The sequence below is a fragment of the Hevea brasiliensis genome, chromosome 9 (genome assembly GCF_030052815.1).
Source record: "Hevea brasiliensis isolate MT/VB/25A 57/8 chromosome 9, ASM3005281v1, whole genome shotgun sequence".
Taxonomy (NCBI): Eukaryota; Viridiplantae; Streptophyta; class Magnoliopsida; order Malpighiales; family Euphorbiaceae; genus Hevea; species Hevea brasiliensis.
Genome location: NC_079501.1, coordinates 19,918,724 through 20,060,292, shown reverse-complemented (window position 1 = coordinate 20,060,292; position 141,569 = coordinate 19,918,724). Strand labels below are relative to the sequence as shown.

The window sequence follows — 141,569 nt, the reverse complement described above, 5'->3', positions numbered from 1 at the left end:
TGAGGGAAATTAAAGAAAACCATTTGTGAAAATAGATTGAAATGAAACCACTTCAAGACAGAGATTCTAGGTTCAGGGTCCGTAAACGGGTGGGGAAGGTGTTAGGCACCCCACCTCGTCCCTTAATAAGGGTAAGTAGATTTAACTTTGCATTAGTTAGGACGGCTTGAATGGACATGTTAATCCTTTTGACTAAAGGAACATTTGATTTTTCACTAAATTTGGATTACCTAGATACATAAGTAAATGAGACAACCTTAGTGAGTTACTGTTGTATGTTAATTTTATTTGAAAGGAATATTTTATTAAAATTTTAATTTAAGAATCGGATAAGAACTCTTCTCCGAACTCTTTAATATTTATTAAAATTCTGAGTTGAGACCGGATAAGAACTCTCCTCCGATCTCTATTTAATATTTATTAAAATTTTGAGTTGAGACCGGATAAGAAATCTCCTCCGATCTCTATTTAATATTTATTAAAATTGAGTTGAGACCGGATAAGAACTCTCCTCCGATCTCTATTTAATATTTATTAAAATTTTGAGTTGAGACCGGATAAGAACTCTCCTCCGATCTCTATTTAATATTTATTAAAATTTTGAGTTGAGACCGGATAAGAACTCTCCTCCGATCTCTATTTGATATTTATTAAAAATTTGAGTTGAGACCGGATAGGAACTCTCCTCCGATCTCTTTTAGATTAACAGGAACCTGAAAGGGACTTTTCCGATCTCCCGAATTTTAATTTCAGCTACATGTCATAAGAGCCTAAAGCTAAGGATTCTGGCATTCAAAGATGCTGGGGATAAGGCTTCTTGATACCTTATGACTAAACGGGGGATACTAGACTTGATTTACCGACCTTCCATGTAGTCATCTTACCAATACCTATTAATGTCCGATCTATTCTGTTTCGTTTACTTTGGTTTTATTCCACTTTATGGCATCTTGCCGAATTGCCGTTTACGTCAGCCTAATAATTTGGCTATTTTCCTGACGTGTTATTCAGGCTCTCTCTTTTAAAAGAGACCCTTAAGTTGCAGTTACCTGCGTTTTACCCAACCACTTACACGCTACTAGGAGCTAGAAAACTTGCATTCAGAAATGACGAAGATTAATAAAATGATGGACTGATCACTAAAGAGATAACTCGAGAGTAACGTTCTTTGGGGTTCTTTTGCACAAAATGAACTTGGAGAAAATCGCATACGTAAGAAGAACAAAGAAAGCGTGAAAAGTAAACGTAAACACTTAATAAAACAGCAATATGAGCTCTTACCTGTAAGGAGCCAAATCTATTGAAATAACTACGGGGTGACAAATAGTGATAAGACAGCGGACTGATTAGCCTGAGGGCTGATGTTCGTCGTGAACCGAAGGGTACTTAGCTAAAATGCAATCAGATCAAGATAAAAACCGAGTGGAATGAAGTTGAGCTTGGACAATGGGAATGAAAACAGAGATGATAAAGGGTGAAAGTGAGAGTGTGACGGATAATGAACAAAGCGAAAATGTAGAGTTCCAGATTCGTAATCCTTTTCAAGAAAACACTTCAGAAAACTAGTTTCAAAAGTCTTTCTAATCAACACTTCTAAGTAGCAGAATAACAAACTGAATGAAGTTTCAGAGTTCTTCCGCTATAATAACTACCTCTCTTTTTTTGCCCATCCCCTGAACAGTTTTTTATGCAGGTATTTATAGGAATCGGGTGCTCCCCATGAAGGGTCAGAATTTATTTTGAGGGAGATGGAGGGTCAAGATTTTGAAGGACATGATCGGATGCTTGAGAATTAAAGAGAACCAAAATGAACGGCTGAGATTATTCTTCAGAATATTTGTCCTTTTCTTCTTTCAATCTGACGGTCTCAAATCCTCTTGTCCGGAGCGATCTGAGGGCTAAAAGCGAAAGGCGCTGGTCTTGTCGTCTCCTCTCTTGATCCAAGGGCTCCGGGTTCGTCCTTACAAGCGAAATCAACGGTGGAGATTGGGATGTACAGGACTGTCATGACATACCCTGGCACCTGTCAGCATTGCGGGCGATTCTTAGGCGTGCGGTGGAGATCTCGTCTGCCACGCTTTAACCACCTCGGCTCTGATTCTGACGACGGTTATTTGGGATTTGTCTTGTTCTTTTTGCCTTCCGATCCCTCCCATGCTCCTATGCTGATCCCCCATGTTCCGATCTCTATAATTCCGATCCCTAGAGATCGCCCAAATGATGTAATCCGATCTTTTGGAAATAAAAGTCAATTCTCATCTTGTTATTATTGCATTGATTATTTTCCGATCTCTGATGTGTTTATCCGATCTGGTTCCTAACTGAACAACCCTTAACTGATCCACAATTCGAAACATTTATCTTAATATGCCGATCTCTAATTAGCCGTTCTCTTTATGGAATTTGAGAGACGTGTCAGAACAGCTGGCGAATCCCGTTAACCGATGCATTGCCTAGGACATCGTGAGCATTAAATGCTCGAACGAGTATAAATAGGGGTAGGGGTTAGCCAGTTTCTTACTTATGCCATTTTCTGTCTCTCGCAAGCAATTCCAAAACTCTCCCGATTTTCAAGCTCTTCCGACTCCGTTCAAGCTCCGGTAAGGGTTTTAATCCTTCTTTTAGCTTTAAGTTCTTTGTTTTCCTTAAAAATGAGCAGCGCCGAAGGTCAGAGAGCGGCAAGCCCACCTTCCGTCCATGTTTCATGGTCGTCTGATGAAGAAGAGGTGGTCGGGCTGAGCGCACAACCAGAACCTCTTAGGGTCTCCGTTCCAGCTCGGGGGCGGATCGCACCATCAAGGCATGCACCTTCTTCGGGGAGGGAGAATCTTCCTATGGACGAGCTGCCTTCGATCTTGTAAGAATCCGATCTGCAGTCGTTTAGCCAGGAGTATAATATAGAGCCCGATTCATATGAACTTATCCGGTGTCACGGCGATCACCGAGCCGATCACTCCTTTGAAGAGAATGACATGGTGATGGTATACGAGGAACAGTTAAAGGCCGGTCTTCGGTTCCCTCTGGACGACTTCTTCAAGGAGGTCCTAAAATTCCATCGAGTGTGCATCGCCCAAATTCACCCTAACTCGTGGCGGATCTTGGTAGCCTTCCGAGGCCTGTGCCGAGCTAAGGGAATCAAACCTACGGCTAAGGTGTTTGCCAAACTGCACAGGCTAACTCGCTGAAAAGACGACGAGCATTGGTTCTTTCAGGCGAAGCCTCATTGCGGGCTCTTCACCGATCTGCCCTCCTCCCTTAAGAATTGGAAGAACCGCTTCTTCATTCTGAGGAGCAAAAATCCGACTGCCGAGGACTTCCCCGTGCTGGTGGCACGAGGCCCTTGATTCCAAACGTATTACCTAAACAAGGAGGAAAGCCTAATAGTGATGGAGTGAAGAATCAAGCGCCACTCAAAAGTACTCTGTTTAGATGCGGTGATTCGCAGTGCATCATTGGGCGATGGAGTTGATCACGGCGAAGCGCGGGCTTGACTCTCGATCTTGGCATCGGTATTTTCTATTTCTCAGATCTTTGGACCTTAGCGATCTCACTGACCTCTTTTTTGTGTAGGTATGGCCGGTGGTGAAGGTTCCAGGAAGCGGAAGAAAGAAAGGGAGATTTCCAGGAAAGTGAAAGAGATGAAGCGTTTGGCACTGCTTCAAGCACCCGGTCATGAACCTGGGGAGACACAAGGAGGCCCGTCCCGACCTTCGGGGCCGCCGATCACAGAAGCTGTCCGATCTCCTCCTCAACGGGAAGAGCCGCTTCCACCTCCTTCAGCTGTTCCAAGCACAGAAGGGGGTCGTTCTCGACCTCCTGCGAGGCCCCATTCTCGTGGCGCTCAAGTGCTGATTGCTTCCCTGGAGAACAACCGGACTGTTCGGGAGAACCCCGATTTTGCCAAAGTCTTGGGGTCTTCTATCTGCCTTCGGGAGGATCAGGACAGACTGTCTCCGGATAATCTTGACGACATCCTAACCCGCTCCATGAGTCTGAATATAGAGTGCCTGGTGAACCAGCACATAGTTCGGGAAAAGGCGCACCGCCTGGGTAAGGAGGTCGAGAAGAAGGGTCAAGAAGTGGCATCCCTCCGATCCCAACTCTCATCCGCTCAGGATTACATATCTCAAATTGAGGGGCGGATGAAGTACTATGAGGATAAGCTGGCCGAACAGACTCATGTTCTGGCTGAAAGGGATCATGCTCTTAGAGAAGTCCAGGCACTCCGGGCCAATGAAGCTGCTCAGGTCGCTCACCTTGCTGAGGAGCTTAAGGCAAAAGATGAAGAGATGGTGACAGGAATAGCCGGAGCTTATGTGAACGCTCACAAAGATCTCTTGGCCGAGCTCCAAAAGCGTTACCCAGAGGAGGACTTCTCTTGGATGGCCGACCTGGCTCCCGGAGGCGAGGAGGAAAGCGAAGAGGAGGCCGAGGATGAGAGAGAAAATGATCAAAATGTAGATCAGGCTGGGGGTGATCCCCCAGCCGAATGACTTGTACAAACTTTTGAAATGAAATGAAGTGGAATGCCCTTTTTGTTCGATGAATGGTTATGATCGGAAAATTTTTGAATTATTAAACACTTGATCGTCTGAGTATGTTGAAATAACTGAAAATGATTATTAACCTAAGTGTGAGAGGTCGGAAAACGCGATGAGCATGAGATCGGTAAAGAAGAAATGCTGAACGGGATTTGATTAAAATTAGAAATTAGATTTGGACACTTAAGATCGGAATCCTCATTAAACCGGACCAAAACCTTAGCTCTTAAACTTTTGAAAGGGAGATCGGCAATAAAACTGGTAAGAAAAGATCTAGTTCACTTCGTTTATACTACAACGGGTCGGAGAGATCGGTGAGCGATTTAATAGACTGGCAAGGCTCTGACTGATGTGAGGACTTAGCATTGATTTAATTCTTTGTGAGGAGAGATCGGAAATGTGACTATCTATCAAAGAGAGATCGGAAATGTGATTAGCTGTCAAAAAGGAGACTTAGTACTGAGGTCAGTTCCAAAGTTTTATTGATTTTGGGGATCTGCCAAAATATGGTGTCGACAGATGGAGAAGTATCAACTGAGAGAATTAAATGCTTTAGGAGGATTTTTTCTAATGAAGATGAGCGAATTAGAGAAAATGATGAATTTGCAAATTTTTCTTTGAAAAGTGGACCTTTTGCTGATTGGAAGTATGTATGTTACAAATCCTAGGAAATGGTGAGCATGCTTTGGTTCTAATGCACATTTACTTCAAAGGTTGGCTTTTAAAGTGCTTGGAAAACCTACTTCCTCCTCTTGTTGTGAAAAAAATTGGAGTATTTATTCCTTCATTCATTCATGCAGAAGGAATAAATTAACTCCAAAACGTGCAGATGACTTGGTTTTTATCCATAATAATCTTCGTCTTCTGTCGAGAAACTCTTCCCAATATTATGATGAGAAGATAAAATTGTAAGATGTTGGTGGTGATCAATTTGAGAGCATGAAAGATGTGGGAGTTCTTGAATTTGCCAACCTTTCATTGGATGAACCAGAGTTAGAGTCTGTTTTATTTGATGAAAATGCAACTACAAGCATAGAGAAGTAGAATGAGAAAGACAGTGAAGTTGAGGAAATATCATAAATTTTATTATTTTTTTTAATATTTTAATGTGTTGTAGTTAATATTTATTTCTTATAAGTATGAAACTTCTAAATATGTATTTTTATGGTTGAATTTAAATGTTGATTTGAACTTTATTTATTATTGAACATCTTTCATGATATATATATATATTTGTTTATAAATATACCCCTATATTTTTATATTTACATATTTTTCCTACGTTTTTGTTTTCTATATTTTTTAAAATGCTATTTTTCTGTGTCCGCGTTTCCATTTCCGTGCTACATAGCTTTCTGGGTGAAAATACAAGCATTTGAATTTTTTAATAGTTTAATACGTTTTTTCTGTAGAAATTCCTATCAATGATCTATCTAGCATTACTATGTAAAACTGTTGTTATCAATAAAAAGATTTATTAATTAAAAATATTAAAAATTAAATTTAATATCATTTAATTATAAAAATTTCTAAATAATAAAACAATTTTTTTAATAATATCTAAAAAAATATTTTTATTAAAAAGTGTTTTTTCGTTTAAAACTTCGATGCCAAACATGGCTCAACTCACCCAAATGGTCGGTGCCCGTTAATCACGCCTTCTCCAAATTTAAGTATGCCTTAACTTTTAGCATCTCCTTGTGTTTTGGGGAAAATATGTTTTTACAAATATATTTTTTTTATATTTTAATGTTTGAAATATTTAAAAAATAGGTGAATGAGAAATATTTAAATAATTAAAAATTAAATAATTTTAATTTTTTTTAAACAATTTTTTATGAACATATATATATATTATAATTAAATAATAATAAAAAATATTTTTTAAAAATAACTTTTATAAAAATATTTTTTTATATATAAATTATTTTTTTATGAAATAAAGGAGTTTAAAATATATAAGAATAATTAATCTAACATTTATTTGGTAAGGAATATATTAATATTATATTCCTTAATCTAACAGGGATGTTAGATGTCAATTTAGGGAATTCAATATTCACAAATCATATATGAAAAATTCAAAAATCAATCAGTTAACTAAATTTCAACTTGTAATTCATTATTATTTTGAAGATGATTTTAGTATTATTAAATTAAATTTTATTAATATTTTTTACATAATTTTTAAATAATAGTCCAATTAGTCTTATTTTATACACTTAATTATTTAAATAGTAAATAAATTGAGAGTTAAAGTTTTTATATTTATTGATTATGATATTTATTATTTTCATCATAAGATAATTTTTTTTCCCGGACATCATAAAATTAATTATTTTTCTGAATTTGTATGTGTTTGCGTGTTAAATAATTTTTCAATAATTAAGTGTGTCAATAAATTATATATATATATAGATCCCAATATAAATGAAGTATAAATGGGTTTTTGTGATTTGTGATCAGAACAGTTGCGCAGCGAAAGTAAGGAACTAGTTCCTTGACTCCACTGTAAATATTGATGAAGTAATGGGAATGATATAGTTGCTCATTCTCTGAGAAAAGAGAACACTTACCTTCATTATTTGACATTGACAGGGAGTACCATTTGCCAACACCTAACAGGTATGGTTCGCCATTAGGTTTAGTTCCCTGTCTTATAGTTTCTTATAAGGCCCCAACGCCGAATCTCTCATTCGGCTCCATTGCTATGCATTGCAAACAATATTCAATTTTGACCCAACTTTATAGAGAATGATTTTTAGTCCATGAAGTTAGAATGTCACAAATTAAATTTTGTTAAATATTGAGAATTTAATTCTGTTTATTGGTAAGAGAGTTTTTATCTACATAATTAAAAATTTTTTTATAATATAGTAGTTAAAGTAGTAAATATATTATATTATATTTAAAGAGAATTGAGAATGACTAATTAACTATGACTAATTTGATATAGTGTGAATTCTCTTAAATGTAATTAAGTTTATGAGTAATATAATTTTAAATTTATAATGAATAATTACTTTTTATTAATAATAGAATATGGTATACCCTTAATAAAAATGATGAATCATATAAATATTGATATTTTTTTTTAATTTACACGTTTATAATATAATTTCCACACATGATTAAAGAACTCATTTATATTCTATTAAAATAAGCAATGGCAATGAGGCAGAGTTCACTCCTCATCCTCTTCCAACAAAAAATTAGGGTTAGGGTATAAACTTTCTTGTTTCTGGCCATTTTTTTTATTCTAATTTATTATTATACAATATAAAATTATTTATTAAAAAATTAATTATAAATTCGAAATATGTTTTAAATATTTTTATTAAATTATAACATTTAAGTATTTAAAAATATAAAAATAAATTAACTTTTAATAAAAATAATAATAATATATTACCATCAGGTGGGAGGTGGAGAGATCTTCCTTTTATCATTGCCTTATACAATGTCAAGATAAGAGGAAATTGATGAAGTGCAAGACGAGTCGAGTCAGTTTGAAAAATTTTGCTATCCCTATATTAGAAGCAACCAAATTTTACGAGCTAGATGGGAAAGATGAGAAGTAATGGTAAATATTTGCAGATCTGGTAACTGCAGGGCACTGCAATCCAAGGTGGGTGGGTTTGCTGTTTGCAGGTCTTTCCACTTTTCTAGAATGAGATGCCCACGTAAAGTGAACATTAGAATCAAGTACTTCCCCAATGTTCCCATATCAACTCAATCAAATTCAGTGAGAGGCTAGATAGATAGGTACTTCATCTTTCGCAATTTCATGTAAAGGTGAATTTAGACCTTGCATCTGTTTATTTTTACTATTGCTGCACCATATTGCTTTTTATATGCACAATGTGACATAGTTTTCATGCTGGGATGGAATTCACAATGATCTAAGAAAGATGGGTTTCTTTTACCGAACTTATAGTGTCGGCAACCTGCATTATAGAGCAACTTTCTAATCAGCACATGGCATCGGTATCACGTCCCACCAGCAGTAGTAATGGGGAAGCATTCTAACAAGTGGTTGTGAAAGTGAATGAACTTTGTCTGCGCTTGCTATATGAGAGAGAAGCCACAGTCATGAGGGTGACTGCAATTTGGTAAGCATGTAGCAATTTCACTTGGCAAGACTACATGCCTATGTAGAATCCTGCTAACATGCGTGTCTTGTCAGTATTATGAATTTAAGACTAATTCCCCTAATTAAAATAATATCTTATGAGCCTTCCTTTTTATCGTAATTAAAAAAGTCAATTTTCAAAGAATAATTGATGTTATTTTCCTATACACTTGTAGCTCTATTTCAAAGAATAATTGATGGATGGTTGCATATGTTGCATGGTTAGGGTGGGCTTGCAAGTGAGGTTGTGATTGGGACCATATGATCTTTGCTAATGTAATAAGCATCAGCAAGGTGTTAATTAATTTTTCAAGTTGGAAATTTTATGCCCTCCCAACAACCGACTAAGCAAGTGAGGCTCTTGTGTTTTTGATCTGGTAGGTCCTAATTGCCATTTACCTCTTTGTTGTCTTCATTTTCTGGGTTTGCCTGTTTTTGTTCAGGCTTCCATTCCTCTTTTTCTATCTCTTGTAATTTGGGTCCAATCAAAGTAAGCTCTGAATTCTGAGTCCAATGTTTAACTAGTGTTCAGACTTGTGTTGGGCCTTGAGGGAAGGATGAATATTCTGGTATAAAATAACAAAGTTTGCTGATGAGAGAAGCTTCAGGGTATTATGATTAAAAATCCCAAAAGAAAAGATCCAAGAAAATTCAGGACCACGAAGCTGACAAGATGCATTACCAAACCACAATTCACTCACCACCTGAGAAGATAATCTGATTCAAATTAACTACCACAAAATAAAAGGAAATTATTCGTAGTTTATCTACCCTCAAAAAAATGAAGGCTGCGGTTTATCCCTTTTATCAGGACTATGAACCCTATTCTTAGAACACTGATTTTGATCTCCTGAACCCTTAATCCCATTTCCACCATATATGTACATATATAGACTGACCTTGTGCCAGCCTGCAAGTGTCAATCATAACACAAAGGCAACAACAACAAAATTTTTAGAGTTCATTCTTTCTCGACCTTGTGAGATAGAGAAATTGTACTGTGTTTGTTGTTGAAACAGAAATAATTAATAATCCCCTTTACAAGAAAAAAAAAGTATAAGAATGGTGTTCAGTGGAACGACAGAGAAATGCAAGGCTTGCGATAACACATTTCATTTCATTGAAATGGCAACAGCTGATGGCATCCCTTATCATAAGACTTGCTTCAAGTGCAAGCACTGCAATGGACTTCTTGTGGTATGTATATACATAAAATTTATAGCCTTCTTTTCTTATAATTCTCATTTTTATTTTCCATTTCAATGCATATTTTTATTTTCCATTTCAATGCATTCTGATAGATTCTGCTGTTTACAATATTTTTGTTGCAGACCAGCAGCTATTCCTCAATGGATAGAGTCCTGTACTGCAAACCACACTTTGAGCAACTGTTCAAAGAGACTGGCAAATTATACAAAGAAATTCTCATATAACCCTTCTCTTTTCTTTAAATTTCTTTTATGTATATTTCTTCAATATGGTATTCAATTTTTCCTTCAATTTGTGGCTATTCATTCGGCTGGAGAAAAGAAAATGGACAGGCGCAGATGCTTTTCGTGTTCCTGATTTTTCTTTGTTATGGAAATGTCCAGCATTTTTCTTACAATTGAGGCTAATTTCTCTTCTTTGCAGGCAAAGGCTCCTAACAAATTTTCCACCATGTTCTCTGGCGCTCAAGACAAGTGCGCACGATGTAACAAAACTGCATAACCATTAGAGAAGGCTTATACATAATTTTATCTATAGTTTTGTGTTATATATGAAATAAAAATAGACGCTAAATTTAAGCAAAATATTTGTAACAGGTGAGTGTTGAGGGAGAATCTTGTCACAAGACATGCTTCGGGTGCTCTCATGGGTGTTGTTATCTTACACCCTCATCCTATGCTGCTCTAGATGGCATTCTTTATTGCAAACCACTTTGCTTAGTTATTTAAAGAGAAAGGCTCCTACAATCATATATAGGTGAAGAAAAATGCAGCAGATACACCAGACGAGATGGAGAAACCTGAAGCAGAAGAAACCAAAGCAATACCAGAATCAGAACCAGATTCTGAGGAAGTTCATGAACGAAAGCAATCATAACCCACAAGAATATAAGCTCCATGTCAACCATGAACATTTTTGTTTGTGTCCGGTAGGGGCAAGATGAAAGAATTGTTGAAGTTATTTAATTTATTATGGCTAGAAGTTTCAAAATGATAGTCATGGTGATTCAAATGTATTCCTGCACCATGTATTTGGAGGACCTATTGTTTGATTATGATTTTGCCTTCTTGAACTGAAATGAGTGTAGCTCATTTTATTTTCCAATCTTCTCTTGTTTGATTATTATAAAACTATACATACTACAGACAAACCGGTTTTTAAAGAAATGTATGATTTATTTCGGAATTAAAATTACATAAATATAAAATATATAAAAAGAAATTACAGTCCCTGTGAACCAAATAAAAAAAAAAATTCAAAATCAAGCAGAAGATATGAAACCACTTAAGAAGCATCTAGCTAGGATGGCGCCCTAAAATCCATCCACATATGTCCATTATACTTAATTTTCCAGATTCCCACCAACAACTTTTCAATTCTAAGCATGATTCTAGGCCTTTGTAACGATTTATGAGCTTGAGACGGATTGCCCAAAAAGCCAACAAACAAAACAACTAACTGTCAACTGCAAACTTTGAGCAACAAAACACATTTTCTTTGGGAGCAACAAAACACATTACAGAGTTCTGCCTCGTGCAAATATCCTATTTCTTTGATTTGGTTCACCTTGTCAACAGGCTTACATGCGTCATAATTATCACATTTGGTTTAAATGTGAATTCTATGGTCGTAATAAATTAAATGATGTTGTGCATGAAGTTCACATAAAGTCCACCCATATATGCATAGGCATCGTCATAAAAGAGGCTCAAATCTGCCTAGAGCAGAAATGTGAATGAGAAACATTAAGCAGGAAGGTTGGGGAAAAACCTTAGATATATGAAAACAGCAGATCAAAGAAGACAATCATATATAATGAAAGTGAAACCACAGCGCACACATGCTGCCAGAAGAGGAGTGCTGAAGCCTCTTTAACTGCATAACCTCTCAAGCTTGCTACAGCTCCCAATAAAATGGCACTTGGTGTTGTGTATTGCAGCAGAAGCACAAACCTGTACATTTGGTCGTCCTTGGAGATTAAAATATTCCATTTATCAGCTAAGTAGATAACTCCAATTCCAATTACAGGAAGCACCAAAAGCCTTGCAACAATAATGCCAATTGTTGTTCGAATACCAATTTTCGACTGATTTGGACCTTCAGCAAGCATTCCTCCAAGAATAAGCATAACTGATGGCACCATAGCCTCAGACATGATATCTAAACTGTCTGTTATAAATTCAAGTGGACCATCAGAACTATATACAAACTTTTTAACTGCAGGAATCACTCCGATGACAATAGCTAGAAAAGAAGCAATAGTTGGAGGCTGAAGAATGTGATGAATTGGTGTTTGCTCAGCAACAATTTTAATCTTTCTAACCATCCCACGCTCTGCTAAGCACCTAATGGATATGGGATTGTTTTCACTTCTCTCATCTCCGGCCTCTTCTATTGCATCAATATCAGGAACATTTCTTTCATCTCCGGCCTCTTCTATTGCATCAATATCAGGAACATTTCTTTCATCTCCGGCCTCTTCTACTGTATCAAGATCAGGAACATTTCTATTTGAAATTCTAGATATGCTATTAAAAAGCCTTGCAATGAAAGGTGTCTTGCTATGTTCAGTTTCTTGATCTTCCAGTCCTGGCCATTCAGCTTCCACAAGGAGTGGCCTGCTGTTATCAATAGGCACTTCCTGAATCTCTCCCCCTTCATTAACAATCGCATAGTACTCTAATGGCGGTTCCATCATATGGTAAACAAGAGTATAAACAAGAGCAACAGAAACCCATTGTGAAAAAGATGCATAAGCAATACCATTCTCAGAACATTCACTTCCGAACGGATTATCAGTACTATGGCACACTGATGTAACTATTGCAAGTGGGATATTACCCGTGTTTCCAAATGCAGTCATAATTATTGTGAACCGAAACAGTTCCTCCGGCGGCCGACATATCAACGCCACCATGTATCCCAATATGCAACCAATTGTAGTACTAATGATTACATTAACAGGAATGAACCACCAGCGAACAATTTTGTAGAGAGTAATGGATGGACCCAGATCAGTGAATATCAAGCAAGGCAAGAACAGAACAAAAACAAGCTTGCTAAGCTGCTTGAAAGTAGCTTTAGGAACGAGTTGGACTTTGGTAAGAATTAAACCAAACAGTGCAACGGTGATAAGTTTCAACAGAGGCAATATTGCAGATATCGCATGTTCTCCAGATTTTACCTCTTTGTGTAAGGCAAATAGGACAGATTCCCCCATTTTATTTATTCTCTGCTTTTCTGTGATTGTATTTCACCAAGTGAAAAACAAATCAGCTTGAGAATCAACAAAGACTTATAATATCACATCAAGAAAAGCAAGAACTGAAAGTTCAAGAAAATGGTCATAATAATGGTGCAATCTTTGAAGGAAATCCCATGAACGTGAAAATAAATTAAAGAAGAGGAAAAAGAAAAAAGTAAGATGTGGGTTTTACTAGAAAAGAAGATCTCGATGATGTAAAAAGATAGTAAAAATCTCAGTCATGTCCTTTATAACATTGAAAATCTGGCTTTCCTCAAATCATAACATTGACATGAAAATTTGTCTCTTGTGACAAATTTCTCCACGTCATATCGTCATTAAAGAATGCTGAACCACTCTTTAATTGATTTGGTAATATTTAAATGGGGATTATTGCTGATGTACAAAAGATATCAAGTCGTGGATATACACGGCACTGACAAAAATATACAGCAGTTGTAACGAAGATCAATTTGATGGACTTGCAGTGTTAGATAGGTTGAAGTTGCGGATAGGCTTCCAACTGAGATCAAGGGAATTTCTTCCCTCTACCTAAATCACAAATTTAAGAAATGAGATTCATATATAAAATCGGTAGAATTCATCAGGTTTTAGTAATTTTTTTTAAATCATAAATTTGGTAATACTAAAATTAAATATAAAAAAAAAGTTTTAAAACATTGAGCTTTGAATACTCATGTTTCAGGCTTGCGGCAGATCAAGTGGCCCATTCCTCAAAAGCAATTATTGTATGTGTAGTTTGCTGGCGTGGATGCTAAATCTTCAATATCTACCAGTAAACGAGAAAGAAAACAAAACTCTAAGACCTTCTGGTCACTTCATGCATGAATGCGACGGATTCACCTTGGGCCCAAGAGGGCATTATTATAATGATAATTTTTTTTTAAATATATATATATATATATATATATATATATATATATATATATTTTAAATGTTAATGGGTCTGGCCTCCCCTGTTTTTTTTTTTTAGATATATTAGTAATTTTTTTAAAATGACTATAAGTTCTTCATTAAAATTTTAGTAATTATTTTTTCTTTATTAGAATCTTTCCTTTAATAAAATTTTTTATTTTTTTATAATATTAGAAGTTAAAATACTTTTTTCTATTTAATTTATTATTTTAATTAAATTTATTTTTCATAATTATTTAAAAAAAATTAAGATAAATTAATAAAACTTTTTGATTTTAAGCTATCTATATATTTTACGTTCAATAATTTATTCTTTTAAAAAAATTCAGTAATTTATAATATTAAAAATTTATTGTATTTTTAAATTAATAATAGTTTCATATAATTTTTAGCAAGTTAATTTATTTTAAAAATATTTAAAATGTTTATTTTATCACTATATTTATTAAAATTTTTATTTTATAATTATGAAACTATACTATCAATTAATCATTTTAGAATTATCACCATTCATTAATCGATATATTCAATCGATATTTAATTAATGAATTGCATGTCCATCATAATGAGAACAAATGATTTTTTTGACTCACAAAAGATATTTAAAATATAGATATATAGAATTTAAGTAAATAATATTAAAATTATCCATAAAATTGTGATATTCATAAAATTAATTAATTTTATATGTTTTGAAAAAAATACTTTTCTTTAACATAAATGAAATTATATAAACACCATCTATAAAAATATATTAAAATGCTCAATTGAACAGTGATTTCTAAATTTTTTTGGTCAATGTTGAATCACATAATTGCCCTTGAAAGTTGCACTGCACTTTGTCTTTTGCGTTTGCTCTGCAATGCATGTTATTTTCTGTGGGTCCTATATCCGAAAGGTCTATACTGTGCATCGACGGTTGAAGTAAGCTTTTGTCTCTTATATCTATCTGCCGTACACGTTGTTCCCGTGGGTCTTTGCCCCATGCACTGTGACCAAAACGGCGCTGTATGCAGCTTATCCTTTTGCCCTTACTCTTGCTTTATCTTGCCTGCTAATTTCTTGTTGTTCTCATTAATATATATGGGTGTCCCATTTGCTCATGTTTTAAAGAAAAGCATCACATTAATATTCAAGAATATCTCTATAACCTCGCATCAATAATCTTTAAAGTATTCATGAATGTAAATATAGCAGAACAGTTCTATTTGGCTACTTCTTAACAGAGGCAGTTGTGAGGGGCTTTTGGGCTTTTAAGCAGCTGCTCAAGAGGCTTGAAGCAGTGTGTTAACATTCAAGAGTATCTCTATGACACCATATCAATGATCATTAACATATTTATATGAATATGGATATAGATGATGGTGATCAAGTCCTATTTAGCTACTTTTTAGCAAAGCCAGTTGTGAGGGGCTTTTATTGGTCTTTTAATCAGCTGTTAATGAGGCTTGCTTGCTAAGAATTGGCTTAGCTTTCATTCTATCTCAACCAGCGTGAATCTCGTGTAAACAAAGTTCAAGGAGGGCTGTTTAGTCTTTAGCCCTAGCAAATCATGCATCACAACATATGTAGATTTCTGAGGTCTCTGCCAAATCTGCTGCATATTCTTTGTTGTCAGTTGGCCTTGGCCGATTCCCAAGGTCATTTCATTTGGCTGCCCTTAGCTGATCAGCTGAGCCCAATTGGCCGCCCCCAGCTGATCGGCGAGGGTCTTAGCAATGAGCCAAATATTTCTCACTTACTAGCAAGTTCAATTGTTTGTACCCTTAAAGGTTTCAAACAATCTCTAATTCTGTTTCTTTGCTACCGTTTTCTTTGCCATTTTTTTTCCCTCAAATCATGGTATCTTTAATTCATTAACGCTGCTAACTTTTTTTTTTTTTTTTGCTTGCCTTTTGCTCCTGTAGGCTCTTCAAGTGGCTGTTCGTTTTGGAGGTAGTTACTTGCTTTAAAAGTTTAGGTTTTTTCTTTTGTATTAGTTTCTTTGGTTATATTTTCTCAGATTTTAGCCTTTATTCAGCAGCTTTATTCTGGAATGTTTCATTGTCTCTTAAATTCTTTTATATGGTCATGTATGGTGACCATGTATGTTGGGTGATGAGGATTTTGCTTCTATGGCCATGCCTTCTGCATGCAGCTTGCACTGTAAATAGATATTCAGCTAGCCCTTTTGCACTGTAAATTGTGGCTGTGAACAAGATGATGTCTTGCATTAGTTTTAACTAATGGAAATCACCTTATTATTGAGGAATATAAGTTGGATTCTGATTTTGGATGTCAATTAGCTTTGGCTTAGACAATGCAGTCCTGATGTATCTGTGTCTGTGGATGCCTAATTTTTGCATCGATTGTGCTGTTTCTGCTCCGCATTAGCAATAATCAGAATTATGACATTTTCAAAGACAATATAGAATGATATGCTCAGTATGGTTGTCTTAGAATAAATGAAAAATGCAAGGAAGCTACCTCATTGACATACGCAACTCACCGTGACTCTTCACAAGAGAAAATAGAATTCTTTTTTAGTTTATTGCTTATTGCAAAGAAATTTAACATGCCTGTTTTGGCATAAAAGAGTTAACAAGATCATTTTATTTTTCAGCAGTAGGGCTCCTAAATGATTGGCTAAGGTTGTGTCTACACAAACCACATATGTTATTAGGTTGCTCACATGTTACTGAACAAGAGGAAAAAGAGGTGGGAGGATGTGGTTTGCTTACCCCATTTTCTAACTTTTTTTAGCTTATGCTTTATGCTGTATGCACTTGCTGCAAAATTATGATTCAGAGTTTTGAGGGGGTGTCCCGGATGTGATTACTTGTTTTTTTCGATGATCCTCGCTGTTTTCTTCTTTTGTTGCCGAGGTGTTTGCTGCGTTATACCCTGCATTCCCGACGCTTTTCATTGGATCACCGGGGTTCCCTTGCGAATGTTGAATAATTATTGTTTGCTTTACTTTTTTCCCCACTCTTTTGTTCACCTGCATTCAGTGATGGCCATTCACCTGGGGTTGTTTCTGCATGATGTAATAAAATTAAAATAATCAGTGAAAATTGCTTGTATAAAAACAAGTTACACTCATGACATTGTCGATGCTTTGTTTTTTTTTTTTTTATCTTTCCATTTGTAACTTTATAATATTAACCATTTTCAGTTTTCCTTTTACTCCTGCAGAGGCTGCTGCACTAATATTAATTTTTGGAGGTAATTTTATCCTTTAATAACATCTAAAAATTTCCTATTTTGCTTCATTTCTCGTCTTTTGTTGGTCAATTCTTTGGTCATCTTTTATGGTAACTCTAAATGCTTGCACAAGTAGCTCTGCTTATTTTGTATGAAGCAATTGTGGCTTACAACGTTATTCCTGTATATTTTCTGCATTGCGCTTGAATAAAAGTCTTACAGGTTTAAATTTTAAATTTTAAATTTATGTACGCGACGTGGTTTTTAAATCTTAATAGGTGAAATTTTAATTTTTTGAAATAAAATAAAAAAATTTTATTGAAAAAATAAAGATTTTATCAGGTTGGATTTATGAATTATGACTCGATTAGCGAGATCTCTATTTTTAGCTATGGATTTGTATGGGGATGAGCTGGTAGACTGAGGCAAATCCTGACTCATCGTAGTATGTAATGACTAAGGGGGTGTTTGGTTTACCTGTTGGGTATAACTGATAGCTGATAGGCACCCAAATAGGTAAATTGTGGTGTTTGGTAAGTTTAAAAAAATAGAGCTGATAGCTGATGGGCAACTGATATGATACCCATCAGCTGCATTTTGTATCAGCTCTAAAAATAGAGCTGTTTCTCATTAGCTGATAGCTGATCTGATTTTATTTTTTATTTTGACCATATTATCCTTTTTTATTTAACTTGAAAATTAATATTATTAATATTTTTATTTTTTTATTTGTAATTTTAATATTTTAATTAATGTATTTCAGCTTTGTTAAAATATTTTTTATTAATAACATAAAATATAAAATATTTATTTATATTCAAAAACTTAAAATTAATTATAAATTTTTCTATTAACAATAATAATTATTTTATTATTTTATCTATATTTTTAAAATTATTTAATTATCTTAAAAAATAATTATTTTCTTATTTCAATAATAAAATAAATGATATAATATAAAAGATTAATAATTATATATTTATTTAAATAATATAATATATTAATTTAATAATTATATATTTAATTTAATAATAAAATAAATAATATAATGTAATAAATTTATAATTTTATATTTATTTAAATAATAAATTAAATTATATGATATATACCCTTATTAGTCATTTCACATATTAATAGCAACAGCTAAATATAATTTTACCAAACACTTAATATAAAGCATTATCATCACTATCGATTATCACTATCATTAACAAGAATAACTATCACTAATGATTATCGATTGTATTCAACAGTTAATCCAAACAGGCCCTAAATTGAAGTAAGAAAACTTTTGACTTTTCAATTCTGATCTCTCGTGAAAAATATAGAGTTGAGAACATTTTAATTATTTTTATTATAATTAACAATTAATTTAATAAAAAATTGAATAAAGGATTAGGTTATAGATTTTATTAAATTTTAGAGATAAAATTATTTGATTTTAAAAATATGAAATTTAAGTTATAGGTTTTATTAAATTTTATAGACTAAATTATAATTTATTTAATATAATTTTGAAGATAAAAATTGAGAGCATTTATTTTATTTATAAACTCAAAAAAAATATCATAATTAATATGTATTTCAAAATATGTAGAAAATTTATAAGAGAAAAAAAAATTGTACCTTGTAATGATAGAGTATATCAATAAAAGAGACTTGCTAAATGTATTATTGCATTTACATAAATGCTATGGAGAATTAAACAATTATTTATAAGCTTCATTTCTTTTATGGAAAATATTTTTTTATATTTTTTAGTATTTAGAGATTTAAAAAAATTAATTAATGAAAAATATTTTTTTAATCAAAGAGAAAATTAAATTATTTTAAAGAATTCTAGTTTCATTTTTCAAAATAAAAAGTTATTTTTTATTTTTTAAATTTTGATAACTTTATTAAAATGTGAACAGCTTATACATATAAAATAAATACATATATATCTGATGTGCTTCCGCAAGTGCACGGGTCACAGTAATATACTTTTAAAAATAATATCGTTCCCACAGGGAATTGTGCTTAAATTGAAAATAAAAGGATAAACTAATTAGAATGGTAAAATTTAAAGATATAAAATGAAATTTAAAATTTAAGATTGGTATTTAAGGAATTTAAGCTAAATCAAGCAATTAACTAAATTAATTAAACTAGATTACCAAGATTTAAATTGAAATTGCTAATTATGAAATTGGGATGAATTAAATCTAAATTCAATAAAAATTAAAGTGATTCTAGAGATAGAGTTTTCAATATTGTTTGCATGTGGTTTATCTCTAATTTAGCCAAACACATGATAATTGCAATTTTAAGGGAAATTAATTCTTAGTTCTTTGAAACATTTTTCAAGCATTTCAAAGTTGGTATTCATTAAATCAAACCCTGTTTTCATGATATTTCAAATCTAACAAAAATCCAATTAAAGCTCTAATTGATTTAGGAAAGTTTCTTTAATCCTCTTAGCTTATCTCTAATGCCAAGAAAACTAAGTTTATTGCAAGATTATCTATCCCAAACATTCACTTTTCAGTCCATCTGTCAAGGATTAAAACTTAACTTAATGAGGGCCCATTCATCAAGCAAGGCAACAAGCTCACAAGCAATAAATCAAAATACAACAAATTTTATTTAAATGACTAAATCAGTTCAAAAACCATAATACAAAGCAATATTTACAACCCATCTCTAGAATCTCAAATATCTACTCACAAATCATGGTTTCAAGACAAACCCAAGTATAGAAATGAAGAAATAATGAAAATCTAAGCTAAGGAACAGAAAAATCCAGTAGAATGATGAAGTATCAGCTGCTGGAGAGTTGTAGAAATGTCCTCTGCTGCTGCTGCAAAACCAGACGAGCTCCTCTTCCTTTCCTTCTTTCTTGTCGAAAAATCTCTCCCTCTTTCTCCTTATGGAAAGAAATAGATAAAGGAGCTTTTATATGGTTCAGAGATCTGCCGTAGAATGGGTAAAAAGGTAGAAAATTCTAGAGAAAATGATGTATTAAATCAGAGGAATGAAAATGCCACGTCAACCATTTTCAGTAAAACAACACAAGCTAAATCGGTTGTGTTGCGGGTTGTATCGTAGGTTGTGAAACCTGCTGCTCGAGAAAAGCTGCATATCTGACAATCGACACAACCTGTGACATAAGCTGAATCGGTTGTGTTGCGCGTTTGTCACTTTCGGCCTCTTTAACTTAACTTCAAAAGTTTTGCAATTCAACTCTAATTTCTTCCAAATGGCTGCTCTGATCAAAATACACCAAATTTCTCCAAATTTAACCTACAAAACAAATAAATTTCAAAAATTAAACTAAGAAGTGTAAAATTGTAAAATTGACTAAATATATATTAATATCTATAATAATAGCTATGAACAAGGGTAAATTATGTGTAAAAATTATACATAAATGATGATAAAAAATGCATGTATCAAATTCCCCCATACTCAAACTCTTGCTTGTCCCCAAGCAAAATTTCATTAAAACTTATTTGGAAGGGAATAGAATTAGTATTTGAAAACAGAAAAATCACTAATCCAAACCACCAACTTACCTCTAGCCACCAACATTCCAAATTCCCACCAGCGAAGCACAAAGAATGAAGCAATCACTTTCAACAATTACAGAATAGCTAAGAATTAACCAATCAACCCAAGCAACAAATACCAACCAGCTACAAGAGTCAATTGTGCCAAAACAAACCTAAATGAAATAGATAGCTAATGTGTCTCAAATAGATAGTGAGTAATGTATGGAAGATTATATTGCCAAACCCATATGCAAGCATAAAAGATCTAACTCCACTAATGTAACAAGTATTTTTCAAAGAATCATTAGGTCTTTTTAAGGGTTATAATAGGGTCAAATAGGGTAAAATTATGGTTAACAAAGAAAGGGAATAAGGCAAACAAAATATGAGAATAATATTAATCATGAAACTCAAAGTGCATCCAATATTCTTTTTTTTTTTTTTATCAAGAGGAAAGAAATTCACAATGAATCTCAAGTGCTATCACAATGATTATATAAAGGGACTACTTTTTATACTTTTTTTTTATTGTGTACTTGTCTCTACCCGAAATTACCTTTGAGATATTTTGGTGAGCACTTTTCAAGATGCTTCAATTCTCCGAGTTTTTTTTTTATTTAGTTTTTTTATTTTTTTATTTTTATTTTTTTATGCACTTAATTGCTAAAATATTATTCTCATAAATAGGTGGTAGTGTTTAGGTTTTATAGCTAGGTAAATTATTTGGGTTCCAAAGAAATTAGGGAATTAAGGTTTAAGGGGGTTTGCAAGGGTTGAAATGAAATTAAGGTAGGTTAAGGCTAAATGTAAGGTTTAAAATATGAAGAAATGCCTAAATCATATTCTTATCAAATGTAAGTTAAAAATTTCGCTTTGAAAGATCTAAGATGCTTGTTCTAAGAATAGTGAGATAACAATGACCATTTTCTTCCTTAAAGACTTATTCAGACACTCAAAACTCAAAATAACTAATCAGAATCTGCATACCTAGATGAATATATTAATTTTAAGCTATTAAGTAAGAGAAAGAATAATGCTTAAGACTTTGTACCCAGCTGGAATTTTCATTCCACTAACCATCTAAAGGCAAGTTGGATTGCTTGAATAAGCAGCTTCTGGAATTCAAAGACTGGTTTAAAAATCCAAAAAAATTTTAAATGAATGAATGAAATGCATGAATGTATAAATGTATAATGAACCTATATGTAACTAAGTATGCATAACTAAGTGTATGAAGCTAAATGCAGTGTATATAAGTGAATATGTACAAGTATGAATTAATAAGTATGTCACTATATGCAAGTGAAAAGGAAAAATAATTTTTGCAAAAAAATTTACCTCTCCCCCATACTCAGAATGAACATTGTCCTCAATGTTAAAAGATTGCAAGGAATGGGATAATTTGGCTATAAATGCAATGGGTTCTTCTCAAATATTGTGCAAAAATAGGTGGCTAATATATGCATAAAGAATTATTACCTTGTTTCATAAGTGGTAGCACAACTTGTGCTGAAAATGACACAAGCTGAGATAAGAATTGTTACCTCATTGAAGGTGCAGCCAATTTAATTAAATAAAATTTGGACAGCTGCTGCACTCATTGTAAAAGAAACAGTGAAATGGAATCCATTAAAGCAATTAAACTCAAAAAGTTGAAACAGGGAGGTTAAGCTCAAAAATATAACCATGAGATATTCACTCATCAAGTGAAATTCTGAAGTAGCATATAAAAGCAAGTGAACAAAGCATTAAAGATTCAAAAGAAAAATATACTTATGAGCAACTAAAAAAAATACTGAATAAGCAAATGTTTCAAATAAAAGAAAAGCAACATAAGCAAAATATTAACTAAACAAGTCACTAAAAACACTAATTAATGAAGCAACTAAAATAAAGACATGAAATGTTTTTTTTTTTTTTTATCATGGGTTAGTGGGCTTTTTAGCATGGGGTTGGTCGCGGGCCCATTCTGGTGAAGTGGGTTGTCAACCTGCAAAACCAAAAAAAAAAAAAAAAAACGACACAAGTTAGAACACAAGGATGGAGGTTGTGCCAGAAGTTGTGAAATATTCTGCCTAAATTGTTTCTAGTGAACACAAGCTACGACACAAGCTGAATCGATTGTGCCGCAGGTTGTGAAATATTCTGCCCAAATTGCGCCCAGTGAACACAAGATACGATACAAGCTGAATTAATTGTGCCGCAGGTTGTGAAATATTCTGCCCAAATTGCGCTCAGTAAACACAAGTTACGACACAACCAAAATCGATTGTGCCGTAGGTTGTGAAATATGCTGCCCAAATTTAACAAAATTACACAGTACCTGAAAAATTGAAACAAATTAGATTTCAAGTAATTAGACTTTCATAACATGAATTCTAATTGCTCAACTTGTTATGTTCATCAAATACTCATAAAAAAAAAAATTTCAAAGCACCAATTCACACATCCACATTCAAATAATTTTCTTTTTTTTTTTAAACCAAGATGACAAAGTTTGGAAAAACTTCCTCTTAAAATTAACAAAAAGGGCAATGAGTCCTGCAAAATCCACCAGCAAATAATCAACAATAGAAAGATGAAAAGTATAAGTAAACAAATTTAAAACTAAAATTTAAAGCTAAAATTTAAAGCTAGAACTAAAAAAAAAATTTTTTAATGCTCATTTGCTTGCAATGAATTGTATCCCTTCTGCACAAGAAAATTAGAACAATGTCAAACTCTGAATAAAGAGTATAGAAAAACTTAAAACAAATATATGAAAGAAATAAAGAATCAATGAAAAATTGTGGGTTATGCCCAAAAATGCTAAGTTTAGGTCTTTAGCTTGACCTTACTCAATCAAAATTTTATGGAGAATGAGAGAGATAGCAGGTTGCTATCTTCTCAATTGGCTCACCAACTGAATAATGCCTCAACCTTTGCCCATTTACCTTGAAATTATCAAAATTTTCACCAAAAATTTCCACAGCATCATGAGGGAAAACTTTTATAACTTTAAATGGACTTGACCACCTTGATTTTAATTTTCCTGGAAAAAATTTCAACCTTGAATTGAATAAGAGCACCAAATCTCCTTCTTTAAAGTCCTTTTTCTTGATATGCTTATCATGTTATTTTTTAGTTCTTTCTTTATAGATCCTAGCATTTTCATAGGCATTAAGTCTCAATTCTTCTAACTCATCAAGTTGCAAAAGTCTTTTGTATCCAGCAGCTGGTAAATCGAAATTGATTGCTCTTATGGCCCAATAAGCTTTATGTTCTAACTCTACGGGCAAATGGCATGATTTTCCAAAAACTAACCTATAAGGTATAGTTTATATGGGGGTTTTAAAGGCTGTTCTATATGCCCAAAGAGTATCATCTAATTTAAGGGATCAATCTTTTCTAGACTTGCTGACAGTTTTCTCTAAGATTTGCTTAAGTTCTCTATTTGTGATTTCTACTTGGCCATTTGTTTGAGGGTGATATGGTGTGGCAATCCTATGCTTTACCCCATACTTTCTCATCAATTTTTCAAATTGGTGATTGCAAAAATGGCTACCACCATCACTGATTATGGCACGTGGGGCACCAAATCTGGTCAAAACAAATTTTTCAGAAATTTCACCATAACTTTTGCATCATTGGTAGGTGTTGCAATAGCTTCTACTCATTTAAATACATAGGCCACCCCTACCAAGATATATTTATTCCCATAAGAAGATGGAAATGGCCCCATGAAATCAATTCCCCACACATCAAACAATTCAACTTCTAATATGGACTGTTGGGGCATCTCATCTCTCTTGGAAATATTGCCTATCCTTTGACACCTATCACACTTGCTTACAAAGTTTCTCACATGTTTAAACATATTAGGCCAATAGAAACCTGATGTCAAGACTTTTTCAACAGTTTTTGAGACACTACAATGACCACCATATTCAGAGGAATGACAATGGTAAATAACATCATTTGTTTCTTCCTCTGGTATACATCTCCTAATTATTCCATCATTACATCTCCTAAACAAAAGAGGCTCTTCCCAAGAATAAAATTTAACATCATGCAATAATCTTTTCTTTTGCTGCTAAGATAAATCAGGTGGCAAGACACCACAAGACAAGTAATTCACAATATCAGCAAACCATGGAAATGCATATTTCAACACATACAACTGCTCATTCATAAAAAACTCATCAATTGGCAAGATATCATCATCTTTATTTTCAGTTTTTATCCTAGAAAGGTGATTAGCCACCACATTCTCAACGCCTTTTTTATCTCTTATTTCTAAATCAAATTCTTGAAGTAACAAAATTCATCTAATCAACCTAGATTTAGCTTCTTTCTTGCTCATTAAATACCTTTTTGCTGCATGATCAGTGAAAACTATTACCTTTGAGTTGACCAAATAAGAATGAAACTTATTGAGTGCAAATACTATCGCAAGGAACTCCTTTTCAGTTATAGCATAATTAACTTGAGCTTCATCAAGGGTTCGGCTTGCATAGTAAATGGTATAAGGTTTTCTATCTTTTCGCTGGCCAAGGACAGCTCCAACAGCAAACTCGCTTGCATCACACATGATTTCGAATGGCAAAGTCCAATCCGGGGGTTGCATGATAAGAGTTGTTGTTAATGCCGTCTTTAACCTGCAAAAAGCAACCATACAATCTTGATTAAAATTAAATTTAACATCATGATTCAAAAGATTTATTAAGGGTTTAGCAAGTTTAGAAAAATCCTGAATAAATCACCAGTAAAACCCGGCATGTCCAAGAAAACTCCGCACTCCTTTGACCGTGGTTGGAGGGGGCATTTTTTCAATAATTTCTATTTTGGCTATATCTACTTCTATTCCCCTGTTTGAGATCAAATGCCCTAAAATGATCCCCTCTTGGACCATAAAGTGGCATTTCTCTTAATTCAACACCAGATCATTATCAGCAGACCTCTGCAAGATTTTAGACAAATTAGTCAAGCATGAATCAATATTAGTTTCATATACTGAAAAGTCATCCATGAAGACCTCCATAATTTCTTCATTAAAATCAGAAAAAATGGCCATCATGTACCTTTGAAAGGTGGTAGGCGCATTACACAATCTGAATGGCATCCTTCGATATGCAAAGGTGCCATAGGGACAGGTAAAAGTAGTTTTTTCTTGGTCATCAGGATGGATTGGAATTTGAAAGAAACCAGAACATCCATCTAAGTAACAAAAGTAAGAATGCTTGGCTAATCTCTCTAACATTTGATCCATAAAAGTAAGGGAAAAATGGTCTTTTCTTGTAGCATTGTTCAACTTTCTATAGTCTATGCACATTCTCTAACCTGTAACAGTTCTAGTGGGTATCAATTCATTATTTTCATTTTTAACAACTGTCACCCCACCTTTTTTTGGTACAACATGCACAGGACTAACCCACTCACTGTCAGAAATGGGGTAAATAATTTCAGCAGCTAGTAATTTCAGGATTTCCTTTTTCACAACATCCTTCATTGTAGGATTCAATCTTCTTTGGTGTTCAATAGAAGGTCTACTATTTGGCTCTAGGAAAATCCTATGCATACAGATTGTTGGACTAATTCCCTTTATATCATCAATTGCATAACCCAAAACTCTCCTATATTCTCTCAAAACTCTCAACAATTTTTCATTCTCAATATCAGTCAAAGATGCATTAATTATAACAGGATATGTTCCATTTAGTCCAAGAAAAGCATACCTGAGGTTGGAAGGAAGAGGTTTAAGATCTACCTTTGGGGCATCCTCTACCTTTAATGATGGTGGTTTAATCTCCAAAGTTTGCACTTCTTTAAGCTGAAAAATTGTGGCTTCAGGATGTGGTGGAGAGCTCTCCAAGTGTTGTGCAAAAGCAGCTATGTTGTGATTGTCATCATCAATGCTCCCACTATGGACTAAGCAATTTTCAAGAGGGTCTTGCGCATAGCTTTTTCTGAAATGCTCTTGAACAATCTCATCAATAATGTCTACCCGCAAACAAGACTCAACTTCTTCATGTTTCCTTTTCATGGCTGGATTGATGTTGAATATTATTTGATCATCTCCCACTCTAAGTGTCAATTTCTCACCCTTTACATCCATTAATGCACCAGATGTTGCCAAAAAGGGTCTTCCCAGTAAGATAGGAATTTTTGTGTCTTCTTCCATATCTAAAATGACAAAGTCCACCACAATGTAGAATTTCTCAACCTTGATAGGCACATTTTCTAGAATGCCTTTTGGATACTTAATTGAACGGTCAACCAATGAAAGATACATGTTTGTGGGCTTCAACTCTCCCATATTCAACTTCTCATAAATTGAAAGAGGCATTAGGCTGACGTTAGCTCCAAGATCACATAAGGCATTTGCCACACAATTATCACCTATATGACAAGGAATGGAAAATATACCCGGATCTTTGAGTTTGGGAGGTAACTTCTTTTGAATTATAGCACTGCATTGCTCCCCCAAGTTGATGGTATTATAATCTTCTAGCCTTCTCTTGTTGGTAAGAATCTCCTTCAAAAACTTGGCATAACTTGGCATTTGGGATAGTGCCTCAGTGAATGGCACATTGATATACAACTTCTTTAGCACTTCAAGGAATTTGCCAAATTGTTTGTCTAGCTTATGCTTGATGAATCTTTGAGGGTAGGGAAGGGTGGGCTTGTAAGGTTCAGGTGGGATGTATGGTTTCTCTCCCTCATCTGGTTCACTTTTACTTTTTTCTTCTTTTTCATTTTTCTTGCTCTCAACTGAATTTTCTTCTTTTGTACTCTCTTTTTCTTCTCTCTTGTTTTCACTCTCTCGACCAACTTTCTTACCACTTCTCAAGGTCACAACCTTACATTGTTCATGAGGGTTTTGTGGTTGGCTAGGTAGTTTCCCATAGGATTTGCTTCCCGATGAGCTTGCTTGTTGAGCCAATTGAGTCTCTAACATACGATTGTGGACTTGTAATTGATCCATAATTTGTCTCATATGTTGCATTTCTTCTTCCAATTTGCTATTCATCTTGCTTTGTTTAGCAAAAAATTTCTCCATCATGCTTTCCAAGGTTGGCTTTAGTTCATGAGGTGAAAGGGATTATTGTGCTCTTGCTTGATATCCAGGTTGTGGCTGCCTTGTGGGCTGAAATTGAGGCCTATTTTGCTGCATATACTGCTGGTTATGAGTATAATTTGAGCTTTGACCTTGTTGAGCAAAAGTTGCTTGTGGTCTCCATGTTGAGTTATTCACGTTAGAGTAAGAATTTCCCATAGGTTTTTGTTGATAACCTCCTGCATAAGCAGCTTGTTCTTGCAAATAATCATCACCATAAGAAGAGTAATCAACTTCATAACTTTGGCTTCCATCTGTGTAGGCAACTTGTTGCATAGTTGTAGGAGTTAAGGTTGTTGCCTTTGTGCAAAAATCACTAAGAAGTTGAGTCAACTGATCAAATCTTGCATTCATGTAGCTAACTAAGTCAAGTTCATAAATTCCAGCCTTCTTTGGCTCAAGTTTTCTTGGATTTCCCCACAAATGGGTATTATGAGCAATCTTCTCTAATAGATCATAGCATTCTTCACTTGTCATTCTCATGAAATCTCCTCCTGCTTGTGAATCAATTGTGTTTCTTATGGCTGGAGTAACTCTAGTGTAGAAATTCTGAACAATCATCCATTTCGATATTTTATGATGAGGACATTGCCTTTCAAGCTCCTTAAATCTCATCCAAGATTTATACAAAGTTTCATCATCCCTTAGCTTAAAAGCTACCATCAAATTCCTCAAATGAGTGGTCTTCCCAGGTGGGAAAAATTGAGATAGAAAAGCTTGAGATAGCTGCTCCCAAGTAGCTATAGTAGCTTGTGGAAGTGAGTCATACCACTCTAATGCTGAGTCCCGAAGAGAGAATAGAAATAAGGTAAGCCGAATCACTTTATCTGAAACTCTAGGCTGCCTTTGTGTACCACATATCATAAAAAATTTCTTCAAATGAGAATGAGGATTTTCAAGTGGGCTACCTCCAAATTGAGAATTCTGAACCATTTGAATAAGACCAGTCTTTAACTCAAATTGATTAGCTCCAATGATAGGTCTGTTATCTCTCACATCTGCACATCTAGGAAAAGCATAATCTAACATGGACCTTCTCTGAATATCATTTTGATTAACAACTTCATTCTCCCTATTTTGCTCATTTCCTCCATTATCTCCACCAATAGCTCTATTTTGATTCTCCATATTTTCAATTGTCTCCTCTTGGTCAAATCTTTGTTGTTCTTCTTTTTCTGCTTCCTTTCTTCTCTTGTATTCCTTTTTATTGGCTCGAAAAAAATTTTTAATTTCAGGGTTGAACAGCAATTCAGTATCACTTGTGCTTTTCGATCGTCTCATAAACAAGAAAAGTACCTAAAAAACATAAGGAACAGCAGTGAAAATAAAAGAAAATAAAAATTCTAATCGGCTTAAAACAATTAAAATCCAACTTAAAAACAAACAATTCCCCAGCAACGGCGCCAAAAACTTGATGTGCTTCCGCAAGTGCACGGGTCACAGTAGTATAGTTTTAAAAATAATATCGTTCCCACAGGGAATTGTGCTTAAATTGGAAATAAAAGGATAAGCTAATTAGAATGGTAAAATTTAAAGATATAAAATGAAATTTAAAATTTAAGATTGGTATTTGAGGAATTTAAGCTAAATCAAGCAATTAACTAAATTAATTAAACTAGATTACCAAGATTTAAATTGAAATTGCTAATTATGAAATTGGGAGGAATTAAATCTAAATTCAATAAAAATTAAAGTGATTCTAGAGATAGAGTTTTCAATATTGTTTGCATATGGTTTATCCCTAATTTAGCCAAACACATGAGAATTGCAATTTTAAGGGAAATCAATTCTTAGTTCTTTGAAACCTTTTTCAAGCATTTCAAAGTTGGTATTCATTAAATCAAACCCTGTTTTCACGGTATTTCAAACCTAACAAAAACCCAATTAAAGCTCTAATTGATTTAGGAAAGTCCCCTTAATCCTCTTAGCTTATCTCTAACACTAAGAAAACTAAGTTTATTGCAAGATTATCTATCCCAAATATTCACTTTTCAGTCCATCTGTCAAGGATTAAAACTTAACTTAATGAGGGCCCATTCATCAAGCAAGGCAACAAGCTCACAAGCAATAAATTAAAATGCAGCAAATCTTATTTAAATGACTAAATCAATTCAAAAACCACAATACAAAGCAAGATTTACAACCCATCTCTAGAATCTCAAATATCTACTCACAAATCATGGTTTCAAGACAAACCCAAGTATAGAAATGAAGAAATAATGAAAATCTAAGCTAAGGAACAGAAAAACCCAGTAGAATGATGAAGTATCAGCTGCTGGAGAGTTGCAGAAACGTCCTCTGCTCCTGCTGCAAAACTAGACGAGCTCCTCTTCCTTTTCTTCTTTCTTGCTGAAAAATCTCTCCCTCTTTCTCCTTATGGAAAGAAATAGATAAATGAGCTTTTATATGGTTCAGGGATCAGCCTTAGAATGGGTAAAAAGGTAGAAAATTTTAGAGAAAATGATGTATTAAATCAGAGGAACGAAAATGCCACGTCAGCCATTTTCAGTAAAACGACACAAGCTGAACAATCATCCATTTCGATATTTCATGATGAGGACATTGCCTTTCAAGCTCCTTAAATCTCATTCAAGATTTATACAAAGTTTCATCATCCCTTAGCTTAAAAGCTACCATCAAATTCCTCAAATGAGTGGTCTTCCCAGGTGGGAAAAATTGAGATAGAAAAGCTTGAGATAGCTGCTCCCAAGTAGCTATAGTAGCTTGTGGAAGTGAGTCATACCACTCTAATGCTGAGTCCCGAAGAGAGAATAGAAATAAGGTAAGCCGAATCACTTTATCTGAAACTCTAGGCTGCCTTTGTGTACCACATATCATAAAAAATTTCTTCAAATGAGAATGAGGATTTTCAAGTGGACTACCTCCAAATTGAGAATTCTGAACCATTTAAATAAGACCAGTCTTTAACTCAAATTGATTAGCTCCAATGATAGGTCTGTTATCTCTCACATCTGCACATCTAGGAAAAGCATAATCTAACATGGACCTTCTCTGAAGATCATTTTGATTAACAACTTCATTCTCCCTATTTTGCTCATTTCCTCCATTATCTCTACCAATAGCTCTATTTTGATTCTCCATATTTTCAATTGTCTCCTCTTGGTCAAATCTTTGTTGTTCTTCTTTTTCTGCTTCCTTTCTTCTCTTGTATTCCTTTTTATTGGCTCGAAAAAAATTTTTAATTTCAGGGTTAAACAGCAATTCAGTATCACTTGTGCTTTTCGATCGTCTCATAAACAAGAAAAGTACCTAAAAAACATAAGGAATAGCAGTGAAAATAAAAGAAAATAAAAATTTGAATCGGCTTAAAACAATTAAAATCCAACTTAAAAACAAACAATTCCCCAGCAACGGCGCCAAAAACTTGATGTGCTTCCGCAAGTGCACGGGTCACAGTAGTATAGTTTTAAAAATAATATCGTTCCCACAGGGAATTGTGCTTAAATTGGAAATAAAAGGATAAACTAATTAGAATGGTAAAATTTAAAGATATAAAATGAAATTTAAAATTTAATATTGGTATTTGAGGAATTTAAGCTAAATCAAGCAATTAACTAAATTAATTAAACTAGATTACCAAGATTTAAATTGAAATTGCTAATTATGAAATTGGGAGGAATTAAATCTAAATTCAATAAAAATTAAAGTGATTCTAGAGATAGAGTTTTCAATATTGTTTGCATATGGTTTATCCCTAATTTAGCCAAACACATGAGAATTGCAATTTTAAGGGAAATCAATTCTTAGTTCTTTGAAACCTTTTTCAAGCATTTCAAAGTTGGTATTCATTAAATCAAACCCTGTTTTCACGGTATTTCAAACCTAACAAAAACCCAATTAAAGCTCTAATTGATTTAGGAAAGTCCCCTTAATCCTCTTAGCTTATCTCTAACACTAAGAAAACTAAGTTTATTGCAAGATTATCTATCCCAAATATTCACTTTTCAGTCCATCTGTCAAGGATTAAAACTTAACTTAATGAGGGCCCATTCATCAAGCAAGGCAACAAACTCACAAGCAATAAATTAAAATGCAGCAAATCTTATTTAAATGACTAAATCAGTTCAAAAACCACAATACAAAGCAAGATTTACAACCCATCTCTAGAATCTCAAATATCTACTCACAAATCATGGTTTCAAGACAAACCCAAGTATAGAAATGAAGAAATAATGAAAATCTAAGCTAAGGAACAGAAAAACCCAGTAGAATGATGAAGTATCATTTCCGGAGAGTTGCGTAAACGCCCTCTGCCATCACTGCAAAACTAGACGAGCTCCTCTTCCTTTTCTTCTTTCTTGCTGAAAAATCTCCCCCTCTTTCTCCTTATGAAAAGAAATAGATAAAGGAGCTTTTATATGGTTCAGAGATCAGCCTTAGAATGGGTAAAAAGGTAGAAAATTTTAGAGAAAATGATGTATTAAATCAGAGGAACGAAAATGCCACGTCAACCATTTTCAGTAAAACGACACAAGCTGAATCGGTTGTATCGCGGGTTGTGTCGCAAGTTGTAAAACCTACTGTTCGAGAAAAACTGCATATCTGACAATCGACACAACCTGTGACATAAGCTGAATCGGTTGTATTGCGCATTGTGTCACTTTCGGCCTCTTTAACTCAACTTCAAAATTTTTGCAATTTAACTCTAATTTCTTCCAAATAGCTGCTCTGATCAAAATACACCAAATTTCTCTAAATTTAACCTACAAAACAAATAAATTTCAAAAATTAAACTAAGAAATGTAAAATTGACTAAATATATATGTTAATATCTATAATAATAGTTATGAACAAGGGTAAATTATGTACAAAAATTATACCTAAATGATGATATAAAATGCATAATCAATATCATTAATTTAATATTACAACTAAATAATAAAAAATATTTTCATAAAAAATATTCTCTATTGAAAATATTTTTCTTATATAAATTATTTTTTATAAAATAAATAGAATATAAATGATAAATTTTTAACTACTCGTTAATATTAGGCAAACATAGAGATTTATAAAAGTACTGCTTTCAAGTTTGTGAATTTAATTTTTAAAGGAGATAGACGTTAGCACTGCAAATCAGTTGAGTGGAATTGAATAACCCTTTTATTCATAGTCTAAACAAGTCAAATCAAGTTAATTTCCCTTTTTTTAATACAGTTAAATGATAAATAAAATTATTCATAAGTTTTTCTGCAGAATTAAAAGAAAATCCCCTTAGCAATCTGCAGAGCAGAAAACAAGACTACTCCAGTTGATATAGGCACAATCAATGCAACAAGTGCAAGCATCCCTAAAGCTAAACTTGGCCTAGTATTCAAGAAATAGTTTTGCAATAACCCTAAAACTTCACAAACATCCTTATTATAGTTGAAGAAATGTTTCTTCTCCCACTCCATCCAATCCGAAGGCAATATTTGATGAAGATCATCATCACTAGAAGTGCTTGTCTCCAACATCTTCATCTCTCTAATGCGCATACGGAGAGTGATCATGTTTTCATCCACAAGCCGACCCCCATAATCTCTTTCACTCGAATCTCTTCTTGCAGCCTTTACGCTCATCCCAAGCAGCCTCTTACGGTGCTGCAAATTAGATGATCGTCTGCGACAAGTGTTAAACTGGAGAAGAAGAGCAGTAGTGGAGTAGGAGCATAGAACTTCCATGGTAGTTGAATGAATATAGTATAATTGAGAGGTGAAGGATATATAATATTTATACAAGTGTTAAGCCATGAAAGCTACAACTAATAATAAAATTAAAGGTTGCGGTCGGTGTAAAAACCGCGTTAAGTGATGCGTCCCAACCGCAAGTGCACGGGTCGTACAAGTAGTATAGAAAAATATCGATCCCACGAGGAGTTGTGTTAATGATTGAATTTTCGATATAAAAGTTGACTAAATTGAAGTATTTATGAAATTAAAATAATGAATTAATGGGTAATGGCGTATGAAGTCTAAATGTGCAAAATTAATATTCTATTCAACAATGTATTAATTAAACTAAAATTGTATCAAATTGAAATAAGCAAGTTCAAATATGGCAATATTTAAAATGGCAAATGATTAAATTCGATTAGAAATTAACAATGGTAAAAAGATGATTCCGGAGTTCGGGATTTCATATTCGAGCTATTCTGGGATTTTAAATTGGTTATCCAATCTTATGAAACTTATGAGTTTTAAGGAGATTAATTCTTAAATCCTTTGAATTCCCTTTCGAGTGAGACAAAGAGTGCCTTAATCAAACTAATCCTACTTTCGTGGAGTTAGAATTAATTAAGACCCATTAAGTTCCTTAATTAATCTGTGAATCCTCTTAATCCTTAGCCTATTTCTAGGTCTAAGTTAATTAAGTCCAATTTCCTGATTATCTATCACAAGGCCTTCTCCTTTCGGTGCTTCAACTATGGATTAAGAACATTACTCAATGGGATCCTACATTAAGCATGTCATTAAGCATACAAGAAATGAATAAAACTCATTAAGACCACAAAATATGGATTACCCAATCAAAATCCACAAAATATCTCAAATATTACAACCCTTACTCCAGAATCAAAAGTAAACTACTCACTATCCATAATGCTTACAAGATATGATGAGTTTAAATGGAAATAAAGCTTTAATCTAAGCTAAGAAGTAAGGAATTAAACACTAGAAATGTAGAAAAGTGTAAAGAAAGAAAGAAATCTGCAAATCTTGGTTGAAAATGGTGTGGAAGGTGAAAATGACTCCTTAAATTCTGCTCAGCCTCCTCTTCTTCTTCTTTGCTCCTTTCTTTCCTTTCTAAATTGGGAAAATGAGACTATATATAGCATTTTTCTGACATGGAGCCCTAAAATAGTATGTTCTAGGAGGAATACATTAAGGGAATCTTCTGCCAGCTCATTAATGAACTCTTTATGGGATCAGATAAGTGGATCGCATAAGTTATGCAGTCCTTATGCGCTTTACTGGTTCTGGGTCACTTATGCGGTCGCATGACTTGGTGCATAGGTTATGCACAATTTCGTGAATGTGCATAAGGGAGGTGAGAATGTGCATAAGCTATGCGATCTCCTTATGCACATTTCGCTGGTTCTCGAATGTGATCTTCCTCCTTATGCAGAATCGCATAGCTTATGCGCAAGTTATGCACAGTTTGGTCAATGCATATTTCAGCTTGAAAACTTGTTTTTGGCATCTTTTTGCTGTAGAAGACACTCCTCAATGGCAAAATTCTCTTTAGTCCTTCAAAAACACCATTTTTCCTACAAAACAAAGTAAAAATTACAAATTAGTGCAAAATTGACAACTATGAAAAACTAACTAATTAACTAATGAAATTAGCTAAAAATGACTAATAACCAAATAAAATGATTGTGAAATTAGACCTAAATGACTATGCAAGATATGTGCATCAAATACCCCCAAACTCAGGCTTTTGCTTGTCCTCAAGCAAACTTTAAAATGTGATGCAAAGTTTTTAGGGGTGCATTATCCAAGGAGTTATGAAAATTACCAATTAAAGTAACTTAATACACCTTTAGCCATACCAACAATCCATATACCCATCCCTCAAAATGCAAAGAATCTAATGCTTATCCAAACTTTCACCGCTTAGCCATCAAGTCAATTATCATTCAAAATCCCCAAACCAACTAATCAAAAGAGAGAGTCATGCTCAAAAGGAATTCTAGAACAATCAATAGTCAAAGTGTCTCCATATGGAATGATGGAATTGAATGAATGAATGAATAATTTTCCAATCCCATAGGCAAATTCCCTACTCCTATCTCCACTAATGTAGCTAGTACTATCAAGAGATCAAAGGTCTTTTTAGGGATGTAATGGGGCCATGGGGTTCAAAATGAGGCTAAGAAGAAAGATGGGTAAAAAGGATTCAAAGCATGAGAATATTTTCAATTTTGAAACATAAGGTACACTTTATTATATATATATATATATATATATATATATATATATATATATATATATATATATATATATATATATATATTTATATATGGGAGAGAAGAATACACAATGAGGATTGTCAAGTGCTAGCATAGTTTACAAAACACATAAAAATGGAGGGACATTTTGATACTTTAACTTGTATTTTGCATTTTCTTTTGATGATTGTCCCTAAAATTGCCACCCCCAAACTCATTTCTTTTAATACTTTGGGTGGATTTCTTTCATTTTGAATGGCAATAGTGAAAAGCACATATACTAGCACTTTTACAAGGTGACAAGCACTTCTTCTCCCTTTTTTTGTATATTTTTTTTCTTTTTTCTTTTTTTTATTTTTATTTTTATTTTTTAGAAAGTGTACCTAATATTCAATATTATTCTCATGAAAAGGGTTGGAGTGTTTGGTTCATTGGCTAGGTAGTAATAAGGATTTCAAGCAAAATTAGGGATAAAAAGGTTCAAAGGGGTTTGCAAGGGTAATTTTAATTAGGAAAAAGGGCCAAAGGTTTAAAATGAGAAGGTTTAAATCAAAGAATGCCTAATCATCTCTCTTTTCAAGTACAAGCTGGTATTTCGCCTTGAAAGGTTTAGAAAATTTGTTCTAGGATTGGTGAGACATCATTTGACTACCTTATATCCAATAACTCCCTCTAAACACTCCAATCTCTAAATGACTAGTTGGGTGGCTTTTTGGCTAAGAAGATATAGGCAAGGGATAGACACTTCAAAACCTTGCACCTTTTAGGAACTTTCAATCCACAAACCCAACTAAAAGGTGAGTCAAATCACTCTCATAGGCACATTTTCAATACTCAAGGGATTTGGCAAAAGATTTTAATGCATGGTGTATGATTCCTAAAATGAGTAATGCATGAACTAAATGGAGGAAGCCTATTTGTATGCAATTTGTACAATTTCTAAGTGATGTATAATGTGTGTGTAAATGTGTAATGAATATGTATGTATGGATGTATATGTAAAATATTTACAAGATATGTAAATGAACTGGGATGAGATGCTCTTATACTCAAAATGTGAAAAATAAAGCTAAAAATCAAAATGTGCACCCCCAAACTCAAAATTAGACATTGTCCTCAATGTCTCAAACAGTAGATATCCAAAACTCAAAGCAAATAATATTGACCAGAATTGTAAAATTAAGAGCAAAAAGAAAGAGTTACCCAGTATGAGAATTCAAGTTAAAGGGATGCATAAGAAGTCGCATGTGTTATGCAGAGTTAAGTCTTCATCGAACATGTGCATAGGTAAGGTGCATAAGCCATGCGGTCTTGCATAAGAGGCAATAGATGTTGCATAGGCTATGCAGACGATTGCATAAGGGAAATACAACTCATGCGCTCAAGTATAGCGTATGAGTTGCACAGCTATGCAAAAGTTATGCATGAGGAAATTCATAGCAAAGGTGTATACAAAAGTCATGCATGGTAATTTGCAAGGGAAATGTACAACCAGCAGTAAAAGTATGGAAATATAGACAGAGTATGGGCAAATATGTACAAAAAGGCAATAAGTGCAATAAAAATCAAAGAAGACTAATGTAATAGCTATTCATTAAAACTTCAAAAGAAACATAATTTAAAAGAAACTAATTCAGAACAAACAAACAAAATCCAAAACAAACTATAAATGTTTGAACATATTTACAAAGAAAAGGTCCTACAAGATTGAACAAAAGTAAAATAAACACTAATCTATGTCTATTGTTTTTCCTTTGTCCAAGGATGTTGCTAAATTTGGGTCAGCTGCTGGTCATCGAAATGATGGTGCTGGAGGAGGTGATGGAGGTGGAGGTGGCATACCCAGAAAGATCATGAGTTGTTTCACCATCTCCTTCAGTTCTTTCTGCTTGTCCCTGGTTTCCATGACAAGGTCAAATAGTTGATCATGACGATCCTTTAGTGTATCAAGACCACTGTCAAGCTTCCTATCCACAAAGTAGATATCATCACTAAGCCTGTCAAGGTAGGTGAATAAGGCTTTAGTGTTGAATGCAGGAGGTGCTGTGGATGAGGTAGGTTCAGCTGTAGGAGGAATGGGCTGAGCAGAGGTAGCTGGAATGTCCTGAGTAGGCTGAGGGGGTGGGGTAGGTGTAGTAGGGTGCTGTGGGACTGGTGTGAAAGGTTGGGTTTCTGGTTGTGCAATAGGCTCAGTTTCTGCTGCAGGGTGGCCAGTATCAAAATATGATAAATGGAACCCTGTTTTGGTTAAGTGTGCAGTATCAAAATAGGAAGTGTCCTCAAGTGCTGGGATTGAGTGCTCTGCAGGATTAAAGCCAAAATGCTTGGCTATGACAGTAATGAGCCCACCCAAAACAATGTCACCAATGGATTTGGTGGCAATATGCAGCACATGTTCACAAAAGAAGTAACCTGGAGACACCTTAACTTTATGAAATGCACACCATAACATAAATAGTTCAGATTTGCCCACAGCACCAGAACTAGTCCCTCTGCCCAATATGGTGCTAGCCATCAGCCTATGAATAAACCTAAGTGCAGGGTCAAGGATTTGGGATGTTTTGGACCTACCAGCAGAGAAAGTTTGAGGTTGGTTTGTTATGATTCTCCAAAATTGGGCAGGATTCCAAATGCCCTTGTTGGCTACCTCTACTCCAGTATGTGGTACTCTAAAGAACCCATCAATTGCAAAACCAAAAATGCTATGAAATTGGTCCAATGACTCTCTATTTTGCCCCAAGCATCTAAATGTCATAATTGGTTTATGGTCTACATCATGCAAGTTGAGGGTAGCAGAGAATGAAGAAATAAACTCCAAAACTAGAATTGGATAAACTACCTCTTGCTTATGCACAAATTACATCCAACCCATACCGTCAAGAAATGCAACTACATTGTCAAATAAACCTGAGATTGTAGAGCATCACAGATATATACCTATTAGGTTGTACCCTTCTATCTTTGAGTCTTTTGAAAGCTGCTTTTTGAATTGTATCGGAGAGGCAGGTAGCTTTGATACAAATGGGGTTGCTGAAATTGTCTTTTTACTGGAAGAAGGTGTAGAGGCTGGAGCTTTTGGCTTTTTAGGAGGTGGTTCCGAAAATGGGGTGGGTGGGTCTTTGCGTTTGGACAGAGGAGGAGCAGAGGACATGGGTCGCACGGATTTGGATCGGATTTTGCGTTTGTATGTGGTTGGTGGAGGTGGTGGGGGTGTCGTTTGTGGTGGAGGATTGGGCGTGGGATGTATTGATGACAATGGAGAGACTTCGAGAGGAGAGGCGGGGCGGGAATGTGGAGGGGAATCCATTGCCGATGGAGAAGAGATAGGGGGAAATGAAAATGTAGGGGGATTTAGGGTTTTCGTGATGAGAGCGCTGGTGGAGAAGATGGGAGAGAGACGGCGAGAATGCCGGAAGGAATGGAGGTTGAAGGGCGGTCGTGGGGTGAAGAGTCGGGAAGTGGAGGTGGTGGGAATTTTGTGTGCCGAAAATGAATTTGAATCGGGTTTGTAGGAGACTGCATAAGGGGAAAATGATTTATGCATAACCTGTGCACTCATTTGTACATGTTTCAAAATGATTTAAACTTCAGAGAAATGCTTATGCACAAGTGCATAGGTTATGCACTGTCCTTATGCATGTTTCGGTGACCCTTGAAATGTTGAGGAGCGAAGTCATGCGGGAGTGCATAAGTTATGCACTCCCCTTATGCATCTCTCGGCAGAAGTGGTGTTTCAGAAAATCGGGTCATGCAGAAGTGCATAGGTTATGCACTCTGCTCATGCACTGTTCGGCAATTTTTGGAATTTTGGTTGGTGGTCATGCAGATGTGCATAAGCTATGCACTCTGCTTATGCACTCTGCGGTAGGTTTTGAAATTCAGAATTTTGGTTATGCAGAAGTGCATAGGCTATGCACATTGCTTATGCAGGTCTCGGCAACTTTTGGGATTTTCTGATTTCTGGTTATGCAGAAGTGCATAACTTATGCACCTTCCTTATGCACCCCTCGGCAAGGTTGTTTTTTTCTGGGTTGTTGGTCATGCAGAAGTGCATAGGTTATGCACTCTGCTTATGCAGGTCTCGGCAAGGTTGTATTTTTGGAGTTCTTGGTTATGCAGAGGTGCATAACTTATGCACCTTCCTTATGCACCCCTCGGCAAGGTTGTTTTTTTCTGGGTTGTTGGTCATGCAGAAGTGCATAGGTTATGCACTCTGCTTATGCAACCTTCGGCAGAATTGGAGCTTTGGATTTTTGGTTATGCAGAAGTGCATAAGTCATGCACTCACCTTATGCAAACTTCGGCAGAGAGAGAAAATGAAGGATTTGAAGTTATGCAAATGTGCATAAGTCATGCACTCACCTTATGCAAGTTTTGACAGATATGAAATTTGACAAAATGAGGTTATGCAGAGTTGCATAAGCTATGCACTCTCCTTATGCACTTGCAATAAAGGTGAAAAATGGCAAGAATTTTGGTTATGCAGGATTGCATAAGCTATGCAGTTGCTTATGCACAATTCAACAAGATCAAGAATGCAATAGAACATGGATTGCAAGTGTGAAGAATACCCTGGAATGATGAAATATAATTCTATGAAGCACAAACTATGAGAAATTTTCATCAAAAACACATCAATATATTCAAAGTTCATCAAAAGTGCATCACACAAGCATGTAAACATGGATCCTACATAAAAGACCTTTGAGAACTATGCCATTTTGATTCAAATTCTGCAAGTCAATTATTTAGCACATAAAACTCCATAAAAATCTGCATAAAGTTGCATTTAACCACAAATGAGAAATGAAATCTCCAAGATTTGCCAAGAAAATGCAACATTTCTACCTTGAATCCTACAACCCCAAAGGAGCTCGAAACTGCAAAAATGACCAACTAACCACCATAATATCATTATAAGCACAGATATTAGAAAATTACCCACCCAACCTCACCAAAAACATGAGCCATTTTGCTGCAGACACCCTTTTTTTGCTGCAGAATGTACATTTCCTCTGCATAAACCAGATTGCAGCTCCTGCACAGGTTATGCAGCAAAAACTTATCAGTTCTTTTGAAGGACAAAATTTTTCAAGTTAAGAATTACTTTCTCACCAGCCTTTCTTCATTGAATTACATCTACAAGAGACAAAATTTAACAATGTCAAAAATTGAATTTGGGGAGATTTAAGATAAAAACAAAATTAATGAAAATGAAAGTAAATCAACAAAAGCAAAATAAAAGGACTTGGGATGCCTCCCAAGAGGGCTAATTTATAGTCCTTAGCTGGACTCTTCATGAATTTTACTGAAAAGAGGTGAGGGATTGGAGAGCTTGTAACAGCTTGCTCCTAGCATTGGGTCTCCAGTTATGTAATGCTTCAATCTATGCCCATTGACCTTAAAATTCCCAGATTTTTCACTCCAAATTTCTATTGCTCCATAAGGGAAAACCTTAGAAACTCTATACGGACCAGTCCACCTTGACTTGAGTTTTCCAGGGAACAATTTCAATCTTGAGTTGAACAACAAAACTGAATCACCTTCTTTGAATTCCTTTTTCCTCAGATGCTTATCATGCCAAACTTTAGTTCTTTCTTTGTAAATACGGGCACTTTCATAAGCATCCATCCTCAATTCCTCAAGCTCATTAAGTTGTAACAACCTTTTCTCACCAGCTTGCTGAAGATCAAAATTCAAGGTTTGAATGGCCCAATATGCTCTATGTTCTAGCTCCACAGGTAAATGACAAGACTTACCATACACCAACCTAAAGGGAGTAGTTCCTATAGGGGTTTTGTAGGCAGTCCTATATGCCCATAAAGCATCATCTAGTTTGATAGACCAATCTTTCCGAGAATTGTTCACTGTTTTCTCCAAAATATGCTTGAGCTCTCTGTTAGAAATTTCAACTTGTCCTGAAGTTTGAGGATGGTATGGGGTAGCTATCTTGTGCACTACACCATACTTCCTCATTAAGCTCTCAAATTGCTTATTACAAAAATGGGAACCCCCATCACTAATTATAGCCCTAGGAGCTCCAAATCTGCTCAAGACAAATTTCTTCAAGAATTTCACTACCACTCTAGCATCATTAGTTGGAGTTGCAATAGCTTCCACCCACTTTGACACATAGTCAACCCCAACTAAGATGTATCTATTACCATATGAAGGAGGGAATGGCCCCATAAAATCTATTCCCCAAACATCAAATAATTCCACTTCAAGAATATTATTTAGGGGCATTTGATCTCTTTTTGACAAATTTCCACTCCTTTGACATTTATCACAATTCAACACAAATTTCCTCACATCCTTAAAAAGATTTGGCCAAAAGAAACCAGCTTGCAAAATTTTACTAGCTGTCTTAGAGATGCCAAAATGACCTCCATAATCAGAAGCATGGCAATGATGCAAAATACTTTGTACCTCCTCTTCAGGAATACATCTTCTAATTAAACCATCACAACATCTCCTAAAGAGTAAAGGATCATCCCATCTATAAAACTTCACTTCATGCAGAAACTTTTTCTTTTGTTGCCATGTCATACCTAGAGGTAGAACCCCACAAGATAGATAATTCACAAAGTCTGCATACCAAGGTAGTTTAGCAACAAGAGAGAAAAGTTGGTCATCCAAGAAAAACTCATCAATAGGGATTTCATCCAATTCTTCACCATCCAATTTCAACCTACTAAGATTATCAGCAACTACATTTTCAGCTCCTTTCTTATCTCTAATCTCCAAATCAAATTCTTGTAGCATCAGAATCCACCTAATGAGCCTAGGTTTAGCCTCCTTTTTACGGAGCAAATACCTGATGGCTGCATGATCTGAAAATATAACCACCTTTGAGTCAATAATGTAAGGCCTGAACTTTTCTAATGCAAAGACAATTGCCAAAAATTCCTTTTCTGTTGTTGCATAATTTGTTTGAGCCTCATCGAGTGTTCTACTAGCATAATAAATAGCATAAGCCTTTTTGTCCTTTCTTTGACCAAGAACAGCCCCAATTGCATAGTTGCTAGCATCACACATAATTTCAAAAGGTAGGCTCCAATCAGGTGGTTGCATGATTGGTGCAGTGATAAGAGCTTGCTTCAACCTGCAAAAGGCATCCAAACACTCTTGGTCAAATACAAATGGTGTGTCATTACTTAACAAATTAGACAAAGGTTTAGCTATTTTAGAAAAATCCTTGATAAAGCGTCTGTAGAACCCGGCATGTCCTAGGAAACTTCGAATTCCCTTGACATTGGTAGGAGGAGCCATCTTCTCTATCACTTCAACTTTGGCTTTATCAACCTCTATTCCTCTGTTAGACACCAAATGTCCAAGCACTATCCCTTCCTGAACCATAAAATGACACTTTTCCCAATTTAACACAAGGTCAGTATCTGCACATCGCTGCAAAATTTTAGAAAGGTTAGCCAAGCATATATCAAATGAAGATCCATAAACAGAAAAATCGTCCATAAAAACCTCCATTATGTCTTCAATGAAATCTGAGAAGATTGCCATCATGCACCTTTGAAAAGTGGCTGGTGCATTACACAACCCAAATGGCATTCTTCTATAAGCAAAGGTTCCATATGGACAAGTAAAAGTGGTTTTCTCTTGATCATTTGGATGGATAGGGATTTGAAAAAAACCTGAATATCCATCTAAATAGCAAAAGTAAGAATGCCTAGCTAGTCTTTCCAACATTTGATCAATGAAGGGAAGTGGAAAGTGATCTTTTCTAGTGGCAACATTTAATTTTCTGTAATCTATGCACATTCGCCAACTAGTCACTGTTCTGGTGGGAATTAATTCATTATTTTCATTTTTGACAACTGTCATTCCACCCTTTTTTGGAACAACATGTACTGGGCTCACCCAAGTACTGTCTGAGATAGGGTAAATGATCCCTGCATCAAGCAACTTCAAAATTTCCTTTTTAACAACTTCTTTCATATTTGGGTTCAACCTCCTTTGATGTTCAATAGATGGTTTACAATTTTCTTCCAAAATGATTCTATGCATGCAAAAGTGTGGGCTTATTCCCTTAATGTCATCTATGGTGTATCCCAAAACTTTCCTAAATTTTCTCAACACTCTTAATAACTTATCAGCTTCTAAAGTACTCAAGTTTGCATTTACTATTCTTTGGATAAGTGTTATTAGTGCCAAGAAATTCATACAGTGAGAAGGAAGTTGCTTAAGTTCTACCTTAGGTGCATCTTCTTCCTTGAATGATGGTTGCTTGAATTTGACTTTTTCCTTTTGTGTGAGTTGAAAAACTGGAGCAGAAGTGAATGGTGGACTTCCCTGTAAGTGTTGAGTATATGCAGCTACATGAGGGTTGTCATAGTCTATGCCTCCTCCATGAATCAAACAATTTTCAAGTGGATCTTCTGGATATTTCTTCCTGAAGTGTTCTTCAACCAGCTCATCAATGATATCAACTCTCAAGCAAGTATCAGCTTCAGAATGATGCTTTCTCATAGTGTTATTAATATTGAAAATTAATTGCTCTTCACCAACCCTAAGAGTCAGCTTTTCTCCTTTCACATCAATCAATGCTCCTGCTGTAGCTAGAAAGGGTCTCCCCAATATAATTGGAATATTAGAATCTTCCTCCATGTCCAAGATGACAAAGTCAACAGGTATATAGAACTTTTCAACCTTCAGGGGCACATTCTCCAAAATCCCTTCAGGATACTTGATTGTTCTGTCAGCTAACTGAAGAGAAATGTGGGTTGGCTTTAGATCTCCCATGTTGAGCTTCTCATAAATAGAGAGGGGCATAAGGCTAACACTAGCCCCTAAATCACATAGAGCTTTTGGAGAACAAGACTCTCCAATGTGGCATGGAATTGAAAAACTCCCTGGATCCTTAAGCTTTGGAGGAAGTTTCCTTTGGAGGATAGCACTACATTCTTCTGTCAAAGCTACAGTTTCATCATCTTCAAGTTTCCTCTTGTTTGAGAGAATTTCTTTCAAGAATTTTGCATAAGAGGGCATTTGTGAAAGAGCATCAACAAAAGGCATATTTATGTAAAGTTTCTTCAAAACCTCTAAGAACTTCCCAAATTGCCTATCAAGCTTGGCTTTGTGAGATCTTTGTGGAAAGGGAAGTTGTGGCTTGTAGGGCTCAGGAGGTATATACTTCTCTTCTTTTTCTTCAAATTCCTCTTTACATTTTTCTGCACTCTCTTGTTTTTCACTCTCATCAGTTCCTTTTTCATTTTCTCTCTTCTCACTGTTTTCACTCTTCTCATCATTTATAACTTTACCACTTCTTAAAGTAATAGCTTGACACTGCTCTCTTGGATTTTCTGGTTGACTTGGAAGCTTTCCAAAAGATTTGGCACTTGAGGAAGATGCTTGTTGTGCAATCTGGTTTTCCAAGATACATTTGTGTGTTTGCATCTGCTCCACCTTGCTTTCACCTCTCTCATCTCCTCATCATGCTTATTTTGGTTGGCAAGAATCTGTTGCAATAAAGCTTGATGGTGAAATTTCGTTCTTGCTGTTTTGGTGGAGGGTTCATATTTTTCTGCTGAAAATTAGGCAATGGTTGCCTATTTTGCTGATATGGAACTTGACTCTGCTGTTGTGGTTGAAAATTCTGATTTTGAACTTGACCTTGCTGATTGCCCCATGAAAAGTTGGGATGATTCCTCCAATTTGGATTGTAAGTTTGAGAATAAGGATTCCCCATTTGCTTGTTTCCATAATTACCAACATATGCTGCTTGTTCTCCATAATCTACTCCACAGCTGGTTGTTTCCTCTGCATAAGCCACTTGTTGTGAACTTCCAGCTGATGATGATGAACTGACCAACATACTCAAATCTTCCATCTTCTTAGCAAGGACATTTGTAAGTGCATCAAACTTTGCATTAATCATGTTGAATGGGTCAAGATCATATATTCCAGCAGCTTGCCTCTTCTGAGTTTGAGCTGGTCCTCTTGGACTACTCCAAAGATGAGTATTCTTTGCAATTTTCTCCAATAGCTCATAAGCTTCATCTTCATGCTTTATAATAAATTCTCCTCCTGTTTGAGCATCAATAATTCCTCTGATTGCAGGAGTGACATTTGTGTAGAAATTCTGATTTATCATCCATTTTGGAATGGCATGATGTGGGCATAATCTTTCCAATTCTTTCCATCTCATCCATGACTCATAAAGAGTTTCATCTTCTCTTGGTCTGAAAGCTGTCATTTGATTCCTCAATTCTTGAGTTTTTCCAGGTGGAAAATATTGTGCAAGAAATGCATCAGTGAGTTGCTCCCAATTTGTAATGGAGTTGTGAGGTAAAGAATCAAGCCAATCCAATGCTCTATCTTTCAAAGAGAACGGGAATAGCTTCAATCTTGCTGCATCATCAGACACTCCAGGTTGTTTTTGCATGTCACAGATCATAGCAAACTTCTTCAAGTGTGTGTGTGGATTTTCAGAAGGATGTCCTCCAAATTGAGAATTCTGAATCATTTGAAGAACTCCAAAATCCATCTTGTAACTATTTGCATCAATCCTTGGTCTTGCTATGCTCTCCCTCAAATCATCAAAACGTGGAAAAGCATGATCCATCATACTTCCCCTAGGCACGTTTGCATTAACAACTTCTTCACCATGGGCTGCATTTTCATTATTTTGACCATTTCCAGCATTACCAACACCAATTCTAATTCTTTCATCAGCCATGTCTGCTTCTAATTCAGTTTCTATCAAAGCTTCTTTTCTTTTTCTGGTTTCTTTCTTGTTGGCCTTACAAAATTTCTCAATTTCAGGGTTGAATAATAAGGATGTATCACTTGTGCTTCTAGCTCTTCTCATAAAAGATTAAGAGTACCTGAAAAAGAACAAACAAACACAAAATGAAAAAATAACAGAGATAAAACTAAAAAAAAAAAACAACTAAAATAATCAAGAATTCAATCTTAAACAAACAACTCCCCGGCAACGGCGCCAAAAACTTGATGCGTCCCAACCGCAAGTGCACGGGTCGTACAAGTAGTATAGAAAAATATCGATCCCACGAGGAGTTGTGTTAATGATTGAATTTTCGATATAAAAGTTGACTAAATTGAAGTATTTATGAAATTAAAATAATGAATTAATGGGTAATGGAGTATGAAGTCTAAATGTGCAAAATTAATATTCTATTCAACAATGTATTAATTAAACTAAAATTGTATCAAATTGAAATAAGCAAGTTCAAATATGGCAATATTTAAAATGGCAAATGATTAAATTCGATTAGAAATTAACAATGGTAAAAAGATGATTCCGGAGTTCGGGATTTCATATTCGAGCTATTCTGGGATTTTAAATTGGTTATCCAATCTTATGAAACTTATGAGTTTTAAGGAGATTAATTCTTAAATCCTTTGAATTCCCTTTCGAGTGAGACAAAGAGTGCCTTAATCAAACTAATCCTACTTTAGGAGTTAGAATTAATTAAGACCCATTAAGTTCCTTAATTAATCATGAATCCTCTTAATCCTTAGCCTATTTCTAGGTCTAAGTTAATTAAGTCCAATTTCACGATTATCTATCACAAGGCCTTCTCCTTTCGATTGCTTCAACTATGGATTAAGAACCTTACTCAATGGGATCCTACATTAAGCATGTCATTAAGCATACAAGAAATGAATAAAACTCATTAAGACCACAAAATATGGATTACCCAATCAAAATCCACAAAATATCTCAAATATTACAACCCTTACTCCAGAATCAAAAGTAAACTACTCACTATCCATAATGCTTACAAGATATGATGAGTTTAAATGGAAATAAAGCTTTAATCTAAGCTAAGAAGTAAGGAATTAAACACTAGAAATGTAGAAAAGTGTAAAGAAAGAAAGAAATCTGCAAATCTTGGTTGAAAATGGTGTGGAAGGTGAAAATGACTCCTTAAATTCTGCTCCGCCTCCTCTTCTTCTTCTTTGCTCCTGTCTTTCCTTTCTAAATTGGGAAAATGAGACTATATATAGCATTTTTCTGACATGGAGCCCTAAAATAGTATGTTCTAGGAGGAATACATTCAGGGAATCTTCACGACTCATTAATGAACTCTTTATGGGATCGCATAAGTGGATCGCATAAGTTATCTGATCCCTTATGCGATTTTCAGCTGGTTCAGGTCACTTATGCGGTTGCATGACTTAGTGCATAGGTTATGCACAATTTCGTGAATGTGCATAAGGGAGGTGAGAATGTGCATAAGCTATGCGATCTCCTTATGCACATTTCTGGTTCTCGAACAGTGATCTTCCTCCTTATGCGAATCGCATAGCTTATGCGGCAAGTTATGCACAGTTTGGTCAATGCATATTTCAGCTTGAAAACTTGTTTTTGGCATCTTTTTGCTGTAGAAGACACTCCTCAATGGCAAAATTCTCTTTAGTCCTTCAAAAACACCATTTTTCCTACAAAACAAAGTAAAAATTACAAATTAGTACAAAATTGACAACTATGAAAAACTAACTAATTAACTAATGAAATTAGCTAAAAATGACTAATAACCAAATAAAATGATTGTGAAATTAGACCTAAATGACTATGCAAGATATGTGCATCATTAAGGAGAGGGGAAATGCCGTGTGGATATTGTTTTCAGTGCAGAGAATTTAGCAAAAAAAGAATTATTATAACACTTAGACAATGACAATTCATGCTTCCCAAGTATACATTGGAGGAGGACAGTGTTCCATTATACGAAAGCTGATGATTTGCGCAACAACTCCAAATGCTAAATTCCTGTTTTTCTTAATTAATTATAGCATTTATGTCCTACTGACCTGTTATCTCTACTGGTCAAATGATTTGCTTTGTTATATATTATTAAATATTCGATTTTTCTAACGAGACAGCTCCAATAGAATCCTCTTACCTCCTCTGCTTGCTCCTAAATAATCATTGATGGTAACGTGTTGTTGATATTTGTGAATTCTTGATTCTGATATTAAATTTGTTTACTTATCATTGTGAAATTCTGGATTCTGTTCATCGATGAAGATTAAGCAAAATTTAAGGAGAGAGACCAAGAGAGTGTGATAAGCACGACTGAACTTTTCTCGTTCTTTCCCTTCCTTCCTTTCTCTCACCCTCTCTATCATCAAACGTTCCACAGACCATCATCATCCACATAACACAATAAACTTCAAGCTGGAAGAGAGGAAAATAAAGGGGGGAAAAAATCCTAGAATGGGCACTTTCAGTCCTTCCAAAGACCATTCGTATCCTTCTCTCGCTAGGAAGCTCCTTCCATGGACCTCTTTTGCTATCACCCCTTTGATTTTTCTTTCGCTTGTATTGAAAACTGAATTCGAAATTATTTTCTATTGAGAAAGAGGAAAGTTCCTAAGGAAACTCCATGTGACTACATCAGTGGCGGTTGGGTCCATAACAAGAGGAGCTCTTTGTACAATGGCATAACAAGACTGACTCAAGACAACAATTTTGTGGGATTGATTAACATCCATTAATTGAAGGATGAATGTGGTATGGCTTCACCTTTGAGCAATAGTAAGACTTACCAGTTTCCACGTCTTTTTCCTCCACATTGATCGCCGAACCCATCTCCTTCATTGTTTGAATACACATTTTTTAATAAATTTTAAAACATTATTTTATTTGAATGGATTAATCGTTAAACGTGGGCACCGACCTTAGCTGTAATTCCTACTTGCTGGCGAATTAAAAATCAACACCTAATCAATTTTACATAAAATTGACAATAGAACACGTAGAAGCAGCAAGTGTCAAGTTCCCAAGGGTACGGGCTTAGAGGTTGTGATGCATCATTCTTGCTATAAATGTCATTACTAGAACTTCCATTTATCCATCAGATTCTTGTTCTCAATTCTGCTTGGTTTCATCGATGGAATCAAATTCCCTTTTCTCATCATCAGTGCTTCCTTCACTCTCATTTCCTTCCAAAAACTGGCAAACCCACCAGAAAACGAAATTTCATAACACGAAAAGGTGTAACAGAGGCGTCGCTTTGGCTGCTGGAAGAAGATCAGACTCGTTTGGAGAAATGCATGTGGACGAAAGCATGATAGTGCTAAGGAAACGCATACATGAAATGAAGATGATGGAGAGGAATTACGAGCCACCAGCGGAGTGGATGGAGTGGGAGAAGCAATTGTATGCGAGTTACGACGAGTTTATCTGCAAGTTTGTGGGATTCTTGCAATTGAAACTGATGAATACTAGGCCTAGTTTGGCCATGGGGATGCTACTGCTCATTACAATGAGTGTCCCTGTATCTACGGCCACGATTGCCCTGCAGTTGATGGAGGTGGCTAATGGAGCCATTTCAACCCTTCATTTATAGTCTAGTATTAAAGTTATATGCGTGTATATATATATATATATATATATATATATATATATATATATATATATATATATATATCAACTGATGAATACCAGGCCTAGTTTGGCTATGGGGATGCTACTGCTCATTACAATGAGTGTCCCTGTATCTACGGCCACGATTGCCCTGAGCCAGGCCTAGTTTGGCTATGGGGATGCTACTGCTCATTACAATGAGTGTCCCTGTATCTACGGCCACGATTGCCCTGAGCCATTTCAACCCTTCATTTATAGTCTAGTATTAAAGTTAAAAGTATATATATATATATATATATATATATATATATATTTTTTTTTTTTTTCTATTTTATTTTTAAGCGAGGGGTTTTGATTAATCCACTTCTGTGTACGACTATAGCATATGGGCGTGGTTTAAATCCTGGTTTTGGGTGGATTAACTCAATTAATTTTTTTTTTAATTTTTCCATTGCATAGTATTTGTTTACAATTAGACTTAAATGCAAATACAACATATTCAAGATCCAAAAACAATTTGGTTTTACTTGTGTTGTTGGTCTTGGGCCTTGTGATGGAATCAACCCTATACTGATTCAGGTAATTGCTTGTTGCTTTTCTGATTTGAGGCAAGCTCAGTTCTTTCATTAACAATCATCCTGGGGGTGAAGCTGCGCTTGAAAATCTTAGATTTCTACTTTGCAAGTTTGCATTAAAAAAAGAAAAAAAAAATCCCTTAATTGGCCAATTATTGATTGAGAACTGAATGGCTCATGCTTTAAGCAGCATTGCAAAAGCTGTGGTAATGGGAAGGGCGAGTGACTGATAAGAAAATCTGCGAGAGTCTCAGTTTAAAGTATCAGATGCTGGTGATGCGTCAGAACAATCCTGGCTAAAAAGAGGCCCCATCCATGGAACACAAATATGTGCACATTTGAGACCTCTCTCTGATTTAGCCAATATCCTTATCTCCAGAGCTAACCCTGTCGCAACTATGTTATGCAACGATCTGAGCATGGAGGATCTAGATTCTAGACTGATCTGGCTCATACAGTTGCAAGGGAGGATCCCTTTGTCAGCAGTATAACCAGAGCAATGAGAGAGATCAGCAAATATTTGAAGGGTTGCAGCCTGGTCTTGGCAATTGCTGTAATTCATGGATCCCAGCTTTAAAATGAAGTTTGTTGAGTTTATTTTTTCAAAAATCTATGGCGAGCGTGCTTCACACATATATGAAGATTTTTGTTTTTAATTTTTTGGTTGAGCAAAGATGCTCATTAGCCCAAACTACACAAGGCACTTGCAAGGGAGAAAGGCTCCCTTCAAAAAGCAACTGTACCAGTCCTTAGGAAGCAGCAAACTATGCAGTCCCAAAATCCAGAATTAAAAAGCGCTTAGAAAGCACAGTAAACATATGCTTTAGAAGGCACATTTATGAAGACTTCAAATGTAGCACTTAGGCCAGCTGCTCAAATGGTGAATCTGTCAAAAAAACAACTCAATTTAAAAGCTTAAATTTATAAATAAAAGCCTAAAAAGTATTTTTATACCTTTGGCACGCCTTTGCACCTGAATGCTTACTCGATTTAAATTATGAAAAAGTACAAATATAAAATGCTTAAATATAGATGAGAGCGGTCAAGATTTGAATTCTGAATCTTTTTATATGAGAAACTCTAATACAATGTCAAAAAAAATTTAACCAAAAAGCTAAAATTTATAGGTGAGAGTCTCAAAAATAATTTTATATCACTGAACCAACTCTCAGAATTGCAAACTGACTTTATGCAACTTGCATACAAGTATGTTTTGAAATTTAATTAGTTTATTTATTTATTTATTTTTATTCTAACTCACACAATCTCAAAAATGATGTACCACTTATTCGCCTACTCTTCCTCTAACATGCTCCAAACCCTTTTTTTTTGTTGTTGTTTTTGATTGAAGACATTGTGCAGGTACCAAAAACAGATTGTTCTGTGCTTCCATTATTTTTTCACACTAAATTTACTAGAATTTGAGAAGTAGTTCAGACTTGAGAACTAAACAAGTTTCAATCTCAAAGATTTTGGCTCAAAGAAACACTATGGATAGGGCCCAAAAAAAAAGGATTGCATTACAAGGATTCAGTGTATTGTGGCCACAACACATGAGAACTTCGAGTAAGAAAATGTTTTAACTTCAAGATGAACACTAAAGGAGCACTGCAAGTTACAAATGCTACCAAAAACGGGGAAAAAAAACAATGAAATGAACAGGTAATGAATTCTTAATAAAAGAACAAAAAGGTGTCTGCTTTACACAAGAATTTGCAAGTAGTAGACCAGTGGAAAAAAAAATTTTCACAAATAAAACATAAACTGAATGCATTACATTTAATTTGTCATGTGGTCTCCTTCCAGTTATATAAATTCATGGCAACATGTCTCCTACTGTAAAACTGTGGAACAAAATCTGAAAAAACAAATTGTGCAGTTGTTGAACCTGATTAGGTTTTATGCACAACCCAAGTAGAAAAGTTAGCAGTAGATGAATCATGCATGACAGAGAACATTGATGGAAAATTTTAGACAAGGGTTTTAATCTGATTTCGTTACATTTAGTGGCATGACCTAAAAGTTTCAGCCACTTATTTGAGCCATGGAACAGATAATAAATATGAATAGGGCAAAAGAAAAAAAAAAGCATGCTTCCTACTGGTCAAAAGGCTGTAATTTTCTGGAAAAGATAATAAAATATCTATGACTAAAATACATATCCTACAGCAGTAGGACATCAGAATACAATGAGCCTTTAAATATGGAAAGCACACAGTAATGAAAATCAAGAATTTCATACCAAAGAACAGAACCATGCATTGTTTGTAGAAAAGGATTGCCAACCATATCAGTCATCATACGAGGAGTGAGGAGCAGCAGTACATCCAGGGTCAAAAGGATCTTCAGATCCACAGCAATGCCAGTATTGAAAAACTCTGCCAGAGTCAGGAGTATCCATAGTGCCTCCAGAGTAAACACTCTCAAACTTCCTCTTTGTTTCACCTAAAAAATTAAATTGGAAGCAAGGTACAAACATTAGCAAACGTGGTCTGTAGGTAAAGCAAGAATACAGGAAATAAGATACATCTACAGGATATTCTTTATCCTGGAAACAAACCCAGAAACAAATTCATAACTGTACTCAACTCGACCCAATTCAGTCTTAGTGCCAATCTAGTTGGGATCACTAGCTATATGAATTCAAGTACATTACAATTTGTATTCAACCAATTACACTTGTAAAGCAAGATTTCAATTACCATCCACTTATAGAGCGAGGAAAGCAGTGATTAAAGGATCGTTAAACATCATGCTAGTCAATTGGAAATTGCAAGGACAATAAATTATGAGTTAAAGTGGGTGTGGGTTACCTCCAAAATGGGCAATATGGAAGCGACAAGCGCGAGGGTGATTGAGAGAAGGGTCAAATTGGGTTTTGCAGTTCTTGCATGTTCTGAGGGTTTTGCCGCCATTGGAATTTATTACTGAGCACCGAATCACAGGCCATCTTGGCGATTCTGCGGTCGGAATCAATGCGGGTCTCTGGTGGAGGAATTGGGGACAAAACGATGCGTTCCGATTGAAAGTAGATAAGCGAGTGAGTCCACGGTCGGAGATGGTGAAGGCCATTTCCCCTCCTTGCACTATGGGAGAAAATTAGAATGGATTAATAGGAAAAGACACTGGAATGGCGGTTAGATCTTAAAGGTGTTAACAGCTAACAGTAACGGACAATGTGGGTGTGGTCAGTAGTGCCACTGCGAAGTACGTTGCCGTTTATTTGCTAACTTGCGCCCTTTTTTAATTATTATCAACTTTTAAAGGGGTGAATTTCACTATAGAATAGAACTTTGATATTGATAATAATATAGTATATTAATTTCAAATTTTAACTTAAAATCTTTTAAACTTGACTAAAAATAATTTAAACCCTGTGTAACCTACAATGGTCGGTTTAACAGTAAAATAATATTATATTACATCAAAATAAGATTAAAATTTTTTTTTTCTCTTTCACCGTATATCACTCTCACTCTCTCTCATCTCTATTTTATTTCTCTCTTTTGCATGCAAGGCTTTCTTCATCCTTTTAACTATTCATTCTCTTGGCTTCTTTTTATTCCTCGCTTGCGGCTTTGAAACTTATCCACTTCCATTCTTGGCAATTGTATTATAAAAATATCTAGATCTAAGCTGCTCCAATCTATTTATCTGCTGAACTTCTATGTCTTCATCAATTTGAGTTTTTTATTTGTAGAATAAGACAATATATACTTATTGAATAAAATTAATTTCAAAAAAGATGTAGTATGCATCAAAATTTGTGTAGTGACTTCTTTACTAGCAGAATCATTATCGTCTTCTTTCCCAAGTTTTATTAGCTTATGCTAGACAAGTTATTTTTTTTTTTCCCTTAATTTGGATTTTCTTGGAAGGTTTTTTTTTTTCTTTCCTTATATGCCTTGTTGTTAGGTTTTAATTATTTTTCCTCTTTTTCCCTTTTGTTTTTTCATTTTTGAATTTTTGGTAGGTGATAGTTTCTGAGCCATGGCGTATAGTTAAATGATATTTGCCAAGAGAGGTATGAAGTGAGAGATAAGAAGTCCAGGGGAATAATGTTTTCTTTTTTATTTTCCTTTTTTAATGCCATTTTTGGCATTTGATAGGAGACCAAGAGGATTGAAAGTCATGGGAAGTATGGAAGGTGATTTAAAATGAGAGATTGTCACTTTAAATGAGCAGAGACTTTTTTTTTTTCAATTTTTTAAGAAATTTTTGGAATTTTTGTTTGCAGATCATGAGAGAATTTTTGCTTGCAATTTTTCTATTCTACTTTCTTTTTTTTTCTCATTTCCATAAATTATTTCTTATTTTATTGTCAAATTTTTTTTCTCTTTGGGTGAATGGCAAATGCAGTAACATGATCCTACTTCTTTACCAAGCCATAATTTTAATATGGTATACTTAGCAGCTTGAAGCATTTCCACACATTAGAGTCTTCACCTCCCTAATAAGTAAAAGAAATTGTTGAATAGATAATTGATGGAGTTCTCTTCAAAGCTATGAGAGAGGATGTTGAAGGAGCCGAGAGGATGAAAAAAGTACTGAATGCAAGAGAGAAAAACAAAATAAAAATGAGAGAAAGTGTGAGGAAATACACAGCAAAGGAGAAAGAAGAGAGAGATAAAATTTTTAATCCCATATAGATGTATCATGCTACAATTTTACTTTTAAACAGGGTGTTACAGGTTACATAGTGTCTAAAATTACATCTATTATAATTTGAGAGGTTTTAAGTAAAAATTTAAAATTTGTATATCATGCTATTATCAATTCTAAAATTCATATACTATGAGTGAATTTATTAACTTTTAAAGTCTTTGCCAATTTTCTTATTTAATTAATATATTTTAAAAATAAAATTTTAAATAATTAATTTAAGCAGGTTGAGTTGGGCTGGGTTTGTACTGAAATTTTCAGGCCGAAAGAGTTAAGCCCGGCCAATAATCAGGTCCCACCAACTTCGGCATTCAATGACTTGCAAAGACCAAAGTGCCCTCATCTCCACAATTGCCCCCAATCTTCACTCTTCCTGCAACTGACCGCCAAAATCCCTAGAATTTTGGTTCTCAATTCTTTACATGATCATAGTAAGCTCAATTCAGCTTACAGAATGGCCAGAAACAACAACAGCAACAAGGAAGTGCCAAACACAGCTCCGGACCCAGATCGCTGGTACGACATAACCTTAGGCCCCTCCTTCAAAGAACACAACAATCATCCCTCTCCCAAGTTCTGCACTTTGCGTTGTAAGTACCCTTCAATCTCAAAACGCTTTTCCACTTCTCCAGGATACTTATTTGTGTTTAGTTTAGGAAATTGAAGTGAATTCTTGACCGAGCAACAATAGTTGTGTATAAGCTCAAATTGAGAAAAATATAATAAAAATGGAACATTGAAATCCATGATTTTTTTTTAATGAACTATGATTAACTAAAGAGAACAACTAAAGAGAACATTGTTGTTTTAGTTTGTGTGGAAAAATTCCTTTATTTGTCTTCTTCTTTTGTTTGTGATTTATTATTATTTTATTTCCTGTAGATGAATTTAAACCAGCTTCAATTGATAAAAGTCAACCAGGATCACTCCACAAGGGAAAAAATAACAAGGTTACTGTAGAGTATCACAACAACCAGTATGGAAAACCCAAAGTCACCTTTGAGGGTGTAAGTGAGGATTACAAGGAAAATGATGCTGTTTTGTTCTTTGATGGTGAGACCTTTTGCTTGGAGCGGTTGCATCGTGCAGTGAAGAGGTTGAGGCATGTTCGGCTACCTGGTGAATCTGCAGCTGCCATGGCGTCAGCTACATTAGTTTCACCAGCAGTTGAAACCTATTCACCACCAGTTAGTAAAGTAACAAATCAACAGTCTTCGAACAAGGTTGTGGCTCATCAAGTGCAAGTCAGTCTAATAAGATTTCTGCATCTTGTTTTCCTTTCCTTAAAGTTACTTGCAAGAATAGAAATGTTGCACACAAAAACAGATGTTGAGTACAGAAATCTTAGTTGTGATTTTCTCTTAAAAGTTTATATGTAATGTTGAAACTTCTTTCTCTCTCGAAAGCTCAAAAGTTCCAGATTTGCGCTGGGCGGCCCTAGTTTGTGGCTTAGTCATAATTGCTCTGTGTCTTATAATTTTTATTTTTTTTTGTTAAAATTGTATGTATATATGCCCAACCAATATTGGAACAGTACTCATGTTTGGCACTCCGACCATGCATATGCAGCACAAAACAGCTATTATCTCTTCCTAGTTTCTTGCAATAGTATTGTAGCTCTTATACCTCGTACTTTACATTTGTGCTTCTCCATTCTTTCTGTATTTATTTGTTTATAACGAATGCCTTACTGCAATAGGGTTGAAATCATATATGCCTGTTGATAGGTCACTGTTTGCATGCCTACTACACACTCTGCTTACTTTCTCACTGCTTGTTCATAAACTGCACTAATTTGTTTATAATGAATGCATGTTATTGTGAACAAAGCCTTTGAGATAGCTATCTCAGTGTTTCAATATATGTTGTTTCCCGTGAAACTCTGCAGGTGCAGGTGGAGCAGGTTGGCATTGGTGACTCAGAGAACTCTGGTATGATTTCTTTTTATTAATAACTGCTAGTGGTGTTACATTGGTCTCTATTATGATTTACTGGTTGATTTTAGATAACAAAAATAGGCCGAAGGCTGACAAAGTTCATCTAATGTGATTTACGGATTGATATTAAATGTTAGATTTATAGTTTTTTTAAGAAAAGCCTTTCAACAGTCCAAACAGACTGACTGGAATTTAGTCTGTCCCATCGCCTAACTTTCATATTCTATCTTATGTGCTATTTTAATATAGATGTGCATTAATTTTTATGAGTGTGCAACTCTATGCTCGCTTGCACCTGGGTCTTGAAAAGTCTGTTTTAACTTGTCAAGTTTCAAATATTTAGTTACGGAGATCTGATTATGAGTTGTTAATATTAAATTAATATGGTAAAATAAATAAAAATTCAAAATTTGAAGGGCTGTGGCCCAATGAATTTCTAATTGGAATTATAGGATCTCTTTTATCATGACAGCTAAGATGCATTAAGACCTTTATAATATGTACTTTTGATGTGCTTATGCATACACACGGAAAAAGAATAATTAAATAAAAGATAAGAAGCACATTTGCATTAACACATCTGCTTGTGGTTGTGGCATACATCAGATGAAAACTCTTGCCTCAAGTCCTAAGTTAACGATGAGAAAGCTTGCTTTTTGAAAAAAATTGGCTGCTGTTCGTGCAGTATTCCTTGATTTTTATATCAGCTTGAAAATTGAATATTAAATTCAGGATTTCATTTGGAAAATCAATGATAAATGTGGAATTATCAGTTTTTCCTTGAATAGAATGTTTATGAATTTTATTTGCTCAAACCAGATCTGATTAATAAAGTGGGACCATTGGTTTCAGGTTGGGCACTTTCTACTGAAACTTGCATTAACTTGACTTGAATCAGCCTTGGGTTTTTTCAAGGAAAATGAAGTATCCCAATCCAAATCCATCTGCATAAATGAGTTTGACTTTGCATTCTAGCTGCCAAACTCAAATTAGTTCAACCTAAAATGACCCAAAATATAAGTTGGATGATTCAGCCCTTTTTTTTTAATTTTTTATTTTGCCTTCACCAAAACTTGTTTTATTCAGATTTAGCTACCAACTCTTTGCATCTTTTCTTGTCTATGGTGCTGTAGCTTACTCCTCTCTCTCTCTCTCTCTCTCCTAGGTGCAGAATCTACGGAGCAGAAAACTCTGGAGCATCCATCACATCTTCCTAATCCATCGGACATGTCGCCTGACGTTAAGGATTATGAACCTGAGGAGCATTTAGACATAGTCAATGATCATGATGATGGTTGTGGGACAACCAACAGAGACAATAATTCTGCAAAGGGATCAGGCACATTTCTTGACATTGATATTAACCTGCCACATCAGGTTGACACGGATGATGAGATAGCTGATGTTGATATCAGTGATGACGACGCTGACAAGGGCCCTAACGCTGCAGAAGCCCTTAGGGCTCAGGTCAATGCAGAAGTGATGAAGGAGCAAGCCTCAAGCTCAAGCACTAGCAGTGGAACTGACAGCAGCACAAGTGAGAATGGTAGTGGTAGTGGAAGTGGAAGCGGAAGTGGAAGCAGTAGTAGTAGTGATAGTGAAAGCAGTGACAGTGACTCAGTCACCTCCATCTGAAAGAGCCATTTTGGTTCACTTAGATGCTGAGTTTAATGATCTGGCTGACATGATGTAGTTTAGGGCTTGTATTTAGCATTCAGATTGGAGAAAAGGGTAGAATTACTGAAATTAGTCACTCATTGCTTGTGTAATACGAAATCTTGAGCCAAATGCACCAAATGATCGTACAGATTTAGCTTAAGATTTTAGCTTCCATTTTTAAATCCAGTTTGATCAATTTGTTTAGAAGTTGATATTAATGCAGTGAACCTTTTAAATTCCCCCGGGCCAAGTGATTCCTGAGATTTATTCTCATGTCACTTACACCCAGTGTGTGATATGTAAGGAAGACTGTAAGCTTGAAATGTATATGTGGGAGGAAGCAATTCCAATATCATGTTCAAGCAAGGAAATTTCTAAATTTATTAATTTATAAAGATCATGTTCTCTACATTTCTCTCAAACTTATACTCGGAAACTTAAAAATAATTCCAAATCTTATGTAGCAAGACCGCTTTGATAGGTAAAAGACAAAATGAGTGAAATCTTATCTAGAAGTAGGTTCTTCCTTTTCCTGGTTCGTTCCTCTATCGTCATCACCTCCTTCAACCCCCACATATTCATTGCCCAAAATTTTCTGCTCTGAGGGCAAATTCTTGTTAGCTTTCTTGCTCCCTTCAACTTTCCAAAGATCCCACACCCGGGTCTTTGGTGGAGGTGAAGCATCTGCAAGAGGTGCAACCAGTCCTGGCTTTCCATCATCGATAACTGCATCTACCAACCCATATTCTTTAGCTTCCCAAGCACTCATGAAATTATCACGATCAGTGTCAACTTCAATCTGTGAATAACAAAACAGAGGAAAAGTTTAAAACAAACTGGAGATGCAATCGAAAGATGAAAAAGAAGGGAATGTCATTTCATGCTGAACCTGCTCTACAGGCTTCCCAGTAGCTCTAGACAGTATCTTGTTAAGCTTAATCTTGTGGTAATTCATTTCTCTTATCCGAATGCTCATCTCTGTTGCCTGAAACCAAATAATACAACTGCTCAAAGACATGTCAAGCAGTTTTGAGAAACTACTTTAATGCCAGCTAACATTCTTCCAACAGCAACATATAAAAGCCATATCGTGCTGAAGCTTGTGAATATTATTAATATAAGCCTTGTACAATAAAGCAAGAATAAGTTGAACTATGCAGAGTTTTCCTACATTCTTCCAAAATCGTTTAGAGTGGAGAAAGATAATCCATATAGTCAACCCTAAATTTTTGGGACAAAGGTTTAGTTGAATTGAATTAAGTTGAGTTGAATATATTTTATTAACAAAGCATTTTGTTGAAAATAAAAAAAGAGTGGTTTCCTAATATCATGAAACCATAAACTTGAACCAAGGCCAAGAAACAATTTTGCAATCACAATATGACTGAGGACCAACTAAATTGCCACCTAGGCCTAACTAAAGTGGCTAGTACCCTTTTGCTTTACAAGCACAACAAAACAGAGCACAGGGATTCAATTCTAGAAACCTATACCACTCTTATCCAAACCCCATAGCCACCAAATCAGAGAGTAATATTTTAGTGAGATGAGCTATTTGGCCCAGCCAACAACAGAAACAGAAATGAAGAACTACAAGAGCAAAACATCAGAACAATGTAAGTGAAAATGATCCACCACCCCTGCCATCTCTATCAGCCACATGAATCATGAATCATGAAAAAGACAACTCTATAGTATGCGACTGATGCTGGAAAAATGCTAAGACAATGGAGGGAAAAAAATTGACCTCGGACAATTGCAGCTTGCTATAATTTGCATCAATTAGTAACAATATATATTCACTCATTCCTGTTATAAAATCTTCACATGGGAACTTAAGATACCAAACAGAAAGGAATCATTTGTCATAGCATTTATTTATCTAAAATTAGGTGGAAAGAGCCTCATCCTTATACAAGTCACTCTCTGAGAGTCAAGTTTAAGTTGAACATTATAAAAGCTCTTCGCTTTGAGGGAAAGGATTTGTAATATTATCTGTGCATTGAATTTCAAATTGAGGAAATTGTACTATCAAGTCTATGGATTGTAAACACTTGCATCACTTAGTACAAGGACTTCAAGACAAAGGAATACAGACATAAACAGCAACTAGAAACTTACTTTGCCTCCAGCAGTTCCAAGAGGCTGATGGATCATCACTCTCCCATTGGGCATGCAGAACCTTTTGCCTTTGGAACCAGAAGCAAGAAGAAAAGCTCCCATAGATGCAGCAAGCCCCAGGCAAATAGTTGAAACATCAGCCTTGCACAACTTCATTGCATCATATATTCCCAATCCTTCAAGCATAAGAAATGAAGAAAAAAAGAGTTGGAACTGAATCAAGTTATTTGACACCCAAATATAGCTCATATCCCAATCAAACATTAAAACATATTAATCTTCGTTGCCATATAACTCTATTTAGGGCCTTAAAAGATAGCTGTCATGTTAGATTGTAGAGTTATTGTGTTCACGTTCACAAAGGTTTAAGAAATGGCTTTGCACTGACCAGTTTGACTTGTCCAAGATATTCCTTCTCCACCAAATGTGAATGGTTGATTTGTTGCCTGGCATATGAAAATTCAAGTGCAACACAGATTTGAGGTTCTCCAAGTGCATTTTAGAGTCTATGGAAGAAACCATATCTCTGAGATGAACAACTCATCCCTACATCATTTTTCTCTCACTTATTAGATACATTCAAAAGCTGAAGTAGGACAAGTGGCTGATGCTCATTTGGAGAAAGAAGATCACTTCAAATCCTAATAGTCCAATTGCATTGGCTAACTCTCCTTGCCAAGACAATACACACAAAGTGATAGACATTGATTCAGTACAACTTTCTAGAAGTAATTGTGCCCTTTTGACTAGTCATTCAAATGAAATCAGCAAGAGTTGTTAAGGGGACTGAAAAAAATTTTGTTTTATTACCATCTGTTAGAATCGCTTAATTAGTGCATTAGCTGTAAATTAGAATGTAAATTAGTGATATTAGAGATATTTGTATTTATTAACTTTTATTTTCTTTCCTATTAAGGCTCTAGCCTTTGTGTATAAATTTGAATCATTGTAACACATTGAAATACATCAAGAAATTCCTTAATTATCTCTAATCTCAACATGGTATCAGAACCTTAGCCATTTTATCTGGAATTTTTTTTTTTTGCAAAGAGAGAACAAAAATAGTTAGGATTTGTGTGGGCAAGCCTTGAAAGCGGGTCTATTGAGGGAGGTAGTTGTCACTGCCCCTCTAAGAAGGAAGAGAACCTTGTTGCCGGTCCTCGCCTAGAGTCTCACTGCCATCCGGTGAGGCGCGTGATCCCACATGCTAACAGAAGGTTTCCGCCTTGTGTACACGCGCTGGCTCGTGAGCCTGTTCCTGGTCAGTTTTTTCGGTCGCACTTTTTTCCGACAACATCCCTAGTGTACCGCGCCTCTGCTCAACCCATTCCTATCTCTTAGTTTGCAATTTTGTTTTTGGGTATTTATTTTTTTGCCTACTATTTCTTTTAATCAGTTCTCTGAATCATGTCTAATGCAAAAAATTCAGTAGTTAAAGGGAAAATGACTACTATAACTAAAAATCCCTCACTTAATTATTAGCCCCGTAAAACTTTATGAGACAAATTACCTTGCATGGTCTAGATCGTGTCTCCTTTTTATTCAAGCTAAAGAATTGCAGGGTTATCTTACTAGAGATAAGCAAAAACCAGAAAAGTCTGCTTCTACCTACAATCAGTGGGAATCAGAAAATTCTCTTATCATGTCATGGCTTATCAATTCCATGCAACCACATATAGCTCGTAGGTATTTACTGTTGAATAGTACAGCTGCCATTTAGAGTGCAGTTTCTCAGACCTATTCTCAAGTTGGGAACGATGTACAAGTGTATAAGCTTGGAAACAAGGTTCATGGTATGATACAGGGTGAGCTAACTATTGCTCAATATTATGCAGAATTGAGTGGCCTATGGCAAAAACTGGATTTTTACCAGGACTTTCAGGCCTCATGTCCTGATGATGCAGTTAAATTTCAGAAGTTGGTTAAGAAAGAGCGAATCTATGATTTTCTTGCTAGGTTGAATGTGAAATATGATCAAATTAGGGTCCAAATGCTTGGGAAGGATCCTTTACCTACCTTAAAACAGACATACTTTTATGCTCAGCAGGAAGAGAGCAGGAGGAGTGCAATGATTCATTCTATGTCTGTTGATATGGCAGGGCTAGTTACTAATTCCTCACGTGAACAGTCACATGGTTCATCAGATAAGGAACAACTACATTGTGACTATTGTGGGAAAAACCGGCATACTAAGAAACACTGTTGGAAATTGCATGAAAGCCCCACTAAAGAGCATGGAGGAAAAATGATAGGCTCTACTAGACCACAAGCTAATGTATCCGAGGCTGTGAATCTGTCTGAAGATATTACCGCCACTGGGATGTTTTCTAATGAAGAGGTACAGACTCTAAGGCGTTTGCTATCACAACTTGAATCGCAATCCACCACAGTTACCTCTTCTAACTTCATCAACTTAGGTAATACTTTTCTTGTCAATCGTAATAATTCTTTTTGGGTTATAGATTTTGGAGCAAACAAGCATATGACAGGCTCTTCAAATAAATTCATATCCTATTCTCCATGTTCAGGAAAAGAAAAAGTCCGCACTGCGGATGAATCCTTATCTAGTATTTCTGGAACAGGTTCTATTAAATGCACTCCTAATATAAATCTTAGTTCTGTTTTACACGTGCCTAACTTTTCTATTAACCTATTGTTTGTCAGTTCAATTACAAAAGCTCTAAAACTACAAAATTGAATTTTTCCCAACTCACCGTGTATTTCAGGAATTGACGACGAGGAGAACGATTGGCTGTGGTAGACTGCAAGATGGGCTATAACTCTTGAATGATTATGTTGGCTAGGCCATGTTGGGACAATCTATGGGTGCTGAGGAACAAATTATCCTATGGAACAAAAACCACAATCCTGCCGGAACAACTGCCGGAATAACTAGAATAGGAAAGTAAAGAAGAAAAGAAGAAAATCAGATGGAGAAAGTTTTGGGTCAGGGGGTATATATAGGGGGAAATCAAGCATTTATTGTCGAAGCGTAAAACGGCTTAACGCTTCGAGAATTGAGGGGAATTAATGCTTTGACCGGACCGGGCCTGGTTAAGGGAAGTATTGGAATAATAGAGATCGGAAGAGAGAAGATCGGCATGAAAGATCGGAGAAGGACCATGTTGAGAAGATCGGAAAGCAAGAGAGAACAGAAAACGAAAGGGCGCCTACTGCTGTCACCATAATCAGAACCGAGGTAGTTAAAGCATTGCCAGGTAAAATCTCAACCGCACGCTCCAGAATCGCCCACGTTTCTGACATGCGCTGTACATCCTAACCGTTGATCCAACTTGTAAGGACGAGCTCAGAGCCCTTGGATCAAAGAAGAAGACGACAAAACCAGCGCCTTTCACTCCTAGCCCTCAGATCCCCCCGGACAAGAGAATTTGGGACCGTCAGTTAGAAGAAGAAAATGACAAATTTTCTAAAGAGGATCTCAGCCGTCCGTTCTGATCCTCTTTAATTCCTGAGCCTCAGATCGTATCCTTTGAAATCCTGACCCTCCATCTCCCTCAAAATAGATCCTGACCCTTCATGGGGAGCACCCGGTTCCTATAAATACCTGCATGAAAACTGTTCAAGGGGGACGAAAAAAAAAAAAGAAGGTTGTTAATATAGTGGAAGAACTCTGAAATTTAATTCAGATTATTACTCTGCTTTCATAAGAAGAGCTTTTGGAACCAGTTTCCTGAAGTGTTTTCTTAAAAGATTTTGAACACTGGAACTTTTCATTTTCAGTTCGTTCATTATCCAGTAGCATTCCCATTTTTTTCAGTTCCTGGTTACCTGTATTTTTATTTCCGTCGTCCATGTTCAATCTCATTTAAACTCGGGTATAATTCTGACTCGATTGCATTTAGTGAAGTACTCTTTGTTTCAAGGCGGACCTTAGTCTCCTGGTTACCGACTTGTGATTTTATTACGTTCTGTGATTCTGTAATTAGCTCACTAAATCCGACTTCTTACAGGTCAGTGTTCATATTGCCATTTTATTTAGTTCTTGTTTTGCGTATTTCTTTTTTTTATGCATGTTATTTCCTTTAAGGTCATATCACATTTGAAAACGTAAAGGTAGGTCGTGCTTCTGTTGGCTTCTACGTCGGCTAAATCATATTTTTGTTGATCTTTATTATTTTGGAACGCAAGTCATCTAGTCCTGAATAATATATAAGTGGTTAGAATAAAATAGGTAACTGTATTTTAGGGGTCTTTTTGAAAAAAGAGGGTCTAAATAACACGTCAGGGGAAATAGCTAAATCGAATCGCTAGGCTGACGTAGAAGATAGGCCGGCATAACACCATAAGACGGAATAAAGATCAAATCTCAGATGAGTAAAATGGAACAGAGGGAATACTGGTAAGGCGACCACATGGGAGGTCGGTAAAATTCAGTCCGGCATCCCTTATTTAGTCACAAAATACCAATAAGTTAAAGGAAGCCTTATTACGACCCTTGGCATCTTTAAATACTAGAACTCTTAAACCTAGGTGTAGAAAGAGATGATTCTCCTTAATATCAATTAATCTGTACATGGGTATATATATACAATTGATTCCTATAATTGTGTTTTACTAATTAGGAAGAAATCCTAAATAAGAATTCCTAAATAGGAATACAGAATACAAAATGTACAGAGAAATAATATAATGATTGACTTTCCATAACACTCCCCCTCAAGTTAGAGCATAGATGTTAATTATGCCCAACTTGTTACAAATGTAGTCAATCCTAGCTCCATTCAGAGCTTTTGTGAAAATATCTCCTAATTGCTCTCCAGTTTTGATATATCCTGTTGAGATGATCTGTTGTTGAATCTTTTCACGAATAAAGTGACAATCAATCTCAATATGTTTGGTCCGCTCATGAAATACCGGATTAGAAGCAATATGGAGAGCAGCTTGATTATCACACCATAATTTCGCAGGCAGGGGGGTCTTAAAACCTGTCTCATCTAGTAATTGAAGTATCCACATTACCTCACATACTGATTGTGCCATGGCTCTATATTCGGATTCAGTACTAGATCGAAAAACTACACTCTGCTTCTTGCTTCTCCAAGACACCAAATTTCCTCCAACAAAAACGCAATATCCAGTAGTTGATCTCCTGTCAACCTTAGATCCAGCCCAGTCGGCATCTGAAAAACATTCAACATTCAAATGCCCATGATTACCATATAACAAACCTCTTCCTGGAGCTCCCTTTAGATAACACAAGATTTGTCCCAAGGCTTCCCAATGAGCAACAGTTGGGGAAGACATAAACTGACTTACCACACTAACGGCATAAGCAATGTCAGGACGAGTGACTGTAAGGTAGTTCAATTTTTCTACCAATCTCCTGTATCTCTCTGGATCTTCAAACAACTCACTATCCCCTGCTAACAGTTGTAAATTTGGAGTCATTGGTGCACTACAAGGCTTAACACCTAATTTTCTGTTTACATCAATAGATCGAGGACATATTTTCTTTGAGACAAGAAAATACCCTTTTACTTCTCATAACTTCAATACCCAAGAAATACTTTAATAATCCCAAGTCTTTGGTCTGCAACTGGTTTGGAGGAAGGTTTTAAGAGATGAAATACTGTGAGTCACTCCCAGTGATGATAATGTCATCCACATAGACTACCAGGAGAAATAAACCAGCCTCAGATTGCCTATAAAATACTGAGTGATCACATTTACTCTTTTGCATACCAAATTCCTGTACTGCTTCACTGAATCTCCCAAACCAGGCCCTAGGACTTTGTTTCAAGCCATAAAGAGACTTCCGAAGCCTACAAACTTTACCCAACTCCCCCTGAGCAACAAACCCAGGTGGTTGCTCCATATACACCTCCTCCTGAAGATCACCATGAAGGAAAGCATTCTTGATATCCAATTGGTGCAGGGGCCAATCATATGTAGCTGCTAAAGAGATAAACAAGCGAACAGAAGTAAGTTTAGCTACAGGAGAAAAAGTGTCAGAATAATCAACCCCATATGTCTGAGCATATCCTTTTGCTACAAAGCGTGCTTTTAACTTAGCCACAGAACCATCAGGATTTACCTTTACTGTAAATACCCATTTGCAACCAATAGCTTTCTTACCAAGAGGGCAAAACCTTGATTCCCATGTACCATTAGCATCTAAAGCCTCCATTTCCTCTTTCATAGCAGCACACCATCCAGGATGAGACAGTGCCTCACCAACAGTATTAGAAATAGGAACATAGTCTAAAGAAGTAACAAAACACCGAGAACAAGAAGACAATTGATTATAAGAAACAAAAGAAGAGATAGGGTAAGTACATGAACGTTTACCTTTACGAAGAGCAATGGGTAAGTCTAGATCAGAATCATGATCAGTATGAGGTACAGGATCTCCCAACGAAGTAGCTGGTGAAGGATCTGAGTCAGGAATCTCCAATCTCCTGGAATAAACATGAACAACGGGAGGTCGAGTAGGTCTAGAGACAGAAGAAATAGGCTGTGAGAGAGGACTAGACATTGGTTGGACAGTATATATTAAGAGATCATCCTCCTCCCCCTGACTCTCATACACAGATGATTGAGGAAAAAATGGAGTGGACTCAAAAAATGTGACATCTACAGAAACAAGATAACGATTAAGAGTAGGAGAGAAACAGCGGTACCCTTTTTGGATCCGGGAGTACCCAAGGAAGACACATTTGAGAGACTTTGGATCCAATTTAGTAACCTGCGGACGAACATCACGCACAAAACAGGTACAACCAAAAATACGGGGTTCAACAGGGAATAAAGATTTTGTAGGGAACAAAGCAGTATAAGGAATATCCCCATTAAGATGTAAGACGGCATACGATTGATCAAAAACATGCGTAAAGCGCATCCGCCCAAAAGTGTTTAGGAACTTTCATCTGAAAAAAAAGAGCACGAGTTACCTCAAGAAGATGTCGATTTTTTTCTTTCAGCCATGCCATTTTGGGATGGGGTATCCACACAGGAAGACTGATGAAGAATGCCAATTTGTGTCATATAAGACTGAAATTGTGCTGAAAAGTATTCTTTGGCATTGTCACTTCTTAATATGCGCACAGAAGTATTAAATTGAGTTTTGATTTCATTACAAAAGGCACAAAAGATAGAAAACAACTCAGAACGATTCTTCATTAAATATAACCAGGTAACACGAGAGTAATCATCAACAAAAGTAACAAAATAACGAAATCCAGTTTTAGAAGTAACAGAACAAGGACCCCAAACATCAGAATGAACTAACTCAAAAGGGGATGAAGCCCGTTTATTGACTCTAGACACAGAAGGCAAACGATGATGTTTTGCAAACTGACACGACTCACATTCTAGTACTGATAAAGACTGAAACTGAGGACACAACTTCTTCATAGTAGACAAAGAAGGATGGCCCAATCTACAATGAGCTTCAAGAGGTGTTAAGGTACTGGAGCAAACAAGCGACCGCGGTACATGATTTTCCAGAATGTAGAGACCACCTGACTCACGTCCTCTACCAATAATCTGCTTCGTCGTAAGATCCTGAAATAAACACTGGTCAGGAAAAAAGGAAACAGAACAATTTAAGGTACGAGTAAGTTTACTAACAGAAAGTAGATTAAAAGAGAAATTTGGTAGACACAAAACAGATGACAAAGAAATTGTGAAGTCGGTTCGATTCAGCCTAACCCATGACACAAGAAGTAGAACCATAGCTAAAGTAATGAGAGGAAGTGAGATTAGACTGAAGCGGATAGAAGACTAGAATTACTGTCATGTGATCTGTCACACGTAATCAATAACCCATTTGGATGAGGAAGACACAAGGCATGTAGTGGATTTACGACTCGTGATCGCGATGTGAGGAGGCTGGTAGGCTTTAGAGATGCCTGATACTAGAAAAACTGTGCAAAATCCTCTGCAGATACCAAAACAGTTTTCTCAAAGGAAGATACTGTAGAATCCTCTGCTGCCATATTTGCCATCTGTGATCGCTGATTTTTCCTCTGAAGTTGCGGACAATTATATTTTGTATGGCCAGGCTCATGGCAATAATAACAAATGACTCCTCTTGAGTCTGATTAGAACTAGCCTCTCCATTACGATTACTTACATTGCTGTAATTCCTCCTCTACTTCCTCTTCTATTACCCTGTTGTCCATTTGGATTACGGCTAATAAGAGCACTCTTGTGACGTGACGATTGGGTACTCTGCATGCGAAGGACGTGTGAACGTTTCATGCAAAGAGGAAATCTCGAGCGGAGAGAATGAGATTTAGCGATCTCATACTCGAAGGAAGGCTGCAAGAAAACTCATAATACCGATTGCTCCCGTTGGGCTCTTTGAACTTTCACATCGTAACTAAAAGGCAACAATACATTAAGTTCCTCATATACGTTTAAAATCCATAAAATAAGCCGTAAGAGACTTATTCTCTTTCTCAAGACGGTAGAATGCCTTACAAACATCATAAATACGGAGATATTCCCTTTACTGAATCTGAGAAAATCTAAGTAATCCATCAATTCCTTAACAAATTCACAGTGATTAATTAAACTAATTACCTCACTGTGAATCGAGTTCCGAAGCTGCAAAAACAACCGAGCATCCTCCCTTAGCCAAGTTTGTTGTGTATCATCAGTAGGTGGATCTTTAGTAAGGTGATCATCCTTATCAATGCTACGCAAATAGACCCTAACAGTCTTACTCCACTCCAGGTAATTCGAACCATTAAGTTTGTGTTCCGTGATCTTAGTCATTACCGGAATCACATCAGAAATAACATTCTTATTGTCTGCCATTTGTTGAGACAAAGAAAACTAACCGAAACGATAATCCAAAGTGCTTACAGTAGCAAAATAACCCAAAATCACAAATCAAGCAAATACCGAAATAGGATCTGAGAGCCAAACCTCAGAAGTCCTTTAATGGTGTACTGGATCAGGCAACAGCACACAGTGGTGGAATAAGGGGATTGAGGCGACACTGGCGATGTTGATCGGAGTCGAAAAGGCCGGTCGGCGGCTAAGGTCTCTCCTGAGCTGGGTGGTGAGAACAAATAGTCACCCTAGATAGATGACCTGCTCTGATACCATGTAGAAAGAGATGATTCTCCTTAATATCAATTAATCTGTACATGGGTATATATATACAATTAATTCCTATAATTGTGTTCTACTAATTAGGAAGAAATCCTAAATAAGAATTCCTAAAAAGGAATACAGAATACAAAATGTACAGAGAAATAATATAATGATTGACTTTCCATAACACTAGGCTCTTAAGGTATATAGCTGTGACCAAATTTCGAAGAGATCGGAAGAGAGTTCTTATCCGATCTTAACTCAAAATTTTAATAAATATTAAATAGAGATCGGAGGAGAGTTCTTATCCGGTCTCAACTCAAAATTTTAATAAATATTTAATAGAGATCGGAAGAGGGTTTTTATCCGGTCTCAACTCAAAATTTTAATAAATATTTAATAGAGATCGGAAGAGGGTTCTTATCCGGTCTCAACTCAGAATTTTAATAAATATTAAATAGAGATCGGAGAAGAATTCTTATCCGGGCTCAACTCAGAATTTTAATGAATATTCAATAGAGATCGGGGGAGAGTTCTTATCCGGTCTCAACTCAAAATTTTAATAAATATTAAAGAGTTCGGAGAAGAGTTCTTATCCAATTCTTAAATTAAATTTTAATAAAATATTCCTTTCAAATAAAATTAACATACAACAGTAACTCACTAAGGTTGTTTCATTTACTTGTGTATCTGGGTAATCCGAATTTTGTGAAAAATTAAAATTTCCTTTTGGCAAAAGGATTAACATCTCCATCCGAGCCCTCCTAACTAATTTATGAAAAACGCGAAGTTAAATCTACTTGCCCTTATTGAGGGACGAGGTGGGGTGCCTAACATCTTCCCCACCCGTTTACGGACCCCGAACCTAGAATCTTTGTCTTGAAGTGGTTTCATTTCAATCTATTTTCACAAATGATTTTCTTTAGTTTCCCTCAAAACTAAGGTGGCGACTCCTCACTCTTTCCCACTTCGGTGAGGGTTCGTTCAGGCGACCGCAAAATCCCTTGCGACACCTTCAGGGAATCTGAATCTTATTTCCATCAACCTCTTCAAGGGGAGCATAGGAAGGAAGAGGTGTATTTTCCTTCATCCTCATCCTCTCCCAACCTTCAATTTCAGGGAGAGAATTTGGGTTTAGAGCCTATACCTAACAATGAAACTCAGAGAGAGTCACCTAAATCTCCAGAAAGACTGAAAAGGCCAGATTTGAGAACATATACTCGACGAAACAAGACATATATAGCCATCAAGCAAGAGACTGCTGATCAATCGGAATCCCTAGATTCAATTCCTAGACATCTTGAGGTATGTGATGAGTCTCCTTTGGCTCCTGATGAGTCTAATTTTGATTCTCAGTCTGTTCTTCTTTCTTCTGATAATGATCTTGATATTCCTATTGCTCTCTGGAAAGGTGTTAGGACCTGTACTAAACATCCCATTTCTAATTTCATCTCCTATAATTCTCTGTCTCCATCCTACAGAGCCTTTCTACTGTCTATTTCCTCTGTTTCTATCCCACAGGATTGGAAGAAAGCTTGCCTCGATCAAAATGGAGGGCAGCTATGGTGGAGGAGATGAAAGCTTTGGCAAAGAATGAGACATAGGAACTGGTTACTCTCTCACTGGAAAATAAGTCAGTTGGATGCAAGTGGGTGTTCACTGTGAAGCATAGAGCAGATGGTTCAATTGAGAGGTATAAGGCCAGACTGGTAGCAAAAGGCTTCACACAGACGTATGGAATAGATTACCAAGAGACCTTTGCTCCTGTTGCTAAAATGAATATCATCAGAATTCTGTTGTCATGTGCAGCGAATCTTGAGTGGGACTTGCAGCAGTTTGATGTTAAAAATGCCTTTTTACATGGTGACTTGAAAGAAGAAGTGTATATATAAATTTCTCCAGGGTTTAAGGATGAGAAGACCAGAGGGAAAGTTTGCAGATTGAAAAAGGCTTTGTATGGTGTAAAACAGTCACCTAGAGCATGGTTTGAAGGGTTCAGTAAAGCGATGATCTCCTTTGGATACTGCCAAAGCAATGCTGATCATACCTTGTTTATGAGGCATCGTAGAGGCAAAATCACACTACTTATTGTCTATATGGATGATATTGTACAGGAGTTTGAAATCAAAGATTTGGGAAAGCTCAAGTATTTTCTTGGAATAGAAGTTGCCAGATCAGATAAGGGAATCTTTATTTCTCAAAGAAAGTATATCTTGGATCTGTTGGAAGAAACAAGAATGCTGGGCTGTAAACCGGCACAGTCTCCTATTGAGGCCAATCATAAATTGCAAGCTGAAATTGGAAAATCGGTGGATTTAGGGATATATCAGAGGTTGGTTGGCAAACTAATTTATCTTTCACACACTAGACCGTACATAGCATATGCAGTTGGTCTAGTGAGCCAATATATGCATGATCCTCGTGAATTCCGCATATTGCGATACCTAAAATCTACACCTGGGAAAGGACTTCATTTCTCAAAGCATGGTCACCTTCAGATTAAAGCCTTTACAGATGCAGATTGGGTTAGATCTTTTGATGATAGGAGATCAACATCAGGATACTGCACTTTTGTTGGTGGTAATCTAATCACCTAGAGAAGAAAGAAACAAAATGTGACAGTTAGATCCAGTGCAGAAGCCGAATTCAGGGCAATGGCTCAAGGTATCTGTGAGTTATTGTGATTACGGAAATTGATGGAATAATTAAAATTGTTTGAAGCTAATGGTTTATTTTTGTTTTGTGATAAAAAAGCTGCAATCAGTATAGTTCATCATGATCGGACCAAACATATAGAGATTGATAGACACTTCATAAAAGAAAAAATTGTGGATGGTTCCTTAAGTGTCTCTTACGTAGGTTCGAAAGATTAGTTAGCTGATGTGTTCACTCAAGGGTTAAGTTATAAAGTGTTTCACACCCTAGTTTGCAAGTTGGGCATGTGCAACATACATGAATCAACTTGAAGGGAGTGTTGGAATCCCTTAATTAGTGCATTAGTTGTAAATTAGAATGTGTTAAAATCCCTTAATTAGTGCATTAACTGTAAATTAGAAAGTAAATTAATAATATTAGGGATATTTGTATTTATTAACTTTTATTTTCTTTTCTATTAAGGCTATAGCCTTTGTATATAAATTTGAATCATTGTAACCCTGTGAAATACATCAAGAAATTCTTCAATTCTCTCTAATCTCAACAAAGGGAAAAGGGAATATTGGAAAATAAAAATGAAAGAACCAAAAAATCAACCATTCCACATAAACTTAAGAACATACCTGCAGTGACAGAACCACCTGGTGAATTAATAAACAACTTGATGTCTTTTGTTGAGTCTTCAGCATCCAGGAATAAAAGCTGGCTTATGATAAAATCTGCTGTCACATCATCTACCTGCCAAAATCAATGCAAATAATTCAGACAACCATTTTTTCAGTCTTAAAGCATGTAAATACACCAGGAGAATTTGAAATTTCACCTATAAAGTTCAGTTTTTAAACTATCATTTGCACATATATAGTAGAATTTAGAAGACCTGAAAAAAGGCACTCACACAAAGAAAGGTCCATCTCAAATCTCATTTCTTTAAAAAGAAAAAAGAATATGCCAGCAGTCAACAATAAGCAAAACCCACAATCCAAACTCTCTATTTAACGCCGAAAAACCACCTATTAAGTAAAGAGAGCCCCCAAGAATCACTCTTCCAGTATCTCTAACAAAACAAGTGTGGTACAAATGAACAATAATGGATTAACCAAATATTTTACAGATCCAACAATTTGCTCCAAAAACCATGTCTTCATGTACATGCTTAATGAAAGACTATATTACAGAACCAAACCAGAAGAGAAACTTACTTCCTCTGTCTCTAACAAAACAAGTATGCTGAACCTAGCTCAAAAAACCCCATCTAAGGCATATTTTTATTTATACAAATCATATACAAGGGTAAACCTAGCTCAAAAAATCAATAATCAAGATTAATAAACCAATAAAAGCTCTGGAGAAATAATCTCTACAGATTAAAAAGCAAGAAGACGAGTGAAGCCCACCTCCAAAATCATCAATGAGGCTCAAAGAAGACCCAACTAAATTCACATAGAAAAATAGTTCAATTACAATATACTTTTAACAGAAGTGAAAAAAAAAGACAGAGCAAGACCTGAGAACCCAAGAAGATAATTCGTTGACGAAGGAGCATATTGGTCGTATCCAACTCCTCGAATCTTGGAAGCGAAGGAGCTGAGCTAGCAAAAGAAGACAAATTCGCAACATCCCAGTTAGTAGATAAGGTCTGTCTTCTTGAACCAACATTCAAGGCCTTAACAGCTAAGGCTTTCCTTCTTCTACTAGTAATGGTAGCTTTATCATCAGCAGTAATGAAAGGTGAAACAAGCTGCTTGTGGATGAAACTGTGAGTGGAGAAGCAGAGAGGGCTTGTTGATTGAGATGCTGCTACACATGTTAAACTTGTCTCCATTTGCTGTATCTCTAATTGGTTTGATTCGATGGAGGCCCTCTAGAAAGATTTTCTTCCCTTCATTTATCTCTTTTCCCCCGAAAAATGACCGGTGACAGACATGGCTCTTGGTTAAAGCAACATTGAGCCGCAGACTGGGATGTTTAATGAGTTTAAACGATACCGTTTCATTCTTTTTTTTTTCTGATATTTTATTTATTAAGAAAATTTACTTAAAAATAAACATTAACATAAGAAAAATTAAAAAATATAACTTCTTTAATCATCCAACCCTTTAATTTTTTTTTTAAATTCTCTTAATAAGTTTTATTATATAACTCATTAATTACTATTTAATATTTTAATTTTAATAAAAATTTATTTTATTTATATATAAAAACTTTGAATAGAGTTTATAAATTAAATTTTATTTAATTATTATTAATTATAATAGTTATAATTTAGATTTATAATTTTTAAAAATTATTTCATTATCTTTAAATTAAAATTTATTTATAATTTTAATTTTTAAATTATCTAATGCACCTATAAATATCGGCTTCATAAGAGATTTTAATTACACGTACAAATATCATGAATCGTGAGGAAGCTTTACCCTTTGTTTGTTTGGATCCTTAATTTGCTAACGAAAATGAAGTGAAAATAAAAAGAGAAATTAAAAAAAAAGTAAATTTATTTAATTTATTTTATATTATTTAGATAAATTATTAAAATAAAAAAATATAATTTTTTTAAAAAATAATTATTATTTCCTTATTTTTTATATTTATATTAAAAAAAATATTTAAATATTTTATCCACCATCTTTTCCTCTGCATTTTTTACCAATTTAAAAAAAATATTTTTTTTTGTTCGCTTTATTTCTCTTCCTTTATCTTTCATTTCTCTTCAATTTGATGTCCAAACAAAGCAATTTAAAGGAATTTTCTCTTCTCTCCATTTCTCTCAATCCAAAGGGTTAGTGCGTGATGAGAGGAGACTGGAGACTGGAGAGCATGGTGTTTTTAGGAAATTAAAATTTACAGACATGGCGAGATTCTCAGCTGGCGGAGAAGCAGATGAAGGACCAAGCAGTCCAAGGCGGAACAGGCAGAAGAATCGCGATTCTCCTCAACAAGCGTCCTGGCATGATCCAGAAGATGAAGAAATTGAATTAGTAGAGGATGATGATGAGGTATTAGAGGAGGAAAATGACCAAAATGAAGAAGAAGGGGATGAGGAGGACGAAGATGACGAGGAAGAGGAAGAAGAAGAAGGAAGAGGAGGAGATGATCACCCATCATTGATCATGCCCAGATCATCTAATCGTCCTGCCGGCGTCGGACCCATCAGAAATGCAGCAATTTGCGTGACTCTAACTGACCCAGAAGTGCTTGATTGTCCCGTCTGCTACCATTCCTTAACCATTCCCGTCTTTCAGGTATTTTTATCTCTGCATGCGATGAATTTCTCTTTAGACCTTTATTGCATGCTGATGCTATTATGTTAAAGTTTGGTAAGTGGTTGTTGGCTTATCATATTAAAGCTTGCTATTTATGTTTGGTTTCTTTTATATTTTTGTGATTATTTATATTCGCAGTATCTGGGTTACAAGTGAAGTACTTGAAGTTTCTGATTGGTTTCTTGAATTTATATCTGGGTTTTGGTTATTTGCTGTGACTATTTGGTATGAAAAGCTCTGAAATTTAGCTTAACTTGTTTTCCAATAGCCATGCATGAAGAGAAGAGTTATGGTATGATGTCTTTAGAAATCAGGTTTTAGAGTGTTCCTGTTTTAAAATTACCAAGAATATGAACTTTTAAAGATTTTGAAGGGGAAAGCATTCTTGGGTCCTTTGTGTCCTCTTTACTGTTAAGCAATGAATGTAAGCATCATTTTGATTGATTGGGATGAGTTCGTAGTCTCTTCCGTGATGGAGGCTTAGGAGTGACGTAATTACTTACGAGGCACTTTGGGAAATCGCTTTGCTGCATTTTATCAGAGAAAGTCTTTGGAAGATAGCCCCTAGGTATTGAGGTTGAAGCATGTTTTTGGAAGAGGTGCTGGTGCAGAAAAATTTCCATGGTTTATGTGGGTGGGTCTATGATAATGTGCCTATGATACTGTAATGTGTTTCCTGTAATGTGGAGGATGTGAAGTTGTTCTTTTTCTGGGTAGATGTATAATGTGGAGATGTAACTCCAGGGCTTACATTTACTTTTTAATAAAGGGAAAATGGTGATTTTTTTTTTTCAAATTGCAAAAATTGAGGGCTCTCTTTTATAGAAAGGGACCTACTACCGAGCTTGTGATAGTCCTAGGATGTTGAGACTGTGGACAACCATAGATAAGCAATGGCCTTCACGCCAAGCAGAGACAATATTTAGTCTCAATGTATTGGTGTGGGTGATCAAACTAGGGTTGGTGGTGCTGAGGTTGTTGGTTAATATATTATAAGCCCAAGCTTTGAAGGTCCATTATGCATATTCAGCGGTGAATCTAATGGATTTACCATATAGAGTTAGGGGTTGAGGGTGGGAGAAAATGCTTAGCTTAAGAAGTTTGAACTCAAGTTCTACTAAAATTATAATATTTTGCAAGGAGAGTTACTGGTAGCCTTGGCCACAGGTTGGTTCCATTTCTTTGGAACCAAGGGCTCAAGACTGGGCCCCCCGGTTCTGCTTTTGGTTCTGCTCCGGTTTGAGACAATTCAGCGGTTGAATTTTTTTTTTTAGAAGAAAAAAAAATGCCAATTTGAACTGCACCAGTTTCGATTTGGACCCATGGAGCTCCAGTCCGGTTATGGGCATGAACCGGACCATGGCCAGATCTAGTTACTTGTATCTTTCCTATGAAGTAGATTTATCATTTGTGCATGAAGCAGCATCTAAGGCAGATACATTTCAAGGGATATTAGAGACTTATGTTTGATAATTTTACTGGGAGCATTATACAAACTGATAATGTATGCATAAATCTGATGGTGAAGCTGCAAAAATTATTATCTTGTTGTTCGCTAGCCAATTGTTAGAGGGACAAAGTTGTCTTGCATATTCTTTGTTTGGAGTTGGTGGCAATCCTACATTTAGTGATTTATTTGCTAGAGGGTTCGTTTGGAAAGGTTGCCCAAAGTTAACGCTGGGTATTAGTAGAGATCCATAGATATTGATGTTAGAATTTGGTGGTATTTTAGTTCTAGAAAGATTGGATTTGGTGCTATTTTACTCTTATAAAGTTAAATTTGTAGTATTTGGATCTTAAGCCTCAATTTTATCCTTTTTTAATCTCCTTTAATATATATTTATTTTGTATCATATATTTTGTGTCATAACTGTTTTTGGTGTTTTCTGGGCAAATCAGTGTGAAAATGGGCATACAGCTTGCTCTTCCTGCTGCAAAAAAATTTCACATAAATGTCCTTCCTGCTCTTTGCCTATTGGCTATAATCGTTGCCGGGCCATTGAAAAGGTTCTTGAATCAGTGAAACTACCATGCCAAAATCTGATGTACGGTTGTGGAGAAATGGTTATATTCAGCAAGAAATTTGACCATGATAAGACCTGCAACCAAACACCATGTTCATGCCCTCTATTGGGTTGCAGTTTTATTGGCTCATCCAGGCAGTTGTACCAACATTTTAGCAGCAAACACAAGGGTTCTGCTACACACTTCCAATATAATAACACCTTTCCTGTATTTTTTACCCTTAATGACAAATCCCATATTCTTCAAGAAGAGAAAGGTGTTGTATTTATTCTGAACAACAGAGCAGAAATCCTTGGAAATTTGATCACTATTAGTTGCATTGCTCCCTCTTCATCAAATGGGGGATGCTACTATGAGATTGCAGCAAAAATGGAGGGAAGTAATCTTAGATTTCAGTCCTTTACAAAGAATATTCAAAAGGTTAATGATGATGATCCTCATGCTGACGATTTTCTTGTAATTCCAAATAGTTTCTTCGGTTCTTATGGGCAGATCAGTTTGGATGTCGGCATATGGCGTTATGGTGTATATCCTGCATGCATTCAGAAAAGAACCAGTGCAAATTCTCAAAGAACTACCAGTACAAACATGCAAAGTAGCACCGATGCAAATGTGCAAAGCAGTACCGAAACATAGTTGATAATTTTGTTTCCAAGTAGCATGTGCTCTTCAGATTGGCCTAGTTTGATGAAAAATTTCAATAGATGGTTGGGTTTAAATCTTTTGCAGATGCTTTTGACTTGGTAATGATTTTCGTGCATTGCTTAAGTTTTATTGCTCGTTGATTTTCTGTGCGCTTTTGTTTGTATGATGGAGAAAGAGTGAATAAGATATAACAAGAGGAAAAAGATGTCCTAAAGCATGGTAACTATTATGCGCAAATATATTACCATGATGGAAATATATTTCTCTAGTAATATGATCTTGTGGACCATATAATATAAGAAAGAAATACAGAGTCTAACAATGAAAATTAATAATAAAATTAAATTTCATTGCTAATTTAGCAATTCATTAAAATTTTTTTATTAATTTTTAAAAGAAAATAATTTACCAACGAGTTAGCAATAAAATTTATGGTTGTAGAGCTCTTGCCTGGACATAAGAATTTTCGATCAGAAACACGGGACTACTTGGCAATCGATAAACTGAAGTCTAAATATTTGCACGTGGATAAATTTTTAAATCTCATACATATAAGAAAGTCGAATCTTTATAATTATTTATAATTTTCAAACTATTAGTGTATCCTATAATTATTTAGTTTAAAATAAATAAAAATTTTTATTATGAAAAATAAAGTGTTTTAATAAAATTTTATAAAAAAATTTCATAATTAATTATTTTATAAAAATAATATTATTTAATAAAAATTTAATAAGATAAATTATAAAATTTTATTAAATTAACTTATTTTATTAAGTAATTTTACGTAAATATAGAATACACCACGTAGAAATATTTAACTATTATCAAATCCATTCTTGGTCGAAATTTGGGCCTAAGGAAATTGAGTTCCACAGAAGCGCTGTTAACCGAAACAATGTCTTTGCGATTTTGGATAACCTGTGCCTGTGGGCTGTAACAGAGGCGCAGGTAAAAGCCTCAGTGGAGTTGCCGTTGGAGGAGAAGGGAAGGAATGAATTCTTCGCTGATGCTACGTCGTTTCTTCTGTTTCAACGCACCAGCCTCAGCCTCAGCAGCTTCTACTTCTTCTAAGAAGAAGCCTCTCGTGTTCTTGGGCTCTCCTCAGGTACTCATTGCGCACTCCAAAATATATATTTGAACAAATTTTGCAAAGTTCTTTCCATGGAAATTTGAAACTTTCTTTTTAGGTCTCTACAACTGTGCTAGACGCGCTCTTCAATGCATCTTCAGCACCCAATTCCATCTTTGAGGTACTCCATTTTAAAAACGCCTACTCTTACTCTATTATTACTCATACCACTTTCAATTAAAATCAACATCTCCCTTTTCTTTTATTGTTATTAATTTTTTTCGGGTTGTATTCATATTTTATTTTTATTTATGGGCAATTTAATTATTAGAAAGAATTTTTAGTTTATTTTCAGTGTAATTAAGTTACTAAAGTGCAGCACCCTTAAGTTGAAATTCTAAGATATTGATAATTGTTGCTCAAGTGAATTCTTTTACTATACTCTTTTAAGACAATTGTAAATTACAGCTTAAATTATGTGGGGGTGCTGTTCCAACGCTAAATCTGGGGAACCAAAACTTTCCAAAGGCGCTGGACTCATATGTTGGCATTCATGTCATGATACAACTAAATTTAATCAATGAAATGGGTAGATAATTAAATGGATCAGCAATTGGAGTGTTAGATAAAATCTTTTCATTGTTTATTATTTTTAAGTTAAAAATGGTAAATCTTTTTCTTCCTGAGGCTGGTTTGTTAGGCCTTAGCATGTCTGGTTGACCCATCTAAATGCTGGTGGATTTTACTATGACATTTCTGTTAGAATTTTTTCCCCTCTTGGTTGTATGGATTACTAATTTGATATATTTTAGATTGCAGCGATTGTTACTCAGCCACCTGCAAGAAAAGGTAGGGGTAAAAAGCTGATGCCTTCACCAGTTGCTCAGTATGCAATCAATAGAGGCTTCCCCTATGACCTCATTTTCACACCTGAACGAGCTGGAGAGGTAACTAATTTTTATTCTGATAAAGTGACCTTTCTGTGAAGGTAGTTTATTTTCCTTCTGTTACAATGCAGGATGCCTTTTTGTGTGGTCTAAGAGCATTGCAGCCTGAACTTTGCATTACTGCAGCTTATGGGAACATCTTACCTATGCAATTTCTCAAAATTCCATCAATGGGTTAGTCAAATGTGCTTCTGTTAGAAAATTGAAAATTTGTTTATCTGCTACTTTTAAAATGAAAAAGCCATATGTCTAATTAGATGGCAGTAATTTTCATTTTTGGTTGTGTTTGCTGGACAGTTATTGGATTAACTGTCAATGCAGTAATGTTTACAATCCAAAATTACATTTGATAGGAACAAGGACTGCAAATTAGCTCTGCTGAGCTGATCTCTGATGTTTATAGGCTTGGCTTGGCTCTTCTTTTACTAGGTGTGAGCTTAGTAATACAAAAACTAACAGGCAAGGGCTTAACTTGAGCTTGACTTTAATTAATCTCATAATAAATAAATTTTAAATGAGTTAAAACAAGCCAAAGATAACCCAAATACATTATTTATAATATTTTATTGTTTCAAAGTTTCTCAAGTCAATATGTGGTTTTCTCAGGGACAGTCAATGTACACCCAAGTCTATTGCCACTTTACCGTGGTGCTGCTCCTGTTCAAAGAGCATTGCAGGTTCCTTATTTTCATAGGATGCCTTTGCTAGTTATATTAAATGCCTATACAGTCCCATATTATGCATTTATAATTTTCTGCATTAGGATGGTGTTAAAGAAACTGGAGTATCCTTAGCCTTCACTGTTCGTGCTCTAGATGCTGGGCCTGTCATTGCCCATGAAAGGCTGGATGTTGATGATGAAATTAAGGTGCAATTGGTGCTTATATGGGCTACGTTTTACATTTTAATTAATATAATACAAATGATGCTCATACAAATAGTGGCTGAAGTTTTATATTCAATTATTCTACGTATTTGCTAATGCATTTTATTTGACAAAATGGATAGGGTTGGACCATGTAGCTATGACATGCCTTGTAGTTGATATTTATTTAGGCAGGTTGAGTCTCCGCCTGTTTCCCAATGCTGGTTCAGCCAATATCATTGAATATTGCTAACTTTAGTATTTTTGCAAGAACAACTACTTTTAAGACCTAAATCCTAGTTCTTGGCTGTTAGCTCAATATATAGTGATTGTGCAAGACAGAGGTTCCCTCAAAATTGCACTTTTTTTTCTCATTGCATTTATTTTTCTCTTGTTACTCGTGCATGGTCTTACTCAGAGCAGCAGCGGCAGTACTGACTCTTATCTTTGCTTGTTGAATTAGCTTATCATGATATTTTAGCTAACTTTTTCCTTTACATGCAATTCTTGGCTTAGAAGGCAATGATTACTTTTGAATAATTTTATCACCATCATTTATATTGATTACACTTGCAGGCTCCTGATTTACTTGATTTGCTATTTTCTCAAGGTATGTGTGTTCTCTAACTTATGCAATGTATTAGTCATTGTCGCCTACTCTTGCATTTATACCTCAAAATATCTTCGCTCATAGTTAATTTGTTCTTCTTTGTCTATGTGCTCAAAATATTTATTTGAAATCAAGTTTGATTCACCAGATGAATTTTAATCTTCTGTTATTCATTTGAGTTCATAAATGCAAAATAAAGTTTATCGTATCATCAGAATTTAACCTTATAAGTGTGCTCAATTCACTATTAAATAAATATCGCTATATATCTTGAACTGTTCTTGTAAAAAGTGGGGTTGAAGAACTCTATAGTTCTAGTTTTGGCTCTACCATAGTATTGAGAATGAGATCTGTCTGTTTCTTAAGTGATCTAATTCAACTTGAAGGCAGGGGGAAAAAATAGACAAAGGAAGGCAAAATGAAATGGGTAAGAGAATCGAGAGGAGATAGTCACTAATAACTTGATGGAGAATATGGTTTTTAATGGGGAAAAAATGGGGGGAGAGAGATTGTGGCTCAGGCAGGAATGCAGGATAAGAATTTATTGACTTGTTCCTAGGCATTCATGTTTCGAAATGTTTCAGTGGTTTAAATTTATTAATCCTGCAACTGATGTTATATGTTAGCATTTAATTTGGTTCATTAATATTGTCTGTTTTCCAGCATCATCTCTCTTTACTTAATTTGTGGTGAATTTGTGTTGTAGCATTCTATTGGATGAATTCTTTCATTGCGCCAATCATTTCTATTAATGAATGATATAACTTAGCAGGATCTAAACTTCTGATTCATGAGCTTCCTGCTATATTTGATGGGTCAGCTAGAGCAAACGCTCAACCACAAGATGATTCTAAAGCTACTTTGGCTCCAAAAGTAACCTCTCGCTCTCTCTTTCTGATGTTTCCCCCCTTTTATCTTTCTTAAAGTTTTGGAAATGGAACCATCAATGAATTACCCCCAAGGTCAGAAAATAGTGCGCAACAGTGTATATCCATTCATAGTTTCATAAGCTGTGTATAGAACAATATAAAAGAATGTGAATTATACTAGAAGGATTAGATCTTTAGAAGTAAATGAAGCACTTAAGATAATGAAAGTGGGTAAAGCCTGTGGACCCGATGAAATACCAATTGAAGTGTGAAAGTATTTGGGAGATATGGGAGTGGCATGGTTAACTAAATTATTTAATAAGATTCTAAACTCAAAGAAAATGCCTGATGAATGGAGGAAGAGTATTTTAGTACCTATTTTTAAAAATAAGGGAGACATACAGAGTTGCTTAAACTATAGGGGAATTAAACTCATGAGCCATACTATGAAGTTGTGGGAGAGAGTTGTGGAGCATCGACTACGTCATGATACTTCTATCTCTCTCAATCAATTTGGTTTCATGCCCGGTCGTTCAACTATGGAAGCGATCTTTCTCATTAGAAGCTTGATGGAGAAATATAGAGATGTGAAGAAAGATCTACACATGGTTTTTATTGATTTGGAGAAGGTTTATGATAGTGTTCCAAGAGAGGTCTTATGGAATGTGTTAGAACAAAAGAGAGTATCTATTAGGTACATACAAGTATTGAAAGATATGTATGAAGGAGCAACTACTATTGTGCGCACAGTGGGAGGGGACACAAGAGATTTTTCGATCTCAATGGGATTACACCAAGGATCAGCCATAAGCCCTTACCTTTTTACATTAGTTTTAGATGAACTGACGAAACATATACAAGAGAGTATTCCTTGGTGCATGATGTTTGCAGATGATATTGTTTTGATAGATGAGACATGAGAAGGAGTCAATAGAAAGCTAGAACTTTGGAGAAGTACTCTAGAGTCAAAGGATTTTAAGTTAAGTAGAACGAAGACAGAATACATGCATTGCAAGTTCAATGAAAGCCAAATTGGTGATAGGGAAGGAGTTAGTTTGAATGGAGTGGTACTGTCCCAAAGTAATCACTTTAAATATCTAGGCTCAGTCCTTCAAGTAGATGAGGGATGTGAGGAGGATGTTAGTCATAGGATTAAAGCCGGATGGTTGAAGTAGAGACGTGCCACGGGAGTTTTATGTAATCGTAAGATTCCCAATAAATTGAAAAGAAAATTTTACTGTACAGCCATACGACCGGCAATATTATATGGTAGTGAGTGTTGGGCACTGAAAGAGTCGTATGCATCTAAGATAAGAGTTGCAGAGATGAGAATGTTAAGGTGGATGAGTGGCCATACTAGACTAGATAAAGTTCGTAATGAGAGTATTAGAGAAAAGGTAGGAGTGTTGCCAATTGAAGATAAGTTGAGAGAAGGGAAATTGAGGTGGTTTGGTCATGTGAAGCGTAGACATACGGAGGCTCCAATTAGACAAGTAGAGCACATTAGGTTAGAGGATAGAAAGAAAAAAATGGGTAGACCTAAATTGACTTGGAGGAGAGTAGTACAACATGACCTAGAAGCATTACATATTTCTAAGGATTTAACCCAAAATTGTTCAGAGTGGAGAAAGCGAATCCATATAGCCGACCCCAAATTTTTGGGATAAAGACTTAGTTGAGTTGAGTTGAGTTGAAGGTCTTGTTAGACATATTGTGATAAAATGATGCATTGTAAAATGTGCATTCTTCTATGCCATAGCTTTGAGACATTCACGCTTTTCTTGTCATCTGCATTTGAATGTTTTTTGGGTGATATTTTCCTTTAGTCTTTCATGTTCTGTTTTCATTTTTACTTCTAAGCACCTTATGTTTGCCTCTTTGTAACTTTTAGTGCTCTTATCTGTAATGTTCATATGACTGGACTCATGATGAATCCTGCATTTGTGTTTGTTGATTTCTTTATCTATGCTACTATGCTCTTATAATTGTCAGATATATATATGTGTGTGTGTGTGTGTGTGTGTGTGTGTGTGTGTGTGTATTATGTCTTTCTCTCTGATTAGATGGGTACTATTCTCTTATTGCCTAATATCTATTCAACATTAGAAGCTATATAAGAACAGGGCCATTAGAAGCAATATAAGAGAATGAAAATAGCATCTTGAATTTTGTACTGCTATTTTGAGTTAATCTGTCCAAATATTCTGTGATATTTTACTTGTATTTTGAGATTGGTCTTTTGGTATGAAGTTCGAGTATTCAATCTAGCCATTTAGTAATTATGCAGAAAAGATGAGTTAATCAAAGCAATGCCAAGTTTGCATGTCAGCTTTGATGGCTTGTTGCCACATGAAATGCCAGATATGATTTTTTTGTTTTGTTTCCCTTTATTGATGCAGAATGGATGAAAATGTAATATAATATAGCTTCTCTGCGATATGCAGATAGCTCCTGAGGAGTCATGGATATCCTTTGATGAAGAAGCTTGGGTCCTACATAACAAGGTAAGCTCTTGCTTTTCCCTCCTAATATATGACTATGCAATGACTATAAGCAACCTTTTTAGGTTCGTGCATTTGCAGGGTGGCCAGGAACACGAGCTAAATTAATGCTTGCTGACGGCAAAGATGGTCAGCAAAACATCATTGAACTGAAGATCATTACTACAAGAGTTTGCCACCATGGCATTGTCCAGGGCAATGAAATGGACGAAATAACTTTTTCCAAGGGTTCTTTGGTGTTTCCTTGCAGAAACTCCACTCCACTTGAGGTCAGTTCAACCATCAGTTTATTATTTAATCATTATTGTAAAAGAAGATTGTGTAGCTATTTTGATGGCATTCAGAATATAACCGAGTACTCCAAAAAGAAATCGAAAATATTTAAATACTCTTTTCCCTATTGAAAAAGGGGCAAAATTAAAAATCTTTAACAGTTGGACTATGAGAAAAACATTTGAGGCAGGAAGACATTTTATATTTGGGGATCTCCGTTCTTTACTTCGTCAAAATGAATGTGCAAACCCGTGAGCTGTTTTGAATTGATGGATTTTGATCCTTTCCAAAACCAATCAGGTATTGGAAGTTCAGCTTCCTGGCAAGAAGGTGGTAAGTGCAGCTGCCTTTTGGAATGGTTTGCGAGGTCAAAAGCTGAAGAAATTATAGCAGAGGAAGCTTTTCATCTAGATGGCCGATCTAGGTAGGGCAAATTTGTTGATTCTTTCGTACCAAAAACTTTGTTAAGCTCTCTATCTATGTATTTTTGTTACTCATTGTTTTGTGATGAACTTCAATCTCTCCGCTAGTATTAGCCGAGCATGGATTTTGGAGTGTCTAACTGGCTGCATGGCATGATTATGTAATAAATCAATACAAACAATAATAGATCATTCAACCTGTTAGCCATTCAACTGGGCAGTTGGCTGCCGCGGAATATTCAATTATCAATGTTGAGCACTTTTTTTTTTTTTTTTTGTATGTGCTAAATAATGTTAAGTTGTTGCTTTTTGGAGGCAGAGACAAAAGATTTATATATGAACAATTTACTAACCTTCAGCTAAAGTAATTTTCTTATACTTCCTGATGGCATGTGTTGCATATTTGGGGATAATTATGTCAGTTTCAAAGGCTATATCCTTTAAACAGCCCACGAGCAGGTAAAGTAATGAGGTGGTGATATTTGTTATATTGTTGTTATTTTCAGTGATGTGGTCTTTGTTATTTGAATAGTTTATGATTTTTTTTTTATTAATTTAAAATTAAATTCAAATTTTAGAAAATAAAATAAAAAAATTTGAATTAACTGAACTGTTATTATTAGTTATTCTATTTATTTGGATTAATTTCAGATTACATGAACAAAATTGCGTATCACTTGGCTATTCAATCTGTGCCCACCCAAATCTTCTTCTTCCAGAATAATTGCTATCCCTCTTAATTAGGTTGTCCCTCATAATCATAAACTTGAACTCCAAAAACTTACATTAGAAATTCAGCAAACCAACTATTCATGTCCCTTAAGACTGGATGTCAAGTTCTATGAATTAAAACCCCACTCCACAAGATCTAGAAGAAATTTTTGGATTTATTTGATTTTACATTTAATTGTCATTATTAAAACAGCATGCAACTAATTGCGATGAGTTGTGTCCAATTTAGTCACAGAAAAAAGAGTGCTAATTTGATATCATCTCATAGCCCTTCACAAAGAACCTAGTGCAATTGATCATTTTAATAAGAAATGTAGGTGCATTATGAATGTTTGAATACCAGAGATGATTCATAGGCATTACCATAATCTATAACTCATTGTATGCATACTAGTGGGGAGTGGGGACATTTTGTAGCTATAATGCTGGTACAAGATTTCCCAACTTCTAAATAATGTGCCTTCTATATATGATGACTCTTTAATTTTTATTTATAATTCGTTGCCTTTACCATTAAAAGAGCTTTATTAATTCATCCAAAGATAATTATTTTCAATATAGGCTCTATTTGTTTAGCGAAAAATAACTTGTGATAAATTATTTATTAAGAAAATATTTTCTAAAAAATCATTTTTTATTGCTTGATTGTAATGTTAAACTGATGATAAGTATTTATGTCATTTATGTATAAGTGTTTTCACATTTTAGTAAGAAAATAATTTTCTTAAAAATGGCTTAATTTTTTCATTGATCATAAAAATATTTTTCATTAACTCGTTTTCTAAGCACCCAAAATGCCAGATAATGCGAAAAGAGTTTTTCAATAAAATATTTTTTTACGAAACAAACAGAGTTGTGAAATTATTATTTTGTTAAGCCTTAGAATTCCTTAACATATTGTTCATAGTGAGTATGATTCCATGGAGTTTTGAGTTTCATGTATTTTTGAGATTTGGAGTAATATGTTCACTCCTTCTTATTGTTTCAAAATTAATATATTATTGGTTGAATTTGAAAATTGTTGATTTATTATGTATAATATTGAAAAATATGATAGTAAATTTTATTAGCAGAAAACAAAATCTCCCATAATTGTAAATTTACACCTTTAAATTCCCAACCTTTTTGTTGTAGCTGGGGTGGGTAAGATTCCAAGACTAGTCTCCTCGAACGGCTTAATGCTTTGCGTACAACATTTATTTATTTATCCATCTTTTGCTTTTTAATTACGCATTAAGCTAACTATATTAATTGCCCTCCAATAAAAATAATTTTAATAATTAAAAAAATTGGATTTCTCAAATATTTGAACCTGCTGATAAAATAAGATATTGGCTATATTAATCGCCCTCCATTATTTGCCTTCATTTACGCAACTTTATATTTTGCATTTTTTTTATTTATAAATAATTAATAACTATATATTGAATTTATAACAACAAGTCCCTTAAACCAAAAGTTTAGCACGGTTTGATGGATATAGTGAACTTAATAGACCTAATTTTTAATATATATAGAAGAATTTTTAATTTATAGGTTAGTCAAGAAATGTACATAGTGTACTGAATTCATAGAAGAATTCTTCCTATAAATAAATATATTGAAATGCAGGCTGTTATTATATTATGTTTTGTTGCAATAATTACCAATAATGTTTAAAAATGAAATAGAATTATTAAAGTAAAGAAAAAAGAAATAATGATTATACTTAAATTTATCTTTTAATATAAAAATACAAAAATTTATCTGATATTCAAGTTTTATTATAATTGAATTCGGGTCATAAAAAATAATTCAAAGTTTGGATAGAATAGAGCAATGATATCAACAATTGGAGATTATTTAATGCAGATAAGTAGAAAGCAAGCCACCCTCATTGATCGAAAATGAAAGCCAACACAAAAGAACTTTAGCTTGTTTCCATTAACCAACTTAGACAATAAACAATTCAGGAAACTCAAAAGCATTGCTGCCCCCACCTCATGATTTCCGGCCACTTTAGCATGGTTTGTGGGCTTTTTCTCCTTTCTATCTAATAATTAACATATATGTATATTTTATTAGAATTGTCGTCTCTAGAATTATGAGATCTTAAATTTGAAATTTGATTCATATTTTGATTAAAAATTCTTTTCTCTTTTAAACATTTTATAAGAAATAAAGCTCAATTTGCCCTCTCTATTTATTGGGGAGGTTTAATTTAGTTAATTTTTAACTTTTAGTCCAATTTAATCCATAAATTTTAATTTATGTTCAAATTAGCCTAATTAATTAACATGTGCCATTTTTTCATATTTAATTATTTTTAATATTAAAATATTATTTTTATATTGTATAATTATTTAAATAAAAAATAAAAATATTATTTTTATTATTTAGTATTATTAATTAAACCGAAAATATAAAAAAATATCTTTATATTTTCATATAATTAATTAAAATTTTAATTAATTTTAATTATTTAAATAAAAAAATATGATTTTTGTATTTCATGCTTTTGATTTAAAATTAGAAAATTATAATTAAATAAAACTAAAAATATAAAAATATTTTTTTCCATATTATTAATTAATATTAAAAAAGTAAAATATAAAAATAACTAATTATAATTAATTAATTAAGATTAAAAATAATTAACTAAACAATTAATATTAAAATATAAAAAAATTAAAAATATTTAAAAAAATTAAAAAAAGGGCAACTGACGCACCAAAGTGGTGAGTGAGTTTGACCTTTCTCAAAATTAGACTAAATTAGATATAAATTAAAATTTTTAAATTAAATTGAATCAAAAATTAAAATTGAACTAAATTGCACCTCACAATAAGTATAAGGAGGGAGAAATTAGACCTTATACCCATTTTCTAGACATTGGCACATTGCTTGTTCATATCTCTGCTTGAACCCAACAAGCAACTTCCTATATATATACACCGTTTCTCTCGCTCTCAATCTCTATATGTTTCCCTCTCTGTGTAGTTTGCTTTCTTTCTTTCTAGCAAAAATAAGCAAAAATGGGTGCTCTTGATTACCTTTCTAACTTTTGCACTGTCACTAGCACAAGAAGCAAACGCAAACCAATGCAGGTACTAATTAGCAGCTTCCGATCCTTTTCTACCTTTTTCTTTTGTTTATGATCTGTAAAAGAGAGTATGGTTTGCCCTCTCTCTCCGTCTCCATCTCTTTTGCCTCTGTTACTTGCTCAACTGCTGTGACCTTTTCTTTAAAAGATATGGGTTTGCTTTGTTTTTTCTTTTGGTTTCTCAGACAGTTGAAATCAAAGTGAAAATGGACTGTGATGGCTGCGAAAGAAGAGTTAAACACGCTGTTACCTCCATGAAAGGTTGTATTATGAGAACTCTCTGGGCTCTTTTAATTTCTTTCTTTGTATGTTCTTGTTCCTAAGTTTACTTTTTGTCTTTCTGAATCATATATTTGCACTGACCTGCAGAGAAGCAAGCACTCAATTAAAAGAAAAAAGTCACATAACTCACATCAGCATTTCTAAGAAAAAACAAAAGCTTCTTTTCGTTTGATATCTGCAAAATATCGAAAATAGAAACAAATGAATCTGCTGTGAACCTTAAAGAAAACATATCTTCAGTTCTTTTAGCTGAAAATATTTATCTTTTTGTGAATATGACAACTGACAATTCAATCATCGAAAGAGAGACAAGTAAATCAATGGATGAAAATTTTTTGTTTTGTTAAAAAATAAAAATAAAGCCTTTGAATCTCAATAGTTGAATGATATATATGAAGCTTTATCCTATTCTAGACACTGGACTAAGGAGTGTACTTCAGTCACCTATTTTATATTTCAAGAAAATGGGAATTTAATTCTTAATTCTGATATAATCCATGGCCATATATCTACATGTGCAGGTGTAAAGACAGTGGAAGTGAACAGAAAACAAAGCAGGGTAATAGTAAGTGGATATGTTGATCCAAACAAGGTGTTAAAGAGAGTGAAGAGCACTGGGAAGAGAGCAGAATTTTGGCCTTATATCCCACAACACTTAGTTTACTATCCTTATGCATCTGGTGTCTATGACAAAAGGGCACCAGCAGGCCACGTTCGTAATGTTGTGCAAGCTTTCCCTGCCTCAAATGCTCCTGAGGACAACATTGTTTCTATCTTTAGTGATGATAATGTCAATGCATGTTCTGTCATGTGAGCAACTCATTTTAATTACTTTCATGAGTTTCTGAAAAATGGGTTGCTTTCTTATTGTAAGCAAGACCACCTCCTTAATTATAACATGTATATATATATATATATATATATATATATATATATATAATTTGTGTTGCGCCCTTTAAGATGAATTTTGATTAGAAAAGCATAGTGTTTTCCTTTTACCTTGATGCAAAGAATTAGGTTATTTGAGAACTTTACAGTATTTCCCAATATATTGAACATAGAGTTTTATAATTTTTTCACCCACCTTTATTATAGAGGCTTCAAAAAGAAGATAATTTTGAGTGTTCATTAATATTTTGGTGGTGAATTGTTCAATGGGGAGGCATAATTTCAAGGTTGGAAACTTGAAGAATAAGGTTCTCTTTTGTCTACCACAAATTAATACACGAATAACACTAGGTAAACCAAATCTAATCTATGACTATAAATTAGATGGAATCAATTTCGTTTGCCATCATTGTTTGCTATATAAAGACTAGATAGTCTACTCAATTGATTTAGTTTGATGAATAAGGATGAAAGTTTTCTTTTCTTATCAATTAATATTTTAAAATTATTTATTCTGAAAATATATATACAGAAGAAATGTACTTTTAAAATTATTTAAGAAAGAGACTTAATTTTAATATGCAAAAATTGATATGAAAATACTCTAATTATAAATATCAAATAAAAAATAATATAATTAGCCTATTAGATACGTTTTATCTTTTAAAATTAAGGTGTAATTATTACTAAAAATAGATTTAAAAAAAATGCTAACATGCGATGTGATTAATGTCAAGTCTTATTATTAACATATGATAAAATTAAATTAACATAATAGTTATATGGTGCTACATTTAATTGCATGAGGGATATGCAAAATTATTAAGAAATGCAGAGATAAACCAACACAAATACCATATTAACTCTTTTATCCATTTTATAATTTTTCATGAGCATGAAAACTATTGCATTGTACAAATATTTGAAAATGAACATTACGCCTTATATTTTTATTTTAAATTTATTTTTTAATAATAAAATATAATTTAAGGATATATGATCTTTAAAAAATTATATTATTTTTGCTTAATTGTAATGACAATTCTCTTGTTATTGGCTTAGTACCAAAGATCATATTACACTCATATTTTCATAAAGCAAGAAATTAAAATACCATTTAATAATAAATAGTCCAAATGTTTTAATATATGTAAAAAAAAATATTTAAAATAATAATATTAAAATTTACAAAAATAAGACTATATTATTTTAAATAATATAAAATAAATCCAATTTGGCAGTCTTAAATTTTTCAACACAATAGCCCAAGTTGTGGCTTTAAGTTTAGTGGAGTGATGTAACAATGCATGAAGAAGAGACCGTAATCTTCTCATCCTAAATTTTCTTTATAATATATTCTTAATTAATTAATTAATAATTACCATATAATTAGACCACGAGAACGATAGACCACCTTTTGATCTTGTTCTTATTTTTTATTAATTACCGCCGTGGATATTTTGCTAACTTTATATCAAACTCAATCCCATTAATGTAAAATAATATTCAAAATCTTATCAACTTAACCTTTATCGCAGCTTAAAAAAATAAAAATAAAAATAAAAAACAAAACTTAACCTTCATCTCTTTGTCTGGCAGCTAACTACCTTATTATATTACAATGTATGGGCCTCTACAATTATTTTTCTTAATTAAGAATGTTCAATTAATTTTAATAAAAAAAAAAATTGTTCAACGAATGATTAACTAACAAATAAATAAAATTTAATATGATTAATTTTTATATTAAACACATGAATTATGTTATTTTTTAAATAAATACTTGAGATGGGTTTTCAATTTTTTTTTAATAAAAATTTTAAGTAAGGGAGACTCAGACCAAAATAAGAGTGTATGATTAAACTCATTAAGAGATTATAGTAAAATTTACCGTTAATTATGAAATGACACAAAATTAATTAATTATCATTATATCCCTAAAGAGGGAGAATGAACATGATTATTAGAAGCACCTCCTTTGGTTAGGATTTATGCTTTTTTTATCACAAACGAAGCTTCTGCGTTAACTTTTCAGCCCCTGCTTTTGTTGTTTGATTAAACTAAAGTGAACCCACTAATCCAACACCAAATATTTTGTTATTATATATTTTAATTAATTAAAGATATATAAATTTTATTGAACAAAAAGTAATTTTAATAGCAAGATCCTTCATTTTGACTAAAGTCTACACATAAATTAACTAGCTGATTCTTTAATGTCTCATCAAGAAAATATTACAATATAATTTTACGTTTACCATGTAATGATAAGATGTCCATGATTTGGTAACATTCAAAGTCACTTCAAATAATAATGTCTTGAGTTGAAATGAGGTAATGAAAAATGGGTAAAAATAGGAAGATTTGTAGCAGAAAACAGTGACTTCTTACGGTAAAAACTCTAAAATAAATAAATAAATAAAATTATTAATAAATTTTAATTTAATAATATTAGAGTTAACTCTAAAACTATAAATTTCATATTTAAATTTCAATCAGAATAAGAATCGATTGTTATAATTTCAAGAGTGAATTTAAAGGCTTAGTGCCTAATTAATTACTTGTGCCAAAATGCCTTTCCTTTTCCCACTAGAACAACGTAAGTGCATTTACAAGTACAGCTAGGCTCTAAAAGCAAACCATAAAGTGAAGGATAATTATTAGAGGAAAGCAAGTCATAGTTGGCTTTGTCCGCTAATATTCTGCGAGATAGATAGAATAGAAAGCTTGTTAACTCCAGCTAACATGATCAAACGAATGTCTCTTTCTTTGAAGGGCCTTTTAAAGCCTTACCTTTCTTTCTTTGAATCAAAGCCCATAACAAGGCCCAGCATGAACCTTCCTCAAGTCTCCACTTCCACTTTTTTGCATTTGTGAATCATTTTAGGCGGCTGTTCTTTGTAGGGTTTCCTCCTTCCGCTTTATTATACATATAAAATAATATATATTCTTGTTGATTAAACTCAGTGCTCTTCGTTACTCTAAAATTTTTAGTTTGAATTTTAATTAAAATTATTATATAGATTATTTTAGACATAAAATCTTTATTAATATTCAAAACTCATAAATCCTTTGATATCACTTTTCTTTACATCATCTTAATCCTCTCTCTTTCCCCTCTCATTCTTTCTCTTACCAACTTATCATACTCCCTACTAGAGTACTTGATGCTTTTACATTGATCACGACCATATCATTTTAATTGATATTCTCTCATTTTATCTCTAATATGTGCTATATTCATTTTCTGATAGATATAGATATGATCATTTATAATTTTTTTTCTTTGATGTGTTACCAGATATCTATCTTAATATTAATATTTTTGTCACACTTATTTTGTAAATATTTTGTACTTTATATGCACAATATTCATTCTAATATAACATAACTGAATTGATCACAGTTCTATAAAAAGTATATTCACTTTATTAGGAATCTTCAAATAATACACCTATTGTAATCTTTCATTTTATCCATAATGTGTTAATATTATGAGATTAAGTTTTTCAATTTTCAATCAAAATTAAATTAATAAATATCCATTTTATATTGTCAAAAAGTTAAGAATTCAAATACTAATAATCTCTTTTGCAATAAAAATTTTGAATTTCATATGTATATCACATGATTACCCAAAGAAAAGCTCTATGAGCATCAACCAACCTTATACATTTCGCTATATATATGGAATAATACATTCATCATCTCAAAGAATCTGACAGAGAAATTTTATGCTCCCATCCCATTGATATTCCTCCTTATCTCATCCTAATACCATAATAAAGCCAACCCCATTGCCTTAGGAAACTTACACTTTATTAATTAAATTATGTGTATCTTTGAAGTTTCCAAAGTTACTGTTAGCGTAATTACAGTAATTAGCATGATTATAGGAGATTTATGTAGCATAATTACAGCAATTAGCATGATTATAGGAGATTTGTGTAGCATAATTACAGTAATTATTATTCTTGTCTAAATTAGCTCATATTCTCATGTATAAATAGATGTAATATCTCTGTAAATAAGACACAGACAAATACATAATCATTTTCTTCATTACTTGTATTCTTTCTTCTAACATGGTATCAGAGCCGTAAAACTTTTATTTCTAGTTTCTGGGGTCTCTCTTTTCTCTCTACAACCTGTTCTGGTTCATTCTTTCATTCCTGTTATTATACCATTTTTTTTTCTCCTCATCTTATTATCAATGGAGAAATCTGATATTTCAAAACATATTGCAACAGTTCTGACTAGTTCCAACTACAATATTTGGGTTCAAGGAATGAAAAGTTTTTTGATAGGTCGCAAGCTTTGGCGTATTGTTACCGAAGATATCACTACGCTGACAAGAGAGAACGATGAAACTGATGCAAAATTTGCTGATCGTCTTGAGGATTAAGATAGTAAAAATGATCAGATCATCACCTAGTTTCGCAATACCTTTGTCTCGTCCATCCACATCCAATTTGCTAATTATGACTTTGCAAAAAAAATCTGGGATTTTTTGGCTAATCGATATCAGACCACTGGACTTGCCCACTATTATCAGTTGTGGATTACTCTTCATAATCTGAAACAAGAAGCAGGTCAATCTGTGAATGATTTTCTTGCCCAGGTTCAACCCATTTGGAATCAAATATCTCAGGCCAAAATCAATGAAGATCATTTTCATCTCATTCAAGTTCTAATGGCTCTTCGATCAGAATATGAGGCCATTCGAGCGTCCCTGCTACATCGAAATCCACTCCCATCATTGGATACTGCTATTCAAGAGATTATTTTTGAAGAGACTCATCTCAGTTTGGATAAAACTCCTCAATTTGAAATTGCTCTTGCAACTACTCGATCCTCACATCAGAAATCTGGCAATCAACTCTATAAGAATTGTAATCAAATTGGTCATGCTTTTGCATATTGTCCTACTATAGAATGTAAATATTGTCATGATTATGATCATATTCTTGAATATTGTCCCACACGCCCTCTAAGACCAAAAGGAGGGCATTCTAAATTCAAGAATGTCTCAAAGCCTGGATCTTCTTCTATTGAGGGTTCTGCCATCACCATGAGTGATCTTGAGGCACTATTCAAGCAGGTTATCTCTTCTAATTCTCCGCCATGTCCGCCACTCGGTAATTCTTATTAGCTTTTGACTCGCATGTTGTAATCATATGACCACTAATATTAAATTCTTGTCTTATCTTCCTTACCACCAATCCATCAAATGGTACTAAAATGAACATCACACAGGTCATGTGTCTACCTCAAATCTTCATCTCCCTAACACCTATTATATCCCTAATTTGGCACTCAATCTTATTTTTGTTGGTCTTGTGTGAAAATGACTAAATGTTATTTTTTCTCCCCATGGTGTCAGTGTCCGACAAATTCTTGGGGAGGGTCACAGAGTGGGTCGATTATTTGAGCTTGCATCTTTACATCTTTCTCGAGATTTGTGTCTCTACAATCCCTAATTCCTCCATTCACCAATGGCATCTTCGTCTTGGTCATGCTTAATTCAACCTTTAATTTCTCGTGGATTATTAGGATCTACTAAGTTTGAGTCATTTAATTGTTTAAATTGTCAGCTTGCAAAACAACCTGCATTATCTTTTTCTCATAATAATACTACTTCAGACACTCCTTTTGGTTTAATTCATTCTGACATTTGGGTCCTTCTCCTATTTCTTTAATAAATGGTTTTCGTTATTTTGTGATATTTATTGATGATTATTCTCGGTTTACTTGGATATATTTTTTGAAACATCGATCTGAGTTATCACAAATTTACATCACATTTGCAAAAATGATTAAAACTCAATTCTCTTGTGACATTAAAATTCTCCGAACAGACAATACCATGGAATATTGGGATTTTTCTTTACTTCAGTTTCTTAGTCAACAAGGCACCGTTGTTCAACGTTCTTATCCTCACACCTCTCAAAGCATCGCCATATTCTTGATTACTCTTCTTCTTTCTGCCTCATGTCCAGAAAAATTTTGGGGAGAAGCAGCTCTTCATGCTGTTTATATTATTAACCGTCTTCCTACCTTGGTTCTTCATAATTTATCTCCTTTTGAAAAGTTGTTTGGACAACCTCTTGACTATTCCATCCTTAAACCTTTTGGATGTATTTCTTTTGTTCTTTTACGACCTCATGTACATACCAAATTAGAACCCCGTGCTCGTCTATGTTGTTTTCTTGGTTATGGCTTGAACACAAAGGGTATCGTTGTTGGGATCCTGTTTCTAATAAGTTATGCATCTCTCGTCATGTTACCTTTTGGGACAATACTATATTCTCTTCTCTTTCCAAATTTTATCACTCTGTTAATACTAACTCTCTATTTTTCACTAACTCCTCCAAAGAGCTGTTTTCAAGTCCTGATCCAGGTGATTGTGATGTGCTCAATATTAGACCAACTACACCTGCCCCTGTTGAATCTGCACCAGTTGTTGATCCAGTACCTATGCCTGCGTCTCCTCCTAGCACTACTCTTTGTCGTTCTACCTGTGTAAGTGAAACTCCTCATTATCTTTCTGATTTTCACTGTTACTCTACTATTGCAACCCTTCATGAGCCTCGTTCTTATCATGAGACAAGTACTGACCCTCTTTGGCAGCAAGCTATGAACTTGGGCTTTAGAGAAAACTCATACTTGGGATTTAGTTGATCTTCCACCAAGCAAGACCCCTATTGGTTGCAAATGGATTTACAAAATCAAAACCCGTTCTGATGGAACTATTGAACACTACAAAGCTCGCTTAGTAGCCAAAGGGTACACTTAAGAGTATGGTATCGACTATGAAGAAATTTTTGCTCCAGTGGCCCGACTAACATCTATTCGCAGTCTCTTAGCTATTGCTGCAGTTTGTAAATGGAAACTTTTCCAGATGGATGTCAAAAATGCTTTTCTTCTTGGTGATTTAACAGAAGAAGTTTATATGCATCCTCCTCCTGGTTATCATTCTCCTCATAAGGTTTACAAACCTCGACGAGCCTTATATGGATTAAAACAAGATCCCAGGGCTTGGTTTGCCAAATTTAGTTCCACTCTTGCTCAACTCGGTTTTCTCTGTAGTCCACATGATTCTGCATTATTCACTCACTGAACTGACAGTGGTATTATTCTTCTGTTGCTTTATGTTGATGATATGATAATAACAGGAGATGATTCATCTGGTATTTCAGAGTTACAACATTATCTCAATCAGCATTTTGAAATGAAAGACCTGGGTTCTCTCAGCTATTTTTTGGGTCTTGAAGTTTCTAAAAATTCTAATGGCTATTATCTATCTCAAGCCAAGTATGCATCCGACTTACTTTCTCGAGCAAGCATCACTGATAGCAAAATAGTATCAACCCCATTAGAGCTCAATTGCAAACTTACACCTCTTAATGGCACTCCTCTTGATGATCCTACTTTATATCAACAACTTGTCGGGAGTCTTGTTTATCTAACAGTTACTCGACCTGATATTTCATATCTTTGTTCATCTTATGTCTGCTCCTCGCTCAACTCATTTCTCTGTAGTACTTCCAATCCTTTGTTATATCAAAGGCACTCTTTTTCATGGTTTGCATTTTTCTGCTACCTCCTCCCTAGTATTATCTGGCTACTCTGATCCGCGGATCATCGCTCTACAACTGGTTATTGTTTCTTCTTGGGTAATTCTCTTATCTCTTAGCGTAGCAAAAAGTAAACTGTTGTTGCACGTTCTAGCACAGAATCTGAATATCGTGCTCTTGCTGATGCTACATTTGAATTACTTTGGTTACGATGGTTATTAACTGATTTGAGTGTCACTCATTCTTCTGCCACAATGCTTCATTGCGATAATAGAAGTGCCATACAGATTTCTCATAATAATGTATTTCATGAGCGTACCAAACACATCGAAATTGATTGTCATTTTGTACGTCATCATGTTGCTAATGGCACCATATGTTTGATTCATGTCTCCTCTGTCAGCCAAACTGCTGATATATTCACCAAAATGCATCCTCCCACTCGCTTTCAAGATCTCTTAAGCAAACTCAAGTTGGCACCTGTGCTACCACCTTGAGTTTGAGGGGAGATGTTAGCATAATTACAGCAATTAGCATGATTATAGGAGATTTGTGTAGCATAATTACAGCAATTATTATTATTATCTAAATTAGGTCACATTGTCATATATAAATAGATGTAATATCTTTATAAATGAGACACAGACAAATACACAATCCTTTTATTCATTACTTGTATTCTTTCTTCAATAGTTACTATCACTATCAAATCATATAAACACAATAAATGATTATATACACATAATAAAATTTTCCCCATATCATCCCTGAAATCACAATTCAATTAACGTTACTGGAGTTTCGAATTTAACCAAATTTAAATGGAAATTTTACAGCTACTTTATTTTAATAAAGTAAAATTTATTTTGTAGATGATTATCCTTAAATATAATAATTCATTTATTGATTAAAGTAATAAAAAGTAAATAATAACGTGAATAAAAATTAAATTAATTATAGACGACATTAAATTTAAATATCAAATATACTATCATTCATAACATGAAAAAAATTATTATATTATATATAAATATAAAGTTAAGTCTGTGGAAGAAGGAAGAGATTAAAAATTAAAAATTATATACTGAATCCATAAACATCAGTCTTATATAACATCAAAATCCCAATTGGGGGAGAGTACGTTTTCATGAATGACTACCTAAAACACTTTTGGAGGTCTGAAAGTATTAGAGAAGGTATTTGGACAGCCATAGGCCCATAGCCCCTCCACGGCCCATAAATCATACTGTATTGCCCACTCACAAAAAATATATATTTGTTTCTCATAATATAATCCTCTCCGCCTCTAAAAGTTTTCTATGTAAAAAAAAAAAAAAAAAAAAAACACATACAATGTTGATGTGTTGGAAAGAATTTTCCGATTGGCAATGAGTATTTATAATTAAAAACAAAATTTATGATATGGATGTCTACCATTGGGTTTCCCTATGATTGTTCTTTTGATTAGTTTATGGTCTGTGCATTCTCACCTTGGCTATGTGATCTTCTCAGCCAAAACACCTTTTCAGTAGAAGAAACAAACAAAAAAGAAAATCTCTACACATCCAAAAATATTTTCTGCAAAAAAAAATCCGATTTCAGTTGCATTCCAGATTACAAAGTACCTGATTTCATTTTGGACGTACAATATAAAAGATATTGACAAAAGTCACATTTGATTCTCCTTTCCTGCAACAAATTAAGTGGAAAACTCAAACTGTTGCCTGCTGGAGATTGAGAGCTTTGCAAACATATTAAATTATTGCTACATTAATAAATGAATAAAGAATATGAATACTTTAGGTTGATATTACTTAGCAGCTTTTCCATTTCATGTAATGTAAATCTGCAGTCTGTAGTGTAGAATACCTCCAACCAGAAATTTTCCATAAATTGCAAGTTGGGAACACATCCCATAGAAAGAAGACTACAAACTGAATTAACTAGTCAAGCCCTTTCCATGACCAAACTAATTCACTATGTCAATACACTATATCACGAGAACATGCTGCACTCTGTCTTAGATAAGAAGAAAATTGGCACACAGATTATGCCTGTCAATTCTAGCAGCCTAGTCAAATCACACTTTTCAGACCTCCTTTTTTGTTGTACATCTCTCTCTCTCTCTCTCTCTGTGGGTTTTTCATTAGAAAGCCTAGAGCTTTCTCTCTCTCCAGAATCCAGATGGAGATGGTATTTAAAGGAAAGAAAACACAGTAAAAGAAGCAGCAAAGTAGAGAGAATCTGTTGTTGCATTCTTTATTTATGAAGCACTTACTAAAATGTTGAGAAATAGTCATGAGTTCTTGAAGATTGAGGTCTGCCTATTTTGCTTCTCTTTTCTATCAGTCTCGCCGAAGGCCTTTTTGTTATGCCTTGTTTCTTTTACTTTTTGCCACCAAGTTTGCTTCCCTTACCTGGGTTTCTTTTACTTCATTTCATGTTGTTTTTCAGACACATGTTCTCAAAGTACACATTAACTGTGAAGGTTGCAAGGAAAAAGTGAGAAAACTCCTCAAAAAAATTGAAGGTAATCTTATTATATGCTTACTCTCACCTTTGCCATTTTGTTTATAATTGTTTTTAAGTAAGGTTTTTACTTGTTCTTTTTTATATAGATTATGGTTGTACATTCTATGTTATTCTCTGCCACTATTTTTCTCCCCTTCTTTTGTAAGATTTGCTAGCATATATGATATTGGGTTCAGGTGTATACACAATAGACATAGATACAGAACACCAGGTAGTGATAGTGTCAGGCTGTGTGGATTCTTCTACCCTGATTAAAAAGTTAGTCAAATCTGGGAAAAGGGCAGAGCTTTGGTCTCCAACTTCCAAGCACAAATTGAACCAACAGGTCACCATGGACCAAATGCATTTTCTAGCCAATGACCTCAATGCCTCCAAGAACCAGTACATGTTTCCTGCATCCTTTGTCAACGAAATTGAAGATATTGGGGGCTTAGAAAACTTTCCTTACCAGAATGTTGGAATGAAGGTTGCGGATGCTGAAACTGAACAGGATCTAATGGTAGCAAAAAGAATGAGAAATGTATACATGGATGAGGATAATTTTGCCCGTAATAGTGGATCGGAGAATGATATGACTTCCTTGGGAGATCATGCAGATTATCAAGAAAATGGGACTGGTTTTCTCGGATTAGGAGGCCAAGAATTTGACGGGACGCCAAGTTATAAACATAATCATCTACAATCCCTGATAACGAGCAATATACAGCAAGGCCACCACTATAACTACCCATCGATGCAGAAGAATTTTATTTACGTGCAAGATGGAAATGCCAATAATAATATGATAAATGATTTTTACATGCATCAGCCTTGTGTGATGAATCATGCATTGGCAATGCCCCCACCCTATACTGGATATAATTTCTCTGCACCACCACACTCCTACTTGTAATAAGATTAGACTAGAGGTGGGGTGTTATAGCACTGGGGAAAGTTAGATGGTTATAAAGTTAAACTAGACCGGAAATGTTATTTAGTCATATAGGTATTGGTATGGTATGAATATCTTTTATGAAACTTATCTAATTTACCGAATTTAGAAGTTCTTTCAACATTCAGTTTACTCTGTTATTGGTTTTATGATGCTTTCTTTATTGTTCAGAGTTAATTAGATTCTTTGATTTGGAGAGAATGAACAACAAATATGAGTCTAATACTTGAAGAGTCATTCACCATCATTGGACATAATTCAAATAAATTTGGCAATACAATTGCAAAGTATTCAAACTAATTTTGTTTTCACATCATTGTAACTACGCGCTTTACTAGGAGAAGCCATTTAGAACTAAGTATATCAATCACACCATCTGTTTGTTTTTTCCTAAGTTTTACAACCAAATTCTAAGGATTAGCATTGGTTGGAAAGAGGATTAGCTTTTTATCTTGGGGCCAAACTCCAAGAGCAGTATTTTCCTTACAAATCCTATAGTTCTTTTATGTTTGACAAAACCAAAAAAGATGAATTTAATGTGATAAAAAGCCCATATTTTTCTGCTTAAAAAAAAGAGCTGACCAACGATACAACTCTGTCATGAAGTTATGGTTGTGAAAAAGCTGATTTGTGATTAAAAAAAAAATAAAATGAGTTGCAGCACACATAGCTCCATGAATTTGGAAATTCCGACCAAGCAGTTGTAATCACCAAGACTTCCGGACATTTATATATCCCATTTTCTATAAGGTCAGCTGTAATTAACGTATGACAGTGAAATCTTGTGTCCCTCTTCGAAATAAGCATTCAAGAACTTGAAAAACCCTTCAAGATATACAGTTGCCATGAGATACCCAAACTGCTTAATTAGATCCCTCAAAAGGTCACACCCACTGAATTACTTTCCCAATCCCAGCTTAATAACAATGTTTATCTAGGAACACGTTTTCCTGGCTACAAATGTTGTCTTATTCCAAGAGAAAATAAAATCATTCTTATTGCAGGCAATGCTCTTTTTCGGCCAGTAGATAAACAATGCAGATACCTGATTCCCAAACAAAAACTGCTGCCATTAATCATTAGAAAAGAATCATAATATAAGAAATATATCAGCAGACCATTTTGACACAAAATACTACAAGGACACGAGAAACCAAAAGAAAGCTAACAATTTCTCATTATATATACCCTGTGTGTACAAAATCAGGTGTGAAGTTACAAACAAAAGAAACATTTAAACTATATATATATATATATAAAACAAAGAAGAATGAACTTGCCTCTAATTAAATTACTAAGCAAGCTTTTAAAGGTGATCAAGAAACCATAATTACAGCCATGCTCATCTAAAGTATCATATAATCAGCCGTAATCTTAAGGAAGGACAATATGTGGAGAATGCAAAAAACAGTCTTCCAATGGTCAACAAATGTAGAAGTAATTTGTCTCAATGTTGAGTGGAGAAGACTACCACCTAGCGTTTTTGTGCCTTCCTTCGTCTAGACTGCACCTTCTGCCATTTCTTTCTTGGAACTAGTTTGCTCTTTGGTTTTAACTTCAACTCTGGTGAGAACTTGTAATTTGGATCTCTCATACGCGCTTGTATATCCTTGAAAAACTGCATATTCAATTTTTTAGGTCCTCCTTGTCTAAGCTCCTCATACTCAGGCCCAGAGACAATATTTTCAAATGCTCCAATTAGAATGTCTACATCACTCATGACTTCCCACACATTGATGTAACGCCCATCTGGCCCTTTCTTCAATTTTTTTAAGGCATTCTCAACTGCAAGTTTCCTAGCTTGCTTCCCAGGGGACAACTCTTCAGGTTCATTTTCTGCTTTCAATAGTTCAGAGATTGTGCGATATTTGGGTTTTTCCTCAAATTCAAACAATTTATCTATATACTTGTCACTAGTTTCATTTGGGTATGCTTCTGTAGGAATATCATCATCATCATCGCCTTCGCTACCAGTCCATAGAGTCTTCTCCTCATCACTCCCAGACCATACACTCCATAACTCATCACTATCATCAGCATCAATAAGATGTGAGTGCTCCTTTGCCTGCTGCCTTACTTTCCGAATCTCTTTTTCAAGACGATTTTGACCCTTTTTGGAATTATTTTCATCCTCGCTTTCATCTTCACTTCCTGTCCATAAGCAATCATCTTCTTCCATCTCTTTCTTCCATGCTTTCTTGAATTCCTCATCACCAGGCTTAGCACTGCCAAATAGGTCATAATGCTTGCCTCGAGGACGAGCATATGATCGAGATGCTGCAAAATAGCAAATATAGGATATGCATCATTTTCAAAGATAAGCAACAGCACGCAGTCTTCTTGGATTCTAAATTACTATAAATCCTTCTACACAAGATAAATACAAGTTATTTTATAATTTCTTTGATCTGTCTTGGCTAAGGTTGGCAGTAGTAGTGCTGCGACGCTGCTCCAAATGAGTTCAAGGTGCTAGCAGATTCGAAAAACTATCGACCTGAAATACCTTCGCAGTTGCAAGATAACATTTTTAAAAAACGCTAATGAAGCGAATACTACAAGAAAATGGACTTAAAACTGCTCTGTTTAAGCAATTTCAACCAGAAATTAATAATTCCATGATCAGTATGGTCCCTTTCTATCTTGACAACCAAACGAAGAGTTGGGGGCGATGGATATCCACAGGATTTCAATAGCACACGGAACCCAAATTCACAGAGCGCCAAATGAAGATTCAGACCCGAAATCAATCTTCTAGCACAATAGATAAATAAGAAGAACCGGGTTCGTTTCAGGTAATAAATAAATGCCTGCTATGAGGACTTTTCACAAGCACATGGATTACGCTACCAATATTTCCATTGACAAAACTAGTACTAGGAATTGTAAATGATCTTTCACACATAATGAACTTCGTAAAGCTCATCTAAGAAACAATAAACAGGGTAAAAAAGAAGAAACATGAGCATATCCATTCAAAACACACATATATACATATAAAAAAATAAAATAAAAATAATGAAACTGACCTTGAAAATTTGGACAAAGCCCATCATAAATGTGATTTCTTGAATAATTTATAACAGAGTGAGAAAGACCTTGTAATCTGGGAGAGGTAGAAATGGGGTTACTCATAATTTTCCATTAAATAGCAGCTAATTCAAAAGTATAATCGAAGTAGAAGAAAGTTACAAATATTTTTATAAGCAAAGAAGCGTGTGACCTTAGAGAAGGTGGATGTAGAGAACGGAGCCTTGAGATTCTGAAGACGGAATGAAGGAATGAAAGGAGGGAACAGCGTCGAGCGGCCATCTATCTTAGCCTTCTGCCAACCGAGTTGGGTCTCCACTCACTGATTCACTAGGTTATTTGGCTAGAGCTTAGGTTACTTCGCACTTAAACTGGAGCTTACTTCAACAAAATAATTACCCAGGCCCATTATTTTTAATTTTTAATTGGCATTCTAATCGGTTTTTAATTTTTACCATGCAACATGCACTACCCTACCCTAATAGATTTGTAAAATCATTTTTACACTTTATTTCGAGATAATAGCAAAATTCCATAATAATAATTTTAATTCTTATATTATCATTAATATTAAAAAATATAAATTTTTAAAAAGTGAAATATTTCATAATATAATAATTTAAAAATTAAAATATAATAAAATAAAAATTTTTTAAAAAAATTAAGTATTTCATCTTTGTAAAAAAATAAATCCCCATTAAGAACACTTCAATCCATAGTAAATCTTTTCAGTACAAATAGATTATGCCTCACTCAGGGAGCTATAAAATACCTGTAATCTACAAAAATATATTTATAATTTAAAATATTAAAATGATCGTATTAAATACTAAAATTGCTTATTTGGAAAGAGCAAAATCACTTGATCCGAATGAGTGCCAAAAATCCACAACGTGCCTAATTTTATTTATTTATTTATTTAAGCAAAACCTCGAGGGACCCGCGAGCATTCACCCAACTGTAAATAGCAAACGAGAGAAGGCTTTATGAATTTCTTGACGAGGCACACGGTGATCAATTTTTCAGAACTATTTCCCACCCGCCTAACCATTTTAGTGAAAAATAAAATCTAAGAATAAGTCAGCCTACATAACTATCTCATCAACAACATCAATTAGGCCTTAATCCCAAACTTCATAAACTATCTATATATATATATACAAAGTTCATAAACATATTCATCCTCAAACAAATTATGCTCTAATCCGCCAAGATGATTACGCAATTGATTCGCATGGAAAACCCAAACTGTCCTCCAAAAACCACCTTAGCACTACATGCAACTCATCTCATACTGATATTTGTTAAACACAGTGAAGGGGGGGTTCTATTTTTCTGGTCTAAGTTGCTTCAGCTTCATTATAGTTGGTGTCATCCATCATCTCAACAACAGGAGCATACTGCATAAGATGATAACCAAAATTGAGAGAGAGAGACATGAAAGATGGATGTTATGCCACAGGTAATACACATGTAAATGCACCTCGTCATCGTCTTCAAAGTACATTCCATCCACTGCACTGTTCTGCTGGAACTCCCATCCCAGACTGGTCTCAAGCAGTTCTTTGAGACTCCTGGTCTGCAACATTTAGAAATGAAAATGCATGTAACATTGTCCCTTAGACCGTACAGTACGAGAATATCCATTGATAAAACTTGAAGTTAGTAAGCTTTAAACCTGAAATTTAATAAATTAAAATAACAAATAGATTCATAGCAATTGATTTCCAAGCAAAGGATATTGTCCTAGGTTGTTACAGGTTAAGATCCTCAAATCTTCAAGTCTGTAAACTGTAATAGAACGTTGCACTTGAAAGTTCATATTGAGGGACAACATATGAATCTTTCTTGCAAATGGCCAACAAAGGCAAAATGATTTTCTTAAAGCAATGAAAGAGAATTTATTATTTCAAAATGTAGAAGCAAATATTAAATACACAAATATGACCCAGGAATTTTGCAAAAACTGCTATCATTTTATAAGAGACAAAAAAGGAAGCTGCATGCATTACCATATGAGCGGTAAATTGTCCTTTCAATGCTGAACAGTATGCATGAGATAAAGAGAGAAAAAGAGAGAAGATAACAATCAGTTCATCAAAAGCCACTATAGGAAATTTTTAGCACCAACAACACCAATCATTTAATGACAACACTTCCCACAGTAGAACTTTTGAGCCATCAATATATATATTGCATAAAAGAACAAATAAATCTTAGTAAGAAGAATCCAGAATTGATGTACATACCCACATCAAAAGATCTCCATCAACCACCAAGGCATCTTGCACCAACAAAAAGAAATCCTGCAATTCCGATCAACCTTTAATAGATAAGCTGTACGCCTGTACCTTTAACATAAAATTTACCCATGCAATGTAATAGGACTCTACATTGCTAAAAATTGAATTTCTCCCTCACATCCCTCCTTCCTCCTTTTGGCCTCTTGGAAAAGAAGCTAGCCAAGTTTTACAAGATATTGTACTCAATTTACCAGATCAACTAAGTGCTGAGGACTTCATAAGCAGATTAACATGTTTGAATCAGTGTGACACAATTCAGTTATGCAAAACAACTTTTCTTCTGTATGCATAAAGAAAAAGTGGGTAATTTTTATGCTGAAAGTTACCTTACATAGTCGGTGTAAAAAGCTATCAGCAGAAAACCAAGACTCGTCCAACAATGTTGATACACCTACCCCTGCACAATTTGTTTCTTCTCTATCTTTCTGAAGTCCATATTTCAGTTGATAGTATATGACTTTGATGAACTGCAAAAAATTTATAAAATGAAAAATATTAGGAAGCATAATCAACTGAATTGAAGATGTCTGCATTGACTTCAACTTACACAAAAAAGGAGCAAGAACTTGTACATTAAGCAGGATCAACCATACACACTAAAATTATTACACATGGCCTCATAAACGAGGCAATTTAATCCCATGCCTAAAACCAAGAGTAAACACTGATCTGACCGCACAAAAAGGATAATTAATAATGGCAAATAATTTTAAAGATATGGGACTTCTTAACTGCAATAACTAATTACAATCTCAAAATGATAAAATGATAACAAATAAATTTATTAATTTTAATTTCAAAATGGTTCATATTACATAATTTTTGGGTCTGACATGTTTGTAACTTAACGTTGTATTGAATTCAGATTTTCTCGGTGGATTTGTGCCATCCTTGTGTCATATCCAAAATCACCACACCCTTGATGATTTTGGTGATGATTATAAACAATGATGATTTTGAGACAGCAATTAAGAATATATATATAAAAAAAAAAGGGGTCAACTTGGTTAGAAAAACATAACTGCAATTTAACAGATAAAGTCTACGAGAGAAAACCTAAAATTGAGTGTTTGCACGGACATGAAAGCCTCTAGGATAAGAAATAAAATGGCCTGAATTTGAGCAAAGTATTAAAAAAGTATGTCTATCTATCTGAACTGTGAACTCCATAAATCAGGATAAGACCTCCGTTGCTAGAGTTAATAAACCAATATTTTTTTTTATCTTTGACTACAGTACTTCAAAATCACTACAATCGTGTAATACTCAATAGAATACAAACAAACATTTGACTGATATTAGAACATTACCTTAGTAAATAGCTGACTCCTTGTATGGAATGGCTGAAAAAACCATGAAACCAAAAATCACAACATATCAAAAATAAAATATTATAAAACCTTGTCCAAATCTGGCTGTAACTCCACAGAGGAACATATTTGTAAAAGGCACAAGGCACAAGAGAACGAGGTGCAGGAAAAAAAGTGCTAAAAAAAATTAATTGAGTAAATATTCATAATTGAATCAAAATATTAGCCTCACAATAACCAATTTCAACTCAACTCAACTAAGCCTTTATCCTAAGAATTTGGAGTCGGCTATATGGATTCTCTTTCTCCATTCTAAACGATTTTGGGTTAAATTCTCCAAAATATCCAATGCTTCTAGGTCATGTTGTACTACTCTCTTCCAAGTCAATTTAGGTCTACCCCTTCTTTTCTTTCTATCCTCTAACCTAATGTGTTATACTTGTCTAACTGGAGTCTTCGTATGTCTATGCTTCACATAACCAAACCACCTCAATCTCCTTTCTCTCAACTTATCCTCAATTGGCACCACTCCTACCTTTTCTCTAATACTCTCATTACAGACTTTATCTAATATAGTATGACCACTCATCCACCTTCACATTCTCATTTTCGCAACTCTTATCTTAGACACATATGACTCCTTCAGTGCCCAACACTCACTACCATATAACATGGCCGATCGTATGGCTATACGGTAAAATTTTCCTTTCAACTTATTGGGAATTTTGCGATCACATAAAACTCTCGTGGCACTTCTCCACTTCAACCATCCGGCTTAATCCTATGACTAACATCCTCCTCACATCCCCCATCTACTTGAAGGATCAAACTGAGATATTTAAAATGATTACTTTGGGGCAGTACCACTCCATCCAAACTAACTCATTCCCTATCACCAATTCGGCTTTCACTGAATTTACAATACATGTACTCTGTTTTCGTTCTACTTAATTTAAAACCATTTGACTCTAGAATACTTCTCCAAAGCTCTAACTTTCTATTGACTCCTTCTCGCATCTCATCTATCAGAATTATATCATCGGCAAACATCATGCACCAAGAGATACTCTCTTGTATATGTTTCGTCAATTCATCTAAAACTAATGTAACAAAGTAAGGGCTTACAGCTGAACCTTGGTATAATCCAATTGAGATAGGAAAATCTGTTGTGTCACCTCCCACTGTGCACACAATAGTTGTTGCTCCTTCATACATATCTTTAAACACTTGTATGTACCTAATAGATACCCTCTTTCGTTCTAACACTCTCCATAAGATATCTCTTGAAACACTATCATAAGACATCTCACAATAACCAATTTCTAGTATGAAAATCTAAAAATAAGTAAAATGAAAAAAGAGCAAAGGTTCATAAAATATTCACAATATTAGCATTATAACAACCAATGTCTAAAAAAATTACCACTTTGTGAAGATGAAAAGAAAACCTTCACACATGCACACAATAGAGTTGGTTGTGTTTTGTCCATAGGCCCATGCACACTTATACAGTTATATAAAAGAGAATAAAATGAATTGATTTAGCTCACTGAAAATAGAGCTTACAAAAGAAGCAAGAATGTCATAAAGACAGTACAGAGGGAGAGATGGACAGAATCAAGGGAACAGAAAGTCAACACAGGCCACAACAAGAGATGAAACCATGAAATGGATAAATTATTTAAAGAAAACAAGGAGAAACCAAACATGTCATTACTTACAGCATCAATACAACCCAATAAAAGGCTAACCAAAGACTTCCACTGCAAAAATGCCTCAAGTGATTGGCCCATCTGCAAAATTTTCAAGTAATATAAAGATCTGATAATATTTATTACCACGCGAAAATGTCAGTTAACTTGAGCATACCAAGAATGCGATATAGGAAAATTGCAGCTCTCCAATAAGCAAGTCTTCAGAACCCCCGTAATCTTTCATCAAAATGCTTTCCAATAATTCTGTCTGGACAGATAAATAAATGCATCTACTATCAACCACAAATATGAAATGATTTAGAGAGACACTATCATATAGCAGTGATAATCCAAAGCTCACATCACATATACCAATATGTACCTTGTCAAGATTCAAAGACGTAAGTTCTTCCCCACTCATTCCTCTGCGCTTTATAACATGAGGAATTTTAGTGTAGTAACATCCTCTCTTCTTTGACTTGTCAACAGATGCAGATGCAGATGCTGAGAACTTGCTGGTCTCCAATTGCTCCTCTAAAGCTTTTTCCATGGCTGTTTTAGGACTGTTTTTAACCATCACAGACTCACTTGCAACTGTAATTTCTCCTCCAATGGGTTCTGTGAATTCAATGAATAATTTAAATAAAAGAAGTTATGAAGAATTCACTACTGGAGGAAGTATAATAGAGATATATCATGTTCTCAAAAAAAAATTGGGATAGTTGAACATTTGTAGAACAGATTCAACAGAGACACCTACGAACGCAGATCATCAGGTCCAATCTACATCTATAAAGTGTCTCGAAAGCAAATAAAACAATGAAAGGAATCAAAGGAAATTGAAAAGCAGCAGAAATTAAATGCAGTGTAACTGGAACCCTAAAATTATCAAAAACATCAAAAAGCAATAACAAATGGACTCCAAGTTATAACTAAACTGTGAACTTGATGCAGAGGAAATACCAATTCGTTCAATGACATTCTTCGTAAGGTAATTAGACAACCGCTTCCATTCTCGATACTGACTTAGATTATAAGGACCAAGATGCCGGTCAAACTCTAAGCTTTTAACTGCTTGAGAAAATCTCTCTTCCTTGGCAGGCAAAAAGAAGAAAAGGAAACAAACACAAGAAAACAAAGTTAATGCTCTGCAAAACTAGGAAATAACATAGAGTGAAGCGATTAGAGTAATATTTCCCATTTGAACAAGAAATTCTAAATTGCAAACTACTATGACTGATTGATTTAGGAAATCATTTTTCACTAGATGGATTTTCTCTCCCCCAAATCAAAGGTAAAGTTAAAAACTAAAATCACATAAACTACAAACGTGTATCGATATATCTCAGAAGGTTATGAATCAGGGATTCAGCTGTAGGTAAAAGCAGACAGGAACCTTCTATGATAGAACCTAAACCACCAGAAGAATCTTAGGTCCCTAATCCCATAAAGTTTAAATCCTCTCAACCATTAACAGATCATATTGCACTGAGAAGTACTAGCCATAAGAACTTCCGTATTAACTTCTTCTGAAGAGAACCTAAGTTCATTCCATGCCAAACAAGAAAAACTATTCCCCTGGGATTTTACTGTTTCCCTCTTTATTGGAGCCACAGAGCACACAAACAAACCATATTCAAAATGAAGAAAGAAACCGAGACAACAAGGTGTCAAGGACCAAACCTAACTGTATCACAACTCAATCCAATAAAGGGACTGCTAGAAAAGTTTGTCTCAAGTTAGCTAATATATCAACTAAGAATTTCTAAATCAATTTTAACTTTTATGAGCAAACATCAGGCCAAACTTATCGTGATGTTGCAAAACAATCATGATCAAGCTAGTGCTTTCCTCGCATGTTGGAGCTGGCTCCCATCAGCAAAAAATAAGGAAAGGATTGCCCAAAACTTGGCTTGAGAATTTATAGCAGACAGTATGAAAATTGGGAGCAAGGAATCAAGTATGACAATTGGCCAGAAAGAAAACCTCTTCCTCTGATACTTTCACAAGTAGTTCCTCCTGTTGATCCCACTTACGGACAATCACCTGTTCCAGTCATTAAGAAAAAATGGGAAAAATCAGCACTCAACTTCAAAATGCTTGAACAATTAATCACTCTTTGTTAACAACATTTGCAGATTTTTTATCAATCAACAGCTGGAGTAACTGCTTCAGAGAAAACCTTATTGAGACACAAAGCAGACAGCAGAGTAATGCGTATTTGGCAACACTATGAAAAAAATTCCTTCACCTTGTTCATTCATTGTTTCACTAAGCAGGTGATAATGAATTAGCCATTAGGCCAAAGCAGCAAACTAATCAAACGTTCAAAATCACACGATGTTTCTTACATATACCATTGTCAAAGTAATAATATCCTTGTGCATTCATTAAGAGATAGCATTTAGTTCAACCCCTAAAGTTATTCCCTTTTCCCAGTATCAAACTACCTTCTGCCGCCCAAAAAAATACTCAAGAGATTGGATATGGGTGACTCTACTTAATTTTACATGCTCACCCAAATAATATTTTCCATCTGATATTCCATCTAAAACTTCTTTTTTCATTTTCTTCAAGAATTATTAATGTTTCCTCACTGTGTCATGCATCTGACATTGCATGACTTCACACACTCAAACCAGATTGTGCTCTTCACAGTCAAGGGCTCATTTCAAACCTATATCTATAGTAGCAAAGAAACTGTAAAGTTATACAATCTCAATCCACATTATCCATTACTTGGAATTAATATATGCATAATGCAAAAAGTTCAGAACTACCAGTTTTATCTGCAGAAAACCCATACCAGGAGACACTTTTTTCATTGTTGGCAATGTAGCCGAGAATAATTAAATAGATGATGGTCACCATTCTTTGAAAAATGAAATCAAAAATCAAAGGAAATTTGAAAAATGATTACAAATGATCTATTCAATATCAATAAGTGCAGCAAAGCATGACATTATAGTGAATTAAAATAATTCATATAGGTTTGAGACCTCAGAGGGGCCAGCATGAATAAAGAAGCCAATAATCGGTGAGAACTCCTTCCCATTCCTGCAAGGAAAAAATAAGCACGAAATAGAATAAGAAGGCAATCTTCTGCGCTACTTCCAACAGTTAGAAGATAACTAATTCAGCAATTGGCAATAGTTATTAGTATCAACAATCAAAAGCTTTATAACAAAGAAATCATCAGTACCAGAAAATAACCATAAACCTAAAGTGGGTGCTGATCTAATTCTTCATTGGTTTTATCTCTTCATTTTGAGTAAGTAACCAATCACTAATGGGACATTTAAATAATAATAAGTGATTTCAATACCTAGTGTCAATGTTGCCTATCAAAAATAATTCTTCACTAAAAAATGTTAACATCTTATGGTAAAATACATACAAATTCAAAAATAACATATTAACTTGGCAATATTACTAGCAAATGACATTTGACCATGCCGAAAATTCTTACCTACACTCCCGGGTGTATAATTTGATTTATACACTCGGCCAATAAGAAATTAGCAACCCATGATTTTAGTTAGCATCTTGCATAATTTGGATAGGATCCACCATAATTTTAAATAATGCATCAATTATTGATTAGATGGGTGTATAGGCAAAGTGTACGTAAGAACATCTCTTGACATACAATATTGACAGAAAAAAAAAACTTATATTTTCTTGGCTATCATGCCATCCACCACAGAGAATTCAAAAAAACTAAGCAAACAAAATTACCAATAAATTAAAACTAAACAAATTTCAAATCACAGAAAGAAAAAGTTTCAGAAGCAAATGAGCCAATACACAGGAATCATTCATTCCGATTTTCGTTGATTGAAAAATACAAAAACGAACCTGCTGGATGAACTATAGTAAACAAAATGTGGACCAGGAGGAATCATCTTAATGCCCTTAAAAGCAGGACCAACAGTAAACATCTAAAAAATAGGGGAAAAAGAGAATTAAATAAGGAAATTGCGGTCGTAATGCATAAATATTTATAGCATATCAAACTTAAAGAAAATAAGGTCACATAGTATATAATTTTTCTTGATTTTCTTGGGAAGCAAACGGAAAACAGAAGAATAAAATATACCTGAGTGTCAATTCCAAGGAGGGTGTACTGAGGAACGTCGAGGAGAAGAAGTGTGGCTCCATGCTTCACAAACTCGAGCGCCGTTTCAGGATCCATGGTTTTGTTTTTGGCGTTTCTACTTTCTAGTTGAAGAGAAAGGAAAGAAGTAGAGAGCTCCCTGCTAGGCTAGGTGCTTCCACTAAAAATCCAGAAACATCTTACGCGAGACTTCTTCTCGTATACTTTCCCAGCTAATTTAAGATTTTGGTAATTCCCACTTTAATACTTTTCACTAATTTATTTATTTGTTATTTAATATATAAATCTTTTTTTTTAATCAATCAATTTAATTTATTTAATCATTTAAAAAGTTAATTTTATTTGATTATTTATTTAATTTTTTAAAATACTGAAATTAAGTAAACATAGGAGTGACATTGGCCGCGCCGCCTAAAGCATTTCAAGTTCTCAATTATTTTAGGTAAAGGTACCTTTAAAAAAATAATAATTTTAATTTTTTATTTTCTAAAATAAAATTCAGATTATTAATTAAATTTTATACGAATCAATTTTACCATGTCTATAGGGATGCTAATAAAAGCCAGATTAGATGGGCCGCTTTGGTAGTACTTTTAAAGCATTAGGTAAATTTCAACTATGGTACATGAATTTTAGGATTTGCAATACTATTGTACATGAATTTTAAAATTTCACTTAAAACCTCATAAACTACAGTAAATGTCACTTTAAATCTCATACAACTTACAATAACCAGTTTGAAGGTAAAAATATAATTTGGCATGTACAGGTAAGATTAAGAATCACTTATCCTTTTTTGTCTCTCCTCCAACTTGTATTACTTCACTTTTCCACTCTTTTATCTACATTTTCTCTCTCTTTGATACAGCAGGTTGTGTCCCTTCAATTTCTTCATCATCAGGTTCATTCTTCATCGCAAATTATCACTTGAAATCCATCAATTATTTCTTTTCATAACTCATTATTCACCAATGATTTTACCTGAAGCGTATAACGTAGGTTCTTTTGTTACTGTTCGCTTGAATGCTATTTTTCTCATCTTTATTCTCTCTCTCTTGTTATTCCCTCAATTCGTCAGTTCACTCTTGGTTTATCGATTTGTCAGTTTGCTTGTTATTCCCTTGAAGGATTGTGAGTTTGGTCATTGTTTTTTTTACGAATTTAACATTACCTCACAAATTACTATCAAGTTCACTGTTTGGGACTTTCATTTCTGTTTTCTCCCGATTCAGTTAAGGTATGTTATTTGTTATAGCTTTTTTCGATGGGTATATTTGATTCAATATTATTTTATTTAGATTTTGTTGGAAAGTTTTAATATGGATCAACCCAGTCAAAATAATAACAACAATTGCTTCTCTATAAAAAATTGAAAAAAAAAAACATATTGTAGTATTATTCATATAAAAAAACCCATAACCCATATTATTATAAATATCTTATGTTACCCTAAAACCCATATTAAAAAAGTTTACCCAAATCATGACTGCCCATATCATGCTGTCATAGAAAAAATTTTACCCAAGTGTAAATCTAGATGAAAATTTCATTTCTACTTACCCAATAGTTTGTGCAGCCATAGAACCTTCTTCCAGGGTGTGCATTGGTCCATGATGTTGTTAATGTCGCTTCTTCTTCACATTGGCAAAGAGGAATGCCATTGGGTGATAACCTTCTCCCATTAAACTGAGACATCATCAATTAAAGAAAGAAAACGAAAAACACAAAAATATCCTTCAACTACAAACCTGAAGAAAAAAGAGAGAGTAAAAAGAAATTCGATTTCATCAGAAAGAGAGAGATGAGAATGGCAAGGTATTTAGGATAAATAAAGTTGAGAAAGTAAGAATTAGATATTACATAGAGGAGAGAAAAAAGAAGAAAAGATGATTTTTAATCTTGTTTGAACTGCCACGTTATCCTTTTAACCTTTAAACAGGTTGTTGTAGGTTATATGAGTTTAAAGTAATATTTATGATAGTTTATGAGGTTTTAAGTGAAAATTTAAAATTCATGTACCGCAATGTTACCAACTCTAAAATTTATGTACCATGAGTGAAATTTACCCTAAAGCATTGGTAGTCACTTTTTGGAAGAAGCCCCTCCGATTCTCAGTAATTTGTTATTCCATGACCTGTCTGTGTGGCATGCCTGGCAACAAGCCGCTTCCAAAATCAGATCAATCAAACTTGAATCGGATGGAGACATTGATTTCTCATTATTTGATTTCAGTTCAACAACAATTTTAATTTTAATTTTGTTCTTGTGTATTCAAATTGAATGAATTTAATAATTAAAATAACTTTTAAATTTTCTTTAAAAAATAATAAATCAAATTATTGATTTTATTCAATTCAATCCAAAACTTAAAAAACAAAAATGAATCGAAACTAGCTTTCTAAAAGTAATTCTAATTCAATTTGAATCAATAAATCATTAATCTGATCCAGCTGATTATAATTCAATTCCAGGCCCAACAAGCCCGCACGAAGACCTACCGTGCGGCATCTCCTATCCTAAACCGTGTGAGGGAGGAGGAGGAGAATCACAGGGTAATTAATATTAAGCTCAAAATTAAGTTAACTCATCTTGTAACAATCCAAAATTTTTAAATTATAAATAAAATCAAAAGAAAATATTATGTTATTAATATTATAGGATTTATGTGAATTGATTTTAAAATAAAGGAAAATAATAATAATAAATTAATTAATAATAAATAATTTAATTAAAGTTAATTTATTAAATGAGAATAAAATAATTAAATTTTTTTAGATTATATTTATTTTATCATTATAAGAATTTTATTAAACTTTAACATAATAAAATAATTTTGGACCTAATTGTAAATCTCTAAGAAGTTGAGGGACTAATAGTATTATTAGAAGTTAAAAAAAAAAAAAAAAAAAGAGAAGAAGAAACCCAAAACGCAGTGCACAGGCCCCCCCTCCCCACCTTTCTTTCTCACTCCCCGATTCCATTGTTCTCCCTCCCTTCTTCTTTGCTTCCGGCCACCACCCCCGCCACCCATCGCTGGCCAGCGTTTCCAACCACCACCCCCAACACCAGTGACCTCCGGCAATGCCCCGATGGCGAGCTCTAGTCGCAAAAATGCAAGGAAGGATGAGAGAGAGAAGCCACCGGCCGTCGGAGCTTTGAGCCTCGAATCCCAGCGTTTGCGACACCGGATGGTTGTAGTCCCACTAGCGTTCACCTCCTCATGACTTGGTGCACTTTTCTCGACCGGTGGTGCTTCAAATCGCCGCCGGCAGCCGTAGTTCCAAGGAGAGAGAAAGAAGAGAGAGAAAGTTTTGGGCGGTGGGCTTTTCGGCAAGTTTTCGGTCGATCCGACCGTCGGATCAGAAATCCGAGGCCACCGATGGACTCAGGACGATGAGATCTTCGAGATAGGACCAATCTCGCTCTGATCAGACATCGTTTGAAAAAGGCGATAATCGGACGGTCCTGATCGCTTGGTGAGATTTTTGCACTTTTTCGATTCCCAAAATTTATGATAATTATTAACACAATTTAAACTTAATTTATGTGCAATCGGATCGAGGATAGCTCACCGGCGTCGGGACCGTATTTCAGCCAGATCCGGCTGCCCGGTCGCCCATCTCAGAATGTGATTGATATTATAGTCAATCCTAGCATTTTCAGATGTTCTGGACACGTTTCAGGTGTCAGATTTGACATAGGATAAATCCGAACTCTACATTGCTCAATTTTTGCCTTGTACTGGGTTAGAATAAAATTAATAAAATATTCATGGGTGATTAGAAAATTGTAATTCCTTTTGCGTTAGCTCTCTAATATTGCTAAGGACTGCGGGGCAAAATTTTAGAATTTTTAGATCTTGTCGGAGTGAATTTTTATGAAATGATAATTATAGGGACTAAAACATAATTTTTCAAGTTTATGACTATTGTCTGATTTGGAGGGCCCAGGAGGGGTCATATGATGTTGATGAGATGTGATTGTGGAAATTGATAATTTAAAAGCGTTATTTGAATCTTTGTGCAGATTGGGTAGGTCCTAGGTATAAGGGAAACTCTACCGAATTTCTGGCATGAATTAGGTTGTCTATTGTCTCTTTAGGGTTTTATTTTGACTTAGTATTAATAAATTTATAATATAATTATTTAGGTGATCAAGGTCAACTATTTTCCTCCATTCAACAGCCACAATAGTCATCGGTGTACTGTGAGTAAAATATTAATTTTAATTATAATTTCAATATTATTATATGTTCAGATATATCCATGCATCACTTATAAGTATGTATCTATGTAATTAAATACTATGCATGTTTTATATTGTATTCTTAATTGATGAATTGCCATGGATGTTGTTTGTATTAATTTAGAGCAGTGTGCGTGCGTTGGCGTGCATGTAGTATGGTATTGGATATGGACAGGATGGGTAGACACGGTTTGAGAGACACTCGCTGAGACTCGGTCCTTTATGGATAAGTCGGGGTAGACACGTCTTGAGAGACACTCGCTGGGACCCCACATTTGGTTTATTAAGCGAAAGTCCGGCTTGAGAGACACTCGCTGGCAGATGTTGGATTAAGAGGGCTGTATAGGGGATCAGCTCTCATATATATATTGCTTGACATTGTTGGGTGTGTGAGTGCTCCAAATTGCCTTTTTGCTATTATGATGTGATGTGTATGAAAATTTTGATAGTGTTGCATTCCACTCTTTAGGATGCATTAGCTTTAGATAACTATAGAAATTATACTTAAAATTGGTATTTTACTCTGTGAGTAAAACACTCATTCCTGTTCACCATATTTTTCCAAGCTACAGGAGGAGACATTTTTAAGAATAACCTATTCATTTCCTCGCAAGTTATGAAAAAAATTAATTAACTGTATTATTATTATCTAAATTTGTAATTTAGAACTAATAGTAGCACTAATCCTGTCAGGGACTGCATGAATTTAAGTTTTTTTATTAACAAATAAAATTTTTTTATGAGTTTTAAATAGTTTGTAAATGATGTAACAGGGTTGAGCTGGACTCCTGTAATTTTAGTTTCTGATAATTACTGGGTTAAGTTGGCCCGAAATAAAATTATAACAGTTTAATTTAAATTATTTTATATGCATATTGGGCCTATATTGTGAGCCTGATCATGGGTTTGAGAACAATAAGGCTTACTACGGGCCTCGGAGGCTTTATACTGGCCCAGGTCCTAGTGCCGGTTTGGGCTATAGGTTAGGTCATGACACATCTGAATTATCTTAAAATTAAGATCAAATAGCCTTTCTATTTTTATCTATTTTTCAAGAAAAAAAAATCTTTTGAGACTATCACAAACTATTTTAGAGTAATTAGATAAATTAAGATTTATAAAAGCAATGAGGTTAGTTTTATTTAATTTGTTAGTTTTGGCATTTTAATGTGTAAACAATTAACAAAATCAAAAGATTGAAATAACTATTTAAATATATATATATATATATATATATATATATATATATATATATATATATATATATATATATATATATATATAATCAAATATGTCATAAACTACAAGGTATGAACTGATTCAATTTAATTTGGTCTATGAAGAGATTGATTTGATGAACAATCTATTTGAACAAAATTTAATTTGTATGTTGTGCGATGATTAGAGAATTGAGATTGAAAATTTGTGATAGGAATTTGATAATTAGACATTATGAAATTGGAGTCTTGAAAATGAAAGCTGCATTCAAGGCTCCTTATGTTTTACTAAAAATATTAAATATTTTTCTGAAAAATTTTTTTTTTTTATATTTTTAACATCTTGAAGCGTTTAGAAAATGAGTTAATAAAAAATATTTTACTGATTAAATAAAAATTAAGCCAATTTCAAAGAAAATGATAGTTTTATTAAAATATAAAATTACTTATGCATGCATGATATAAACACATATTATTAATTTAATATTATAATTAAATAATAAAAATATTTTTATAGAAAATATTTTTTAAAAATTAATTTTTATGAAAATATTTTCGTGCGTTTCAAATCCGCATTTTCAAAAAGAAAAAAAAACACAAATCATCCAAATTGTAAGCAGATATTTCATGCAATTATTTTAAGTCAAATTATATTAAATTAACGTTCAATTTTATAAATTATTAAATTTTAAATTATTTTAAAAATATATAAATTAAAATAAATTATGATTGAATTCAAATCACACAGATTCAAATGGAATTGACGAACACATTCCTTGACTTTTAAAAACGCAATAGCAGAGAACAAAAACATGAATTTGATTGTTGCAACCGTTGGTCAAACTGAAAGTAGTTAATATAGTTAACGGAAGTTTCAAATTCTAATTAGATCGATTATATATAGGTAATTAGGTATGCCAATAAGTCTAATATACCATCAGCAATTTCTTCTTTTTCCCTTTAAATAAATTTCGATTTCATCGATTTGTAATTAATATTTATAATTAGTTTATATGATAATATCTACAAATCTGATATTCTGATATTAAAAATTAAATTATTTATTTCAAAATCATAACATTCATAAAATAAATTCTTTTGATTTTTTTGCCCTAATAATTAATATAACTATTGTAATCTCTCTATATATATATAGTTGCAGAAGCATATGACTGGTGGATGGCAGGGGTTCTATAAACCAAGCAGTCAAAGTGAGAGATTAGAGACAGAGAGAAGTCATGTGTGCTGCAAAACTCCGTCAAAACCAACTGCAATTTTCAATGAAATTCTTATTACAGGCCTTCAAAGTAAAACTACATAGTTATTAATCAGACTTCAATTTATTAAGAATATTATAGTCCACACATTTGCTATTAATTAAACCCAAAATTATTTGATTTGGAAAGCTCAATTTCTCCCTCTTAAATTATAAAAATTTTATTAGTTTAGTTTCATATATGGATCCAATGTTTTTAAAAAAAAAACTCACACGTATTTCTATTCCACTTGAAATTATTCCTAATCCAACGTGTAAAGCTTGGTTTTAACTAGATTAGAGGATTCTTTCCTGGTTATTAAATTCCCTTTCAAAAATTTCCCCATTTTATTTATTTAGCCTCTCTCTATGAAGTATGAAATGCCTTGGTTTTTTTATCCATAACACATAAGCTTTTGGTTCAAAATCTCAAAACAAATAAACATTTAAATTTCATTTATTTCGTAAAAAATAATTTAGATATAGAAAATATTTTCTTTTCATGAATTTGTAGTATTTTTTTATTATTTAGTTATAATATTAAATTAATTATATATATTTATATCATGCATGTACTTAAAGGAAGTTGTTGTGATTAGTACTTATCTTAAATAAATTTAAAAAAAAAAAAATCTATCTTCTAGTTAAGGATGTAATTATCTTTTATTATATAAATTAGATAAATATCTATTTTTTATATAGTTGTTATTTTAATTTTATCAGTTTGTTGATGTGAAGGATTGTCATTATCTAAATTCTCATCATTTTATATATGTATATATACATATTCTCTTCTCTACAGTATTCTCAACATGTTATTAAAGTATATAATGAGTAATTTTCAAATATTATTATGTTTGGTAACATATACGTTTGAATTTTTAAGTTGAGTATTTTTAAAGTTGATATAAAAGTCCATCTATCAAAAGATTTAGAGTTTGAATTTTAACTATTTTTATTTATTAATAAACATTTCAATATAATATTTGATAAATTTATGCTTGCTTACGCTTCTAATCTAATAAACATTTTCATACTAGGTGTGTTAAAGATATAAAACTATTATTATAGTTCTTATTTACATTTTTTTTAAGCGGTAGAATGAGACTAGAATCTGAATCTACCACATAAGTATATGTATTAGCTAATAGGTCAAATTAGGCTATGTGTTTTCATTAATAGACTTAAATTTTAAATTGAGTGATTTTTTGATAATTGAAATATACAATATAAATTAATTGTATATTGATATTTATTTAAAACACAATATACAATATAAAAAAGAAAGTATTCTTACCATTCAATTTATTACTAAATATTAAAAAGTAAGGCTACAAAATTAAGTTGAAAATTAATATAAAGTTCATCATTAATTCATCTCATTATTCGTTAACGAGCTTGGCAATCATAACTATTAATTATAAAAAAAAAATTAAAAATGATGTAGCTAATCAAAATAAAAATAAAAAACACAATACATAAATTGAAATATAAAGTTAGAGTTGCAACAAATTATAAATATATACCACAAAGGACTAAAAGCCAAAGTCAAATAAATAAATAAAACAAAGAATCTAAGTATGAAATTATTAACTTAAATTTCTCTGCAACTAATCGCATGAAGCTTTAAGGTTCTGAATTATTTACTATTCCATACACTTTCTGTTCTTTAATTATTTACAGCACATATAATCACGGCAAATAATCAATGGTACGTTCTATGGTATAAGTATATACATACAGTTGATTCTCTCTCTATATCCTGCTTAGTTAGGAAGACAAATTGGGTTGTTAAGTAAAGCAGAAAGACAGACAGAAGCTGTTTCATTGGTGTTGGGTGTATCTAAGTTTGCAGAGACCTCGTTTGCCATAATTAAATTGATTGATGTGTGTAGTTAGATTCTCATTACTAGTTTTGAGGTGTTGGTTTTTCCTAAGTTGTATTGTAGTACTATGCATGTAGGATATTATAATAGATTAATTATTAATTTAATGTTCATCCACCAGTCTTTCTGTTTCATTTTGCATCATTAATATCGGCTTTCCATTATAATTAAGTATATAGACTATTTGGCAATGCACGCAATAGCCATTAGTTGGGTTGGTTCTTCATGTAGTTATGCATGAATATTTCCCCTAGTTTTATTGTGCAAAATGTTTTATTAGGTTTTGTTTAATTTTTCAAAAATTAAAAATAAAAAATTTAAAACCACAAAAGAAAATAATCTAAATCGCAATGAAACAATATATAAATATATATATATATATATATGGCATAAATTCAAATGATTTTTGCTAAAATAATAATCAATACCTCAAAAGCAACCGAACACACATGCAGCCGAATATTACAGTGATAATAAATAGTATTGCTGGTAATTAATTGCAAAGATAATCACCATTAATTGGAAGAAAATTGACTCTGAAATGACAAGCAGACACCGAGCTAGTCAACAGAAAGTAAAAGGAAATTGAAAATCAGGTGAACTGAAATTTCCACTGATACTTTTCAACTGTATATGGTATAGAATCATAGATGAAGAGATGAATCCATACGGCAGTATCCTTAACCCTAACCCTAACCCCAACCCTTATCTCTCAATTAAGTCTTATCTTTTTTCCTAGGTAGCTAGGTCATCAGCTCATGATCATCCACCCAAGTTCAGTGCTTGTGGGGGTAGTTTTAATTCATCTGAACCCTTATATATATATATATATATATATGTATATATATATATATAATAAAAGTACCTCTAGAATTATTGGTGAGAGTGCAATATAAAATGCCAGTTACGAGCTTGCAGAAAATTTTCCCAAGTTTGACACACTGCCATTTTTACAAGTTTTACCAATTAACCTCTTCATGATTAATCTCTGTTTCAAATTCCCATTATCAAAATAATCTCTGAAAAATTCGCAATTAGTCTATTCACATTCAATTTTATTACGTAGTTATAAGCTATTGGCTACTAAATCCTGATTTTTGACTCATTTAACACCTATATATATATAATGCAGAAGATTATTACTTCCAATGATATTTTTTAAGGAATTTTTTTATATTAAAAAATATAATTATGTATATAAGTTTATTATGAAATAAAAATATCATGAAATATTTAAGAGTTGATATATATTGTTGATTTTTTTTATATAAAATGAGAAAAGAAAAAAAAAAGAGGTTATTAAGTATTCATAGTTTGATTAATTAGAATAAATTTGGTATCATATAAAAAAATAAGCATATTTTTATAGAAAAGTGAAAAAGCTCCACATCTTAATTCTTAAATTTGTGAACTCGACACATCCATTTAATTCCACTCAAAAGCACACCAATCCTAGTTTCCAACTTTAAAACCTACCAACTACCCCATAGGCATGGTTCTTCTAGTAGCAGATGAACCCATTCAACCGAAGCTAATAAACATGCAAATTATTATATCAAAATTAAAAATTTTACAAAAAAAGAAAATAAAAATATACTTTTTATGGCCTGTAGAGATTTTTTTTTTTATGAACTTTAAGTTAATAATATTGAAATTGTTCCAAATTTTCAATGGCTTCAAACTCCACTCAGCATATCCAATGGAAAAAAGAAAAAAAGAAAAAAGAGGCTTCCAATTTCCAACTCAAAACGTACATTACCAAAATTAAGATATCTATAGTACGTACCATATCAAATTAGGCTTATAGGTGTAATAAATTTAATCCACTATTAATTTAATAAGATAAGAAAGAAATCTATAAACTAACAGGAGGTAATTAAACATTATTAATTAGGTCACATATGGAGAGGTTAGAAAGAGAGACTAGAAGGAAAGACTATTTATCCAGTGATCCCCACCTAAACACTCAAAACCACCAGTCCAAGTCAATATTCGCGTTCTTCTCAACTACATCTATAACTATAAATGGTCTTCCTCAATCCTCAGTCTTTGAGTGTGCCCCTATCACTCTTCTTTCTACCTGCTATATATCACTTTTGTTTCCAATTCTTGGAGGGCTTCAAGGACAAATAAAGAGACAGAGAGGGATCAGGAATTACAGAAAGAAATGAGAAAACCTTGCTGTGATAAAGAAGGCAACAACAAAGGATCTTGGTCCAAGCAAGAAGACCAGAAGCTCATCGATTATATTGCTACTCATGGCGAAGGTTGCTGGCGTTCCATCCCTAAGGCTGCAGGTATATACATATATATATTGGTTTACAAAGGAGGGGATGGGAAGGAGAAATTAATTTGAACTTGGATGTTTGTCCAAATTGAATATTTATATTATTTCAATTTACATTTGTACGTGTGTGTGCGCGCTATATATGCTAACTTGACAGGTGTATTTCAGGATTGCACCGTTGTGGCAAAAGTTGCAGGCTAAGATGGATAAACTATCTTAGGCCAGACATCAAACGAGGCAACTTTGCTCAAGATGAGGAGGACCTCATTATTAAGCTCCATGCTCTCCTTGGCAACAGGTACTTCTTCTTCTTCTTCTCTCTTTATCCATATGTACATACAGACTTAGAGCTTCATGATTTCGACATTAATTCAAACCTTTTTGTTAATTATAAATATAGAACTCATAGACTTAGTTTGTAACAAATACATCTTTTAGTTTAGAAAAAGTCTTGAGTTTGAGGGGTTTTTCTCCCCTTCAAAAACCGATAAAAAAAATAAAAAATACATATATAGAATTAGAGGTTATGAGTTCCATACACAAACCCTTGCGCTACAAATGCTATATTATATATGCCTATACGGTGAAGATTTGCTAATGAATTAATGTTTTGTGGGCTGTTAGGTGGTCACTGATAGCTGGGAGACTGCCGGGGAGGACTGACAATGAGGTGAAGAATTATTGGAACTCTCACCTAAGGAAAAAGCTAATAAAAATGGGAATAGACCCAAACAATCATCGCCTTAACCAAATTCTTCCTCGTCCTCAACCTGTTGATGAAGATACATGTAAATCCAACAAATCTAAGACTGATAATGATAGGGTTTCTGATGCAGCAACTTCTTCTCTCGAGGAGGATGAAACTTCTGCTGGTTCTTCTCACATAAATCTTGATCTCACCATTGCTGTTCCTTCTCCTGCTCATACTGCAAATTTGGAAACCAGGCCCGAAAATTGCAATACTGCTGCAACTAGTGAAGTACTACAAAGCGAAAAATCACCTACGCTACTTCTCTTCTTATGAGCCAGCTAGCTAGGCAAATCTTAATTACTTAATTAAGCCTTCCTAATGCTTTTGGTGGGGGTTAATTAAAATGGCTAACTAAGCAAAAAGAAGAGTCTTTTTACTGATATTAATTATTTTCTTTTGGTAATTTCTGATGCATTTAAAGATAATTAAAGGACTGGCTAATTAGCTCATCATGCCATGGGATTATTGGTTTCTTTTGTACAGAACAACAGAAGTTTAGAATGATAAAAAAAATATATTTCCATGGAAGAAAATAATCATGCATGGAGGAAGAATTACTTGTAGCAAATTAGAACTAATATATTATTCTTTATGAGCACTACTTTTCGTGCACTTGTCTCTCTATTGCTCCATTTCTTTTCTAGCTTTTCCTTCACGTCTACGTTTTCCATCTGTATTTTAAGAAATGGATAGAAATATTATAGCTTTCATTATTTTCTTCAATATAATTGAGTCTCACTTGAACTCAGATATCTTGTAATTAATTTTACAACAACATTAAGCATTCATAATATATTTAATTTAGGAAGTCTAATTGAAATTGAATGGAACTTAGTCTCACTAATTCCTGTCAGTGAAATCATAATTTTGGCAGATTTTAAGAATGAACTAACATTTAATAATTTTAATGGAATTAAATAAAAATTTAGAGTTTACGGGTGAATTAATGCTAATTTTTTTTAATGTGATTGTCAAGTGTTATATATGATGTAAATATTTGCATCATAAAAGAAAATAATTTTATAATGATAATTTCTTTTGGAAAATGATAATATTTTTTAATATTTTGTAAATTTTTTCACAAACATTTAACATGATAATAAGAAAAGAATTAATAATGAGATTTTGAGTGAATAGAAGTTCTAATTTGAGATTTTCTTGCGAGTGATTGAATTTGTTTATTTATTTTTTAATGAAATCGAGTTTTTGAATAGGAATAAAAAATTTATAATCTTAAGTAATAATTATTTGTAGTTTTTATACAATGATTACATTCAACGTTATGATGGATTAAAATGTATTTAAAAATTCTTTATTTATCATCTCCACAGACATCAGAGCATATAAGTGGACTATGTTAAATCCAATCCTCTATAAGTTTTTTTAAATTTTAGTAAAATCTTATAATTTTATTATTTTAGTCTTAAATTTTCACATTAATTTTAATTTTAATAATTAACTAAATTAATGAACTTAATTGATATAGTCAATTATTTTATTTTTTTTATTGTTTTAGTAATTATTCTCAAATAAAAATATTAATTTTCTGAATCATATTTTATTTTAGAAGTTATAATTAGGTTTATTTTGTTATATTGTTTATTAATATTTTATATTTAAACATTTGAATTTTTTTTCATTCATTAGGACTTAAATTTAAAATAAAATGTTGAGAAAAACATTAGTTAAAAATATGATAAAAAGAGAAAAAAAATATTAAAATTAAGATAACAGTATATATTAAACATATTATTCAAGTACTGTATTTTTTTATCAATAAAAAGTTAGTTAGAATTAATGAAAATGTTAAAATTATTGAAAATTTTAATAAAATTAAATAGATTAGCTAAAACTTGTAATATATAAGTGAAAGTAATTGAATAATTTATTAATTAATATGTTTTATTATTTTTAATTAATATAAATATTTACATTGATTATAAGAATAATACGTATATTTATCACAATGACACTACTTTTAGTACAATCATAATTTTTTTACACATTATATATATATATGTGATAAATTAAATTAAATTAATTAATTTTAATTTCACTCGAATCGATTAATTCTTTAATTTAATTTGATTTGATTTTTTTAAAAACACAATTTTAATATTTTAATTTATTCAAATCAATTGATTTAGAATCAAAAATAGATTGCACAACCTAATTTTTGACCTCTCTCATTTTAAAGAGGATTCTCGTTTGACATTTCGGTCTCAGGTGTGGCTTTTTTTCTTGGGATTTGAAGTTCCATGGTGGGGCGTGAATTGTTGATTCAAAAATCCAAGTATGATCCTTTTCAAATTAATTTTCGCAATTTGGTTCCACATTTATATATAATTAAATATGATTTATAAATAATTAAAATAATAAATTTATTAATTTTATATAAATCTAATACTAAATATTAAATTTAAAATTATTACAATATTAATTTTTATATAAAAATAATTTTATAATAATTGGAATGAAATGATAGAAATTAATTTTCGTTATTTTAAAAAAAGTTTGAACTTTTCCTTACAAATTAAAAAAAGAGAGAAAAAAAAAAAGCATAGACTTTTCTAAAAGTAGTACATTTTTGAAATGTGGGGCGTTAATTTATTTGGATTTGATACTTTGTACAATACAGTGCAGTAAGGTAATTGGATATTGTGCAGAAAAAATGAAGTGAAGTAGCTAGCTTTAGCTAGGGTTGAATATCATTAAGATTATAAACATGACAAACAGTTGTGTATGAAAGGAATCTTGTAGGCCTCTCCCTAAGTCCTACATTCAAACGCCTACCCCCATTGTGTTGGGTGTGAATTCTAAGAATTTTGGGTTCATTCATTTACTTTACCTCCAACATTGCCTTCTTTCCGACCTATATCTTACCTCCATTTTCAAATAATAATAATAAACTATATCTTACTTCACGGCCATTAAATTATTGGATTAGTAATTAAGTAGTTAGGGGGGGGGGGGGGTAACCTCATGTGGTTATCACAATGAGTAGGCGTCGACACCATATTTTGGTCGAACCCTGAAATCAATAGACTTTGAAATCAAACCAGCACCAAGTCTCCATGTCGTTCAATTCATTTCCAATCTCTCTTCATAGGGATCAAACCAGCACCAAGTCTCCATGTCGTTCAATTCATAGGGATCAAATCGACACCAAGTCTCCTTGTCAGTCAATCACATTTTCGGTCTCTCTTCAAAGAAATTGAACCAATACCAAGTCTCCATATCATTCAAATCCTTACCGATCTCTCAAACCAATTATTAAGTCTTCTGGCCAATCTTATTTCCGATCTCCCTTTTATAAATATTGCAGATAATTGTTTAATAAAATTAAGGTTTTAATCCGACTTAATGTTGCTTCCAATCTTAAGTGTTCAAATCAGGTTTCCAATTTTAATAATCTTGAGTCTCGTTCGGTATTTGTTCTCAGCCGATCTCATGCTTACAATGTTTTTCCGACCTCTTATACTTAGATTAATAATCACTTTTAAGTTTGATGTTCTAATTGGTTCAGACAGTCAGGCGCTTGTACAATTTAGATACTTTCTGATCACATCCAGTCATTGAACAAAAGAGAGAATTTCATTTCATTTTAAAATAAAATACAAGTCATTCGGCTGGAGGATCACCCCAGCCTGTTCTACATTTCGCTCAATCTCTCTATCTCCCTCAGCTTCTTCCTCGCTCTCCTCTTCGTCTTGGGGAGCCAGGTCCACCATCCTGGAAAAGTCCTCCTTGGGATAACGCTTCTTGAGCTTGGCCAAAAGGTCCCCATGGGCGTTCACATAAGCATCAGCCTCCCTCATCATTGCCTCTTCTTCTTTCGCTCTAAGTTCTTCAATGAGGCGAGCGACATCAGCAGCTCGGAGCGCCCGAGCTTTTTCAAGAACATAAGCCTGCTCGGCCAATTTATCCTCATAGAATTTCATCTGCCCCTCAATTTCAGCTATATATTCCCGGGCGGATGAAAGTTGAGCTCGGGTGGAAGCCGCTTCCTGACCCACCTTCTGGATCTCCTGTCTCAAATGATGAGCCTTTTCCCTGATGATATGCTGGTTCACTAAGCTCTCCACGCTCAAGCTCATCATCTGGGTCAGGAGATCGTCAATGTTGCCATGGGTCAGCCTGTTCCGATCCTCTTGGAGGCAGATGGAAGCTCCCAGAACCTTTGCTAAGCCCGGATTCTCCCGTACAGTCCGGTTCTTCTCCAGGGAGTGAATCAGGACCTGAGCTTTGCGGGAAAGGGTCCTTGGAGTAGGTTGGGAAGGACCCCTTTCCGCACTCGAAGCAACTGGTGGAGGTGGTGGCGGTTCTTCTTGTCGAGGCGGAGACCGAACCACTTCTATTTCAGGGATCGGTGGTTTCAAGGGTCGGGACGAGCCTCCCTGCATCTCTCCTGGATCGTGCCTTGGCGTCTGTGAGGCCTCGGCACGCTTCATTTCTCGCACTTTCCTAGAGACCTCTCTCTTTCGCTTTTGACTCTCTTTGGAAGCCTCGCCGCTCGCCATACCTGCACAAAAAAAAAGTCAGTGAGTTCGCTAAGGCCCAGAGATTAGAGATGTAGAAAATACCAGGGCCGAGGTCAGAGAGCTGAAGCCCGCGCTCTTCACCGGTAACCAGCCGCATCATCCAATAATGCAGTTCTGCCATCACAGCATCTAAGCAGGAGAACTTCTGAGTGGCCGCCTGATCCTTTAGCTCCGTTACCATGGCACCCTCATCCCGACTCAAAGCGATGTGCTTCAGAAGTGGTGGGACCAGATATTGCCAGCTTCGGGGGAAACCTTCAAAATCGTTCGGAATCTTGCTCCTCAACATAAAGAAGCGATTTTTCCAGTTCTTCAGTGAGGAGGGCAGATCGGTAAAGAGCCCACAGTGCGGTTTTGCCTGAAAGAACCAGTACTCATCGTCCTTTCGACGAGTGAGCCTATGTAGCTCAGCGAACACCTTCACTGTAGGGATGAGTCCCTTAGCTCGACAGAGGCCTCTGAAGGCTATCAGGATCCGCCATGAGTTCAGATGTACTTGGGCCACCGAGACATGGTGAAATTTTAAGACGTCTCTGAAGAAGTCGTCAACAGGAAACCGAAGCCTGGCTTTTAATTGTTCTTCGTACACCATAAGCACGTCATTTTCTTCAAAGAAATGATCGGCTTGGAGATCGCCATGACATCTGATAAGCTCGTATGAGTCAGTCTGAAGGTTGTATTCTTGGCTAATCGACTGCAGATCGGTTTCTTGAAGGATTGATGGCAACTCATCCACGGGAAGGTTTTCTCTCCCTGAGGAATGCGTTCACCTTGAGGGTGCCACTTGACCACGAGCTTAAACGGAGGTCGTAGGAGGTTTAGATCGCTCGCTTGGTCCGACCACTTCAACTTCATCTGACGACCACGAGACATAGATGGAAGGGGGGTTCGTCGCTCTCTGACCCTCAGCGCCGCTCATTTTCAAAGAAAAGAGAAAATTTAACTAAAAGAAAGATCAAAACCCTTACCGGAGTGTGATCGGTGTCGGAAGAACTTGAAAAATGAGAGAATTTTGGAATCGCTCGCGAGATGCTGAAAATGACATAAGGGAGCAACTGGCTGACCCATCCCCTATTTATACCCGTCTGAGCATTCAATACTCACAGTGTCCCAAGCGACGCATCGGTTAGCGAAATTCGCCAGCTTTTCTGACACATCGCAAGAACATTCCAGAAACTCCATAAATAAATAAGGGAAGATCGGCTAGTTAAAGATCGGCGAATTAAGGTAGATGTTCAGAATTACAGATCGGCTAAGGGTTATTCAGTTAGGAATCGGATCGGATAAACACATTAGAGATCGGATTACATTAAAGATCAGATTACATCATTTGGGAGATCTCTAGAGATCGGCGGTATATCCTACCTAGTAAAGACCTATGTCAAAGCCTCGTCTCGTGGCTGAATCAAAAGATATGTTTGATCAGGAAACCAGCCATCGACATCGGATAGATGTACAACTCTGATGGGGTGACTCATGAGGATAGGAGAGGTCATCGTTAATGTTATCGCTCGGAACCGAGCTGCTGTCAGGACACCCAATGTGGTGAGGAGCCAAGTGAACTTCGAAGGGCAGTCACCAACGATAAGAGGGAAATTAGCAGTCTTCTTGTCCGAAATCGGTTCGCTGATTTTATCGATCAACCGACTTGAGATGGACACGATCGATGTTCTCGGTCTGGATCGGTAAATTAGTCTAGTTCTCTCACTGTCATCAGAGGTAGCCATCGTGATTTTCTGATCACCGGGGTCATAAATTTTCAGTCGATAAACAAAGTGAACAGTCAGAAAAAGATCAAAAGTAACTGCCATGGCCGGGATTGTTGCCAGAGCGGCTAGAACAGGAAAAGTGAGAAGCGGAAAGAGGAGAAAATGAAATGCGAAAAGGATGTCCCATTGAAGCTATATATATATATAGAGAGAGAGAAGGCCTAAATATTTATTGCTAGCGGAAAACGAAGCGGATGCCTCGGTAACCAAAAGAATAAATGCTTTGACTGAACCAGTCAGGATAGAAGAAAAGATTTTAGAATGGGAGAGATCGGGAGAGGGGCCTGGCATGAGAGATCGGAAAAGGATCATATTAGAAATATCGGAATAGATGGGAGATCGGAAAGCAAAGAGAGAATAAGACAACTTCCACTAACTGTCGTCATAATCAGAGCCGAGGTAGTTAAAGCATTGCAGACAAGATCAAATCTCCACCGCACGCCTCATTTGCAGAATCGTCCACATTACTGACAGGTTGCCAAAATGTGTCATGACAGTCCTGTACATCTCGATCTCCATCGTTGATCTTACTTGTAAGGACAATTTCGGAGCCATTGGATCAAAGAGAAGACGACAAGACCGGTGCTTTTTTTTCCCAGCCCTCGGATCTCCCTTGACAAGAAGATTTTGAGCTGTTGGATTAGAAAAGAGAAAGGACAAATATTCTGAATAAGATTTCAACCGTCCATTTTGATTCTCTTCAATTTTCAGGCATCAGATCGTATCCTTTAAAATCCAAACCTTCCATCTCCCTTAAAGGAAATCCTAACTCTTCATCGGGAGCCCCCGGTCCCTATAAATACCTGCATGAAAACTGTTAAAGAGGGGGGAAGAACACAAAAAGGGTGGTGATTATAGTGGAAAGGCTCTGAAACTTGATTCAGTCTTGCTATTATGCTATTTTTAAGCTTTCAAAATAGGAAAACTTCAGAGACCAGTTTTCTAAAGTATTCCCGTTGAAGGAGTGTTGAATACTGAAACTCTTTATTTTTAGTTTGTTCATTACTCTGCGATCCCATCTCTCAGTTTCAGTTTTGTCTTCACCATCTTTATATCCACTTTTATTTTCCAAGCTCAATCTCATTCAAACCCGGTTACTGTCATTTCGACTTGACTGCATTTTAAATTGGTATTCTTTATTTCAAGGCAAGCTTTAATCCCCAGACTATTAGCGCGCAGCTCTACTATATTTGTGACTCCATAGTTAGGGGTGTGCGAACGGTCGGTTCGGTTCCGAACCGAACCGATAAAACTGAAAATCGAAAATCAAAAATTTTAAAAACCGAACCGAACTGATTAATAAGAGAAAACTGAATTGAATCGAACCGATAAATATCGGTTCGGTTCAGTTTTAAATCGATCAAACCGAAATTTATAAAATTTCATATTTTTAACATTAAATCTAAATAATAAAAACATAAAAACCAAAAAAATTAGAAATCAAAACTCAAAAATCTTAAGGTTCGGTTCGGTTTTCTTTGATTTCGGTTCGGTTCGATTCAATTTGGTTCGATTTTTTTATTTCCTATATATATTAATAATTTTGGTTCGGTTCGATTTTTTTAATTTTTTTATGAAAATAACCGAACCGAACGGATTAATCTGAAATTATCAAAATTATAAACCAAACCGAACCGATTAAATTTTAAAACTGAACCGATTGAACCGAATTAATCGGTTCGGTTCGATTTTTCAGTTTAAACCGAAAACTGCACACCCCTATCCATAGTTAGCTCAATAGATTCAACTTCCCATAGGTGAGCGTCTAGACCGTTGCTTTATCAAGTGCTCGTTTTTTATTATTTTCTTTTTTTCATGCTCGTAATATTCGTTAAGTTTACGTTATGTTAAAGAGCCCCACGAAGGTGGTTATTCTCTTGAGTTTACCTTTTTGTTCATTAGTTCGTGTTATTTATTTTTAGCCTTCATTAACTTCAAATGTAGGTGTTATGGTCATGGGTAACGTATAGGTAGTTTGATAAAATGTTGATAACTGTGTCCTAACATGAGAGTTCCTTTAAAATAACAAAGTTTGGGTAATAAATCGGAGGAAAATTATGAAGTCGAACCACTAGACTAGCTCAGAAGATAACTTGGTATAGTGGGGGATCGAGGTAAGATCGGATCCCAGACTAGTAAATGAAAGAGATCGAATATTGCCTGTCAAAAGGTACCGGTAAGGCGATCACATAGGAGATCGATAAAATTCAGTCTGGTATCCCCTCCCTAGTTATAAGGTATCAATGGGTTAAGAGAAGCCTCGTTCGGGCTTTCAGCGTTTTCGGATGCCAGAACCCTTAGTCTACGGTTCTTATAATATACGATCGTGATTAATATTTAAAGAGATCGGAGGAGAGTTCTTATCCGATTCTCAATAAAAAATTTTAACAAATATTTAAGGAGATCGGAGGAGAGTTCTTATCCGGTTCTCAATAAAAAATTTTAACAAATATTTAAAGAGATCGGAGGAGAGTTCTTATCCGATTCTCAATCAAAATTTTTAACAAATATTTAAAGAGATCGGAGGAGAATTCTTATCCGGTTCTCAATAAAAAATTTTAAGAAATATTTAAAGAGATCGGAGGAGAGTTCTTATCCAGTTCTCAATAAAAAATTTTAACAAATATTTAAAGAGATCGGAGGAGAGTTCTTATCCGATTCTCAATCAAAAATTTTAATAAATATTTAAAGAGATCGGAGGAGATTTCTCAATAAAAAATTTTAATAAATATTTAAAGAGATCGGAGGAGAGTTCTTATCCGATTCTCAGTCAAATTTTAATAAATATGGGGAGATCGGAGGAGAGTTCTTATCCGAAATTCCTTACTCAAACTTTAAACAGATTACCCCTAGAGATCGGGAGAGGTTTTTATCTTGATTCTCTCAAATTCTAACTAAAATAGCACAATACACAAAGTTACCCTATAAACAAAAACCGCTACGTAACACCAAACTCACTAAGGGTCGTCTCATATACTTATGTATCTGGGTAACCCGAACTAGTGGAAAATCAAATATTCCCTTTTGTCTAAGGGACTAACATCATCATTCTACCCCCCCTAACTATCGATTTTAATTTGTAAAGAGCATAATGTTAAATCTGTTTACCCTCGTGGAGGGACGAGGCAGGGTGCCTAACACCTTCCCCGCCCGTATATAGACCCCGAACCTAGAATCTCTGTTTTCGAAGTGGTTTCTTTTAATATATTTTCGCGAATGGTTTTCTTTAATTTCCCTCAAAATTAAAGTGGCGACTCCTCACTCTTTCCCACTTCGGTGAGTGTTCGTCCAGGCGACCGCAAAATACCTTGCGACAGTAGGATATTGGTAAAAATTACTTATTTAAATTTAAATTTAAAGTTATTAATATTTTTAAAATTAAATTTATTTTAAATTAAATTTAAATTTATTCTTTTAAATTTGATTATATTACTTGAAAATGTCATAATTTATTTAATTTTATATATCTTAATTAATAATTTACATAAAAATTATTTTTATTAACAATTTATATTTTAAAATTTTGATATTTCATAAAATATTTAAATTTTATTTTATTTAAAATATAAATATTATAAATAATATTATAAAAATATATGTTTTATATTTAATTAATTATTTATATAAATGAGTTTGAATAACTGATATGTAAAACCTGAACCCATCATGGGCATCATTTCTTAAAATCAAACTTTTCTCAAATCTAATTATATATTATCCAAATTCGTCATATTAGAGTTTAGTTGAACACCCATAAATACTTTAGCCGTTGCCATTCTTAGCCTCCAGTACCCTCCTCCCCTTTTCAAAAGTTCATTAATATGTAAAATATTATAATATTGTATAATTATTTCTAATAATATATTATAATATTATAGACTTATTTTTAAAGTGTTTTTATTAATTGGCCTCTTCAAAATAAATAAAAAATTACTATGGTAACTTAATTGTCTCGACCCAACCTATGGGTCGGACCAGCACTAGGACTTGGGCCGGCCTAAAACCCCCGAGACCCGTAGTAAGCCTAACTATTCCTTAACCCAATTCTAAGACTCATTTTAAGCCCAATTTCAAGAATTCAATCGGACAGAGTCTGGTTATAATATGGACCATACAACGGGAAATTTTTTTGACTCGCCTGACCTGTAAACACAATATATAACAATGTGGGGAGCTCAGCTCACCCTCTACATGCTCATCATGTCATAAATCAAATGGGAGCTCAGCTCCCTTATCCAATCCAATCACACTCACACATACATGCATTTGATATTCTTACAAACTCAACATAATATTATATTATAGTCCCAAATTGATTAAAGTACTCCTAACACACGCGGAGTCTAAAATTTTGGCTAAATTGTATAAAATACATTAGATATTACTAATTGACCTGAAAAGAAGAGGAGCAAGTTAGTCACAACAAGTAATCATCCTATAACCTAAAAAAATAAGGTGAACAAGAGTGAGCGTTTGACTCAGAGAGTAAAATATCAATTTTAACTACAATTTCTATAGCTACCTAGAGCTAATGCATCATAAGAAGTAGAATGCAACACCATTTAAATTTTCATACACATCACATCATAACAACAAAAAGGCAATTTGGAGTACTCACACACCTAATAATGTTTATATAGTACATATATGGGAGCCGATCCCCTATATAGCTCTCTTAATCCAACCTCTACCAATAAGTGTCTCTCAAGCTAAACTTTCGCTTGATAAACCAAATGCGGGGGCCAGCAAAATCATCTCGAGCCGTGTCTACCCCGACTTATCCATAAAGGACCGGGTCCCAGCGAGTGTCTCTTAAGCCACATCTATCCGTCCTATCCATATCCAATACCATACACCGCACGCACACTAACGCACGCACACAGCTCCAAATTACCATAAACAACATCCATGGTACTTCATCAATTGAGAATGCAATATAAAATATGCCTAGTATTTAACTACATGGATATATATTTATAAGTGATGCGTGGGCATAACTGAACATATAATAATATTGAAATTATAATTAAAATTAATATTTTACTCACATATTTGAATCGAGGTCACTGCGGTGACTGGCCAGAGTAGGAAGGCTGTCCCGGCCCACCTGACAATGTCATTGTAATTATTTAATATATTTGACTCAATATAAGTTTAGAAAAGACCAAAGACAGTTTAAGTCATGTCGAAAATCCAACATAGTCTCCTTTATACCTAGGACCAACCCAACTTACAAAAATGGCTCAAAATGCACTTTTATATTTACAAGTCACACATCCATAACTCAATCACATCACATGGCCCCTCCTGGGCCCATCTAAATAGTCAACAATCATAATTTGAAAAATTATAATTTAGTCCCTACAATTAGCCCTTTTTCAAAAACTGCCCAAATGAGCTCTAAAAATTATAAAACTTTGCCCCGCGGTTCTTAGCAATATTATTAACCTAATGCAAAAGAAATTATAATTTTCTAGCCTACCACGAATATTTTATAGATTTTTTAATCGAAATCAGGCACTAAATAATTAAGAAAAAATAGAGTTCGGGTTTACCTATGCCAATTCCGACATTGGAGATGCCCCCAGAACATCTGAAAATGATGAGATAGCCTATAATTTCTACCCAATTCTAAAACCTTTTCGATAGCCTGCCTGCCTGGTTTGAAATTATAGACCCAAGCAACTATTGAATTTCCGCTAATTGAAGATACCTACGCGAAGCCCACAACATGGGAGTTAGTATATAATTTTTACGAAAATTTCTAAACTCATTTAATGCTCGAAAATCTAGCCCAAAAGTCAAAATGAGCTAAAACTTCTAAGCAAAAATTAGACAACGGCTCAATAGATTTTTGTGTTCTTGGTGTATATGAAAAGCTCTCGAGATGTAGATGTGTTTTAGGATAAGACCCGGTCTGATTGGTGGCCGAATCGGTCGGAATCGGTCAAGAAAATGGAAAGTCGTGCACGCACAAAAGAGGATTTTGGAGCGATTGTTCGATAGTCTGGAGGCCTGCCGGCGGCCGGGGAAGGGCGGGGGAGGTCATCGGCGCTGTAGGGAGAGGAGGGGAGGGGGTGACCAATGCGGAGGGAGAGTGAGGAGAGAGAAACGAGAGGAAGAAAAATGGCTTCGAGAGGAGAAAGGGAGAGGCAAAAATGGAGAAGAAAGAACCGGTTTGATTCGATCGGTCTTATTCGATTCGGTTCGATTCTCTTGGTTCGATTCAGGATACCCGAAATTAAATTTTTTACTTTACTTTGGGAACTAAAACGGGGCCCAAAAATTCTGAAAAAATTCTAGAAAACTCAGAAAAATTCGTAGGATTTAAATATATTTTTAGTTTTGCCACGTAGTCTTTAAATTAATTTTTAAAATCATCAAAATTTCACTTTTTCAGAAAATCGAACCCGATTTTTAAAATTCAAAAAATTTCAAATAATTATTCAAAATTTAAATAAAATAAAAAATTAATATTTACCCATAAAAATTAATTTTTAAGTTAATTTATTAATTTATCAATAATTTTATAAATAAAATTATATTATTTTTTAATTTATTAAAAAAAAGATAAATAAAATATATCCCATTACTTTTCTTATTATTAAATTCTTACTTTTTTTTGTTTTTTTATCAGTAATTAATAGTTAAATAATTTTATTTATAAAATAATTAATAAGTTAATAAATTAATTTAAAATTTTTTAATTTTTAATTTTTAATTATAATAATTTTTATAAAATTAAATTAAAATTTAATAATTTTTATAAAAGAATAAAAATTTAAGTCATCCTTGTTAAAAATTCATAAAATTGAGTGTTTGAGAATGATAATTACCCAGAAAGCTCCGAAAGCTGATGGAACTTATAGATTTGGGTCACATTCACACGGATTACGGTGTTTGGTGGGCATCTGTGAGTTCCTCTCATGTTTAGCTATCACTTGGCTATATCCCACATACGTACAGGCTATGCTATTCCACTCGTGACGCCTTTCAATTTTTGTCATTTACACAGCTTCGGTTAAGGTCAGGACTTTCGGAAAAGGACAAAAAAGAATCAGGACTCGGAATTTAAAATGGCTCACCCAAAATTTTCAGTATTAATAATTTAATCTTTATATTTTTTAAATAAAATTTATAAAATTTTATAAATTTAAAATTTTAAAATAAACTTAAATAATATATAATAAGATTTAAAATGAGTAATTTGTACATATTATTTTATATTAATTCTTTAAATTTAATTTATTATTAAAAAATTTATAAATTTTAATTTTAATATAACAAATGCCTTTTTATCTATTTTACTTGTTATAGTAGGGTTAGGGTTTAGTGAAATTTAAAATTTTCTAAATACCCTCCTCTTTTTCTTTTATTTTTTAATATTTATAATTAATGTCTTATAAATATTAAAAATATAGTTTTTTATTTATGTAAATATTTTTATTTTATCTTATTTGTTAATTAAAAATTTAATAATAATATTTAAGATTTGAATATTTTTACTTAAAATATAAACATACTATTAGAAATTTAAGATATATATATATATATATAAAATATATATAAACATACTATTAGAAATTTAAGATATATATATATATATATATATATATATATATATATATATATATATATATATATATATATATATATAATATTGAAAGTTTGATTTTAACAATTAAAATTTAATTAATTAAATTGTTTATATTACTAATTATTTAATTAAATTTATATTATTTGTTTAATTTAATCATAATGCACTGAAAAAAATAAAATGTGGTCAGTTGTATTTACAGGACGTGATTCGGCCTACTAGATTCTCTCTCTTTAGTTAGTGGTCGGCATTAATTTTTCTCAATTTATAATAATAATAATAATAATAATAATAATAATAATAATAATAATAATTCAAGTTATTATAATTAATTATAAACATTAAAAGATAAAGACAATGAGGGTTAGGAGGAAGACATTTAGCTAATTTTAATTTTTAATAATATAGAGTGACTCTTATGATGCTAATATTAAAACTTAAGAATTTTTTTGATATCAAATTAAAGTTAAAAGATTGTTATAAAACTCCTCTTACTTATTAAAATGTGTCTCAATTTAAAAACTAATGTATGATTGGGTTTGATAATATTTTATTATTAAATATTTGTTACTTAAAATGAATTTTAAATAATTAATTATAATATATTGTATAAAAATATTTATAAAAATTTAAATATTATATTTTAAATTAAGATAATTTAAATATTTTACAAGATTATAAAATTTTTAAAATATAAATTATTAATAAAATATATATTAAATAAGTTATTAATTAAAAATATAAAATTAAATGAATTCTAATAATATCAAAATAATAATAATAATCAGAGTTGTAACGAATACATGTGAATGCTCCAAATTGATAAAGCTCAAAGAAGGTCTTAAAGTCATTCCCAATCACTCCATAATCATTCCCTATCATTGATTTGGTCTAGAAATCCTCCATTTTGTGTATCAAGAGAGGTAACTGTACAAGCTTTTGAAAGGATTGAGAACGACGAGAGGCTAGTTTTCGATGGAGAACGTTGTAGTTGCATTTTTTTTTAAATTCTTCCACGAAGCTGAGGTCAATGCCCTGTAAAATGGGTTTTGGATATATAGGTGATTCGATGGTGATGATGGTGGAGTTGCAGTTGGATTAGATCTGTGCGCATGGTATTTTGAAAGTTAGAATTTGGAAGTAGTTTGAGGAGGGAAGGGAATTTTTTTTTTTTTTTTGGCAATGGCAATTAGCA

At 34.0% G+C, this 141,569-nt stretch overlaps 14 protein-coding genes and 1 non-coding gene across 30 annotated transcripts; 9 read left to right on the top strand and 6 right to left on the bottom strand.

The window, feature by feature from the left end:
• The first annotated feature begins 8,312 nt into the window (after window positions 1-8,312).
• LOC110647062 (LIM domain-containing protein PLIM2b) lies at window positions 8,313-10,986 on the top strand. Of its 2 annotated transcripts, none has more exons than XM_058153326.1 (4): window positions 8,313-9,870; window positions 10,005-10,092; window positions 10,307-10,355; window positions 10,479-10,986. In XM_058153326.1, exons 1-4 carry the CDS (start codon window positions 9,736-9,738, stop codon window positions 10,480-10,482), a joined length of 276 nt encoding a protein of 91 aa, XP_058009309.1. In that variant the 5' UTR covers window positions 8,313-9,735; the 3' UTR covers window positions 10,483-10,986. The 2 variants fall into 2 exon arrangements, with proteins under 2 accessions (XP_058009309.1, XP_058009308.1); XM_058153325.1 differs by having other exon boundaries at window positions 10,307-10,366.
• A 654-nt stretch (window positions 10,987-11,640) lies between these two features.
• On the bottom strand, window positions 11,641-13,351 carry LOC110647052 (protein PIN-LIKES 2-like). 2 transcript variants are annotated; one of them, XM_058153324.1, is made up of 2 exons: window positions 12,359-13,351; window positions 11,641-12,313 (listed from the first exon to the last, which is right to left on the bottom strand). In XM_058153324.1, the coding sequence occupies exons 1-2, from the start codon at window positions 13,100-13,102 to the stop codon at window positions 11,654-11,656; spliced, it is 1,404 nt and encodes a 467-aa protein (XP_058009307.1). In that variant the 5' UTR covers window positions 13,103-13,351; the 3' UTR covers window positions 11,641-11,653. The 2 variants fall into 2 exon arrangements, with proteins under 2 accessions (XP_058009307.1, XP_021656403.2); XM_021800711.2 differs by having other exon boundaries at window positions 11,641-13,349.
• Window positions 13,352-33,090: 19,739 nt separating this feature from the next.
• LOC110647061 (uncharacterized) lies at window positions 33,091-33,555 on the bottom strand. Its single transcript, XM_021800726.2, has one exon. The coding sequence runs from the start codon at window positions 33,553-33,555 to the stop codon at window positions 33,091-33,093; it is 465 nt and encodes a 154-aa protein (XP_021656418.2).
• Window positions 33,556-45,946: 12,391 nt separating this feature from the next.
• On the top strand, window positions 45,947-46,053 carry LOC131183674 (small nucleolar RNA R71). The gene has a single exon (XR_009151713.1). It is a non-coding gene; the product is annotated as a small nucleolar RNA R71 (small nucleolar RNA).
• Window positions 46,054-48,551: 2,498 nt separating this feature from the next.
• Window positions 48,552-50,174, top strand: LOC110657979 (uncharacterized). Its single transcript, XM_058154157.1, has one exon. It carries the CDS (start codon window positions 49,706-49,708, stop codon window positions 50,162-50,164), a length of 459 nt encoding a protein of 152 aa, XP_058010140.1. The 5' UTR covers window positions 48,552-49,705; the 3' UTR covers window positions 50,165-50,174.
• A 1,207-nt stretch (window positions 50,175-51,381) lies between these two features.
• Window positions 51,382-53,887, bottom strand: LOC110647050 (uncharacterized). 6 transcript variants are annotated; one of them, XR_002493280.2, is made up of 4 exons: window positions 53,570-53,887; window positions 52,999-53,201; window positions 52,534-52,614; window positions 51,382-51,642 (listed from the first exon to the last, which is right to left on the bottom strand). XR_002493280.2 is itself a non-coding variant. In XM_021800706.2 (3 exons), the coding sequence occupies exons 1-2, from the start codon at window positions 53,826-53,828 to the stop codon at window positions 53,047-53,049; spliced, it is 414 nt and encodes a 137-aa protein (XP_021656398.2). In that variant the 5' UTR covers window positions 53,829-53,887; the 3' UTR covers window positions 51,382-51,642; window positions 52,999-53,046. The 6 variants fall into 6 exon arrangements, 4 of the variants coding, with proteins under 4 accessions (XP_021656398.2, XP_021656400.2, XP_021656399.2 ...); XR_002493281.2 differs by having other exon boundaries at window positions 53,043-53,201; XM_021800706.2 differs by lacking the exon at window positions 52,534-52,614.
• A 1,865-nt stretch (window positions 53,888-55,752) lies between these two features.
• LOC110647054 (suppressor protein SRP40) lies at window positions 55,753-59,210 on the top strand. 4 transcript variants are annotated; one of them, XM_021800717.2, is made up of 4 exons: window positions 55,753-56,008; window positions 56,301-56,641; window positions 57,307-57,349; window positions 58,527-59,210. In XM_021800717.2, the coding sequence occupies exons 1-4, from the start codon at window positions 55,873-55,875 to the stop codon at window positions 58,988-58,990; spliced, it is 984 nt and encodes a 327-aa protein (XP_021656409.2). In that variant the 5' UTR covers window positions 55,753-55,872; the 3' UTR covers window positions 58,991-59,210. The 4 variants fall into 4 exon arrangements, with proteins under 4 accessions (XP_021656409.2, XP_021656407.2, XP_021656408.2 ...); XM_021800715.2 differs by having other exon boundaries at window positions 56,301-56,662; XM_021800716.2 differs by having other exon boundaries at window positions 55,754-56,008; window positions 58,521-59,210.
• A 161-nt stretch (window positions 59,211-59,371) lies between these two features.
• On the bottom strand, window positions 59,372-74,776 carry LOC110657999 (ATP-dependent Clp protease proteolytic subunit 3, chloroplastic). The gene is made up of 5 exons (XM_058153323.1): window positions 74,364-74,776; window positions 73,480-73,594; window positions 61,136-61,311; window positions 59,904-59,999; window positions 59,372-59,813 (listed from the first exon to the last, which is right to left on the bottom strand). The coding sequence occupies exons 1-5, from the start codon at window positions 74,679-74,681 to the stop codon at window positions 59,520-59,522; spliced, it is 999 nt and encodes a 332-aa protein (XP_058009306.1). The 5' UTR covers window positions 74,682-74,776; the 3' UTR covers window positions 59,372-59,519.
• A 789-nt stretch (window positions 74,777-75,565) lies between these two features.
• Window positions 75,566-78,875, top strand: LOC110647059 (putative E3 ubiquitin-protein ligase SINA-like 6). Its single transcript, XM_021800725.2, has 2 exons — window positions 75,566-76,101; window positions 78,022-78,875. The coding sequence occupies exons 1-2, from the start codon at window positions 75,709-75,711 to the stop codon at window positions 78,781-78,783; spliced, it is 1,155 nt and encodes a 384-aa protein (XP_021656417.2). The 5' UTR covers window positions 75,566-75,708; the 3' UTR covers window positions 78,784-78,875.
• Window positions 78,876-79,656: 781 nt separating this feature from the next.
• Window positions 79,657-86,624, top strand: LOC110647056 (uncharacterized). 4 transcript variants are annotated; one of them, XM_058153319.1, is made up of 12 exons: window positions 79,658-79,900; window positions 79,983-80,045; window positions 80,677-80,811; window positions 80,883-80,985; window positions 81,418-81,488; window positions 81,575-81,679; window positions 82,253-82,286; window positions 83,059-83,159; window positions 85,582-85,659; window positions 85,722-85,925; window positions 86,230-86,353; window positions 86,460-86,624. In XM_058153319.1, the coding sequence occupies exons 1-11, from the start codon at window positions 79,787-79,789 to the stop codon at window positions 86,317-86,319; spliced, it is 1,098 nt and encodes a 365-aa protein (XP_058009302.1). In that variant the 5' UTR covers window positions 79,658-79,786; the 3' UTR covers window positions 86,320-86,353; window positions 86,460-86,624. The 4 variants fall into 4 exon arrangements, with proteins under 4 accessions (XP_058009304.1, XP_058009302.1, XP_058009303.1 ...); XM_058153320.1 differs by having other exon boundaries at window positions 79,662-79,900; window positions 85,600-85,659; window positions 86,230-86,624; XM_058153322.1 differs by having other exon boundaries at window positions 79,827-79,900; window positions 80,684-80,811; window positions 86,230-86,624.
• A 3,318-nt stretch (window positions 86,625-89,942) lies between these two features.
• On the top strand, window positions 89,943-91,299 carry LOC110657971 (heavy metal-associated isoprenylated plant protein 21). The gene is made up of 3 exons (XM_021815410.2): window positions 89,943-90,169; window positions 90,351-90,426; window positions 90,969-91,299. The coding sequence occupies exons 1-3, from the start codon at window positions 90,098-90,100 to the stop codon at window positions 91,259-91,261; spliced, it is 441 nt and encodes a 146-aa protein (XP_021671102.1). The 5' UTR covers window positions 89,943-90,097; the 3' UTR covers window positions 91,262-91,299.
• Window positions 91,300-101,033: 9,734 nt separating this feature from the next.
• LOC110657973 (heavy metal-associated isoprenylated plant protein 37) lies at window positions 101,034-102,496 on the top strand. The gene is made up of 3 exons (XM_021815411.2): window positions 101,034-101,230; window positions 101,367-101,442; window positions 101,621-102,496. The coding sequence occupies exons 1-3, from the start codon at window positions 101,195-101,197 to the stop codon at window positions 102,334-102,336; spliced, it is 828 nt and encodes a 275-aa protein (XP_021671103.2). The 5' UTR covers window positions 101,034-101,194; the 3' UTR covers window positions 102,337-102,496.
• Window positions 102,497-103,526: 1,030 nt separating this feature from the next.
• Window positions 103,527-105,900, bottom strand: LOC110658003 (uncharacterized). 2 transcript variants are annotated; one of them, XM_021815449.2, is made up of 3 exons: window positions 105,596-105,900; window positions 105,402-105,478; window positions 103,527-104,652 (listed from the first exon to the last, which is right to left on the bottom strand). In XM_021815449.2, exons 1-3 carry the CDS (start codon window positions 105,682-105,684, stop codon window positions 103,850-103,852), a joined length of 969 nt encoding a protein of 322 aa, XP_021671141.2. In that variant the 5' UTR covers window positions 105,685-105,900; the 3' UTR covers window positions 103,527-103,849. The 2 variants fall into 2 exon arrangements, with proteins under 2 accessions (XP_021671141.2, XP_021671142.2); XM_021815450.2 differs by lacking the exon at window positions 105,596-105,900 and adding an exon at window positions 104,760-104,878.
• Window positions 105,901-106,363: 463 nt separating this feature from the next.
• On the bottom strand, window positions 106,364-115,005 carry LOC110658004 (uncharacterized). Of its 2 annotated transcripts, none has more exons than XM_021815451.2 (13): window positions 114,809-114,999; window positions 114,568-114,650; window positions 113,709-113,766; window positions 112,696-112,755; window positions 111,673-111,802; window positions 111,092-111,327; window positions 110,885-110,977; window positions 110,737-110,808; window positions 109,016-109,048; window positions 108,032-108,172; window positions 107,652-107,708; window positions 106,886-106,981; window positions 106,364-106,802 (listed from the first exon to the last, which is right to left on the bottom strand). In XM_021815451.2, the coding sequence occupies exons 1-13, from the start codon at window positions 114,902-114,904 to the stop codon at window positions 106,743-106,745; spliced, it is 1,215 nt and encodes a 404-aa protein (XP_021671143.2). In that variant the 5' UTR covers window positions 114,905-114,999; the 3' UTR covers window positions 106,364-106,742. The 2 variants fall into 2 exon arrangements, 1 of the variants encoding a protein (XP_021671143.2); XR_009151313.1 differs by having other exon boundaries at window positions 106,743-106,802; window positions 107,652-107,725; window positions 114,809-115,005.
• Window positions 115,006-125,491: 10,486 nt separating this feature from the next.
• LOC110658005 (transcription repressor MYB6) lies at window positions 125,492-126,870 on the top strand. The gene is made up of 3 exons (XM_021815453.2): window positions 125,492-125,726; window positions 125,885-126,014; window positions 126,341-126,870. The coding sequence occupies exons 1-3, from the start codon at window positions 125,597-125,599 to the stop codon at window positions 126,738-126,740; spliced, it is 660 nt and encodes a 219-aa protein (XP_021671145.1). The 5' UTR covers window positions 125,492-125,596; the 3' UTR covers window positions 126,741-126,870.
• Window positions 126,871-141,569: the final 14,699 nt, after the last annotated feature.

What these genes read in the sequence shown, in the direction of transcription:
- LOC110658005 (XM_021815453.2), top strand. Translation starts at nt 125,597, where the DNA reads ATGAGAAAACCTTGCTGTGATAAAGAAGGCAACAACAAAGGATCTTGG. An exon ending in TTCCATCCCTAAGGCTGCAG is followed by an intron (nt 125,727 to 125,884) that starts GTATATACATAT and finishes GGTGTATTTCAG; the next exon opens with GATTGCACCGTTGTGGCAAA. An exon ending in CATGCTCTCCTTGGCAACAG is followed by an intron (nt 126,015 to 126,340) that starts GTACTTCTTCTT and finishes GTGGGCTGTTAG; the next exon opens with GTGGTCACTGATAGCTGGGA.
- LOC110647059 (XM_021800725.2), top strand. Translation starts at nt 75,709, where the DNA reads ATGGCGAGATTCTCAGCTGGCGGAGAAGCAGATGAAGGACCAAGCAGT. An exon ending in TAACCATTCCCGTCTTTCAG is followed by an intron (nt 76,102 to 78,021) that starts GTATTTTTATCT and finishes TGGGCAAATCAG; the next exon opens with TGTGAAAATGGGCATACAGC.
- LOC110658003 (XM_021815449.2), bottom strand. Translation starts at nt 105,684, where the DNA reads ATGGCCGCTCGACGCTGTTCCCTCCTTTCATTCCTTCATTCCGTCTTC. An exon ending in CTACATCCACCTTCTCTAAG is followed by an intron (nt 105,479 to 105,595) that starts GTCACACGCTTC and finishes TACCTCTCCCAG; the next exon opens with ATTACAAGGTCTTTCTCACT. An exon ending in GCTTTGTCCAAATTTTCAAG is followed by an intron (nt 104,653 to 105,401) that starts GTCAGTTTCATT and finishes GCTATTTTGCAG; the next exon opens with CATCTCGATCATATGCTCGT.
- LOC110647061 (XM_021800726.2), bottom strand. Translation starts at nt 33,555, where the DNA reads ATGGAAGTTCTATGCTCCTACTCCACTACTGCTCTTCTTCTCCAGTTT.
- LOC110647052 (XM_021800711.2), bottom strand. Translation starts at nt 13,102, where the DNA reads ATGGGGGAATCTGTCCTATTTGCCTTACACAAAGAGGTAAAATCTGGA.
- LOC110647062 (XM_058153325.1), top strand. Translation starts at nt 9,736, where the DNA reads ATGGTGTTCAGTGGAACGACAGAGAAATGCAAGGCTTGCGATAACACA. An exon ending in ACTGCAATGGACTTCTTGTG is followed by an intron (nt 9,871 to 10,004) that starts GTATGTATATAC and finishes TTTTTGTTGCAG; the next exon opens with ACCAGCAGCTATTCCTCAAT. An exon ending in GACTGGCAAATTATACAAAG is followed by an intron (nt 10,093 to 10,306) that starts AAATTCTCATAT and finishes CTTCTTTGCAGG; the next exon opens with CAAAGGCTCCTAACAAATTT.
- LOC110647056 (XM_058153319.1), top strand. Translation starts at nt 79,787, where the DNA reads ATGAATTCTTCGCTGATGCTACGTCGTTTCTTCTGTTTCAACGCACCA. An exon ending in TGTTCTTGGGCTCTCCTCAG is followed by an intron (nt 79,901 to 79,982) that starts GTACTCATTGCG and finishes CTTTCTTTTTAG; the next exon opens with GTCTCTACAACTGTGCTAGA. An exon ending in TCTCAAAATTCCATCAATGG is followed by an intron (nt 80,986 to 81,417) that starts GTTAGTCAAATG and finishes TGGTTTTCTCAG; the next exon opens with GGACAGTCAATGTACACCCA.
- LOC110657971 (XM_021815410.2), top strand. Translation starts at nt 90,098, where the DNA reads ATGGGTGCTCTTGATTACCTTTCTAACTTTTGCACTGTCACTAGCACA. An exon ending in GCAAACGCAAACCAATGCAG is followed by an intron (nt 90,170 to 90,350) that starts GTACTAATTAGC and finishes TTGGTTTCTCAG; the next exon opens with ACAGTTGAAATCAAAGTGAA. An exon ending in CGCTGTTACCTCCATGAAAG is followed by an intron (nt 90,427 to 90,968) that starts GTTGTATTATGA and finishes CTACATGTGCAG; the next exon opens with GTGTAAAGACAGTGGAAGTG.
- LOC110657999 (XM_058153323.1), bottom strand. Translation starts at nt 74,681, where the DNA reads ATGGAGACAAGTTTAACATGTGTAGCAGCATCTCAATCAACAAGCCCT. An exon ending in AGGTGGTTCTGTCACTGCAG is followed by an intron (nt 61,312 to 73,479) that starts GTATGTTCTTAA and finishes TTATGCTTGAAG; the next exon opens with GATTGGGAATATATGATGCA. An exon ending in CTGGGAAGCCTGTAGAGCAG is followed by an intron (nt 59,814 to 59,903) that starts GTTCAGCATGAA and finishes TGTTATTCACAG; the next exon opens with ATTGAAGTTGACACTGATCG.
- LOC110657979 (XM_058154157.1), top strand. Translation starts at nt 49,706, where the DNA reads ATGGAATCAAATTCCCTTTTCTCATCATCAGTGCTTCCTTCACTCTCA.
- LOC110658004 (XM_021815451.2), bottom strand. Translation starts at nt 114,904, where the DNA reads ATGGATCCTGAAACGGCGCTCGAGTTTGTGAAGCATGGAGCCACACTT. An exon ending in TACTATAGTTCATCCAGCAG is followed by an intron (nt 113,767 to 114,567) that starts GTTCGTTTTTGT and finishes TTTTCCTTGCAG; the next exon opens with GAATGGGAAGGAGTTCTCAC. An exon ending in ACTTTGAAGACGATGACGAG is followed by an intron (nt 106,803 to 106,885) that starts GTGCATTTACAT and finishes CATCTTATGCAG; the next exon opens with TATGCTCCTGTTGTTGAGAT.
- LOC110647054 (XM_021800714.2), top strand. Translation starts at nt 55,873, where the DNA reads ATGGCCAGAAACAACAACAGCAACAAGGAAGTGCCAAACACAGCTCCG. An exon ending in CAAGTTCTGCACTTTGCGTT is followed by an intron (nt 56,009 to 56,300) that starts GTAAGTACCCTT and finishes TATTTCCTGTAG; the next exon opens with ATGAATTTAAACCAGCTTCA. An exon ending in TTGTGGCTCATCAAGTGCAA is followed by an intron (nt 56,663 to 57,306) that starts GTCAGTCTAATA and finishes GAAACTCTGCAG; the next exon opens with GTGCAGGTGGAGCAGGTTGG.
- LOC110647050 (XM_021800706.2), bottom strand. Translation starts at nt 53,828, where the DNA reads ATGGCCTTCACCATCTCCGACCGTGGACTCACTCGCTTATCTACTTTC. An exon ending in CCATATTGCCCATTTTGGAG is followed by an intron (nt 53,202 to 53,569) that starts GTAACCCACACC and finishes TTAATTTTTTAG; the next exon opens with GTGAAACAAAGAGGAAGTTT.
- LOC110657973 (XM_021815411.2), top strand. Translation starts at nt 101,195, where the DNA reads ATGTTGAGAAATAGTCATGAGTTCTTGAAGATTGAG. An exon ending in ATGAGTTCTTGAAGATTGAG is followed by an intron (nt 101,231 to 101,366) that starts GTCTGCCTATTT and finishes GTTGTTTTTCAG; the next exon opens with ACACATGTTCTCAAAGTACA. An exon ending in ACTCCTCAAAAAAATTGAAG is followed by an intron (nt 101,443 to 101,620) that starts GTAATCTTATTA and finishes TATTGGGTTCAG; the next exon opens with GTGTATACACAATAGACATA.